This window comes from Mus caroli, unplaced genomic scaffold (assembly GCF_978045245.1).
Source record: "Mus caroli unplaced genomic scaffold, Mus_caroli_1 scaffold_5, whole genome shotgun sequence".
Taxonomy (NCBI): domain Eukaryota; kingdom Metazoa; phylum Chordata; class Mammalia; order Rodentia; family Muridae; genus Mus; species Mus caroli.
The window spans coordinates 59,502,426-59,644,213 of record NW_028227260.1 but is presented as its reverse complement, the minus strand read 5'-3'; the positions used below and the strand labels follow the sequence as shown (position 1 = coordinate 59,644,213).

The 141,788-nt window shown below is 38.1% G+C and overlaps 1 protein-coding gene and 1 pseudogene across 1 annotated transcript; one reads left to right on the top strand and one right to left on the bottom strand.

The window, feature by feature from the left end:
- Positions 1–57,214: 57,214 nt before the first annotated feature.
- Sh3bgrl (SH3 domain binding glutamate rich protein like) lies at positions 57,215–126,217 on the top strand. Its single transcript, XM_021153744.3, has 4 exons — positions 57,215–57,487; positions 114,535–114,720; positions 118,793–118,873; positions 124,670–126,217. The coding sequence occupies exons 1-4, from the start codon at positions 57,443–57,445 to the stop codon at positions 124,700–124,702; spliced, it is 345 nt and encodes a 114-aa protein (XP_021009403.1). The 5' UTR covers positions 57,215–57,442; the 3' UTR covers positions 124,703–126,217.
- Positions 85,494–86,244, bottom strand: LOC110287064 (upstream stimulatory factor 1 pseudogene; annotated as a pseudogene).
- Positions 126,218–141,788: the final 15,571 nt, after the last annotated feature.

Genomic DNA, 141,788 nt, shown 5'->3' with positions numbered 1-141,788 from the left:
CTAATCCAAGTACTCTTAATGACTGAGCCATCTCTCCATTCCTGGCACAACATTTAACATAGGATTTTAAAAACGATTCTTCCATTCATCCAAAACTAATTTATAAATAAACTTCATTTCCATGTTTCAAAATACATGTTTAATTTATTATTATTTATGGGTATACCTAAATGGTTTGGTTTGTCATTAAATTATGCAAACTAAACCTTAAGGGGATGTATTTTAATATCTATTGCTGCAAGTATAAGGGAATTATGTAAACTATGCCTCTGTTTTGGAGAAACAGTGCAGAAAGTTTGTTGAAAAAAATTTTATCAAGGTGATATTAGTTCTCAAGTCTACATTAACATTGGTAAAGACATATCAACAATTTGCTGGATAGTCATTAATTCAGGAACTTTTATGATTTTTAAATCCCATACTTCCAGATATAAGATCAACAGAAACCTCAGAAATAATTCTATCATTTTCTTCAAAGGCCATATACTAATTAATGTTTAGAGGCAAATGATGGTGTACATATTTTCTAAGTAGATACTGTCAACTAATTGTCTATAGAGTAATCTGCCAATTCATTTGATAATTTGGGTTTCATTCACAGAGTATCTCACACAAGATTATTTGTACCTATCTGCTAGCAATTCTCATCTGAAGAACTGTCTCCAACCACTGGTGTATGATTATAACTTTTCAAGACACAGGTTTCCTTGAGTTTAAATGGCATCTGCTACCCTCTCTCACCTGGAACTTGTATAACAGTGTGTCTATTTGGAAGTGCTAAATTTCTTGTATATGCATATTGTAAAGTTCAGTTTTCCCCTAAATTATGCCTATTGCACCAGAAGTTTTCAAGTAGGAATGAAACAGAGACACATCACAAAATGGGTTTGTACTCTGAGACTATTCCATGAAGAAACCTGAGAAAACCATTTAATTGAGTTAGCTGCAAATATGAGGATATTATTGTTTTGAGACAGGCTTTCATGTATCCCAGGCTGCCTTGGAAATTTCTATGTAGCTGAGAATAGCTGTGAACTTCTGATCTCCTGTCACTACCTTCTGATTGCCAGCATTACCTATGTGTACATCTGTGCCTAGTTTATGTAGTAATGGGGATTTAAGCCAAAGGCTTCACATGTGTTAGCCTACCACTCTACCAACTCTATCCACTCCTGGGTTTGGTTTTGCTCCTGTTTCCTCCTAGCCCTGCCCCACTCACCCACCCAAACAAACAAGACCAAAGTGTCCCAGACTTTGAGAACAGAAGACTAGAGGCTTACTTAGTAAGGAGTACTAGACAGTAATTCTCAACTTGTAGGGTAGAACAGTTACAACATGTGGCCAGCTAAATTGCACGGAACAATTATGTTTGGCTTTATGTCTTCATGTTAGGAAGGGCTCAAAGAAATAAACTCAAAGAATCAGAACTGAGGATCTTCATCTCACCTGGACTCGATTTAGATAAAAAGACCTGGGAGTTGGACTGCTGCTAAAATGTCAATGGACTTTGGAGTCTTGGAGGAGGGGATTAGTGTATTTTGCATGGGGGAAGGGTGGTGGTTACTGTAGACAGAGAGGAGATTGTAGACAATTGTATTTTCTAGTGTGCTAATATCCTGTCCTCTATGCTCTTTTGAAAATGTCACACTTAGTACCTACCTCCTTCTTTCTCCTGAAGACCAACCCTTTTTCCCATTTACCAGATGAACTTGCTTGTCCCCTGCTGTTTCACTCTGTATTTCACTCCAACCCCCCATCCTCAAAATGATCCTCTTACCTTCCTGGTTTCTGTAGTTACTACAGCATAGGTACTCATATCCAAAGATTTAGAGCTGGGAGCTTCCAACAGAAAGGAACATTCGACTTTTGTCTTTCAGGGTCAGGGTTGCCTCACTCAATTTGATGTTTTTAGTTCCAGTTACTTCAAAGTTCATCATTTCATTTTTCTGTCCAAATGAATACTATTCCATAGTGTATATGTACTACATTTCAACTCTTAGGACCATCAGAAATTCCATCTATAAAGTCTCAGCAACATGACTGCCCAACACGAGCTGAACAAGGATGACACCAGTGGACATGCCAAAGTGGGCAGGGGAAAGGCTCATGAGGTCTCAACCCCACACAAAGAATTATAGGCAACTGAGGAAAGCTGGGAACAAGAGGTGGTCCTTCAATTTATCTCTCCAATGTCCTTTCCAGATTCCACACATGAATTCATACTTTGTAAACATAATGAGTGAGTTGAAAATTTGAGTGATTATATAGAATAGTAACCAAAATAGCATCTTATAACCCAGTTAAAAATTTTCAATTCTTCCTTTTTCTGTGTATTGAACCTAGAGCTGTATACATGGTAAACAAAGAGTCTACCATTGAGCTATGTATCCAAACTTTCTTTTACTTTTTTGGTTGTTAACTTGTAGCTAATTCTCACTAAATCGCCTAGGTTGGCATTAAACTCATTCTATCTGAGGCACTTCTTGAGGTTTTTTTTTTTTTTTTTTTTTTCCTTGCCTTAGTCTCTCAAGTAGCTGAAATTAGAGGCTTGTTCCACTAGGTAGGCCTTCCTAGTACTCCTCATTTATAAAGCAAGTTGTAAACAAGTATAACAGCTTTGCTTGAGGATTCTAATTCAAGTTTGTTTAGATTTAAATATATATATATATATATATATATATATATATGTATTATGTATGTATGTATTTAAAGTCCATGTGTATGTGTGTGCACCACATGTGTGCAGGAGACAGTGAAGGTTAGAAAGGGTTTTGAAACCCAGAAACTGGAGTTACAGGCTGTTGAGATACAATGTTGCCACGTGGATACCATGTGGGTGTGTGAGCCATACTCAGGTCCTCTTGAAGTGCAGCAAGTATGCTTAACAGCTAAACAGTTAAGCCATCTCTCCAACCTGAGTTTTGTTTTGTTTTGTTTTATTTCTGGAAGTAATACTGTTATGAAAAGCTCACTATTGCTTTTACTGGTAGTTTGTTAGATGTATATGTGACACAAAGTAAACTTGTCAATCATGTCTATTGTTTTCAAAATCTCCAACACATTTAACTATTGAAACTCTAATGCATATTTGTGTTTTATTACTAGACATAAAGGCAGAAAGTATTATTATAATCATTATTATAACCTAAAGGGATAGGAAAGAAATATGTGCTTGAAAAACCCAAATTCTAGATAATCTTATGTGACATTTATTTGAGATTCACTGTTTGATACATTAATATTCATCTGATACCTAAGATAATATATTGTGCAGGCTTCTAATTTTCAATACCAAAGAATATAATCAACAACTAAAAAAAAATCAATCCTCAGAAACTGAAATTATTTTATAAGTGCCATCAGTTGCCACATAAATCTCTTTAAATTTAAATCAAGCTTCCATATTTGTTTAAATTACTTCTTTGTGTTGGTCTAAAACATTACCTTTCAGGATAGCATTTGAAATGTAAATAAAGAAAATATCTAATAAAGTTAAAAAATTAAAAAGAATGTACAACAGCAATGGATGCCACACATAATTAAAGCTATATTAAGCAATACCAGAAAGGTTGTCTTTAAGGGTTACTGAGCCCTTTCCATTAGTGATCCGCTTTCTCTCAAATAACACTGCTATTTCAAAACTGCTGACTGAGTAAGTCTAAAGTTTTATCACCAAATTTTAGTTGAATGCATTTATAGTGTAGTCTGACTCACATCAATTTATTACCTGATGGAAGGAAAACTCAGTCCAAAATCACAAGATAAAAAGATGGAGATTCTGAAAGAGTACTGTGCAACATTGCCATCCTTCTCTGTTATTTTCCCTTTCAAGGCACATGCTGGCATTATCAAATCAAGGCCACCCCTTTGCTGACTCCCTCCCAACTGTGTAGCTATGTTTGCCCATTTCTGTTTTAGACTGTTAATCTAAGAACTGAGAATTCTTTGTTCAGTGATCACAATTTGGGTCTATAGCGTTATGTATTTCATTATGAATGCTTCCCATTTTGTTTCCTGTGACATCTTTGTACTCTACTCTACTTTGTCCCAAGGATAATGCCTCCCTAATTTCTGGATTGGTGTATTACTTACTTCAAGGTGACTACAAAATGTGTAGAAAAGCCAAATCACACGCAACACTAAACAAGTACGCTAGAATATGGAAAAGACAAGGATTAGATATCATCTAGGAGTCCTTTATACTAGTAAATCAGGGTGAATGAAGTCCAGAGGCCTTATATCGTAAGCATCTGGAGCCCTTGTTTCATAATAGGCCACTATAACCCTTCTTTTTCTACCAGCCAAACTGTTAAACATGCCCCCTGTTTCATTAGAAAGAAATCTATGAGACTATAAGCTTTCCTATGGTCTGCAGTTTTGTCAGTTTTGTTTACTGATTGTCTCACAATATTATCTGACAAACAACAGGTGGTTCATTTAAAATTTTATTGAAATATTAAAATCAGGACAGTTTCGGTCTGGGAGACAGCCTGATATAGCAGAAAGAACATTGTTTTTTGACTCATCCTTTATCTGACATTGAACATTGGAGTGATTTCAGTGTGGACTGTATTATCTTTTAAATTCTGCCCCCGCCCAGCCCTTAGGCTGATTCCATTTACTCCTATACTTCAATTACCATATATACGCTGATGAATCCGATTCCCTATTCTCTCCATTTCTGTCTCCAATTCCACATATTCACAATTACCTACTTGACATCTCTACTTGAATGAGTCACAGGTATCTCAAACTCATCATATTCAAAATTGAACTCATTATGTTTCCCCCATATAAGTCATTGAGATGAGCCGAATCAATCCTGCTGTGGTATGTATAGCATTGATTATGGATAATTTTTGCCTTTTAAAGTACTAGAGTATTATTTCCAGCTGCAGACTGATAATAGCCCCTTAACAAAATTCTTATTGTTTGTCTTATATACACCAGCTCACCAGAAGTTATGAAGAGATATAAACAATTCTCAATCTCTATATTTTCCTCTCCAGCACCACATAATAAAATTCAAAAATTAAGATCTGTCAACTTTATTTACTTTGAATTTGAGGTCTGTTTGCTTTCTATTGTTGTAATAAACAATATGACCAAAAGCAGCTTGGGGAGAAATTGGTACCAGAGAGTAGATGTTGGTGTGATGGACCTGACCATGTTGCTTTTATACCTTGGGATGTTTTGTGGGGAGAAGGCAGAGGATTTTGGAGCTTTATCCTTGAAGTACCATTGAGTGGTCAGAGCTCAACATGCTGTCGTTGGAACTTGAAAAACAATACTAGGCAAGCTAGGGAGAATAAGTCAGTATGAAGCATTCCTCTTGCTGCCAGGTTCCTGACTTGAGCTCCTTCCTTGGCTTCTTTTTCAGTGATGGAATAGAATTGAATACCCCTTCCTCGCTAAGATTTTTGGTCATTATTTTATCACAGCAACAGAGAACTAAACTAAAACAAGGTCTTTCTAAACTCTATGAGATGAGACTGAGAAGGATGCTCAGAATTAAGGTTATGGTAAGTCTTTATTTATAACTAGATAGGTATTAAAAGATTAACTCATTATACATTTGGATGACTTGATGAAAAATATAAAAATCAAATTATACCATTACTAAAAATTTTCAATATCAGCACCACACACATTTTGGGCTACATAATGAGATAGGGGCTGCCCAAATTTAGTATAATATTTAGCAGCAGCACCCTCAGCCTCTAGTCAGTCAATGTTAATAGCATCAGCATCTCAGTTGTGACAAACAACAGTGTCTACAATACTGTTAGAAGCTCCTTGTCAAAATTCCCATCAGCCTACAACAACTAGTTTGGGAGGATTGATTATTATTAGAGATTGATGACTTGAGAAATAGTTCTAAATAATAAATGGACAATAAGATTATTACCTATTCTTTGTTCATTTGTCTCATCTACTATGAGGATAAGAAAAAAGCATCAAGAAATTATGAATGAGTACACAATTTACTATCAACAGATGAGCTATGAATGGGATGCCTTACTAAATAATCATTATATTTATTAGTTATGGGTCTCCAAATTGCATTAACTAAAGAAGATAATGAATTACTTTTATTAGTTTAAATGGATAATTTATAGAAAAAAGTATTTTTGCTCGTTCAAAATATCTAATAAAAAGGTGATGGGTTATATAACTGCATTAAATCAGTAGTGCTAAGTTTAAAATAAAAGGCATTACCTTTGTGAAAAATAAGGACACTGGCTAAACTTACCAGTCATCACTTGTAGCCAATTTAAAAGAGCTATAGACAAGTACTAGTTCTGGTGCTAAGATGTGTGTGTGTGTGTGTGTGTGTGTGTGTGTGTGTGTGTGTAGCTCAGTCAACAGAGTGGTTGCCAACATGAAAGAGACCCTGGTTCAATATCCAGTACTGCATAAAACAAGTCCCTATAGTAGCACATGCCTGTAATCCCAGAACTTGGGAGATAAAGGCAAGAAGATCAAATGCTCAACGCCAATACCAACAACATAACCAAATTTGAGGCCAGCTTGGGATATATAAGACCTTTTGTAAAATAAAAATACAAACACACTGACAAAAGAAACACAGTAGTTTCATGGTATGCTCTTTGAGAAGGACTCATGGAAAAGGCCTCAGAGGAGTCCAGGTAAATCTCACATGTTTTTGGCCCCAGCCAGCCTGACTATATGACCATCAAGATGCCAAATAGCTATGTCAGTCATCATTGGTGGCACAACTCTTTTGCCACCATATCCTGACTTGGTCTTCACTTTCTCTTACTTTTTGCTTGGTGTAGGAACTGTATACTTCGTTTACAATTAGGTGCTGCTGTGCCTAAGTAGATGGAAATGATCCTGATTATATTTAATCATCTTAAATCTATGCTACAGTGCAAAAATTCATAATGAAGATTTATATATGCATATCTGTCATCTCAGGTCCTCAACAAACAGGAAAAAGAAACTATCCCCATAGTGAATACTATCTTATTTTAATTCATTTTATGAAAATTCCTTTTGTGACCCTCTGAGATATCTTCATAATATACTTGCTTATGATATATAGTTTAAAATAATGGGGAGCAGAGTGGGGGAAGTGTATAGGGGACTTTCAGAATATCATTTGAAATGTAAATGAAGAAAATATCCAATAAAATAAGGGGAAAATAATGTCTTTCCAGTGTGATTAAGATTTTAGTTAAGGTGGGTAGCATCTGGGAGGAACTGGAGGAGGGGAAACAGTAATCATAATATATTGTATGAAAATTTTTAATAAAAAGAGAAGATTTAAAATGATTTTAGTTAAAGAATAATATAATTTAGAAATATTGTTATTGAAAGTCCTGTTTTGTGTCAACATTTTCATTGGTCTATGCAAAGAAACTAAAAACATCTGATAGTTTTACGCCTTTGATTTTTCAGAGAATTCCAGTATGTATTTATTTACAGATTTATTTACAGAGAGGTGGTTATGTTTGAAAAGAGAAAAGACCTAGAACTAATTTGGCTTGGATTTTCTTTTGTTTTGTTTGCCAAGTGTGATTGAAGTCATTGAATCCACTGTAAAACTTCTGCATGCTACAAAAGACGTCCAAATTTAGCAGCCTATCTAGAAACAATCTGTAATACCAAGCACATAGAGTTAATGAACAAAGACTTCCTGTTTCAAGAACCAGATAACAGATTTGTGGGAAGAAACTACAAGTAACTGATTATTTCATCTATCATGCTCAAAATTCAAGGCCAATCTTCATTGCTGCTTAGATATTTTAGGATGAAGTCTATTTTCTTTTTTTTTTAGTTGTATATTTTATTTATTTGCATTTCAAGTGTTATTCCCTTTCTTGGTTTCTCTTCTGCAACCCCCCTATTCCAACCCCCTTACCCTATTTCTATGAGGGTGCTCTCCCACCCACCCACTCCTGCCTCACTGTCCTAGCATTCCTCTACACTGGGGCATCAAGCCTACACAGGGCCAAGGGTCTCCCCTCCCACTGATGCCAGATAAGGCCCCTTCAGCTCCTTCACTCCTTCCCCTAACTCCTCCATTGGTTCCCTGTGCTCAGTCTGATGTTTGGTTGCTAGCATTACATCTGCATCTGTATTGATCAGGATCTGACAGAGTCTCTCAGGAGACAGCTATAGCAGGTTCCTATCAGCAACTACTTCTTGGCATTAGCAATAGTGTCTGGGTTTGGTGACTGTATATGGGATGGATCCCCAGGTGGGGCAGTTTCTGGATGGCCTTTCCTTCAGTCTCTGCTCCACAGAAACATCCACTCTTTGGTCTTCCTTCCTCTTGAGCTTCTTGTGGTCTATGAATTGTATCTTGGGTATTCTGAAGTTTTTCCCCTAATATCCACTTATCAGTGAGTACATACCATGTGTGTTCTTTTGTGACTGAGTTACCTCACTCAGGATGATATTTTCCAGATCCATCCATTTGCCTGCAAGTTTCATGAAGTCACTGTTTTTAATAGCTGAGTAGTATTCCATTGTGTAAATGTACCACAATTTCCTTATCCATTCCTCTGTTGAGGGGCATCTGGCTTGTTTCCAGCTTCTGGAAGTCTATTTTCTATACCCAGGTAAATGTTTAAGGAAAGTTTTCCTAGGTAACTTCTAGGTTATATAAACACACAAATTCAAAACTAGACCACCATGATTCTGAGCAATTACAAATCACAAACGATTTTATTACACTTTGCTGAACAAGTAGGATACAGGTAGCAGGGTATTGAGCAAAGAAGTTGAGGGAGACAAGATATAACTAGCACTTTTTAATCCTTCATTCTCTAATATGTAGTTGGAGTATTTGATATTTATACATCTCAAATCTGGGGTGTGTAAAAAATACACATGCAATAAGCTTGATGATGTATGCTTTTTTTATGAAATGAGAAACTATAGGAAACTCCTAGGTAGAATACCATTGCAGAACACAAGTACAATTCCAGAAACTTCAAGATGGTTGATGAACACTCTTCCAGAATTTTGGGCCTCCTGGTCCCATAGAAAAGGAATGACAGGTACATTTTTATACTCAATTTAATGGGGCAATAATTTAAAGTTCTTTTCTACAGAGTTTACTTTTAAGCATTTATAAACAACTGTGGCCTATAAATGAATGAGCAAAAATAATTTTATTATTTTAGGAAGACCAGTTCTTTGGAAATAAAGCTTTCTCATCCTTATTAAAAGCCTTGTACTGTCTGCATGTTCATTTTGAATGCATCCTTGGAAGAATGGAGAAATGAGCAATTCTTTATCTGGTCACTATAAAACTAATTTACTAGTGAGCCAATAATGTTTTTAAACATGTGACTCCTTTAAAGGCATTGGGAAGTAATAGACAAGTCAAAGGACTAAGAGCTTCTGTTTCCCTCTAGAATGGAGTAGGAATTGAAAAAATAATTCTTGCTTTGTAAAAGAATGCTAATTTCTAACAGAGGTAATTCAGCCTGGACACTGTGCAGGATGTCACAAACTCTATGACTATTTAGTATGTGTAAATGTGTGTCTTTGAACCACAGGGTTTTTTTTTGGAAAAAAAAATAATTGCCTAGCAAAGATATGGATATACTGAATCTTCCATGTACGTATTGACAGGAAGAGGGTCTCCATATGCTCCCTAATTCTACTCCCTTTGAGATGTCAACATTTGTGAACACACTGGAAGGATTTTTGCATAAGTAATACCAGGAGTTCAACTACCCAAGGAGCCAAATAACCTCCTGGAAATGAAATCTTAGGGAAGCAAATAATGCAGAATTCAGGGTGTGTTCAACGATAAATAGGTCAGTTCCATTAAAAAAGATGACCCGAATTATAGCATAGTTGTACGACGTTATGAGTCAGCTTATTCATAGGTACTTGTACTTTAGTACTAAGGAGATACCAGGAAAAAATTTAAAAGATGTTAAAAAGAAGCAAATGTGATGAGCTGTCCCATATACATTTTCATGACACAGTAAGTGTTTAAGCCTGAAACTGATATGTCAGGAACATTAGTATCAGTAATCTCCGATGTGAAATGTCATCTTCAATCCATATAACCCTCTCAGATAAGGACACCAGCAATTGCATCTAAAAATGTCCAAGAGTAGTGATAACAGGAAGAACCATCAATAGTCATTAGTACCAAGTGGTGCCTTAAGAGGTGGTAGATTCCATAGCTTTGAAAGAGAAGGCAATATTACAGCAAGAAGAGGAAGAAAATTGGAGGCATTATGTGGAATCCAAGAGAACTGGTTCCTGTTTTATCTGAGAAATGTCCTATCCATACTCTTAAGATTATTTTTGATGCATTGGGTTCATACATGGTATGGAACAGAATAGGCACTCATTTTTTAGAGTAAATATGTCCAGAATAATGCAAATAAACAATTGTTAGCAAACTCGAGTTTGTATTCAAGATTATGTAGCCTGGAATAGGAAAATCACCTAAGGTTATCTTTCTTCTTTAGTGAAAATTCAGTATGTAAATATATGACTCTATTAACAAGTAAAATTAGACACACTATTTAATAATGTCAAGTACCTGATTTTATATATATTAATCTATTAAAAGTATAAAGAATAAAACCAATGATATTTCAAATACTGTCAATTAGAGACATCATTGTGATATATGATTAATAAAGTTATCAATTATCAGTAAGAATCATCAGCTAATACTAAACTGAAAATTGCAAATATATCTCAAATTGTTCAAATTTACCTTTGTGTTAAGCAGTACATTCTGTGGGTGGAAAATACTGAGGCCAGAATGGCCGTGGCACTGAAGTACACTAAAAAGCTGTAATAAAATTGAGTTTGTAATCTTATTCTGACTGGTTTCACTCCTGCTGTTACAATGCTCTTCTTTCCAAGGACATTAAAAAAAAAAAAAGCAATGTCTTGTGTGTGTGTGTGCGTGTGTGTGTGTGTGTGTAGGTAGGTAGGTAGGTAGGTAAAAATTATGACACATGTGTAGAGGACAAATGACAACTACAAAGAGTCAGTATTTTTACAATATGGATTCCAGGAATTGAACTCAGCAATCTTCAGGCTTGATGACAAGCACTTTTGCCCACTGGGCCAGCCTTCCCCTCAAAAGACAATTTTAAGAGAGAGAGCTGCATAAGGAAAATGGATACAGTATTTATTCATAATCACAACACTTTATAAATATTAGAACTCACTGATGGACTTTTATTTTATTATATAATTCATTTGTGGTTTATATCTTAATTCTCATTTGGTGGATATTGAGTTAATGAGAAAAATGCATTTTGGAGATTTGCATGAGTGGAATCTGATGATGCTAGTTTTCATTTTACCACAGAAAATATGTCTTAGGTAATCACGAAGGAAAATGAATGGCACTGATTAACATCTAAAAATATAATGGATGAATAGTTTTCTTTTATTTCTTTTTTCCTTTCAAATAGAAAATGTTACGTCCTTGAAAGTGATGAGATTAAATATTAATTCATCTAATTTTTTCTCACATAGTCATGGATAAAAGCCAAACATCTTACATTCTCTTATATGTTTTTATGTTGGCCTGCTAATCACACATACAATATTCAGAAGTGTCCTGAGTTGAAGAAATCCAAGTATAAATTAAAATTTCCAATGATGTCCATGTCCTGAGTAGAAAGCCCTCCAGCCTGGATGGACTAGAAAGCGCTGCTTGCTTAGCAATGTGCCTTTTCTTTTGCACTACATCTCAAACCACTCCAACCCTTGACCATCACACGCCAAGCACATCATTCCAAGGCCATTGTTCCTTATCATGGTACATTCCCCCGCAAATGATTCTGTCCTCCTGCTAGAAAACATTTCAAATGTAACAGTGTGTATAAACTGAGAACTGATAAGTACTTTTACAAAGAACTGTTTGAAGAATTCCAGATTAGTGCCATAAAGATCGGTTTTAATAAAAACAAAGTACTGCTAAGAAACACATGTTTATCTCTTGTCTTTCCCTCCAGTTTGAGGGTGCTCTAAATTCAGTATTTCTGTTTGCAAAGTGTATAAATGTAACAGGGAGAAAGATGACAGATTTAAAAATAAATAATAAAACAGGCCTAACAAACATACCGAATATGATAGGAGGACAGTAAGTTTGTTTTTAAAAAGCTATTTTTAGATAACGGGGAACATTTTCAACAGTATCACCATTAGGAAGTATTGTGGAATTGTTCATTTTTGTTAGTGTGACAATTATGTGGTGGTTATGTTGACAAATAAATTCTTTTGGTTAGACAGATGTGCTAAGTACTGAAATGATATCTGTAATTTTATTTGAAATGTTATACCAAAAAGCAAAGGATGGAAACAATGTAAAGAGATTGTCATAAGGTACATAGACCATCCAGAATAAAAAACTGAATTTTAAAAAATATATAAATCTATAAAAGGATGAAGAGAAAATGCCAGTAAATGTCTTTATAATAGAAGATGAGGAAAGGCTTTTGAAGCACAGTTTAAAATTCATATCAAAGAGAAACAAAATCATAATTTTTAATGGCAACTGAAAAAAACTATAGAAAGCATTTGCAACTGATAGTAAAGTGAACTAACATTCATATTTTGTAAAGAAATATCAATCATACTCCAGGGCAAGACCTCATGCTCAGACGTGGCTGGACAACACAGAATGGACTCCACTTTTTGTGTGTGTTTTTGTTATTTGTTTTGTTTGGGTAATTCTTGTCTTTTTGGTTGTTGTTTGTTTGCTTGCTCATATATTTCAGGATTTTTCTGGGGTGGGGTGGGGTTGAAAACATAAAGTTGGATGGATTGGGAGTAAAAGAGACTCAGGAGAAGTTGGCTTAGGGGAAACAGATAGCATCAAAGTGCATTATATGAAAAAAGCCAATAAAAATAAATTGTGCAAATTGACTATCAAAGGACAAGCATTTTAACAGAAATAGGAATAAGATGTGAATTCATAGTTCACAGGGAAAAAAGTATATATTACTCATACATATAAAAATGTTCAATTTCAGTTGTAATGAAATACATACTAGACCACAATAAGGGAACTTTCCGCACTTACCTTCAGAACACGTGTACCCATGTAATTTGGCAGTATTTTAAAAAATACTGATTTTTTTCTTTGATTAAACAATTACACTGAAAATTTACATCTATAGAGATACCTTATATATGAATACAAAACTATTTGTGGCTGTATTGAAGCAGTAAAACATTGGAAATATAACTTGCTTCTTGGCTTATTTTTCAAAGAATGAATGTATTTAATAAAGAGTGAGAACTTTCTATGTCTCTATATGAAATGGCAAAAAAAGGGCTCACATTATAAAGCTGAATGGGCAAAAAAAAGTAAGGAAAGAATATGTATAGCATACCTCTTTGTAGGAGGGATGTAAATAATAATGACATTTGGGTTTTTTTGTATATATGTAAAGAAATAGTATTCACTAATTCAGAGCAGTCAATGTAGGCAATAAGGACACAATTTCTCTCTTTTCTTTGGTTAACATGATGATTTTGCTTAGTTTACCCTTAAAAAACAATATAAAGAACATTTTAAATTGATAAAGTACCCCATTTTCCCCAACATGTAAACTCTACCTTTATTGTACGTTCATACTATTTAAGGTCGTCTGTTTTATATACATTGTTTTCCAATACTCTTCAATTCTACTATAAGTTTGAGTTTCTCTTTTACTCATTTCCACAAAGCTATGGATCATCTTGCTTGTGGAAATCCTGTGTTAATACATGTGTGGTGGTCTCATGAACAGCACAGTGGCTGGCATGTGGCTGTGCCACAGCAATTTATGTTTTGAATAAATGTAGTTTCTTCAGATCCTTTCTGTCTGAATGAGGTTCCACCCACAGAATTTTGCTTGTTTCTATTTTGTTGGGTTTTCTTTCTCATGAACTACAATTAACTTTACTTAGCATGTTTTATTTTATTATATTATATTATATTATATTATATTATATTATATTATATTATATTTTTTTGTCTTAGAGATTGTAAATCCAGGAGATATAGTAGGTGTTCAATTAAGCTGATGAATTGAGAGACCTTGAAAAGCAAGAAATCATTTTTCTACAGTTATTACTAAGTTAGGAAATGGTGCCATTACTGTAATATCCAAGATAACTTTCTAATAAAGTGAGAGCCTCTCATTGGAGGAAAAGAATTTCATTGTTCATTACATTTCCTTCAGCCTTTTATTCAAGGACATGTAGATTTTTGTTTGGCTATTTTTTAAAAAGCTCCCTTTATTTACTTTCCAGAGTTTCAAGGATTAATTTTGAAAGATATTAGCAGCAAGTATACAGACTTCCATAAATCATCAAGAGTAGAATGGCATTAATTAATACAAATCAAGTTACAAGACTGATAATGGTACAGCACATAAATGTTAGCAAGGTATGTAAGTTGTTTAATGCAGCTGAAATGCACTTACTTATACAGTTACATATGAAGTAAAAAAGTGAGCGTATTAATTTATTGTGTGGAGGTATATAGATGTGCACGCACATAGTGAGAGTGTGAAAGTTGGAGGACAACTTTCTGAAGTTGTTTCTTCTTCTACGATATAGATTCTGGGAACTGAACTCAGGTCTTCCATCTTCAAAAGCAAGGACATGTAGAAAATATTTTTTGAGCAACTATTATTCTGGGTATTTTTGAGGTACTAAGAAATAAAGTAAGGGGGCTATAGTGTTGGTTTAGTGGTTAAGAGCACTGAATGCTCTTCCAGAGGACCAGGGTTCCATCGTCAGCACCCACATGGCAGCCCAACCAGTCTCTAACTCCAGTCCCAGAAAATCCAATTTCTGGCTTCAAGGAAAGTGCACACATGTGGTGTGTGTGCATGCTTGTGTGTGTGTATGTGTGTGTGTGTGTGTGCATGCACACACACACAATACAGTCAAAACACCCAAACATTAATCAAAAATAAAGGAAAAAGATAGGAAACAAAAGAAATAAAACAAGGGGCAAGAGAGAGAGAGAGAGAGACCGAGAGAGAGAGCGCTGTTACTGTAGTTAAGAGCACTCGCTGCTTTGATTGAGCACCTGGATTTCATTGTGACCTCACGGAAGCTCAGAACTTTCTGTAACTCTAGTTTCAGGGGATTTCATATGCTCTGCTGGCATCCATAGGCCTTAAGAACACATGTGCTGCACAGACATAAATTCAGGGACACACACACATAAAATAAAAATAAATCTAAACAAAAATTATGATCTTTATCTTTAGTGAAGCAGTATGCTATCATTGTTAAAATATAATATTAAATGAATATTTTTTAAACAGTGCTTCTCTCCTTACTAACTACATGATCTCAAGAAAGTTATTTCAAAAGTATGCTTCAGTTTTAGCCTTTGTCAACTGTGGGCAGTTATAACGGCTTCAAAGGTTATTATAAAAAGTTAAATAGTGAATATACATACCAAGTGCTATATATTGCTTGGAAAATCACAAAGATTGTGAAAATGTCCATATTTAGTTGTATTAGAACGTTACAACTTTAAAATAAACTTTAGGAGTTTATTTTCTATAAAGAACTTTTTCATATCTTTCATATTTATAGGATATGTTCCACATGATCCAACTGCACATTCATGTAGATAGAATAAAGTATAAAGTTAACATCAACCATTTTCCATTATGAAATGTTTTTTAGCATGACATGGTAGTCTATACATGTCCATCATCCTAGAAGTTGGGAAGTGAAAGCAAGAGGATCAGCATCCTGAACGGCATGACATGCTGTCACAGGAAGGCATCTTTCTGATGATTTCATCTCTCTCTCTCTCTCTCTCTCTCTCTCTCTCTCTCTCTCTCTCTCTCTCTCTCTAACTCTCTGTATTTTGACTCAATGAGCTTAAATCTAGTTGGATTACTGTTTGATTTTATTTTTATTTTTTTACAAAACTGGCCTCACAACTGCATAGATATATTATTTGATGTTTGTTATTGTGTTGTTTACCTTAACACAGCATGATAAAATATCAGTGACAACCAATTTATAAAGAACAATTTACAATACATCACAGTTTGGCAGTCCATCATCATGTACTTCATTGCCTTTAGTACTGTGGTGAGGTGGTACAATATGGCGTGAGTGTGGGACAGAGAAAGTTGTTCATCTCCTGCCAGCCAGCAAACAAAGAGCATGAGAAAGAAGGGCTAGGGCCCCAATGGCTGTTTCATATGTAGTCCTCTAATATCCTACCTTCATTCTGCTTGGCCTCGATTAGACTCAGTCCCTAACATTAAGACCTTTGGGTTCAAGACCCAAACTCTTTTTGAGACTAGATTCTTCCATGCAATGGGATATATATATAAATTTCTCCCATGTACTTTTATAGCCTGTTAGCTTATTTACTTTTGGTGTTCCATTTCAGATGAACCATAATTTACCCATTAACATACTGAAGGGCATCTTGGATTTTTTTTTCTAGTGCTAGAAATGATGGACAAAACTTCTATAAACATTCATGTGTGGGGTTTATAGACATAAATCAATAAATAGCAAGGAATACAGTGGCTGGGTCATAGGATATCCATTTTCCTAGTTTTCTATCAGTGGGAGGAGAGGCCTTTGGTCTTGTGAAGATCATATGCCCTAGTACAGGGGAATGCCAGGGCCAGGAAGTGGGAGTGGGTGGGTTGGGGAGCAGGGCTGGGGGAGGGTACAGGAGGCTTTGGGGATAGCATTTGAAATGTAAATGAAGAAAATATCTAATAAAAAAGAAAGAAAGCATATTCTGAAAGTACTGGGATTACAGATGTGAGCTGCTATGCCTTGCTTTACTTTTGTGTTTCCATTTAGGCTTCTAGGGTATTGCGAGGTGCCTTTTTAAAGTGTATGTACTCTGTGTGTAGAGCCATTGTTTGCACAGCGATGTGCAGGCACTCGGGCTCTTGTTGAAAGACTCTCTTTTCTTCATTGTGTTGTTTTCACTTACGTTGTGTTGCTCATCTGACAATATTTATTTTCTAAACTCTATATTTTGGTCCACTGACTTATTTGCTTTTTTTCCCCAATTGTCTCCAATATTGTAGGGTTTTTTTTTTCTTCTAGTAAGTCTTGGGATAGGATAGTGTCTGACCTCCAACTTAGCTTTTCTCCAACAGCAGTTTTTATATAATTTTAAATGGAATTCATGTCTTCAATTTTGTGAATCGGTTGTCCAATTTTTATGTTCACTTTGTAATCAGCTGTCTTGCTAACATCATTTAGAAACAGGTTAGAGACTGTGAATGTAACTCGGATCTTAGAATGCTTGTCTATTGGAACAAAGTCTTTCTTGTGCTTATCTGCAATAATAATGCTTAGGACGCAGAGGAAAGAAGATAATAACTTCATGGTCATTTTTAGCTACATAGAGAGATTGAGGCTGACCTAAAAAAAAAAAAGAGACCCTGTCCTAAATAAACAAATTAATTAATTAAAAAAATAAAATAAAACTGGCCAGTCTGATGGCCCAATTGTAAAAGCGCTACATAAATATAAACAAACTGAATTTCACTCCCAGAGGGAACCAACTCCTGAAAATTGTCTTCAGCCTACCACAGTCATGCCATGGCATACATACACACACACACACACACACACACACACACACACACACACACACTCACACAAATACTAATGATACTAATGATAATAATAGCAATTTTCTGGATTTTTAGTAGATAGGGTTACTCTATGTAGCCCTGGCAATCCTGGAACTTGCTCTGTAGATCAGGATGACCTCGAACTCATAGAGATCTGCCTGGCTGGTATTAAAGGCATGTGCCACCACCACCTGGCATAACAATACATTTTAAAGGATAGTTTGAATAATTTTATTCTGTGTACATGAATATTATTTACAATTAATGAAGTTATATTTGCTTCCTTTGATTCATAAAACCTCCTCTTATTTCTTCTCTTAATCTTGTCTAAAATATCTAGCACAATGTTGGTTAGAAAGGTAATGGTAAGTATTCTAGTTCTTTTAGGTTACTGTTAGGGGAAAAAACATTAGTATGGTATTTGAAGAAACTCTCATTTTCAAATATTATTACTTTTTTTTTTTTTTACAATCCAGTCTTTGCCTTACACCCACTCCACCATCCCACAATTTCTCATCCCATTCCTCTTCCCCCTTGCCTCTGAGAGGGTACTCACCTGTACCAGGCCTCCACCTTCCCTGAGGTCTCAAGTCTCTCTAGGATTCGACCTCTCTTCTCCCACTGAGGCCAGACCAGGCAGTCGCTGGTATATATGTGTACAGGACCTGTATGCTGCCTGGTTGGTTGCTCAGTGTCTGAGAGATCTCAGGGATCCAGGTTAGTTGAGACTGTTGGTCTTCCCATGGGGTTGCCCTCCTCCTCAGCTTCTTTCATCAATTCAGCTACAGGGATCCTTGACTTCAGTCCAGTGGTTGGGTGTAAATATCTGTGTCTGTTTCAGCTTGTTGGGCCTCTCAGAGGACTACCATGCTAGGCTCCTATCTGTAAGTACACCATAGCATCAGTAATAGTGTCAGGCCTTGGTGTCCTGCCATGAGATGGATCCCAAGTTGGGCCTGTCACTAGACTTCCTTTCCCTCAGTATCTTCTCCATTTTTGTCCCTGCAGTTCTTTTAGAGAGGAACAATTCTGGGTCAGAGTTTTGACTGTGGGATGTCCCTCCACTTGATTTTTCTACTGGAAATGGACTCTATAAGTCCGCTCTCCCCACTGAAGGGCATTTCATCTAAGTCCCTCCCTTTGAGCCCTGAGGGTCTCTCACCTCCAAGGTCTCTGGTGCTTTCTAGAGGGTACCCCTACCTCCAACCCCCAAGGCTGCATATTCAATTCAATCTGTTGGCCCTCAGGGCTCCTCTCCTGTATCACCCCCCCATACCTGATCATGTTCTCCTTGCCCCCCTCCCCTCTCCCACCCAGGTCCCTCCCTCCTTCTGCCTCCTATAATTATTTTTTTCAATTTCCCAAGTGGAATTGCAAGTATCCTCACTTGGGCCCTTCTGCTTGTTAACCTTCTTGGGTTCTATGGATTGTATTCTAGGTATTCTGTACTTTTTTAGCAAATATCTGTTTATTAGTGAGTACATACCATGCTTATCCTTTTGGCTCTGAATTACCTCACTCTGTATGATATTTTCTAGTTCCATCCATTTGCTTGCAAAACTCAGGATGTCCTCATTATTGATAGCTGAGTAGTATTCTACTGTGTAAATGCTAACCTCCAAAATACCAAATAACCCAATCAAAAAATGAGGTATCAAGCTAAACAGAGATTTCACAACAAAGGAATCTCAAATGCCTGAGAAGCACTTAAAGAAATGTGCAAAGTCCCTAGTCATCAGGGAAATATAAATCAAAATGACCCTGAGATTCCCTTACTCCAATCAGAATAGCTGATCAGAATTAATATCTATTATTTAATTTCAAAATCCAGGGCAAGAGTGATCACGGTCCTCTCTTGAGATTAGTCATATAAGTTTAGTTCAAAAACTCAGGTGACAGCACATGTTGGCAAGGATGTGGAGCAAGAGGGACACTCTTCCATTGCGGGTAGATTGCAAACTGTTACTACCACTCTGGAAATCAATCTGTAGGTTCCTCAGAAAATTGCAAATAGATCTACCTGAAGACCCAGCTATTCTACTCTTAGGCATATTCCCAAAAGGTGCCCCAAAATACCATAGGGGCACATGCTCCACTATATCCATAGAGGCCTTATCTGTGATAGCCAGAAGCTGGAAACAACCCAGATGTCCCACAACTGAAGAATGGATATAGAAGCTCTCTTTTATTCATACTTTGCAATTTGTTTCTAATCATGAAGGATTGTTGAATTTATTCAATTACTTACCATAAAGCAAAATGTTCATTCAGACAGTGTTGGGTTTATTACCTTGTATGGGAATGTATTTCCCTTTTCAATCAGCAATGAGTGTTCTTTTGTTCTGATAAGTTCATGTATCAATGGCCCTTGGGCATGCCCTCAGCTTTCAGCCTGGGATTTCAAATGGGGGTGAGAGGCAGAGCCATGCACTGCAGTACAAGAGGGATATACTTAGTCAGTTGCCTGGCTTGTCTGGAGAACATGTAGTAGCTGCAAGTGTGTGTGTGTGTGTGTGTGTGTGTGTGTGTGTGTGTGTACATAGCATTGAAGCAGATTGTTCTCTTTTGCGTTGTTCTATCCATTAATTAATTTCAAAATCCAGATGCAGTGGCCAAGAATGATGATAGTCCTCTCTTGACATTAGTCATACATGTGCATTTTCCTGTTCATGAGTTAGAATAACACTACTCGCTCATAAAGAATTGCTATTTTCGTGCTAGGGATGTCATTCAATTGATAGAGTGCTTGCTGAATATACTTGAAGCCCTGGGTCAAACTTCTAGCACCTCTTAAACCTGGCCTGGTAACACTTGCCTATACTCCTAACAGTCAGTGTAGGAGGCAAGACAATAGGGAAGTTCAAGGCCTCCCTGAGCTGCATAGTTAGAGGCCAGCCTGACCCATATTCCATATTCCATATTCTGTTGCTCTCACTACAAAAGCCCTAGGAAACAAAACCTATACTACTTTGTGTAGTAACTCTGCTTCTGCTTTTAAAGAGTGTTACTGCTTTCTGTAACATACTCATTAAAGTTTGGGATGAGTATACAACTGTCTTGAAATGACTGAAAATATATTTTTTATTATCTAAAAGAATATGGGTATATTGTTATTATTTCTTATTTTTTAAATGAAATTTTCAATGAAAGAATCTGAGTTTGTAGTTTATGTAAAGACTTTTTGAAAATTGCATATATAATTTTAGATTAATTAATTGATTTATTTGTTTTATGTTCATGGGTGTTTTCTGGTGTATATGTCTGTGTACCACATATACCTGGTTCTAGTAGAGACAAAAAGAAGAAACCAATCCCATCTATGTTGGTTTGTATATGCTTGGCCCAGGAAGTAGCACTATTAGAAGGTGTGGCCCTGTTGGATTATGTGTGTCATTGTGGGTGTGGGCTATAAAACTCTCCTCCTAGCTGCCTGGAAGTCAGTCTTCCACCAGCAGCCTTCAGATGAAGATGTTGAACTCTCAGCTCTGCCTGTACCATACCAGCCTGGATGCTACCATGTTCTTGCCTTGATGATAATGGACTGAACCTCTGAACTTGTAAGCCAACCCCATTGAAATGTTGTCTTTATAAGAGTTGCCTTTGTCACGGTGTCTCTTCACAGTAAAACCCATCTAATTGGAGTTAAGAATGCTTTGAGCCAACATGTGCCTGATGGAACCAAACCCATGTCCACTTGAACAACAACAAATGCTCATAACCAGTGTGCCATCTTAATTTTTCTGACATTTTGTTTTAGTTTTATACATGTTTGAATCCAAAGGACATTATTATAATGGCTTGAGAGTCACTGGGTCCTTTAGGATTTTCTCAGCTAGTCACTATTTGTACAGCTCTTCCCTCCCTACTCAGTCTATCAGCTGACATAATGACATAATTTGTGACTTGTTTACAGTACTGTGAATTGAAGTATAAGAAGTTCAACGCTCTGAAGCTTCCATGTCATTAGAAAGCTGAAGTCCTATAGTGAAACCACATGTGCGCAAAACATTTACAACCAAACTTACAGTTTGAAATACTGCGAGATAAAGATCAGGAACATGAATGAAGGAGCCATCCGGAGGTTTCAACTTCCAACTACTAAGTGACTCCCAGTTTCAAGACTTTCTACAGGGGCCTCAGATACAATGGCACTAATGTTCCCTGGCTGAATTCCTGACTCATGAAGGATGAAAGTAAAATTATTGTTTCATGTTCCTAACTTTTAGAGTTGCTAGATACACACTTACAAAAAGAAAAATAAATATTTTAGAGGAAAAACCTAAACAAATGGTAGAGAAATTAAAACAAATGGAAGGAGTAATATTAGAAATGTCAGTTTTCAGGAAAAAATGAATATAAGTAAAAGTACAGAATATATGTAATAAATGATTAATATGCATTTAGAAAAGTGTTAATTAAAGGTCAGCATTCAAAAGTCAATTGTATTTTTATACTGAAGTTTTACATTCTAATTTTGTAAAATAACAAAGATATTAGCCATTTGAAGAAGATTAAAGTATGAGAACTTGCTGTATCAGATGTCAAAATATGTAAATTTATTGTATTTAAGATAGCATGGTAATGGCACAAGAGTAGGCAGGCAAACAGAGCAGAATACAGAGACCTGAAACAGAGCTAAACATGTATAATCATTTGCTTTTTGACATAAAGCTATTACAAATGCAGTGGGGGGAAGGGGATTTTTAAAAAATGTATAAGTTCCAGATTAATTATATTTCTATTTGAAAAAAGGCTTGAAAACTTATACCCCAAAATATTCAAGTTATATTTTAGACATAAATGTAAGGAGATTTTCTAGATGAATATAAAAATATCTCAAGTCCTTGGGATCTAAACAGTCATCTTTTACAATTTACAAAAAGTACAAACTCTTGTCTGTGTGTGTGTGTGTAATATAATGAATTTAAAATTAAGGACAATAGTTCACAAAAATTACACCATTTTAAAGGGGTCTTTTGAGGGTAGCATGAAACCTAATATAACACAAAACTGTGATGGTTTGTATATGCTTAGGCCAGGGATTGGCACTATTGAAGGTGTGGCCTTGGAGTAGGTGTGTCACTGTGGGTGTGGGCTTTAAGACTCTAGCTACTATCTGGTTGGAAGTCAGTAGTGTGCTAACAGCCTTCAGATGAAGATGTAGAACTCTCAACTCCTCCTGTACCAAGTCTGCCTGGATGCTGCCATGTTCCCACCTTGATAATAGACCAAACATCTGAATCTGTAAGCCAGCCCCAATTAAATGTTGTCCTTATAAGATTTGCCTTGGTCATGGTGTCTGTTCACAGTAGTAAAACCCTAACTACGACAGTAACTGTCTTAGTCAGGGTTTCTTTTCCTGCACAAACATCACGACCAAGAAGCAAGTTGGGGAGGAAAGGGTTTATTCAGCTTACATTTCCATGTTGCTGTTCATCACCAAAGGAAGTTAGAACTGGAACTAAGCAGGCCAGGAAGCAGGAGCTAACAAAGAGGCCATGGAGGAATGTTCCTTACTGGCTTGCTTCCCCTGGCTTGCTCAGCTTGTTCTCTTATAGAACCCAAGACCACCAGTCTAGGGATGGCACCACCCACAATGGGCCCTCCACCCTTGATATCTAGTTGAGAAAAAGCCTTACAGCTGGATCTCATGGAGTTATTGCCTCAACTGAAGCTCCTTTCTCTGTGATAACTCCAGCCTGTGTCAAGTTGACACACAAAACCAGCCAGTACACACCCCTCAGAGTATACACCTCAAAGTGCACACACCCCACAGTGGACACATCCCACTCCTGGTACCAACTACTGGTACCTGTATTAGTCAGAGTTCTCTAGAGTCACAGAACTTATGGGTAGTCTCTATATAGTAAGGGAATTTGTTGATGACTTTCACTCTGTAGTCCAACTCCCCAACAATAATCAACAGCAGCTGTGAATGGAAGTCCAAGGATCTAGCAGTTGCTTAGTCCTACATGGCAAACAGGAGAAGAGAGAATAAATCTTCCCTCTTCTAATGTCCTTATGTAGGTATCAAGCAGAAGGTGTGGCCCAGATTAAAGGTGTGTGCCACCAAGCCTGGATCTGGGGTTTACTTTGTCCCAGATGAGCTTGAACTCAGAGATCTCCTTGTCTTAATCTTCTGGGATTCATAACCACTATGCCTCAAGTTCTCCTTACCAATATCCAGGTCAGAAACTTGTATCTCCCAGCCTCCAGATTAGGATCACAGACGAGCCTTCCAATTCTGGATTGTAGTTCATTTCAGATATATTCAAGTTGACAACAAGGAATAGCCACTACAGTAACATATATTATATATAATTTAATGTCATATAGTATATATTGTATATATGGAATTTATAATATATAATGAAGGTGTGTTAAATGAAATTGCCAAAACATAGGGGAGTCAGAGCCCTACCTGGCTATCTTTTGTCATCAAATGACGCTTCAATTCCTCTTACTGGATTACATCTAATGTAGTTGGTCAAAGATTAAGGGGGGCTAAAGGGGGCCCATGGAAAGTGCCAAACCACCCAGGCTGTTGCCAAGATTATAGGTTGTTCTGTACAAACTGACAGTAAGACCTCATTGCTGAAGATACTACCTCCACAACTAATTGAACATGGAAAAGATGAGCTGGTGCCTATACAGAGCCTCACCTTACATTCTAGCATTTTTGGTGCTCTACACATTGCCAAAAGAGAAACAAACACCAACCCAGCCACAAAAGCTTTGACAATAGTGTCCTGACTGCAAGATAGGCTAGTGGCACAAAGCTTTTGAGAAAGGCTAAACATGCTTTATGATTTCTATCCCCTATACTTCGTGGGAATGGGACCAAACACTAGAGATTAGATAACCCAGGAATCAAGTGTAAAGTCAAAACTAAATACTACTGCTCTTTTTAAAAAATTATTTATTTTATTTATATGAGTACACTGTAGCTGTGTTCAGACACACCAGAAGAGGGCATCAGAACCCATTACAGAAGGTTCTGAAGCCACCACATGGTTTCTGAGAATTGAACTCAAGACCTCTGGAAAAGTAGTCAGTGCTCTTAAGCACTGAGCCATATCTCCAGTCCAATACTACTGCTCTTAAAAAACGCAATAAAACGATTCCTAATGACATTAAGTTATACCCATAGATGAGTGCTTTTTTTCAGAGAAACTTCCTCATACAGCAGATGGGAACTAGTACGAAGACCTATAGCCAGACTTTGTGCAGAGTGAGACACCTTGGAACAATCAGCAGTAAACAGGATGTCTTCAAATTCTTCCCTCAGGCCTCTGGGAACCCTATCGAAGAGGAAGTAGAAAGTAAGAGCCAGAGGGGATGGAGGACACCTGGAGAAAGAGGCCCTCTAAATCAGCATGATGGAAGCTCATAGGAATGCAGAAATGAAGCAGCAAATAGTCTACAGCAGGCCTTTTGCATATATATGTCATGGTTCACAGTTTAGTGTTCTGTTTCCTGAGTGTGAGAACAAGTAGGTCTGTTTCTTGTGCCTCTTTTTCTTCTGATTGTCTGGGTCTTTTTGGATTAGTTTTTGTATATTATATTGTATTTATTATTATTTATTAGAAGCTTGTTTGTTTTCTAATGAGAGACAGAAAGGGGGACAGGAGGTGGGGATAAACAGGGAGAGGAAACTGTAAGTAAGATATATTAGGTGATAAAAAATCATTTTTTTCTTTTTTATTAGATATTTTCTTTATTTACATTTCAAATGCTATCCCAAAAGTCCCCCCTACCCTCCCCCCCCCAACTCTCCTACTCACTCACTCCCGCTTCTTGGCCCTGGCGTTTCTCTGTACTGGGGCATATAAAGTTTGCAAGACTAAGGGGCCTCTCTTCCCAATGATGGCCAACTAGGCCATCTTCTGTTACATATGCAGCTAGAGACATGAGCTCTGAGGGTACTGGTTAAGCAGTACTCCCAGAACAACAATATGAAAAATCAATCTTTAATAAAAGGAAAAAAGGAGATTGGTTTTTAAAACCCAAGATAAACATGCTACTGTACATTATCTAAAAGTTCTTGGGAAAGTACCTTAACATTGAAAGTTTGCTTTTGGAACCCAGATGATATGGGTATTAATAGTGTATACTTCATTTAACTGTGGCAATTATGTAAGTAAATGCATACAAAAGATTTGCTATTATGAAAATAATTATCATGTCTACTCAGTTCTAAAATATATAATGAGTGCTGTATATTAGAAATACATTCAAATGATTGTACAAATTGGTTTATGTGGTTTTTTCTTAGTAAATTTTATTATATCTTGTATTTTGGCCAGAGTTTATTGCTGAACAGATGATGGAAAATCACATTCAACACTATAAACAGCTTTTACTTAATGAGATCATATCAATACATAAGTGTGTTACTTACAGAATCATTAAAAAGAAGTTATGTGTTGACTGTACACTACATTACTGCCTTGCTAAAAGTAATAACATGCATGATCTAATAGCTTTATCATTTTAGGAGTTGGGTAATATTATTATGACCATTCGGCACAAAAAGTAGAAGCTGAATTTTATAATAATTAAATCTAGTCCAAAGTCATAAGACAATTACAACATCTAGGATTTAGAACCTAATCTCTAGATCCATAAACTTGATCATTACACTGACAATCTGTAAAATGTGTTTGGGAGAGTCTTGGGAAAGACTAAATATGAATTATGCTATTTAGAAAATAGAATTTTTCTCAAGGTACCAAGACTCTTAATTAGTACTATTGGGAGGAGAAATCAGGAAAATATGAAAATAATTATAACTGAAAATTTATCAACTTCCTTTACCATAAATCAAAATTTTTTGTTTTGTCTTGTTTTTGAAAAATCACAAAATTCTGTAGTAGTAACTTGTGCTGGCTAGCCTTATATTAACTTGACACAAGCTAGAGTTATCTGAAAGGAGGGAAACTCAATTGAGAAAAATGTCTTTGTGATTGAGGTGGGAGGGCCGAGCCCATTTTGGGTGGTGCCTCATCTGGACTGGTGGTCCTGTGTTCTATGAGAATGCAGGCTGAGCAAGCCTTGGGAAGCAAGCCAACAATCAGCACCACTCTAGGGCCTGTGAGTCAGCCCTTGCCTCCAGGTCCCTGCTCTGTTTGAGTTCCTGTCTTGACTTCCTTTGATGATGAACAGAAGTATGGAGTATAAGCCAAATCAACCCTTTCCTTCCCAGCTTGCTCTTCCTTCATAGTGTTTCACCACAGCAATAGAAACGCAAAGACATAACAAAATAAAATATAAAATAAAACCTCAAAAAAAATCTATAAAGTGTGTAGGAGGATAGGGGAGGGGAGTCAAACCAGACTCTTTGGAAGAAATAAAACCTAAAATATCATTCTCCAGCATAGTGTTATTTAATCTGTTCTTATGGTAACTGAATTAACCTTTTCCTCTTTGTGGAATCAATGGCACTGATGAAAGAGGATTGCACCAATAGCTTTTTTATCTAAGTATCAGATTTTTTTCCTCTCCAAGTATCAGAATGTTTTGAAAACGGTTGTTGATTTTGCCAGTAATACTATTATTTGATGAAACCCTCAATTATAAGTGCTCTGGTACAATGGATGACAGAACATTCTATCCTGTTGAAATTCTGTGGAGAGCTGGTTAAAAAAAAAAAATTCTCGAAAAGTCTCTGCTTTCCTAGGTGCCAGACGTTTTTCTTCTATGAGCCAGTGGTGCCCTCTAGTGATTGTACCAACAAACCACAATTTGTATGTGGACAGAACCCTGAACCCAATACTTATCTGGAAGTGTCCTAAGGTTGCTTTCTTCTCTTGCACATCACTTCATCCCAGGTGAGGAATAAAAGCGAAGAATTACTCAGCAAAGCATTGTATGTTAATTCATCTGAGCTCTACTGATGATATTCTCATTTTCTTTACATTTGGCAAGAAGGAAAGGAAGTCCACCAAAATGTAGTGTGTGTGTGTGTGTGTGTGTGTGTGCGTGCACACGCACGTGTTGTGACTGTATGCGGTTTAAATATTTACATGTTGATGTCTGTGTGTCATATGCCTTGTCCTCCATATTTTAGAGAAGCCAGGAAGGAGGGCTTCAGGTGTTCTGAATGACATTGCTCAACTCATGATACATGCAATAATCAAGGCTTTTGAAGACCAACAAGATTATTTTTGTTTTGAAACAACCAACGTACTGTGTATTGAACACATAAAATTGTAACTGTACACACAATTCTAGTTAAATATACAGCTGAAATATGTGTATTATTTCTAGTTGGTTATCATCTGATGAATAAGTAATACACTGGAATTTTATTCAGCTCTAAAGAAAATAAAGGAAAAGGTAAGTCCATGGATTTAGACATAATAATTTTGAGTGAGATAACAGCCCCTAAAAGACAAACTTCCCATGTTTTTTAGCATATGTGGATGTGAACGCCTAATATTTAAATTTATGTTTAATTTGGCATAAAGGTAGAACCTATGAAAGCAGAATGAAACCATGGGTGGGGAACAAGCAGAAAGGTCTTGGGGGAAGGTTGAAAATCTTAAGTGGTATAAAGAGGAAAGGGTTGGAATGACAGAGGACTGGTTAATACTGTTTTTTGTTTTTGTTTTTGTTTTGTTTTGTGTTTTGACAAACTTGTCATGAACCAAGGTCATCTGGGAAGAAAAAACCTCACTGAAATCGCTTCTATCAGACAGGACTATAGGCAAATTTGTGGGAATTTCTTAATTAATGATTGATGCAGGAGGGTGAGTAATGCCACCCCTTGGCCAGTGGTCCTGAACTGTATAAGAAAGCAAACTGAGAACGACCTAGGAAGCAGGCCAGCAAGCAGCCTCTCGTGGTCACTGCTAGGATTCCAGCTTTGACTTTTCTCAATGATAGGCTGTAACTTGTGAGCTGAAATTAAACTCTTTCCTCTCTGTGCTGCTTTTAGCCATGGTGGTTTCTTTTCTCTCTCTCACTCACTCTCTCTCTCTCTCTCTCTCTCTCTCTCTCTCTCTCTCTCTCTCTCTCTCTCTCTCTTTCTAAATGGGGAAGGAGATTTAATTGGGAAAAGGAATGTAAGATTCTGGCTCATCAAAGTTCGTAGCGGTGATGAAAGGATGGACCATTTAGAGACTGCCGTATCCAGGGATCCATCCCATAATCAACTTCTAAACGCTGACACCATTGCATACACTAGCAAGATTTTGCTGAAAGGACCCAAATATAGCTGTCTCTTGTGAGACAATGCTGGGGCCTAGCAAACACAGGAGTGGATGTTCACAGTCAGCTATTGGATGTATCACAGGGCTCCCAATGGAGAAGCTAGAGTAAGTACCCAAGGAGCTAAAGGGATCTGCAACCCTATTGTTGGAACAACATGATGTACTAACTAGAACCCCGGAGCTCTTGTCTCTAGCTGCATATGTATCGAAAGATGGCCTAGTCAGCCATCAATGGAAAGAGAGGCCCATTGGACTTGCAAACTTTATATGCCCCAATATAGGGGAATGCCAGGGCCAAAAGAATGGGAATGGGTGGATAGGGAAGTGGGGGGGCGCTATGGGGGACTTTTGGGATAGCATTGGAAACGTAATTGAGGAAAATATGTAATAAAAATATTAAAAAAAAAAAAAAAGAAATGGACCAAGACAGAAAAAAAAAAAAAAAAGATTCTGGCTCATGTCATGTTTGTCAAAAAAAAATAGTACTATTCAGAGCATTCTGGAAGAAGGGGAGGAAAGATTATGAGACCAGAGATCATAGGACTGTAGTGAATGGATGTCTTGTGTATGTAACAGGTTCACCGCACTCATGAACTCACAAAAATTATACTTACCTTCATAAGAACTGCAAAAATTTCAAGATAGCCAACATTTCAGCATGGAGGCGGTATGGCTCGTCAGTGGTAATGCTTAGTTAAGAAGCTATCACTAATAGGTCAACCATGCTCCAATAGATCTGATAATACATATGCAACACAAATTGACCTCAGTAAATTATTAATAAAAAAAGAGTACAGAATGTTGAAAAGTGGGAGAGAGGTGAGGAGGGAGAGGATATGGGAGGAATTAGGGGAGGAGTACACATTGAATATGAACAAAGTATGTTGTATGCATTTATGAAATTATCAAATAATTAATAAAATTATTATTGAAAAGGTTGGTCCAGGTGAACTAGTACACTACTTCTAGATACAGAAGTTTTTCTGTTTAAACTTTTAAGAAAATAGAAATATTTAAGGAGACAAAAGACATTACAATATTACAATAATGATATGCTTAATTTTTAAAAATTTTCACCAATACTACAAAGTTATCCTTGTTAGATAACAAAATTTATATTCACAAAATTCATCCAAAACAAATCAACAAAACATAGTTTAACAAATCCTTTTTGGATAAATATTTTAATGCATATTTGTGTGATTGTGTGTGTGTGTGTGTGTGTGTGTGTGTGAGAGAGAGAGAGAGAGAGAGAGAGAGAGAGAGAGAGAGAGAGAGAGAGAGAGAGAATATATGTGTGTGGATGTGGTACATGTGTGTATGGTGTATGTGCATGGTGGAGTTGCCAGGGGAATGTGCTGACTGTCCTAGCCCATTGTTCTCTGCCATATTCCTCTGAGGCACAGTTCCTTGTAAAACCTGAATCTAGACTTGCACGCAGCAAGCTGTTGAAATCCTCCTGTTTCCATCTCCCACAACAGGAGGCACAGAGAAATGTGGCCTCTCCAGGCTTTTTTTTTTTTTCCTCGAAAGTCACAGGTATAGGATCCATCCCCATGTTTGCATAGCAAGTACTCTTACTCACTAAGTAATCTTTCCAGTCCCCCAAATTTTCAATTTAAAAATAGTGTTATGTTACAGGATACCTTCAGGGAAAAATTCCTAAGATACCTGAATATGTGATATGGAGTCTTTAATTACCACAGGCCAAGCTGTTCCAGAAAATACAATGGGAGCAGCCTTGACCTCCAACTTGTTTGAGTTTTTAAAGACAAAAACTATAATTGTGACATATAAAGAAAGGCAGCTCTGGACATCTGCTACAAGCAAGTGTTGTTTACAGAAGCAAAGAGTCAGGCAGTTCTCACAACCTTTAGGCCAGGAACACATGGTATAGGAATTTATAGCCGGTCCAAAGACCAGATTACTTTAGGAGTTTATGGCTGGCCCAGAAATCAGATTACTCTAGGGGTTTATGGCTGGTCTGGAGACCAGTTTACTCTAGGAGTTTATGGCTCATCTAAGTGACCAGAGACCAGTTTATGCAAGATAGTTTTAGCACTTAAAAGTATTCTTAAGTATGCTTTCATGAGTTGGCATAAATTTTCAGTAGCCCACTACAGTTACACAGAACTCTTAAGAATAGACATGTTTTTCTTCATTAAATATGTTTTATTGCTTATTAAGAATTTGATACAATGTAGTTGATCATATTCACCTCCTCTCCATTTCTCCCTCTCACTTCATGACCTCCTCCTTAAAAAAACATCCTACTGAGTATAATTTGTGCTAAGCATATATACTACGAAGCATAAGAATATGCACTGCAATGTGATGAGCAGGAATCACATCCCTAAAAGCTATCTGTCCTGTGGAAGCCATCAGCTTGCTAAGAGCTCCTCAGAAGTGAAGCTTCATGGGCTCTTCTCCCATCCATGTTAGAATGGTGACTAGCTTGATTCCGTGCAGGTTGTGTGCAGCCAAACACAGATGTTGTAGGTTGGCATGCTGTTGTATAGCATGTTCTCCCAATTGTGACATTTTTGTCTAAATTGAGACATTTGTCCTAGGAAGAAATGGGCAGCTCAGTCGTCTCAGGTGGTAAACAGGAGGTGAATAAAGGGTCTTGTATCCTGTGGGGGGATGGGAAACAAGTACTAAGAGTATTCTTGGGGGTCTTCTAACAAGCAGGAAATCCCAAGAAAAACAGTTGCTTGGCGGTAGTGGAAAGAGTCAGGAGACTCACTCCAGAAAGGAAGAAAGATGTTGGACTGTGGAGCTGCCTGCAAACTGTGGAGAGAGATCCAGGGTTGCAGTTTGGGGAATTGTCACCTTGTTTGGTGAATTTCTAGTAATGTAGCTGCTTCTGCATTATTCCTGCTCTTTGTTCATAATCCTTCACCCATACTCTTGTTAGTAACCCGTTCCCCCCCCCAAAAAAACTTCTTTGGTTCAACAAATTGAACAGTGGTGCAGCCAATGCAATTTTGGTCAATTGAAGGCTTCCTTTCTTGGGTGAGTAGACATGTGTGTGATGCCTCTCCCCCAAGAAATGCCTGTTACATAATGCTTGACACTCAAACAGGGACAGACAAAAGACAATTTTCAGAGGAGTTTGAGCTATGGCTAGCAAGGCATGCAATTGAGGCATAGAAGCCTGATGTACCCTCTGAGGAAATTCCAATACAGATATAGTATGTATTAATGTACCTTTGTGCTATAACAGTGATTATCCCCCCCCCCATGGATAGTGAAATGAGCAACTAAGACTGAACCATCAGGATTAGGAGTATCTGTGGTAAAGATCTCTGGATCTCAGGATGGCAGTCTTCACATAGGTGATATGGGGTGGCATGCTTACAAGATGAATGGTATCTATCACAGGAGTACAGAGACAGATGTTCTGAAAACAGTTAAAGATTTGGAAATAACTTTGCAGTCAGTCACACCCATGGATTGGAATTACTGGCAGGTCACATCAGAGACTGCCTGGCCACTGTTGTGTATAGTAAGAGATGCATCAGAAGCCAAGATGGTAAGCTAAGCTAAGGAACTTAATTGTTTAAAGGAGAAATGATAACAAGAAAAGGGAATTGAGGCTAGCATATTTTGAGTTACCCTCTGTTTTAGTAAACAAATTGGATAAATGAAAGAATAAGATAGAGGTGTTGTGCTGGCTAGTTTTATGTCAACTTGTCACAAGATATAGTCATCTGAGAGGAAGGGGCCTCAACTGAGAAAATCATTCATAAGGTCCGAAGTATTTTCTTAATTTAGTGATTGATGGGGAGGCCCCAGCTCAATGCAGGTGGTGCCATCCCTGGGCTGGTGGTCCTGATTTCTATAAGAAAATAGGCTAAGCAAGCTAGGGGGAACAAACCAATTAGCAGTATCCCTCCATCGTCTCTGTGTCAGACCTGCCTCCAGGTTCCCACTTGCCTTGGCTTTTCTCAATGGATTATGTTCTAGGATATGTAAGCCAGTTAAACCCTTTCCTCCACAAATTGCTGTTGGTCATGGTATTTTATTACAGTAATGGTAACATTAAAACTAAGACAGGTGTTATTTTTTTTCCCATTTCTTAAGACTTAGAGGAAGAAGAGAGAAAAGAGTACAAGTTAAATACGTGCTCAAAAACCCTTCCTGGGATCCAAGAACTATGAAAGTATCAGAGTGGACAGGAAGAGAACAAGGTAGAAGTGATAGAAGATATCCCTCAGGTCTGACCTTTATTAGAAAGGAAGGGGAGAAGGAGAAATAGGGGGAAAGGAGGAATAAGAGAAGAGAGGAGAGGAGAGGAGAGGAGAGGAGAGGAGAGGAGAGGAGAGGAGAGGAGAGGGGAGGGGAGGGGAGGGGAGGGGAGGAGAGGGGAGGGGAGGGGAGAGGAGAGGAGAGAAGATCTGTGATCCAACAATCATATGGGAGCTTTATCCATGGTCTAGTACAAGAAACTGGTAACCATAGAATTGAAAGAAGGAAAGCTGAACTCTCCATGAACTCTTCAAGTACAGGGTCCTCTTACCCCTCCCATCCGGAGACTGTTCCCGGAGCACTCCTGAACTTTTTACCCCAAGGTACCCCCTCCCAATTGGAAACTGCTCCAGGAACATTTTTTAGATAAGGGGTCTCCTGGAAAAAACCTAGTCCTACCCCTCCTAACTGAAGACTATGCCAAGAACATTTTTGAGATAGGGGCCTCCTGGTACTATCCCAGAATGTTCCAATAGATCGAGTACATTGCCAAAATATAGGACACGACCCCTTGGTTATGTAAAGCCCCTTGGCAGAACACCTTAGTGACGCAAATTTGTACTTTCACTGCCCTGCTCCCCCCTTGCCCTTTTCTTATAAAAGCCTGTGAAAATTTGGGCTAGGGGCCGAATCTCCTCTGCACCTTGCTGGCTGCATGAGTTTCGACCCCAGATATCTGGTATATGTGCTTTTTGTATGCTTTCTTGTCATTGCTGTATTAAATCTTACTCTCTATACATCTTAAGTTCGGTCTCAGTGTCTTCTTGGGTGCGCGGCTGTCCCGAGGCTTGAGTAAGTGCCTCCCTTTGGGAGTTTTGGAGTCTTTCAGAATGAATACTCAGCTCTTCAATTGATGGAATCAGAGAAGAGGTTTTTTATTTTTATGTGTATGGGTGTTTTGTTTACATGCATCTCTGTGTACCACATGTGTGCTGTGCACGCAGTGGCCAGAGGAAGGTGTTGGATTACCCAGATTGAAAGTTATAGATGGTTGTGATCTTCCATGTGGGTGCTGGGAATACAGCCTGGGTCCTGTGGAAGAACAGCTAGTTCTCTTAACCTTGGAGCTATGTTCCCCTCGGAAAACTTTTAAGCACCGAAAGAGCTGATCACAGCCTGCCTAGTGAGGCTGTGGAACAAGGAAGCAGATAGGATTCGTCTAACTGCTGCTAACCGAGGGGGGGGATTACAGAGGGAACTAAGTAAAAAGAATGCCATATATGAGGCCCAGTTCAAAGAGTCAGGATACTATTCACCATAGCTTTAGGGGATAACTGGATTGACCACTGATCTGGAGACTGATATGGAGCTCTAATGACTTTGCAGAGACCTTTGGTAGGGGGAGCTCTTTATAAAGTAGGAAAAGTTTTAGTGGCTCTAAAAAGAAGCATGTAAAGAATATTAGAACGTGAGAGAGAATCCTAGGAAGGGATAGGAAAAAGGTAAAGCCAAGGAAGAAATTTGTCTGGGTTACTCAAAGACAAATGTAGTAAGATCTGCATCAGGCTAGAGTTCCTAAGGAACAAATATTGGCAGAAATTCTGTGTGCTAAGGAGCTTTTGGAAGGGTTTCAAACCCAAGGAGCAGTTTATGTAAGACATCCATGATAAAACAATGCAGGTAAAGGCAAGCTGTCCTAGGGGTGGGTAATTATCTGTCCCCACCCTTGACTAAGAGGGTATATTTTCCTCCTGCAGAAGCTTATGCTGGAAGTGGAGGTGATTTGCTCAACAAGGGCCTCCCCCATCAGCCAAATGTGGTGAATGGAGTTGTGACAGCTATGGCTACAACCATAGTGCTAAACCAAAGCCTCTTGTACCTGGGGAGCTTAGCATATACAACAAGGAAGGTGGGGCCACATTTCCCCTTAGTCCTGGGGAGGGCATAGCAGCTTGAGTCAGGCCCACAAAGTTTATCATAGATGGAAAAATGGAGGGGGATTCTGTGGAAGAGCTCCAGAATAAGGACGTGTGGGATTGCTCAGAAAGACTAAGAACCAGGGAGAGCTAATTAAGTTAGTACTAGCAGTGCTATTGTACTCAAAATTCATTGGTTGAGAGAACAATAACTACAATGAATGGGACCTTTCTATTCTGTTTAGACCTTGCTTATGGTTGTGTTTAGTATCTCCTTAGCTGCCATGGACCAGCCTCAGTCCGGGGGTGGTGGTGGGGGGGCCCTCAATCCGTGGGAGAACTTGGGGTTTCCGGACAGGTGGGCAAAGAGTTGGTGAGAAATGACAAACAAATAAGGGACACAAGGGAGTGTGCTGTATCTGAATTTAATTTGTCAAATCAAGCATCAAACTTTTTATACAGAAGAAAATAGGGATGTTAGGTGACACATAGGCAAGGTACAATGAGGTTACTTGATGCTTAATGACTCTTACACAAAACAGAGGAATGCAAACACAAAGACTGGCAGGAACTGGGTAATAAAACAACTGACACAAAATCAGCTCTATCTAAGGTCAGCTATATTCTTAGAAGCCAGGTGTGAGGTCTTTACATTCCTAGGGCAAGGGCTTTCACACCCAAGTCATGGTTCTCATTAGGGAGTTCCACTCTAGCTAACCTTCTCATGAATAATGCAATACTCTAAGACCACAGTCCGATCTACTTCCTAAACCATTGTAAATTCCTATATATGGAAGCAACTTAGCTTTTATACTAAGTGATAGTGTGGGGTGACTTTCTACTAATAAGTAATGTAGTCTGCCATACATAACTATAAGAATTCTAAACTTACTTTGCTAAGCTTGCCCTGAGATTTCTAACTCTATGTAGTAGATAGTAATGTCTGATTTCTTTCACTATCTCTCTTACAATACTAGAGGCAATTCTGAATGCCACTGAATAGGCAACATTCTTACTGAATTCCAAGCCCAGGGTTGGCTTAAGGACTACCTAGGGCATTGGTGAAGGCCAGGAAGCAAAGTTCAATTTTGCTTAGGTATTTGGCAAGTCATTGCTTGGAGGCACCTATAATAAAACAATACTGAAAGAAAGCACACAGATCCATTAGCATGGACAAGATTGGAGCATTTGTTATATGGGATGCCACGGTTCTAGGAGACTAAGTTTCCATGGAATTTTCGCCTAGGGACTGCTTCCAGGTTTCTAAACCTGTCAAGCAAGTCACTACTGGAGTGGATATAGCACTTAGCTATGAAATTCTGGGATCACCTGACAATCAGAACAGATGACCATTCACTTTTAGAATGTTTCACCAGTTATTTTGTAACTCTCTACTTGTTGTGGGATGGTGGTTCAGGATGTTGCCTTGTTCTGCTCATCTTCTGAAAAAAGTTTGTTATATAGATGACATAATGCTGACCTCTGAGTGTTTTACAGATTTAGAGCACTATTATAAAAGGATGCAAGCCAGACTGAACAAGTAAGCACAAAAAGATCTGCTCCCAGACAGTAAACAGGGTATCTTGTAAGTCTTATAAAGTAAGAGGAGAAACACATGCTCCCTAAAGCCATGTTAACTTAAACTCCCAGTACCAGGAGTCAGTTACCTCCATAGTAGTTTTTAGCCAAGGAGGACTTAGAAGCCCACAAAAGGTAAAAAGTATTTCCATCATTGTTGGTTGCATTATAGAATAAAATGGTAGGGCCATCTTGCTGAAGATGTTGCACGGTTTGGTTGCTGGACATGGAGAAACAAAGCAAGGACTGAATGGCTTGATCCTCTTCCTGAGAGTTACCTGCTGTGGTGCCAGAAGTAGCTATTAGGGATACTGGGCAAGATTAAAGTCAAAAGTCCCACTCAGCTGTGATCCTGCATGTTTCATGATGGAAATGAAAAGTGAGATGTACCAGCAAGTTTGTAATAGTGGCACCAGTGATTAGAGATGCAACCAACTTTCTAATTGGGTATAAGGTACATGTGACAGAGAGAAATTCACACCTAGTATTGGAACTTCAACAAAAGCATGTGGCTGAGAAGATCATAGGCCTCAATGGAGAAGCCACTGCTGTTGTTTATTAAATGGATGTGATATGCCTGTCGAACTGCGTTCTAAACATTTGCTCCCATGATCACTGTTGTAATGAGCCTCAACTCATCATATAAGGAGACTTTTTCCTTTTCAGTGGATGGTATTTAATAAGACTCATAACCCAAATTAAGCTACTGAGAACAAGTGACTGGTTCTGTGCTACAGTGCCTAATTCTTAGCATCAGATGAACATCTGTATCACCCAATGCATGACTCAGGAACTTTTGTGGAAGAAGGTGTCAGAAAGATTGTTACGAGCCAGAGGAGGAGATGGACTACTACATGGCATGTTCAACTACAGAGCAACCTGCAAGATGTGTAGATATGGCTAAGGTCGCAGACTTTCCAGAGTCATTACTTTTGCTGGAGTAGACTTTCTGATGATGCAGCTGCTTTAGAGTTATCCCTGCTCTTCTTAAGTAATCCCTTGTCATACTCTCGTTAGTGACTCCAACAAAAAACTTACTGATTCACAAAATTGGACATTGGTGCAATCATCACTTTGGTCTGTCATGAGCTCCCTTTCAGAGGTTAGTAGATGTGTGTGTGTGTGTGTGTGTGTGTGTGTGTGTGTGTGTGTGTGTGCGCGTTGAGTCTCCCCTGGAAAAGTCTATTACCTAACATGTTCAGAAGACACCTTCTAGCCAGTTCTCCCTTAACAGAGGCTCTTATAATCTTTCCATCGTCCTGAGAGGGTTCCTGAGCATTTTGATGGTTTATTAGTTACTTTTCTATTGCTGTGATAAAATACCATTACTGAGGCAAGTTATAGAAGGAAGAATTTATGTGGCTTACAGTTCCAGAGGGATGAGAGTCCATAGTGTCAGGCATTGGTGAGAGCTCACACCATGAGCCACAAGCACAAGTAAGGCAGGGCCAACTGGAAGTAACAGAGGCTTTTCTATCTTAAAGTCCAGCCTCAAGTGCCATATTTCCTCCAGTATAGCCACACACTCCTAAACCTTTCCAAACAGCACCAACAACTATAGACCAAATATTCAAAGGACTGAGATGATGGAGGAAATACTTCATTTAAACATTCTCAGTCCAATTAAAAAATGGGGCTCAGAACTGAACAAAGAATTCTCACCTGAGGAATACCGAATGGCTGAAAAGCACCTGAAAAAATGTTCAACATCCTTAATCATTAGGGAAATGCAAATCAAAACAACCCTGAGATTCCACCTCACACCAGTCAGAATGGCTAAGATCAAAAATTCAGGTGACAGCAGATGCTGGCGAGGATGTGGAGAAAGAGGAACACTCCTCCATTGTTGGTTGGATTGCAAGCTTGTACAACCACTCTGGAAATCAGTCTGGCGGTTCCTTAGAAAAATGGACATAGAACTACCGGAGGATCCAGCAATACCTCTCCTGGGCATATATCCAGAAGATGTTCCAACCGGTAAGTAGGACACATGCTCCACTATGTTCATAGCAGCCTTATTTATAATAGCCAGAAGCTGGAAAGAACCCAGATGCCCCTCAACAGAGGAATGGATACAGAAAATGTGGTACATTTACACAATGGAGTACTACTCAGCTATTAAAAAGAATGAATTTATGAAATTCCTAGCCAAATGGATGGACCTGGAGGGCATAATCCTGAGTGAGGTAACCCAATCACAAAGGAACTCGCACAATATGTACTCACTGATAAGTGGATATTAGCCCAAAACTTAGAATACCCAAGATATATAATACAATATGCTAAACACATGAAACTAAGAAGAATGAAGACCAAAGTGGGGTCACTGTACCCCTTCTTAGAATTGGGAACAAAACATCCATGGAAGGAGTTACAGAAACAAAGCTTGGAGCTGTGACAAAAGGATGGACCATCTAGATACTGCCATACCCAGGGATCCATCCCATAATCGGCTTCCAAACGCTGACACCATTGCATACACTAGCAAGATTTTGCTGAAAGGACCCTGATATAGCTGTCTCTTGTGAGACTATGCCATGGCCTAGCAAACACAGAAGTGGATGCTCACAGTCAGCTATTGGATGGATCACAGGGCCCCAAATGGAGGAGCTAGAGAAAGTATCCAAGGAGCTAAAGAGATCTGCAACCCTGTAGGTGCAACAATATTATGAACTAACCAGTACCCCGAAGCTCTTGACTCTAGCTGCATATGTATCAAAAGATTGGCCTAGTCGGCCATCACTAGAAAGAGAGGCCCATTGGACATGCAAACTTTATATGCCCCAGTACAGGGGAACGCCAGGGCCAAAAAGTGGGAATGGGTGGGAAGGGGAGTTGGGGGGAGGGTATGGGGGACTTTTGGGATAGCATTGGAAATGTAATTGAGGAAAATACGTAATAAAAATATTAAAAAAAAAACTAAAATAAATAGTCTCAGAAAGGGAGGGTATAATATAGATGTCTCGTTCGGGATTAAACATTCTGCAGATACTTATTCTTTGCACGTTGACCATTTTAGAGCTTGCATTAACTACCAACCTGTGCACAAAGAAACTTCTTTGATGAAAACTGAGGGATGCACTGGTCTATAGGGATAGAGACATGTATTTTGAAAGTTTTATATTATTTTCATTTAGCAAAATAATAGTAGTTTGTTTATCCCCTGAGCCTATGGGATATTTGTTCATATTTACAGTCCCAGACACAAATTTCCTCTTGTCAAGATGTACTCAAATGCAATCAGAAAATAGTTCATTACCATCATAACATTTATGCCATTTCTGTATACATGGACATACCATGTCAGTCTGGTAATTACTCTAGTGCAGCAGGGTTCACAGCTCGAAAAAACTGCATGACATCTTCTACCCAGTAGCCTACACAGCATATTCTGGTACCATAGATGCTATCCATCAAAGAGGAATCTTCCAGGTCAGTGCCAGATTGAATGGTGCAGGTTCTATGACGAAAGATCTTCAGCAAAAGAAACTTACCATCAAGTTCTGGTCAGTAACCAGGAGCAATGGCAATAGGCTGTGTTATTTGGGAGGCTTCTGGCACACCCATCATCTAACAGTTATAGTTCTAGGAGAGTTATATCAAACATGGGACTATGATTTTTATTTAGCAACATATAGCTTCTGGGAGGAATAAATTCCTTGTATAGAGTAACTTCAACCACACAAACACAACACACATACACACACACACACACACACACAATATCCATGTGTGCGTGTGTACAAGTTTCCATATAGACATTTCAAATGCCCTCAGTGTTAGTTATTTTCCCCTTTCCATCCACTTCCACACTTTATTAGCTCTCCTTCCTCGATATTTCCCTTTCTCCTTCATACCCCCTGTATTTTCCATTACCCATGTGTTAAGAGACCCCTGCCCCAGTGACTTCTTTCTGATTTCCTGGCTTCCCTATGTTAGAACAACACTTGCTAACGGCAATTTAAAATATTACAGAATTTTAAAAATCCTCTTGAAAATATCAAAGATGAGGCGGGTATGGTGGTGCACACCTCCAGTTTCAGCACCTTGGAATCAGAAATAATCAAATTTCTGTGAGTTTAATGATAACTAACAACCTGGTCTCCACAGTGAACTCCAGGTCATCCAGGACTACATACTGGGACCCATTATCAAAATAAAGAAACAAAAATATCTAAAAGTGATAGCTAGTGAAATGGCTCAGTAGGGAGAAGCACAGATGTCACTAAGCCTTTTGACCTGAGTTTGATCCCTAGAGCCCACAAAGTGAAAGAAGAAAACTGACTTCCACAAGTTGTTCTCTGTACTCCGCATACATGCCATGGCATGTGCATACCCAGTTATGTATACACAATGCACACACAAAATAAATAAAAATGTAATAAAACATTAAAAATACTGAACAGCTAAACTAGAAAGAAGTAGATTACCTGGATTGAAAAACAAAACAAGACAACACAAACAAAGCAAGCAAAAAACAAGCAGAAGACAACCGAGTAAATTATTTTCAGGACTATGGCCCCTAATAGGATTCCTCTGCTCCAGTGGGCAGTTCTACCCCGTCCACATATTGGCAGGAGATCTAGGTTCAATTTCCACATCCATTTGGTGGTGCACAAAATCTGTAAATCTGTGACTCTAGCTCCAGCTATCAGGTGCTCGCTTCTGGACTATGAAGACATCTGGTATGCAGGTGGTGCACATACCAACAGCAGTCAGGCAGACAGGAAAAAAAAATCTCATATACATAAAATGTAAAACCATCTAAGCAAACTCCACCCCCCATGTAGTTCAGTTTGCCCTCAAAATATTTTTGAGGTTTTTTTTTTCTATTATTATTATATATGGGTATTTTCCATGTATCTCTTGGCACCATGGGCATGCAGTGCTTGTGGAGACCTGAAGAGGGCATCAGATCCCCTGTAATTGGAATTACAGAGTGTTATGAGCTGGGAATTGAACCTAGGTCCTCTGGAAGACCAGCCAGTGCTTTTAAAGCACTGAACCATCTTTTCAGCTCCATCAAGGCAATTTTCAAAAAGAAGTAAAAGGAAAGAAGGAAGAAAGGAGGAAGGGAGAGTAGTTGCAGTGAAAAGGAGATCAGAGGTTATTTAAAGCTTCTTCTGCCAAGATAGTCAAATGTTTGGACTGAGTAAGAAAATAACATTTTTTAGGCCTAGCAAGATGATTTAGTGGGTAAAGAGGTTTGTCACTGAGACTGGTGATCTGATTTTGATCTCTAGGATTCACATGGTAGAAGGATAGAACAGACTCGTACCCTCCAATTTCATGGCATGTCATGAGTGTGTGCATATATGTACACACACACACACACACCACAAAGCAGGGGGAACTCTATAAACAAAGAAATGAATATAAAAAAAGGATAAAAGAAAAAGTTTTATTTTTTTCCAGGGTATGTGCATATAAAGATGAATTTTCCTGGAATTTTAGATTCTAAATAGGATATGAATGTATAGATATGGTCTTTTCTTGAAAAGGGGAGACATGCTATCCTGAAGAGGCAATCAGTTCAGACAATGAAGTGGGAGGAACATTCAGGGAAAAGGATAAAATGAGGATGCGAGGTGTCACATTATGAAGTGAACTCTCAAGTGGGTACAGATAATACTTTACTAGGAATGCTAAAATGAAATTCAAAACACAAGGTAGAGTCTCTGGGTGGGAGGTTTCTTCTACTTCTTTTAAAAAATAATTTATTTATTTATTTTTATTAGATATTTTATGTATTTACATTTTAAATGTTATCTCCTTTCCCAGTCCACCCCCCAAAACTCCCTATCCCATCCTGCTCCCCATGCTTCTATGAGGGTGCTCCACTACCCAGTCACCCACTCCCAACTCACTACCCAGGCATTCCGGTACACTGAGGCATCAAGCCTTCATAGGACCAGGGGCCTCTCCTCCTATGGATGTCAGATAAGGCCATTCTCTGTTACATATATAGCTGGAGTCATGGTTCCCTCCATGTGTACTCTTTGGTTGGTGGTTTAGTACCAAGGAGTTCTGGGGTGCCTGGTTGCTAGATATTGTTGGTCTTCCTATGGGGTTGCAAACCCCTTCAGCTCCTTCAGTCCTTTCTCTAACTCCTCCATTGGGGTTCCTGTGCTCAGTCCAATGATTGGCTGTGGGCACCTGCCTCTGTATTTGTCAGGCTCTGAAAGAGCCTCTCAGGAGACAGCTATATCAGGCTCTTGTTAGCAAGCATCCACAATAGTATCTGCGTTTGGTGTCTGTATAAGGGATGGATCTCCAGGTGGGGCAGTCTCTGGATGGTCATTCCTTCAGTCTCCGCTCCACACACTTTGTCCCCACATTTCCTTTAGACAGGAGCCATTCTGGGTTAAAAATTTGGAGATTAGTGGGTGGCCCCTTCCCACAAACAGGGGCCTTGCCTAACCTCTGGATATGGTCTCTACAGGTTCTCCCTCCCCTTTTTTGGGCCCTTCAGCTAATCTCATCCCTGTTGAGTTCTGAGAGCCTTTTGATTTCCTTGCATCTCGGACTTGCTGGTCACTACCCTGAGTTCCCCATCCCCCACTGCTAAACACGTCTGTTCAGTTTCCTGACCCTCTTTATATCATCCCCGTCTCCTCCCATATCTGATCCTGCTCCCTTTCCCCCCTCCCCTCCACACTTTCACCCAAGTCCCTCTAACCCTCTACTTGCTGTGAGTGTGAATATTTTGTTCCCCCTTCTAAGAAGGTCTGAAGCAGCCACATTTTGGTCTTCCTTCTTCTTGAGCTTCATATGGTCTGTGAATTTTATCATGGGTATTCCAAGCACTTGGGCTAATATCCACTTATCAGTGAGTGCATACTATATGTGTTCTTTTGTGATTGGGTTACCTCACTCAGCATGAGAATTTCATGAAGTCATTGCTTTCAATAGCATTGTTTTTCATACTCCATTGTATACCACATTTTCTGTATCCTTTTCTCTGTTGAAGGACATCTAAGTACCAATTTCTGGCTCTTATAAGTAAGACTACTATGAACATAGTGGAGCATGTGCCTTTGTTATATGTTGGAGCATCTTTGTCCAGTAGTGGTATAGCTGGGTCTTCAGGTAGTACTATGTCCAATTTTCTGAGGACACCAGATTGATTTCCAGAGTGGTTGTACCAGCTTGCAATCCCATCAACAATGGAGGAGTGTTCCTCTTTCTCCACATCCTCTCCAACATGTGTTGTCCCCTGCATTTTTGATCTTAGCCATTCAGATTGGTATAAGGTGGAATCTCAGGGCTGTTTTGATTTGCATTTCTTGATGACTAAGGATGCTGAGCATTTCTTTAGGTTCTTCTCGGCCATTTGGTATTCCTCAGTTGAGAATTCTTTGTTTCGCTCTGTACCCCACTTTTAAATAGGTTTATTTGTTTCTCTGGAGTCTAATTTCTTGAGTTCTTTGTATATATTGGATATTAGCCCTCTATCAGATGTAGGGTTGGTAAAGATCTTTTCCCAATCTGTTGGTTGCCATTTTGTCCTATTGACAGTGTCCTTTGCCTTACAGAAGCTTCGCAATTTTATGAGGTACCATTTGTGAATTCTTGATCTTAGAGATTAGTGGGTGTTCGTTTCAGGAAATTTCCCCCCATGCCCATGTGTTTGAGGCTCTTCCCCACTTTCTCTTCTATTAGTGTCAGTGTATCTGGTTTTATGTGAAGGCCCTTGATACATTTGACCTTGAGATTTGTACAAAAAGATAAGAACGGATGGATTTGTATTCTCATACATGATAACTGCCGGTTGAGCCAGCACCTTGTTGAAAATGCTGTGTTTTTTCCACTGGATGGTTTTAGCTCCTTTGTCAAAGATCAAGTGACCATAGGTGTGTAGGTTCATTTCTGGATCTTCAATTCTATTCCATTGATCTACCTACCTGTCTGTGTACCAATATGGTACAGTTTTTATCACTATTGCTCTATAATACAGCTTGAGATAAGGGATGTTGATGCTCCCAGCAGTTCTTTTATTGTGGAGTATAGTTTTTGCTATCCTGATTTTAGTTATTCCAAATGAATTTACAAATTACTCTTTCTAACTCTATGAAGAATTGAGTTTGAATTTTGATGGGGATTGCATTGAATCTGTAGATTGCTTCCAGCAAGATGGCCATTTTTACTATATTAATCCTGCATTGGCATCCTATATTAATCATGAGCATGGGAGATTTTTCCATCTTCTGAGATCTTCTTCAATTTCTTTCTTCAGTGACTTGATATTCTTGCCATAGAGATCTTTCACTTGTTTGGTTAAAGTCACACCAAGGTATTTTATATTATTTGCAACTATTGTGAAGGGTGTCATTGCCTGCATCCCTGGCATGAAGCCTACTTGATCATGGTGAATGATTCATTTGATGCATTCTTGGAATTGGTTCTCGAGAATTTTATATAGTATTTTGTATCAGTATTCATAAGGTGCTGCAGACTAGACTCAGTCTCTCAACCCGCAGAGTTCTGTAATCAAGTGGACAAGGAGTCAGTGAAAAATGACAAACAGACACTGACACAGAGAGAATGCTGTATCTGAATGTAATTTCTCAAAGCGAGCATCAGACTTATATTACAGAAGAAAAGAAAGAAGTTAGGTGATGTATCAGTCAAGGTACATTGAAGTTATCTGACACAAAACAGAGAAATGCATACATAAAGACTAGCAGGAACCAGGCAGTCTTTACAACTGAGATAAAAGGCAGCCCTTTCTAAATCAGCCATTAGGGATCCAGGTGAGGATTTCACACCCTAGATATAATTTATGCTATTCCTCTGAGCCTTGTGAAAGCTTGCACCAGGGAGTTCTGCTCTTGCTCATGAATAATATAATACTGTAGTTCCTCCTTAAACCACAACCGGATCTTCTTTCTAAACCATTGTAAATTCCTGGATATGGGAGTGACACAGCTGTTATTCTAAGTGATTTTGTGGGGAACTTTCTTCTATTAAGTAATGTAGTCTGCCATACATAACTATAATAAGAATTCTAAACTTAGTTCGCTAAGCTTGCTCTGAAATTTCTAGCTCTATGTAGAAGATAATAATGCCTAATTTCTTTCACTATCTCTCTTTCAATACTGGAGGCAATTTGTCTGAATAGGTTACATTCTTACTAAATTCCAAGCCCAGGATCAGCTCTAGGACTGCCTAGGACATTGGTGAAGGCCAGGAAACAAAGTTCAACCTAATTTAGGTATTTGATAAATCATTCCTTGGAGGCCCCTATAATGAAACAATTCTGAAAGAAAGCACACAGATCCATCCACCTACTAACTAAAATGACAAATTTGGAGCATTCGTGCTACCAGATGCCAAGGCTCCAGGAGACTAAGTTTCCATGAAACTTTTTGCCTCAGGACTGTGTCCAAGCTTTTGGGCCTACCACCCAGTTTTCACTGGAGTGGGTGTGGCAATAAGGAAAACTGGTCTGAAGTATACTGATGTGTTTGAGTTAATTTTATATCCAGCTACTTTGCTGAAGTTGTTTATCAGTTTAGGAGTTCTCTGGTAGAATTTTGGGGTCACTTATGTATACTATCTTATCATCAGCACATAGTGATATTTTGACTTCTTTTCCAATTTGTATCACTTTGACCTTGTCTTGTTGTCTAATCGCTCTGGCTAGGACTTCAAGTATTATATTGTGTAGGTAGGGAGAGAGTGAGCAGCCTTGTCTAGTCCCTGATTTTAGTGGGATTGCTTCAAGTTTATCTCCATTTAGTTTGATGTTGGCTACTGGTATGTTCTATATTGCTTTGACTATGTTTATGTATGGGCCTTGAATTCCTGATCTTTCCAAGACTTTTCCCAAGAAGGGGTTTTGAATTTGTCAAATGCTTTCTCAGCATCTAATGAGATGTTCACGTGGTTTTTTCCTTTGAATATGTTTATGTGGATTACATTGACAGATTTTCGTATATTGAACCATCCCTGCATCCCTGGGATGAAGCCTACTTGATCATGGTGAATGATTGATTTGATGTGTTCTTGGATTTGGTTTGCAAGAATTTAATTGAGAATTTTTGCATCAATATTCATAAGGGAAATTGGTCTGAAGTTCTTTCTCTCTCTCTCTCTCTCTCTCTCTCTCTCTCACACACACACACACACACACACACACACACACATTGGGTGTGCATGAGGTTTACTTACAAGCATAATTGTGGCTTCATAGAATAAATTGGGTAGTGTTCCTTCTGTTTCTATTTTGTGGAATAATTCGAAGAGTATTGGAATTAGGTCTTCTTTGAAGGTCTGATAGAATTCTGCACTAAACCCATCTGATCCTGGGGATTTTTTGGGTTGGTAGACTTTTAATGACTGCTTCTATTTCTTCAGGGGCTATGGGACTGTTTAGATCATTAAGCTGATCCAGATTTAACTTCAGTACCTGGTATCTGTCTAGAAAATTGTCCATTTCATCCAAGTTTTCCAGTTTTGTCGAGTATAGACTTTTGTAGTAGGAGCTGATGAATTTTTGGATTTCCTCAGATTCTGTTGTTATGTCTCCATTTTCATTTTTTATTTTTTTAATTAGGATACTGTCCCTGTGCCCTCTAATTAGTCTGATAAGGGTTTATCTATCTTGTTGATTTTCTCAAAAAAAAAAAAAAAAAAGAAAGAAAAAAAAAAAAAAACAGCTCCTGGTTTGGTTGATTCTTTGTATAGTTCTTTTTGTTTCCACTTGGTTGATTTCAGCCCTGAGTTTGATTATTTCCTGCTATCTAGTCTACTCCTCTTGGGTGAATTTTCTTTCTTTTGTTCTAGAGGTTGTTGTAGGTGTGCTGTCAAGCTGCTAGTGTATACTTTCTCCAGTTTCTTTTTGGAGGTGCTCAGAGCTATGAGTTTTCCTCTTAGGACTGCTTTCATTGTATCCCATAAGTTTGGGTATGTTGTGGCTTCATTTTTATTAAACTCTAAAAAGTCTTTAATTTCTTTATTTCATCCTTGACTAAGTTATCATTGAGTAGAGCATTGTTCAACTTACATGGTTATGTGGGCTTTCTGTCATTTTGTTGTTGTTGCTGTTTGTTTGTTTGTTTGTTTGTTTGTTATGGAAGACCAGCCTTAATCTGTGGTGATCTGATAGGATGCATGGGATTATTTCAATCTTCTTGTATCTGTTGAGACTTGTTTTGTGACTAATAATATGGTCAGTTTTGGAGAAGGTATCATGAGGTGCTGAGAAGAAGGTATATTCTTTTGTTTTAGGATAAAATGTTCTATAGATATCTGTTATCCATGTGGTTCATAACTTCTATTAGTTTCACTGTGTCTCTGTTTAGTTTCTTTTTCCATGATCTATCCATTGGTGAGATTGGGGTGTTGAAGTCTCCCACTATTATTGTGTGAGGTACAATGTGTGATTTGAGCTTTACTATCATTTCTTCTATTAATGTGGGTTCCCTTGCATTTGGATCATTTGGGTTTGCAACCCCATAGGAAGAACAACAATATCAACCAACCAGACCTCCCCAGAGTTCCCAGTGACTAAACCACCAACCAAGGAGTACACATGGAGGAACCCATGGCTCCAGCCACATATGTAGCAGAGGATGGCCTCAATGGGAATAGAGGCCTTTGATCCCCAGTGTAGGGGAATGTCAGTGTGGGGAGGTGGGAGTAGGTGGGTGGGTGGGAAAACACCCTCATAGAAGCAGTGGGAGGGGTGATGGGATGGGATTTTCAGGGGGATAACATTTGAAATGTAAATAAAGCAAATATCCAGAAGAAAAAAAAAGAAAATATCTAACAAAAATAAAATAAAATTTAACTGTAATCTCTTGGGTCTATTCAGTTTATCAGCATTTCTACATGAAATATTAAAAATTTAAAATTGCATTTATTATTATTATTATGTGTGAACAGTACACATGGGCAGTATGTGTGCATGTGTATGTGTTTGTGTATGTGTGTCTGTGTATGTTTGCTTGTGTGGTGTTCATGTGTGCCTGGTCACAAATGTGCTCATGGTGTATGTATAGAGATCAAAGGACAGTTCTTAGGAGTCAGTTTTCTTTTCTTTTTCTTTTTAAAGATTTATTTATTTTTATTTATATGAGTACGCTGTAGATCTCTTCAGACACACACCAGAAGAGTGCATTGGACCCCATTATAGAAGGTTGTGAGCCACCATGTGGTTGCTGTTTATTGAACTCAGGACCTTTTGGAAGTCAATGCTCTTAACTGCTGAGCCATCTGTCCAGCCTAGGAGTCAGTTTTCTTTTCCAGCCACCTCAGTTGTTAAGCAAGAAAGTGCCCCACAGACTTTCCTACAGGCATTTTCTGACTTGATGTATCTCATTCCAGATAAATCTAGCTTGGGTCAAGCTGTCAAAAAACTAGCTAAGAGAATTGTTTATATAACTTTTGTTATGCCTATAAATTTGAAACACATAAAACCATTCAAGATTATATTTTTTTAACATAGGAGAATACATAAGTATATTTTTTGTACGTAGCAATTTATAATAAATAACAATTCAAAATACCCTCTCCCACCTGGGTAGCTAGGGCGCAGGGTCGGCTGACACTCGCCAGCTACCCACAACACCCGCCACAGGATCTTAAGACTTCTGGTGAGTGGAACACAGCTTCTGCTCCAATCCAATTGCGCGCGGGACCTGAGACTGCATTAGTTAGGGAAGCAGAAACCGGCCTGAGTAGGGCCACAGGCCTCATCCGGCCGGATCAGCACCGGGGTAGCTAGAGCGCAGGGTCGGCTGACACCTGCCAGCTACCCACGACCCCCGCCACAGGATTTTGAGACTTCTGGTGAGTGGAACACAGCTTCTGCTCCAGTCCAATCACGCTGGACCTGAGACTGCTTTGGTTGGGGAGGCAGAAATCCGGCCTGAGTAGGGCCACAGGCCTCATCCGGCAGGATCAGCACCGGGGTAGCTAGGGCGCAGGGTCGGCTGACACTTGCCAGCTACCCACAACGCCCGCCACAGGATCTTAAGACTTCTGGAGAGTGGAACACAGCTTCTGCTCCAATCCAATTGCGCGCGGGACCAGAGACTGCATTAGTTAGGGAAGCAGAAAACCGGCCTGAGTAGGACCACAGGCCTCTTCTGGCTGGACCAGCACCGGGGTACCGCCAGCTACCCACGACCCCCGCCACAGGATTTTGAGACTGCTGGTGAGTGGAACACAGCTTCTGCTCCAATCTTTAAACAGTGACAACGACAACAACTAACCCCAGAGATTACCAGATGGTGAATGGTAAATGTAATAATCTTACTAACAGAAACCAAGACCACTCACCATCATCAGAACCCAGCACTCCCACTTCGCCCAGTCCAGGGCACCCCAACACACCGGAAAAGCTAGACACGGATCTAAAAGCATATCTTCTGATGATGGTAGAGGACTTCAAGAAGGACTTTAATAACACACTTAAAGAAATACAAAGGAACACTGGTAAACAGGTAGAAGACAGTAAAGAGGAGGCACAAAAATCCCTTAAAGAATTGCAGGAGAACACTGCTAAAGAGTTACAAATCCTTAAAGAAAAACAGGATAACATAATCAAACAGGTAGAAGTCCTTAATGAAAAACAGGAAAACACATCCAAACAGATGATGGAAATGAACAAAACCATACTAGACCTAAAAAGGGAAGTAGACACAATAAAGAAAACCCAAAATGAGGCAACACTGGAGATAGAAACCCTAGGAAAGAAATCTGGAACCATAGATACAAGCATCAGCAACAGAATACAAGAGATGGAAGAGAGAATCTCAGGTGCAGAAGATTCCATAGAGAACATCGGCACAACAATCAAGGAAAATGTAAAATGCAAAAAGATCCAGATGCCCATGAACATACAAGAAGCCTACAGAACTCCAAATAGACTGGACCAGAAAAGAAATACCTCCCGACACATAATAATCAGAACAACAAATGCTCTAAATAAAGATAGAATACTAAAAGCAGTAAGAGAAAAAGGCCAAGTAACATATAAAAGCAAGCCTATCAGAATTACACCAGATTTTTCACCAGAGACTATGAAAGCCAGAAGACCCTGGACGGATGTTATACAGACACTAAAAGAACACAAATTCCAGCCCAGGCTACTATACCCAGCCAAACTCTCAATTAACATAGATGGAGAAACCAAAGTATTCCACGACAAAACCAAATTCACACATTATCTTTCCACGAATCCAGCCCTTCAAAGGATAATAACAGAAAAAAACCAATACAAGGACAGGAACCACGCCCTAGAAACAACAAGAAGGTAATCCCTCAACAAACCTAAAAGAAGACAGCCACAAGAACAGAATGCCAACTTTAACAACAAAAATAACAGGAAACAACAATTACTTTTCCTTAATATCTCTTAATATCAATGGACTCAACTTCCCGATAAAAAGACATAGACTAACAAACTGGCTACACAAACAAGACCCAACATTTTGCTGCTTACAGAAAACTCATCTCAGAGAAAAAGATAGATACTACCTCAGAATGAAAGGCTGGAAAACAATTTTCCAAGCAAATGGTATGAAGAAACAAGCTGGAGTAGCCATTCTAATATCTGATAAGATTGACTTCCAACCCAAAGTCATTAAAAAAGACAGGGAGGGACACTTCATACTCATCAAAGGTAAAATCCTCCAAGAGGAACTATCAATCCTGAATATCTATGCTCCAAATACAAAGGCAGCCACATTCATTAAAGAAACTTTAGTAAATCACAAAGCACACATTGCACCTCATACAATAATAGGGGGAGACTTCAACACACCATTTTCACCAATGGACAGATCATGGAAACAGAAACTAAACAGGGACACAGAGAAACTAAGAGAAATTATGAATCAAATGGATCTGGCAGATATCTACAGAACATTCTATCCTAAAACAAAAGGATATACCTTCTTCTCAGCACCTCATGGTACCTTCTCCAAAATTGACCACATAATTGGTCACAAAGCAGGCCTCAACAGATACAAAAATATTGAAATTGTCCCATGCATCCTATCAGATCACCATGGACTAAGGCTGATCTTCAATAACAAAATAAATAATAGAAAGCCCACCTTCACGTGGAAACTGAACAACACTCTTCTCAATGATACCTTGGTCAAGGAAGGAATAAAGAAAGAAATTAAGGACTTTTTAGAGTTCAATGAAATTGAAGCCACAACATACCCAAACTTATGGGACGCAATGAAAGCATTTCTAAGAGGAAAACTCATAGCTCTGAGTGCCTCCAAAAGGAAACTAGAGAGAGCACACATTAGCAGCTTGACAACATACCTAAAAGCACTAGAACAAAAGGAAGCAAATTCACCCAAGAGGAGTAGACGACAGGAAATAATCAAACTCAGGGGCGAAATCAACCAAGTGGAAACAAGAAAAACTATTAAAGAATCAACCAATCAAGGAGCTGGTTCTTTGAGAAAATCAACAAGATAGATAAACACTTAGCCAGACTCACTAGAGGGCACAGGGAAAGCATCCTAATTAACAAAATCAGAAATGAAAAAGGAGACATAACAACAGATCCTGAAGACATCCAAAACACCATCAGATCCTTCTACCAAAGGCTATACTCAACAAAACTGGAGAACCTGGATGAAATGGAGAAGTTCCAAGACAGATACCAGGTACCAAAGTTGAATCAAGATCAGGTTAATGATCTAAACAGCCCTATATCCCCCAAAGAAATAGAAGCAGTCATTAATAGTCTCCCAACTAAAAAAAGCCCAGGACCAGATGGGTTTAGTGCAGAGTTCTATCAGACCTTCAAAGAAGATCTAATCCCAGTTCTTCACAAACTATTCCACAAAATAGAAACAGAAGGTACTCTACCCAGCTCATTCTATGAAGCCACAATTACTCTGATACCTAAACCACAAAAAGACCCAACAAAGATAGAAAACTTCAGACCAATATCCCTTATGAATATTGATGCAAAAATCCTCAATAAAGTTCTTGCTAACCGAATCCAAGAACACATCAAAACAATCATCCACCCTGACCAAGTAAGTTTCATCCCAGGGATGCAGGGATGGTTCAATATACGGAAATCCATCAATGTAATCCAGTATATAAACAAACTCAAAGACAAAAACCACATGGTCATCTCGTTAGATGCGGAAAAAGCATTTGACAAGATCCAACACCCATTCATGATAAAAGTCTTGGAAAGATCAGGAATTCAAGGCCCATACCTAAACATGATAAAAGCAATCTACAGCAAACCAGTAGCCAACATCAAAGTAAATGGTGAGAAGCTTGAAGCAATCCCTCTAAAATTAGGGACTAGACAAGGCTGTCCACTTTCTCCATACCTATTCAACATTGTACTTGAAGTCCTAGCCAGAGCAATTCGACAATAAAAGGAGATCAAAGGGATACAAATTGGAAAAGATGAAGTCAAAATATCACTCTTTGCAGATGATATGATAGTATATATAAGTGACCCTAAAAATTCCACCAGAGAACTCCTAAGCCTGATAAACAGCTTCGGTGAAGTAGCTGGATATAAAATTAACTCAAACAAATCAATGGCCTTTCTCTACACAAAGAATAAACAGGCTGAGAAAGAAATTAGGGAAACAACACCCTTCTCAATAGTCACAAATAATATAAAATATCTTGGCGTGACTCTAACTAAGGAAGTGAAAGATCTGTATAATAAAAACTTCAAGTCTCTGAAGAAAAAAAATTATAGAAGATCTCAGAAGATGTAAAGATCTCCCATGCTCATGGATTGGCAGGATCAACATTGTAAAAATGGCTATCTTGCCAAAAGCAATCTACAGATTCAATGCAATCCCCATCAAAATTCCAAATCAATTCTTCAACGAATTAGAAAGTGCAATCTGCAAATTCATCTGGAATAACAAAAAACCTAGGATAGCAAAAACTCTTCTCAAGGATAAAAGAACCTCTGGTGGAATCACCATGCCGGACCTAAAGCTCTACTACAGAGCAATTGTGATAAAAACTGCATGGTACTGGTATAGTGACAGACAAATAGACCAATGGAATAGAATTGAAGACCCAGAAATGAACCCACACACCTATGGTCACTTGATCTTCGACAAGGGAGCTAAAAACATCCAGTGGAAGAAAGACAGCATTTTCAACAAATGGTGCTGGCACAACTGGTTGTTAACATGTAGAAGAATGCGGATTGATCCATTCCTAACTCCTTGTACTAAGGTCAAGTCTAAGTGGATCAAGGAACTTCACATAAAACCAGAGACACTGAAACTTATAGAGGAGAAAGTGGGGAAAAGCCTTGAAGATATGGGCACAGGGGAAAAATTCCTGAATAGAACAGTAATGGCTTGTGCTGTAAGATCGAGAATTGACAAGTGGGACCTCATGAAACTACAAAGCTTGTGCAAGGCTAAAGACACCATCAATAAGACAAAAAAACCACCAACAGATTGGGAAAGGATCTTCACCTATCCTAAATCAGATAAGGGACTAATATCCAATATATATAAAGAACTCAAGAAGGTGGACTCCAGAAAGTCAAATAACCCCATTAAAAAATGGGGCTCAGAACTGAACAAAGAATTCTCACCCGAGGAATACCGAATGGCAGAGAAGCACCTGAAAAAATGTTCAACATCCTTAATCATCAGGGAAATGCAAATCAAAACAACCCTGAGATTCCACCTCACACCAGTCAGAATGGCTAAGATCAAAAATTCAGGTGACAGCAGATGCTGGCGAGGATGTGGAGAAAGAGGAACACTCCTCCATTGTTGGTGGGATTGCAAGCTTGTACAACCACTCTGGAACTCAGTCTGGCGGTTCCTCAGAAAATTGGACATAGTACTACTGGAGGATCCAGCAATATCTCTCCTGGGCATATATCCAGAAGATGTCCCAACCGGTAAAATGGACACATGCTCCACTATGTTCATAGCAGCCCTATTTATAATAGCCAGAAGCTGGAAAGAACCCAGATGTCCCTCAACAGAGGAATGGATACAAAAATCATGGTACATTTACACAATGGAGTACTACTCAGCTATTAAAAAGAATGAATTTATGAAATTCCTAGCCAAACGGATGGACCTGGAGGGCATCATCTTGAGTGAAGTAACACAATCACAAAAGAACTCACACAATATGTATTCACTGATAAGTGGATATTAGCCCAAAACTTAGGATACCCAAGATATAAGATACAATTTGCTAAACGCATGAAACTCAAGAAGAATGAAGACCAAAGTGTGGACACTGTGCACCTTCTTAGAATTGGGAACAAAACACCCAGGGAAGGAGTTACAGAGACAAAGTTCGTAGCTGTGATGAAAGGATGGACCATTTAGAGACTGCCATATCCAGGGATCCATCCCATAAGCAGCTTCTAAACGCTGACACCATTGCATACACTAGCAAGATTTTGCTGAAAGGACCCAAATATAGCTGTCTCTTGTGAGACGATGCCGGGGCCTAGCAAACACAGGAGTGGATGTTCACAGTCAGCTATTGGATGTATCACAGGGCTCCCAATGGAGAAGCTAGAGAAAGTACCCAAGGAGCTAAAGGGATCTGCAACCCTATTGTTGGAACAACATGATGTACTAACCAGAACCCCGGAGCTCTTGTCTCTAGCTGCATATGTATCGAAAGATGGCCTAGTCAGCCATCAATGGAAAGAGAGGCCCATTGGACTTGCAAACTTTATATGCCCCAATATAGGGGAATGCCAGGGCCAAAAGAATGGGAATGGGTGGGTAGGGAAGTGGGGGGCGCTATGGGGGACTTTTGGGATAGCATTGGAAATGTAATTGAGGAAAATATGTAATAAAAATATTAAAAATTAAAAAAAATACCCTCTCCTTCCATACCATTACTATTAACTTCTTGTCGCCTGCTCTATCTCTACCTGGAAAAGCTGATCTGTAACACAGGAAATTATCTTTAGGTCCTGGGGCTGTGTTCAATTAAGAGACTCAATCTCATTAAGTTGACTGTGCTGGCTTGGAATTCCTGAACCCAAGTAATCTTAATTGTGTAGTAGGGACTATGGCATTCATTGGTGTTCAATGTTTTTCTAAGTTTTCTGCACACAATCTGGATTTATTTTTAATTTTTGAGAGACATTGGCATTTGGTTGTCATGATTTCCTAAGCTAATAGATTATACTGTTTGATCCAACCCAGTTTATTCAAATTGACTGTAACCTTTCCAGGCAAGTGATCTAGGACAATTTCTCTATAGAAAATTTAAGCAGTAATGACCATTCTATGATACCCATCTTAAGGATAGCTCAAAGTAGGGAAGAACGGCATAAGGATATCCATTACCTTTATGTTAGAAATATTGGTAATAGTCTCTCCTTAAAAATGTATCAGAAGCCTTATCATTAAGAATCGTCAGTTTTTGTGTATAAAACAAGTTATTGACTTATATTCACTAAGACAAGTATATCTATTACAGAACTGTACATGTGTGTGTGTGTGTGTGTGTGCATGTGTGTATGTACTAGAAATTCAACTTTGGGTCTTAGTGTGATCTATAAGAGAACTACACATTTAGCCTCATTTCTCTAATAAAGCCCACCAGATTCTTTGCTAATGTTACCATTCAGTTTTCTGGGAATAATTGATTGCATTCAATAGTTTATAGACTAATTAGAAATATTTTGTTATTCTTGTTTTTTTTTTTCATTTTAAGAGTCTCTAAGTCTAAACAGTTAATGTAGAACTCCAAACAAGTTGTACAGTGATAACATAAAAGAAACAATATAGATTTTTTTCAAAATCATGATTATTATTTATGATTATAAAGATTTTTCTTATCGAGTGAATTGGCAAGTAAAATTAACAGTAGCCATGATGTTGGTAATGAAGATGGTGGCTAGATTTCTCTCATTTACTGTACTTGATAATTTGTAGAAAGTCATTTTGTTTGGTTGATTTTTGGTTTTTAAGAGTCTTACCCTGTAGCATAGTCTAGTTTCTAATTCCTGGCAATCATGTCTTACTATTTCAAGGGCAGAGATTACAGGTATGAGACAGCAAGGGCAAAAGAGTACTTCCAAAGTATTTTCAGATGATTTTTTTTTCTCTCTGCAATTCCCCTCCTCATTTTGGAGTTGTTGATTTTTTTTTCTCTGCAATTTCCTCTCATTCTAGGGTTGTAGACTAGTTTTTTTTTTTCTTTGCAATTTCCTCCTTCATTCTAGAGTTGTCGCTTAGATCTCCTGCAAATTCTCACTAAAGGATTGTTCCATATTTTAGCAAAACTCTGAACAAAAAGACAACCTATTCTGTGCTTTCCGGTTTGGGGAAACTTGAAACTTCTCTCCAGCCCTCCTCCTCTCCTCGAGCAGCTTTTCAGCATTCAACTCCTGCTGCCAACTAAGGTTAAAAAAAATCACTTACTTCATTATTGGCATCTTAAAATATACAAGGCTTTGATAACGTGGGTTTGAAGACATTTAAAGTAGTGTCTGGATTCAATATAAAGCTAGCTTTAGGCTATCTTATTTGCATACATTTCTGAGCAGGAAGTAACAAGCAAAACTTCTGGTGTTCATGGGAACGGGTCCTTTATTCTAATCGAATATTTTTTTTCCTTACCCCTTCTTTTATTTCTCCCTCGCCCCCTTCCCGGAGAGGGAATAGTCAAAAAGAATTGTTTCAACAGATCTCGCGGTGCTGTTCGAGATCCTGTGTTTTAAAAAAAACAATTTAGAAATGATGCAAATGAGCCTGAGCCTTCCGGGGTTTGGGGCTGGGATTGCAGAGCTGGAAGCTCATTGAAAGCAGCCGCTGGTGGAGGCGGGGCTCTGGGCAGTTATCCTTCCACCTTCCCCCACCCTCCTCATCCAACCTCTGTTTGGCCCTTAGCTCGGTTCCAGCCGTTGCTGCAGCTGTTTCCCAGCCCTTTTCAAGACTCCAGCGACCGACCAGAAGCCCTTGTTTCCAGGATGGTGATCCGTGTATATATTGCATCTTCTTCTGGCTCTACGGCGGTAAGGAGAGTGGGAGCCCACCTTTGTTTTCCAACACACTAGTCCTCTTCTGCCCCAGAACCGTTAAATTGAAGAAGTTACACTGGAAGCTTCTCCTTAGAAGACGCAAGCATCGCGCAGAGTACCCCCCCTTCTTTCCTTTCTTCCTTTGTTGCGTCGATTTATTTATTTTTTTCTCCCGTGGAGTTAGCTTTGTGTGCCTTGAGACGTTAGTGTTCGTTTCTAAAGGAAAAAGAAAACTACCAAGTTTAGGAGTTACCTGGTAAAGGGACTTCACGGTTAGGTGAAGTCAAGTAAAATAAAAAACAAGTGGCTTTCAGGCTTTTTAGAGTGAGACATTTAACAAATATGCTCTAAGTACCGAGTTCAGGGGAAGTAGTGCATTTCTGTAAAGGATTAGGGTACTGATGGGAAGGGAAGGGAAGATTTCTGAGGTACTGGAATTATTGTGAAACCACTGGAATGGAATTATTTAGAGGGCGTGCAGGTGGGGTATATAATTTTAAAAATAGGCGAAAGTCAGGGGCAAATGATACAAATGATTTTTTTTTAAAGTTCTCCTCCTCCTCTTCCACCTCCTTCCCCTCCTCCTCCCCTCTTCTCTTTCTTCCTGGAATATGAAGCCATTTAAAGAAAATAATGTTGTATGAGACCTCCCCCATTGGATCTTATTTTGAGTTTTTCGTTTCCTTCGAAAGATTTTCTTTCTAAAACCCACTCCTTCAAGACTGGTGAAAATGGAGGAAAGAACATGTGGCAACTGAGTTGCTGGCTCTTCATAGGATTTGGTTTTCTTCTTTGATTCATTTGCCAATTGTTAACTTAGAATAACAATTTTTTACCATATCTGAGGAACATTGGGTAAACTGAGGTGAAAGCTGGAATGCATACTCCTGTCAGATGAAAGAGCCTCTGTTCCAGCAACCCCAGGAGGAAAAATAAAGGCCCTCTGTGGCAGAAGCAGATGTGTGGGCTCAGGAATTTGAATGTAGAAAACTCCTCCAGCTTTAGAGTGGCAGAGGTCCCAGGTTGTTGGGTTGTTGTCATTTACATTTAGTAGGATTTGTAATAGAGCTGAAGGCTATATGAAATCACCAGAACCATGAACCTTGAACTTTGTCTTTGCCAACATGTGTGGGTGTGTTTAGACTGTGTTTCAAAATATAAGGAAACCTACTCTTAAAGTTATGGAGCAAACGTTTTGTTTGAAAAAATAGAAATGTTTATTATAATTTCCTTTGGACCCTACTTTAGAAGCATCTTTTCTTCCATACCTAACATTCTGATACCTCTAAGTAAAACATGGGTTACCGAATATCAATCTACTACATTAACTGCATTTTCAAAAACCAGCTAATGCCTTTGGTTAATCCTTATTAGATCGAACCTCTCAAGCACTTAGGTTTTGTTGTTGTTGTTTTGTGAGGGTATGCAGTTTCAATACTGATATTTGTTCTTTGCTTTCTTTATCTTCTATTTCTCTTCCAGAAGTAAACTCAAGGAGAAACTGCTTTAAGAATTTCATCAAGTAATAGAGTCACACCCCCCTCTTTGTTCAGACACAAAATTTCTAAGTGCCCAAGAAAGGATTAAGAGTTTATTAGATGATTCAAATGACAGATACTTATGTTGTTTTGTCTTTTGTTTCTATTGTTTCTTCATGGATAATTAAGAATTTGTCCCTGTTGCACTAATTACATTTTTATGAAAAGGCCAAAATGAATGATTTCTTACTATACTCTGGCAATTTTTAAAGAATAATCCTAAAATAGTACAAAGAATATCTTAAAGGAGAACTACTTAATATGAATGGGGCGGTGGCTGTTTACTTGAGGAAGGAAATTTCAGTTTGCAGTACCAAAATTTTCCCTAAGATAGCAAAAAAGCATTGTCCTTTTAACAAATGATTTAGAAATTTGGGGGCAAGTGTTTTCATGGAATCTAAAAAAAAAAAAAAAAAAAAAAAAAAAACCTGAAAAGATACATACTTGTAAGTTATTATGTGTCTAATGAGTGCTTTAAGTGTTTGGCTTTGGCTTGATAATATGTATGTATTGAATGATTTGCCTTCATATGTGTACTGTGTGAATACAATGCCCATGGAGACCAGAAGAAGGTGTTGGGTCGGTTCCTGGAGCTAGAGTTCCAGATGGTTATGAGCCACCACGCGGATGCTGGGAACTGAATCCAGGTCCTTTGCAAGAGGAATGAGTGCTCTTGACTATTTGAGCCATCTCTGCAGCTCTGAATTGATTTTCCTGACTATTACAAAAATCAGCAATATTAGGTGGTCAGTTGTTCTGTGAATGATCTAGAGCAGCAATAATAAGCAATATTATTTTTACAGCCAAGACTTCTCATATTTCTCAGCCTGATTTAAAAAAAAAACTTTTAAAATGTGCTCTCTTCTCTGCCCTAATACACAGGAGTCATGCTTGTTCATCAAGGTTAGAAATATAATCAAATAGATTAGACTTTGCAGTGGATTCTATTGTTTGTTTGATTTTCAAGACAGGGTTTCTCTGTGTATCCATGGTTGTTCTAGAACTTACTGTAGACCTTGCTGGCCTTGAACTCAGAGATCCACCTGCCTCTGCCTCCCAAGTGATGGGATTAAAGGTGTGCACTACTACCACCCAGCTGCAGTGGATTCTCCATAGTAACTCTAGTAAGAATAGCAGATGGGAATGATTAAGTTGTCTCAGGCACAGTCTCACATATTCTTGACAATAATGCCATGATTATGTTTCTTTCAGAAAAGGAGATGCATATAGAGAGAGGTTAAGTAACTTCCCCAGTGCCGTACTGCTTCGACGCCAGTTTTAATGTAGGGAAACTTGCTTAAGTTTAAACGTGTGTAGCCATAAAAAATATATTATATGCTGACAGTGATGCAGAGCAGCTAGTAGGCATGAAGATGTAAATGTGAACATGACCTTAGATGTTTAGAGAATGAGAAAGTCCTGCAGGTTGAAAAGAATTGCCTGGGCATTTCCATAAGTGGGGATCATGTAGTAAGGATTGGGTTTCCAATTGTTCACAGAAAGTGAATTCTGTGTGTTCATATTTTATTTCTTATCACTTCTTAGTCCAACTTAACATCTGTTCTCAATTTTTTGAGATAAGAATTCATTGCCCAACTTAGACTCAAACTTAGTGATCCTCTTGGTGCCCTCCAAATGTCGGGACTATACATTTGTGTTACCACATCAGGCTTTCTATTCCCTGTCTGTTTAGAATTGTTTGTGTTCACTATTGATGTGATGCCATGTAGTAGCATATGTTTGAGTTTAGATAGCAATGCCTTGTAAATTTATATTTAGAAGAAAAGGTATATTAAACTCAATGTCTACATAACCCAACAAGTTGCAGTAACTTTTAACAACAAACAAACAAACAAAACAACATTGACCTTTTGTTGAAATTATCAGACTGATGAGAGATTGGGAAAGTTTTAGTTGGCTTAGGAGAATTTTACCCTTCTTTCTTCCAGATATATATTGATCCATTTGATGTCCTCTATGCATTCTGTGGGCAATGGTGCAGAAACTTGAAGGGTATAGTATATAGGAGGTTTCTCAGGATTTCATTTAGGGAATAGCATATGCAATGATTTTTCTCTTTTTTGTTTCTCTTATAATTACTAAAAACAAAGCTAGTTTTAGGGTGGATTCTATGAAGGTACTCACAAATAATAAAAAAACAAGGGAATGAACTGAATACTCTTGATCAAGTCACAACTCCTGAGTCACACTATTTATGTAGAGCAGGAAGGCACAGTTTTTTTTGTCATGTGGTCCATTAGTAATTATGTTAGGTGACAGAGTTCCTTGTTGTTCTGTCTTTGCATATATAAATTGAACCCTGGTTTAAAACATGCTTTTGAGCATGCCATAACTGCCAAGCTTTGTTGGAATGGTATTATTTAAAGTTATTCATAAACTAGTTAGAAGATCAAACTCAGAAACTACCAAATGAGTAGGCATACTTTTAGGAAATTCCAAGCTGTAGAGAATGTTGACTTTCCAGTGCCAAGTGCAAAGTCTGAATGAAGAATCAGTACCTTCAGTTTGGTAAGCAGTACTTGAAAGCTGATTTCCCTGTAACAGTAGTAAAGCTATTGGAATAATTTATCCTATCTTAAAAAGGCTTAGGAAACATGTTTCCCATCCAAGTACTAATCAGGCCCCATCCTGCTTAGCTTCCGAGATCAGATGAGATAGGATGTGTTCAAAGTTGTATGGCCCTAAACAGGAACCGTCTCAATGGTAGTGGCTCCTATGACTTGGAAATGTTTAAAAGTCTCACAGCTATTCTACCTGGCAGAATGTAATATGAAAGGTAAGCGTCGTAACCTCATAGAAGAAAAGGGTAATGTGAATTTATTTTTAGCATAAAGACTCATTATTCTGTTGAAGAAAAATAATATCCATAACAACCTTTCTCCCAGAATGCTCTGTGTTGAAGTCTAAACACTGTCAGGCTAAATGCTCTAATTCTTTGTGTGTACTCTTAGGTGTGTTTGTTTGTTTGTTTGTTTTGTTTTGTTTTGTTGTTGTTTGGTTTTTTGAGACAGGGTTTCTCTGTATAGCCCTGGCTGTCCTGGAACTCACTTTGTAGACCAGGCTGGCCTCGAACTCAGAAATCCACCTGTCTCTGCCTCCCAAGTGCTGGGATTAAAGGCATGCACCACCATGCCCGGCTTAGGTGTGTGTGTGTGTGTGTGTTTTTTTTTTTTAACATGCATTGCACAATCAACTACGTATCTTTGAATATATATGTGTATTCTTTCAGAAGTTTTTATATGCATGTGATGTATTTTGTTCATATTCATTCCCTTCCACTAGTCTCCTTAACTCCTCCTGGATCTTATCCCCATCACTCCAAACTTCTTGTCTTTTTTTTTTTTTTTTAGTAAAATAACCTATCAAGTCAAATTTGTTTTGCTCTTATACAAATTGAATGTGGGCCTTCCCCTGGAGCTTGCATAGTAAACCTATTGGGGAAAACACCTTTAAAGGAAATTGACTCTCCCTCTGCTAGCACATCATCAACTGTCAATAGCCCCTCAGCTAAAGGTAGGGACAGATGAGCTGAGCTCCCATCCATGCTACACTATTGATTGGCTTGATGTTGAGCTGACAACTATGAGTCTTTATCGAATATGTTTTGCTTTAGCTGGATTATCAAGGGTTAACTTTATATTGTGTTTTATTGGTAAAATTAAGTAGGTTACTAGGGATCTGTTTGCCTTCAATTCTGCCTTGCTACCTAAGTAGAGCCCTTTTAAAATTACAATTTAATTAATTCTTCCTATCTAGACCAAGAAGAGACAAACATACTTGTAGACAAAAAGGGCAGATCTTTTATGACAACCGCTTTTGTTAGCATGAGAGACAAAGGTGACATTTAACACTTGGCCAGCCCAGCAGAGTTTTAAACAGAGGAATTGTTTTCTAGCCCGCTGCTTTACATTTTGCATATATGGCTGTGGAAAGGGCTGTAGACTTGCAGAACCTATTAAAAATTCAAATAAAAGTTTAAAAATACCATTGCAAATAACTCACACTCTGCATTTAAAGTGTTCAGGACTGTTGGGCTTTTGTTGTCCTTGTTCTACCTTCTCCTTAGCATGGCAGTAATAGTAAGACGGCATTGTGAGCTCCAGGCCCCGTGCCTAGTTTTTTTTTTTTTTTCATATATTATCCCATTTAACTCTTAAAGAACCATGAAGGGCTGTTAGTAGATCCCTTTCTGTGTTTGAAGAGAGTCTACCTGAGATTCACAAGAGATATTAGGTGTGTATTGATCAGGACCAAAGAGCTAGAAATGGCAGAGCTGGGATTATAAAGACTACAGGGTGTTGTCTTCAGAACCATCAGCATTGTTATTTGTTTGCCCTACACATATAGATATTGCATAGAAATTACATCTCTAGCACCTTAAGATGCTGATTTTATAATTACCTTCGGGGTCAGGCTGGTCTACAGAGTGAGTTCCACGACTAAGGGCTACATAGAGAAATCCTGTCTCAAAATAAATAAATAAATAAATAAATAAATAATAAATAAATAAAATAACATAACCATCTCAGTAGGGGGTGTGGAACAGTTCAGTGAATAAAAATGACAATGTTATCTATGCTAATGGCCTGAGTTTGAGTTGGAGAAGGAGAAAACCAACTTCTGAAAGTTGTCCTCCAAACCCTCCCCTTGAGGTACCCACATTCATACATGCACATCACATAAATGCACATGTGCACATCCAATGAGGGGGAAAAGAAACTACTTGGGCGATCCTCTTATTCAGTAAGTGTGTTCTCATCTACAACCTGGACTTGAGAATAAGGTGGGAGGGAGACTAGGGCAAAAGAGGGAGACTAGGTGAAGAGTGAGGCCAGAAGTAGCATTTCCTTTTACAACTTAAGATGCATGCATACATGGACACATAGGCTTTATCGGAATCATATTTTAAGTTGTCTTTACTACTTTTTATAGTGGCTTGTGCAGCATATTGAACTTCCATGATTTTGATTCTCTGTTTTAGAAAACTATCTTTTTTTTTTCTTTTTCTCAGCATGGCTGTGTAAACTGATAATCATATCACTCTGGAATTTGAGGTACAAATATATTAAGTTTGAGGCCAGACTAGGCTCCATGGTCAGACTGTATGACAAAAAAAGAAAAAATAAAAGGAAAAAAAAACTTAAAAAAAAAAGAAACAAAACATACCATCCAACCCCTAATTACAGGAACAACACAACCCTGTATTTTGTGGCTATACACCAGCATGGTAAAAAAAGAAAGGTAGATTTTTATGAGTCTATGATTAAATTGGAAAGCACTATATTTATAATTTATAAAGTCTGGCTTTGGATTCTCGTCTTTAAATTATATTCTTTGGTTTTGCTCTTTTGGGAATAACAGCCTATGACAGAGTTGGGTTAGAGCCAAACATTCCTGCTTGGGAGATTTCCAACAATGAATCAAGACTAATTAAACTTCAGTTTTAAGCAGCAGAGAATATCCATCTCAGGTAACAACTACTGTGAGACAATTTGTTCTGTTTATGTCGCCGTCACCTCCCATACAGTTGTTTCATCGTAAGTGTGGCCCATTCCTCAGTGTTATAATTGTAACAGTATGTATTTAATCAAAGTTGTATGGCTTAGGAAACCATCATCTCCAGTATAACATATGAAAGTTGATTTAGAAGGAAGACATGAGTGGATAATTACTTATTGTTTAAAAAATGATAGAGTAACTTGCTTTAATTTCTAGCACAAATAATTAGTCAACTTTAGCTGACAGCACTATGAAAAAGGCTGGTGGGACATCTAAGTGGTGAGGTGCTTGTCCAGTATGGCTGAAGCATTGGGTATGAAGCACTGGAAAAAAAAAGTCTATAAAGTAATTTTAAGAGCTGCCTTGCGGTCTTTCATGGAGTACGTAAAATATACCTGGCACAGCAGTCACAACTTGATATGTAATTTGTCACTTAGCAAACTTAGTTCAGAGATGACAATTCTGTCCCATCACACCAGAGCCCACCATCCACATTTTTATTTGAGGTCACTGTGTAGCACTAGCTGTCCTGGAACTCACACTATATAGACCAGGCTGGTATTGAACTCCTAGAGAGTCATCTGCCTCTGCCTTTCACAGGCACCATGATGTCTGGATCCTATTATTTATTTTATTTATATCAGTGCTCTATCTGCATGTACACCTGTGTGCCAGAAGAGGGCATCAGATTTAATTTGGAAGTTGAAATTGAACAATGGATTTTATCTAGTACATTTTTGTAAATACCATTTGTATTCATAGTTTATATTATATTATATTATTATATGCTTATATGGGGAGTTTATATTTACTGTTATATATTATTTTGTACTGTTATATGTTTATATTGTATGGTGAATTTCAGAGAAAAATGTGTATCACATTGGGATTTAATCTTACTTTACCAAAAAAAGAAAAAAAAAAACATGTACGTGAGCACCAAACTTCATACCCCAAGAGATTGTAACGTTACTCAAATGTCAGAGACTCAAGTGAGAAGCTTACCCTGCCAGCAATATAGCATATGTCTACTTCAAAGCCAGTGTTTCTACATTTTGTGAAAACTCAAAGAAATATGGGCTTGGCTATGATTTATACCTAGATGTTCAAGTAGGTTTAGTATAAATCAATATCTAATACATTTTGAAAATCATTCATTTTTAGAGATAGATTTTTCTCTCTACTATTGGGCAGGGAGTTGTTGAGTTTTGCTTTAAGATTAATTTAAGCAAAAATAATTCATAAGCATACTACTTATAGTACAGAGAACACATCTGAAGAGCAACTATTGGAAAAAATCAATACTATTGCATGTAAAAGCAAAACCTAAGAGATTCATGCGAAGTAAGCTAATTGGCCTCCTTAGATTATTCAAACAGGGATTGTTGTGAAAACAGAAGTAAACACTCTTAGAAGATCTCTTACTACATGAAATAACTGGGACTACCCCGCATTTCAGAAAAGGATCATCATTTTCTTCATTTCCTTTTATTTTATGGGTGTGGGTGTTCTGCCTGCATGCATGCCTGTGTAGCACATGCACACAATGCCCACAGAGACTAGAAGAGGACATGGGATTCTCTGGGACCAGGGTTAGAGATGGTTGTTAGTTGTTGGGTGCTGGAAACCAAAATTGTTCCTTTGTAAGAGCAAAAAGCATTATATATATAGCTCAGGTAGCTCAGGTAGAGTCCAAGAAAGTACATTTCTTTTTTAAAAATTATTTTATTAGATATTTTCTTCATTTACATTTCAAATGATATCCCCCCAAATCCTCTATACCCTCCATCCACCCTGCTCCCCTACCCACTCACTCCTACTTATTGGCCCTGGTGTTCCCCTGTACTGGGGCATATAAACTTTGCAAGACCATTCTTAACCACTGAGCCCATCCACGACCATTGGACGTCATAAGATTTCTTAGAAATATTTGAAATTGGAATGCTAGGCTTTCTTGTTTGTTTTTGTTTTTGTTTTATGGCACAGTCTCCTTAAGTCCCCAGGCTGGCCTTTCTATGTAACTGAGACTGAGGGTGACCTTGCACTAATGGTCATTGAAAGTGCTCTCTCTGATTATGACATATGTGTCACCATGAATGGCTTGTATGTGTGATTCATCTTATGTGAAAACATATGATAAAAGACAGGTGGCATATTATATATGATAATATTAAATGTATTTTTCTAAACAGTCTTCTCAAGTTGTAGAAATTCCCTATGTTGTAGTCATGGCTTCAAACCATAGAAGGAAGGTCTGTCCCTGTATCTAACAGCAGATTTTGAGGCTAGGTGAGTGTTTTTATATTTTAGATGGATTCTATTGATCACCTGCTGAGTATTAGAACTAGATTGGAGGGCCCGATTTTAGAACTATTTTAGAATGAAACAAAGAGCCATGAATAATAATTCATTTACTTTCTCTACTTCTTATTATCCAGAGTATAATTAGAATGGAGTAGGATTCTAAACATTAGCAGATGCTTCAATAGATGGCATGGTGCAATTCAAATGCAAATAGGCTACCAATTGGAAATTTGTGGTTGGTATTCAGAAATGTATGATTAGAGTTGAGAAGAGATGATGGCTAGAAAGTTAAAAAGTGTAGGAGCCATTTACATGGTTTTATTTGAAACTGTAGAAAAGAAGGAATTAAAGAGGAAGGAATTACAAAATGAGATGAGGACTGAGGATAAGGGTACAACCTTGGTGAAAGAGGTTGTCAAAGGAACAGACAAAGGAGGACGATTCATTAAGGAAGAAGAGAGGTCTAGAAGCTAGGATAGAGGCGAGTGATGAGGGAGCATGGTTTGGCAGTGCCATACAAGCCTTGTGAAAATTGCTAAAATGCCATTGCATTTAAAAGGAGGAAATTATTTGCGATCTTGGACATAGCAATTTCAGTGACATGCTGAAAGCAATAATCCTGATTGAAAGCCAGGGCTATACAGAGAAACCCTGTCTCGAAAAACCAAAAAAAAAAAAAAAAAAAAAAAAAAAGAAAGGCATAAGGAATAGAATACACATAGAAGAGGTGATACGCATTGTCTAGTTTTGTACTAGTGTGTTGAAAGAAAAGGCTATTGAAGGTACATGGTGGGTAAACAGGTCAGCTACGAATATACAGTGAGACCCCTTTTCAAGTAACAACAGGAACAATAATAAATAAATATCCTTACTAAGTTTCATATATATATTGACTATGCAGAGAGTTCTTTTATTTTAACTCACCAGATGTGCATTGTTTTTGTAAGGGAAGAAACAGGAAAGTCACAGTTCTTACATAAAGTATTGAATGGCTGGACAATTTCCACTACGCTTACTTGCCAAACCAATTAAAAACATGGCTCTTTAGAATATACTAGTTTGCTGGCAGGGTTTACCTAGTGTAAGCAAAGGCCTGGATTTGATCCCAAGCACTGAAAAAAAAAATCTTGTGTCTGTATGAGTTGTACACTTTAAATTTTTTCTAAGAGATGGGTTATTTTATTCATAAGAAAATACAACCAATTTAATGTTCTTTTCAGTTGAATCATTTAAACTTAGTTTCATGCCTAGTACTAATGGAGCTTTTTGAAGGTTGCCTAGTATAGTGTTGTGAGATCAGTAAACTGATGCTTCTGGGCTGACTTGGAATCTTATAAATGAAATTTGAAGAGGATAAAGAGATAAAAGCAATCATTTAGGATTCCATATTAACAAAAGGGTTATTCTCTAGATTTGAGAGGTTATAGAGCTTTGGCTCTAAACTTCCACAGGGAACTAACTTGATAGCATGGATATATGGAAAACTATATAGACAACTCAAAGGCATGGATGAAGGACCTTGCAAAGTGAGGACATTTTGAATAGATTTAGCTACATCATGTTCTGCCAGTTCTCTGTTCATGATTTATTTTTGCTGTGGATTTTTTTCCTTTCATGCTCTAATTCACACATTCATTCAGAAAATGTTTATGCCAATCACTGGACTAGATTACAGACCTTAGTTCTCAAGGCTAGGAAAGGACCTGGAATAAGTGAAATGCCTCTCAGATTCTTGTGTGAGTCAGACTGAGAAAGGATGTGGATGTCATTTTGGCGGGGGGTGGGGGGGTAAGTTACATGGTCTGCAAATATATAAGGAGAATATATGAGGTGTTCATAGGCCGAGGTACTTTTGGGACATCTCTGCTGGTATATTGATAAAATCTCACTTGAACAGTTTTTCTAAAAACAGTGATAATTTATTATTTCAGCTGAATTTTTCTCCAGGTTTTTTTTTTTTTCTATTTCCCTGGAAGGGTGTGGGAATTAGACTCTAAGTAAAATGAAATATTTCAGTTTTTTTTTCTGTAATTGAGCATGCACCAGAAAATATTTTAGGTTTTTTTTTTTTCCTGTACTTGAACATGCACCAGAGGCATGATTGAGGTCAGTTCTCAATCAAAATGTCAAATGTAGTGACAAGCTGAAAGATTTGTATTTTTTTCTGCTGAATTGTGTCTATCAGTTATTTTGGAATTCCAGAGGAAAATACTAAAGTATTCTATTATTATCTGACCACTCCTACCCAGTCTTATCTAGATTCCCTTCACCTTGGGATCAGCCTGGCTGGGACAGTCTGTATAAATAATTCTGCTTGATAAAAACTTGAGGCACATTCGTTAAGTACTTAGAAAAGCCTAACTTCCCTAAGAAAGTCTCATGTTTCCCCCTCTCTCTGGCTTTTCCCTTGCTTTTTAAAAGCTTCTAGGCTTCCCAAGTTTTTGGTTGGACATTTAGTTCAAGTTTTGTACATCAGTTTGCTTTACTATTTATACCACTGCTAAAGTGGATAAGGGTTATATCCTGTGCTAGATTTTACAACATGGGGCTATTATTCAGTATGCTGGCCTTTGGCCAGCCAACCATATGACAGAGAAAAAGCTAAATCCTGAAATAATTAGTATTTTAAGTTTCCACCAGATAATAAGACAAATACATAGTTTTAATTCTTTCCCTTCTCAACATATTTCTAGCTCAGCTTAATGTACTGATTCAACTCTGAGAAAAAAAAAAAAAAGTTGCATTATCCCAGGGAGTTGGTAAGTCTCTGAAACCAGGCGTTCTGGTAGATGGGTTTTCTATTGCAACCATAGATGCTCCTTTTAACACAGCAGTTCAAATGTCAATTTCTTTTTGTAATAGTATTGCTCTTCTTAGACTAAAGCAACATTATGTAGGTAGAAGCATCATAGATTGAAAGCAATTTCTTTTTTTGTTATAAAGACTCCATGACCATATCATAGAATGTTTGTTGTCTACTGGATAAAAATCAGCTCATATTCTCTTCTATTTTTATAACCATAAAATTGAAAGCAGAATTTTAGAAGCATCTATCTAGGCGAGGTCATAGAAGGTCATCCAACCCATCCATGTAAGGACTGCTTAGGAGGGGGCCCAGAAAGAGTTTGATCGGTTCTCTCTTAGTAAACTCTCCAGAGGAGGAAACATACACTCTCCCATGGCAATACACTTTAGTACTACTCTATCTTTCTCCTTTCCCTAGACTACAGGAGTATGATGTGGAAATCTGGGTGACAAGTGAAATTCAGCATACTCATTCTTTTGTGGGGGAGAGATCAGATTTTTGAAATCAGAATCATAGGAAGTAAAGGACTGTGAACTATATATTAATTGAACATTTTTTCCTCAGTATCCACTAAACTAATATGCAAAGCCTTTTAAAAATTATTTTTACAAAGAGCCTGTACGTTTTATTTTGAGAATGTTAAAAATAAATCCCATGATTTTTATTTATTTCCTTCTGCTTTTCTTTTTCCAGGAAGTTCTCTGGGTATTGCCAATGCCTGTCAGTGAGTGCATTATGGGGTGATAAGAGGACATTACCACTACCACGTGGTGCTTATTTCATGAGGCTTTTGCAACCTGCTGGATTTACATACATTTCAAGATAGAAATTTAAACCTTTTAAGTGTGAAGGAGGCCTTTAAATCTCAAGCACTGGGCATAGTTGAATGGCATTACTAATGAAGAAAATTATAGGACAAGACTGCTTTTAAAACCCAATGCAATGCCTTTAAAAGGTTCAATTGCTAGGAAAAGAACCCTTGTAAAATTTTGAACTAAACTGTTTCAGTTGTAGAGAAAAATACCTGCTGTAGGACTCTGAACTCCAGGCGGTGACTTTTTAAGGTAGTTAAATGATACTTTGCTAGCAATCTTTTCTATCACCAGTGCCCTACTCAACCAGGAACCCCCAGTTGAGATTGAGAAAGGAAGGGGCTTAGAGAGTGCTTTAGACCCTGTAACGACCATTCCTTGTGGAAATAAAAGACCTTAAACTTGCATCCTGGGGAACGCCTAGACTTTTTTTTTTAATGAGTAATAATAACTACTGTGAATTTTATTGCAAGAAGGAAACTTTTCACCAGCACCACAATAATTGGTTAAAATTGTTAGCTGAAGAAAATTTCTTTCCTCTTTTATATAAATGAAAATTTTGCCTGTGTTCTTAGTTATTATAGATGTGGTTTCACAAGATCTTCAAGTTACTTGTTTTGTTTGTAAATACTAATATTAGCACAGAAGAGAGGCCTGTTATTTGTTTCCATTGTAAGCGAATTTTTCTCTTGAGGGAAGATTCCCAATCTCCCTCCATCCTTCTCTCCTTCCTTCCCTTGCTCCCTCTCCTTCTATCCTCCCTTCTTCAGTTTTCCTTCCTTTTCTGCCCTCTTCACTCTTCTGACTCTTGGCTCTGTTTTGTTTTGTGTTGTTTTGTTTTTATTTTTTGTGTGAATTCACAGTGTGAGTGGTTCCAGTGGCAATCCTAGAGACAGAGGCAGATGGAAGGGAATGAAAGGAAGTTTGAAGCCAGCCCAGTTTGTATAGCTGAATTCCAGTGCATACAGGGCTACCTTGCAAGTTTGTCTAAAAACCAAACAAATAATTTTTAAGATGTCAAAAGAGTACTGGTTGTGTTCCAGAGTACTCTTTTGGGAAGCTCCAAATTCAGTACCCCCTCCCCACCCCCAATGCTTGAATGAAGGAAAAATAAGAATGCACATTGACTTGTGTTTAGTTGAATGTGTTTGATTCAAAGTTTTCGTCCTAAGGGAATTATACTTTAGGAAAGGAAAATGGCACTAAAGTAATTATATAGAATCATAAAAGTGAAAAAGGCAGAAGAAGAAGGGGGGATAGAAGGAGAGAGAGTGAGGGAAGGAAGGGAAGAAGGAAGGAGGGAGGGAGGGAGGGAGGAAAGGAGGAGGAGAAGGAAGGAGGGAGAGAGGGAGATTGGAAATCCAGAAATCAAGCTACTATGCTGCCAGTGACAGTGACATTTCTAAATCTTTGTGTTCAGTAAGGGATACTATGCTTTTGAAAACTTGCTACACGTTTTTCATTGTTAGTCTAATTTCTACGTGTTTTCTTTCACATCTTCTATTTCTCCTGCATATGTTAGCTAATATTTCATCTCCCCGGTATTAAACATCTTCTCTTGATGAATATTTTTTTCATCTACTTCAGGCACATCTGCGATAGGTCTTACTGTAGACTGTCTTTAAATTATTTTTTTAAAATTTGACTTTCTACTGTACATGTCCCAAATATGGCAACATTTCCCCCTAAGCTATGGATGGATATGTGTGCATATGCTCACACAGAAATAAGGTATCTTGAGTTGGGGGAGCACATACTGGACCAAAGCTTCTTTTTACAATATGGAATTTATTGAGTAACAAATATGAGGTTCAGCAATTTAAGTTTGTCAGCTAATCTGCTTACCTTGGCAATCTGTCTAAGGTAAGCACAGACTATTTTATTAGAAACGTAACTTCTAATGTTAACTGCCATATCTCACAGCACACAGTACATCAGTATATCCATTGGTTGGTCTATCTGTCTGTCTGTCTGTCTGTATTTGTCTATCTCTCCACATATATGTGTTTTACAGAGTGAAATGTAAGTTAAGCCATCTTCAAAAAGTTTCTGAAGTAGTCTGATGGAGATGCAAGGCAAATCTTTGTTGATAAGGAGGTGCTCTCATGAAGGTTGGGCTTATAAACTTTTGGAGTAGGTAAAGTGAGTGCTTTGTTCCACTAAGATTATTTCAGTGCCCACTCTTTTCTTTCCATTTCTTCCTCTCACTACCATTACCACTTTCCCCTCCTAACTTCATAGTTCACCCACTGAATCCACATAGAGCTGCCTGTGCAAGTCTGTGTTCAGAATCAAGGCTGCAGCTAAGTTGTACATTGAGTCATAGACACGAGCTGACTGAAATGCCTTGGATTTACTAATCACTGGACACTTGCATGTTCAGAAGCCATAATTGTTCCTAAATGTTTCATATCTAGTGCATTCAGTTAAGTTTGTTCAATTGCTCACAGTTTAACAAGCAGGGTGCTAGAGAAATGCTCCATCACTGAACTATGTTCCCAAGCTATGGCTTTTTTAACAGTTAGGCAAGAAGACAAGCTGAGGTATAGAGTGTATACTTAACCCAAAACCACATTTGGGGACAAGGCTGAGGATGCATCATGAATAGATATTAAGTGGCATTGTTTTTTACTCATAATTGAACTGAATTAAGATAATTGGTTTTTACTTATTTTATTTTTTACAAAAAGTTTACTTTGAACCTCATTTATAATTCCATTATATTTACCATGAACTCCAATTTTTGCTATAATATAATAAACGAACCATGAATCATTCTTTGTTCGGATGTTTTAGTCAACACTCTCTATTTTCTACCTTGTCTTCAACTCTGGAATTGGGAACACTTAATAGGTGTGCATGGAGAAACCAGGCAGGGGTGTTACAGCTTCTTCTATGATATTCCTGATTTCAAGCTGACTCTAGAGCCTGGCATGATAGTCCATGACTGTAATCCCAAAGCATGGGATGTTGAGGCAGGAAGATGGCTTCCAAGTTCGAGGCCTGTTCGGGGTACAAATTGAAACTCTTTTATCTAAAGGAGGGAAAAAAAAGAATCAACTTCAGTCTTCTCTAAAAGAAATGGTTCAAATGATGGCCAGATGGATTATATAGAAAATTTAGAAAATCTAGCTCCCTTCTCAACCATATTTTTATATATACATATACATGTACATACACACACACACACACACACACACCTATATATATGAATGAAAATGTATTTCACTCAGTATCCTGCCAGTCAGATCATCTCCAGTACCAATTCTAGTAATATATAATCAAAACTAAGGTGATCACAGTAATTATAGTTAATGTTTTAACCAAAACTATATGCTATTTTATTTTATATTATTGACTTGGTTTTGACTCAGGTGAAGGCCTCAAAAAAAAAAAAAAAAAAAAAAAGGATGCTAGACTTTGACCTCAGTGTGAGAAGTAAATTTGTTTTCATCTGTAAAGTTTCTTTGCACACTGAACCATTTCCCTGTCCTGGACTTTTGTTTAACAATTAAATCTTTATCCAACTTTTAGAGATCTATATTCACCTCAGGTTTCTTTTGTATGTTTTTTTAGGGAAAGAAGTAGATTTGTAAAAGCCAGGATGATTTTTGCTGCTCTAATAGTTTCCTTTTAAAGTGAGGTGTGGATTTATATTGATAATGCTAACTGTGAGAAAAAGGCCACAGCTCATGAATGTTAGCCACCACTTCATAACACTTCTGATTGCTGAGAACTATGGACTGAGTCACAGCTGAGTTGATACTTGAGTGAAGCATTTTCTGGGTTGTTTCTCTCTGCCATCCATTCTATCCAGAATTCACTTATTAGCAAAAAATACTTTAACCATCTCCAGAGAACTCCATGGATTACATATATTTTACACTCTAGTTCTGTTCTGTCTAAGGTGTTTTATGTTATTCATTTTTTTCTGTTATAGTTCTTCCTTATAGACTTGTAAAGTTGTTGATGTTAATCTTAATCTCTGTTGTGTTTTCAGACTACCACACTGTGCTCAGTCATTGGCAAGTATATAATGAATATACGTTTATGGAATTTGAATGCATGAATGAATGCATGCATGAGCAAAGTATTTTATTTTAAACAGTAATGTAGGTGAAATCATGGATTTGATATGGTAATTGCTCAGTTTTCTTTTACCTATTAACATAAATATATTCAACTGAATAAACATGCTCATTCACATACTAAAATCCCCTTAGGTGCTGTCATGGAAACACTGCACTAAAGGCACTGTTTAATCCAGACATCTGGGCATATTACCTTTGCTTTTTACCTCGAGCTTTTTTTCTCACCTCTGTTTTTGCAAGTGGATTTTTGTCCCCTTATTCCACAGTCCTTGGTCTTATCCATTGTTAACCTGTCTTCTCTAATAAACTCTTTCTCAATGCAATAATTATCTTTACTTCCAAACTCCTTTACCATTTTTTGTCAGTTTCCTTTTCCCTTTATTAGTTATTTTTGTTTTTCTATCACACACACACACACACACACACACACACACACACACTCATGTATCAGCTACTAAATCAGTATTTATGCGCTGTACTTATCAGTAGAGCACTAGTCTAATTGTTCAACAGATCAATGTCAGGTAACCTTCAGGAGGAAGTTTCGTCGCTAAGAGGTACTAATACTAATCAGGAGATGAATTTTGAGTTTGTTCTTGTCTCCACCCACCACCCATCTTCTTTATGGCTTGAGGACAGCACAAGGACAGAGAACTGTTTCTCTAGGGTTTTGGTCTGTACTCATTTTTTGTTCCTACTTGTTACACAGGCTGGTGCTGGCTTCACCTCCCGCCTCAGCCTGCCTGGTGGTGAGGTGGTGTCCTCATTACTTTCCCAGGGCAAGGGCTATGCTTAAGGTGATCATGGATGAATGATGACATGGGGGCTGACAAAGAGGTTAGGTTCTCCTCCTTGGTGTCCTGGAGGATCATCTATCTGGCTGTGGATCTCATTGTTGTTTGAATCCCAGGAGCCTATCCGCGACCTTATTTCCTGGCTGTGATTTCCATGGCTTAGGCTGCTGGTGGTGATTTGAGTGGCTTTTTAATAATGTGAGCCAGGTGGTGGTGGCCGTCTTGCTCCTAATTGCTGCCATTACCCACAAATACCACCATCTGTTTGCTTTGCCATGGTTTCCATAGAAACTGCCCCCCCCCCATGTTATCATGGTGGACCTCCATAGTGTCTGAATGGATCTTTTAGTTGATGATGATAAACTCTTCTGAGGCCCCGGCTGAGACCTTTGATCTTGGCTACTAAGCATAACAGAAGGATTTGGGAGAAGAGAAGCTGAGCCCAGAAAGGTGAGAGCTCGAGTCTCCTTCAGAAAGGTAAGGAAGTACAACCCTCCTAGTAAACAGGCCTCCAGGGGAGGATAGAGCAGACCTTTGAAAGAGAAACTAATCCTATTGTCAGTTAATCTTCTTGTGCTAATCAGTAAAACTGTAAAAGTGAAACTGTAAACACGAGATAAGTAGTTAAACTGTTAAACAGACTGTGTCAGGTGTCATCCATTGCTAGCTTGGAAAAGATGTTCTTTGGTATTTGTTGATGAATTATTTAACTTTTATGATGATGTTGCTGCCTTAATAGTTTGAGCAATGTTTGTGTAAACTTGTGTGGAAATATTGTATTTGTTAAGTCCGATTCTAAATGGAAAGAATCTTACAGGTAAAATGGACCTATAGTGCACTCCATTAAACATCTTATTTTAAAGTATACAAGTTTAGAGCTGTAAATTGTTTTGTTTTTTGAGACAGGGTTTTATTTTGTAGTTTAGGCTGGCCTGGAACTTACTGTGGACCCGAGGATGGCCTCAAACAGACAAGAAGCCTGTGTTAATCTCCCAAATGCTGTAATTACAAGGCACAAGTATCACTTCATCTGGCAATTTGTAGCACTTTAAACATTTATTTTCTGTATTCATATTCATAATAATTATTGAGAAAGGAAAGTTTCCCCACTGTTAGATAACCCAGTTATTAAAAAGATTTAAAATTATGCCAAATGTCTTTCGAATCCTTACCCAGTGCTCTGGAATTTTACATTCTGATGTCTGAATCGTGACATTACAACCCTTCAACCTAACATATCACCGTTCATATCATCCTGAAGTTTTGTTTGTATGTGCATGTGTGTGTCTGCTTGTGTGTGTGTGTGCGCACACGCATGCACATGCATGCTCACACATGAGTGTGTGTGCACAAACACATGCATGCATGTTTGCATGCTAAGTGTGGCGTGAGCATGTATAAGGGCATGCATGTAAAGGCTTGAGTCAGCCTCAGCTTTCTACTATTATTTATTTTTTGAGACAGGGTCTCTCATTGGGATCTGGGGCTTTCTCTGTAAGTTTCCCTATCTCCTCAGTTTTAGTTACTATCCTTTCCTTAGTTTTCCACACCTATTTTCCTATCATATATGTTTTACAGTCCTCTACCCTTTCATGCACCCTTTCTAGCCTCCTGACCTCTGTGTATACATACTCTGTATTAAAAACATAAATCTAAATCTAGATCTAAAAAATTAAAAATTAAGATGCACATATGAGAGAAAATATGGTATTTTTCTTTCTAGACTAGGTTATCTTACTTAGTAATTTTCCAGTCCTATACATTTTCCCTCAACTTTCCTAATGCCATTTTTCTTTGCAGCTGAATAAAATTCGTTGTGTGTACTGTATTTTCACCTTCTATTTACCAGTTGATAGATATATAGACCGATCCCATTTCTAGTTATTGTGAATGGAGCAGGAATAAACACAGATGTGCAAGTATCTTTGCTATGATACAGACACCTTGTATATGCATAGGACCAGTATTGCTGGTTTTAGATTTTTGAGAATCTCTACACTAGTTCGCATAGTGGCTGTACCCATTTATATTCCCACCAACAGTGAATAAGTATTCCCCCTTCCCCACAACCTCGCCAGTGTGTGTGTTCATTTGTTTTTGGTTTGTGTATATTTTCAAGTAAAAATTTAGAAATATTATTTTACTTTATGTGTGTGGGTATTTAACCTGAATGCCTGTCCATGCATCCCATGTGTACCTGGTTCCCACGCAGACCTGAAAAAAGGTATCAGATTTCCTGGAACTGGACAGTTGTGAGCTGCCATGTGGTTGCTGGGAATCAAACCCAGGTCCTCTGGTAGAGCAGCCAGTGCTCCTTACTTCTAAGCCATCTCCCTAGTCTACTTGTTTTCTTGATGATAATCATTCTTGTTTGAGTGAGAAGAAGTCTGGAAAAACTTTTAGTTTCTGTTTTCCTGACTGCTGATGATATTGAATACTTTAAAAAACTATTTATTTGCCATTTGTATTTCTTCTTTTGGGGATTCCTTTCAGTTCTATGGCTCATTTACCTATTTATGTAATTTTTCTTGAAGTGCTTCTTTTTTGATACTTAGGTTTTTTTTTGAGTTCTTTGCACATACTAGTCACTAATCCTCCGTCAACTGGGTAGCTGGTATAGGAATTCTCCATTCTATAGGTTTCTTCTCCAATCAATTGATAGCTCTTTTTTTTTTTACTGTACAGAAACTTTTTATTTTCATGAAATCCCATTTATTGAGTGCAGTTTTTATTTCCTGAGCAATCAGGGTCTTACTCAGTATGTCCTTACCTGTGCCTGGGCATTGGCATGTACTCAGTTTTCCTCTAGTAGTTTTACATCTTGATCAATACCATTTTCTCCATTGTGTCTTCAAGGCTACCTTCTCTGTCCTCTCCTTGACCCATTTTGTTGGTGAGAGTTTCCAAGGAGTTCTTTATTTAACAATTACAGCATTTCACATTGTTTTTCTCTTCAGTATTTCTATCTCTTTCTTTAGCCCATCATTTTATTTTGTTTTGTTGTCTGTGTCCTTGAACATAATTTCTAATCCCTGCTTTGAGTTTTCTGAAATTTCTTCTAATTCACTGTCACTAGATGCCATTGTAGTAGGATTAGTAATTTTTGGAGATGGTGTGTGTGTGTGTATGTGTAAGTGTGTGTGTTTCATTTTACTGCACTGGGATTTATGTATCTGACCTTATATCATTTGTTGTGTGTGGATTGGTTATATATATTTTTTAGTTGAAGCATTCACAGTGTTCAAGTGGCACTTGAATGTTGGAGCGTTCAGGTGCAGAGTTCAGAAAACAGTTGATGTAGGAACTCAAGGTGTCGTCAGCTCTACATTATTCCAAGTAGACTACAGACTAAAAAAAACCTACAACTGCTTGATTTTTAACACTGTACCAATGCTGTACTAGCCTATTGACTACAGTGCCCCCTTGCTTCCAATATCTGAGAATAAACCAAGGATAGTGTGAAGTACAGTGGAGTTTTAATTAGTAAGTCCAGGATTGGGAGATGAGTAAGCTGATGGAGATAAGAATAAGTAGTGTATTGACTCTGAAAAGAACAGAAAAGAAATCAGGGCCAGTAAAGTGCCCGGAGCAAGAAAGGTTGTTAAAAAATAGCAAAAGAATGTCTTGTTTGAGACTAGGTAAAGAAATGTACACAGCAATCCTAAAACTTCACAATATGCGCACCAAGGCAAAACGAACATGATCGCCATGAGACAAGTCTTCAAGACTGGAGACTAAACAATAGAAACTAAGAAATAGAGAGACTATTTCTGGCAGGAATTGCTGGCATGGATGTGGTGAGTTGAAAGTTGAAGTTCCCCAGTCCTTCTGCTCTTATAGACACTATTTTGTATTGGGTAGGGAAAGGCAAATGGGAACTGTTCACCTTTGCAGCCTATGGTTTATGTGCTATCTTGTGAAGAATTGAAGCATTAAGTCTTTTCTGGTAGTTCCTTTGCATCTCTGCACCACACTGTTGTAGCTCTTGGTCCTTCATGCACTATGTATATGGTGAGCAGTGTGCCCCCTTTGTAGTTTCTGCTGTTTCTTGGGTGCACTTTTTTTAATTAAATATTTTCTTTATTTACATTTCAAACTTGTCTTAGTCAGGGTTTCTATTCCTACACAAACATCATGACCAAGAAGCAAGTTGGGGAGGAAAGGGTTTATTCGGCTTACACTTCCATGCTGCTGTTCATCACCAAAGGAAGTCAGGACTGGAACTCAGACAGGTCAGGGAGCAGGAGCTGATACAGAGGCCATGGAGGGATATTCTTTACTGGCTTGCCTCCCCTGGCTTGCTCAGCCTACTCTCTTATAGAACCCAAGACTACCAGCCCAGGGATGGTCCCACCCACAAGGGGCCTTTCCCCCTTGATCACTAATTGAGAAAATGCCTTACAGTTGGATCTCATGGAGGCATTTCCTCAACTGAAGCTCCTTTCTCTGTGATAACTCCAGCTGTGTCAAGTTGACACAAAAGTAGCCAGTACAATTGACCCCTTGTCAACTTGACACACAAACACATCACTAGTAAGCCTCAACCCTTACATTCTTATTAATCCCCAAGATCTAAATAACTTTAAAAGTCCCACAGTCTTTACATTTTCTTAAAATTTCAATCTCTTTAAAATATCCATCTCTTTTAAAATCCAAAGTCTTTTTACAATTAAAAGTCTCTTAACTGTGGGCCCCACTAAAACAGTTTCTTCCTTCAAGAGGGAAAATATCAGGGCACAGTCACAATCAAAGCAAAAATCAATCTCCAACCGTCCAACGTCTGGGATCCAACTCACGATCTTCTGGGCTCCTCCAAGGGCTTGGGTCACTTCTCCAGCCATGCCCTTTGTAGCACACACGTCGTCCTCTGGGCTCCAGATGCCTGTACTCCACTGCTGCTGCTGCTCTTGGTGGTCATCTCGTGGTACTGGCATCTCCAAAACACTGCGTGACCCCTTCAGTCCTGGGCCTTCAATTACAACTGGGGCTGCACCTTCACCAATGGCCTTCCATGGCCTCTCACAGTGCGGAGCCTGAGCTGCTGTGTGACCCCTTCATGCCTTCAAAACCAGTACCACCTGGGTGACGCTTACACATTACCAAGTCCCACTGCAGAAGGAGTACAACCTTGCCTATCTCTGGAACACAGCCTCTTTGTGCTTTCAGAAAACACTTCCCAGAAGATGTCACCTCAAAGATGCTGGTCTCTTCTTAATCACCGCTAATTTCTTAGCTCCAGCTAACCAGCATCAATAGTCCCAGTAATGCAAAGTTTTTGCTTTAGTAGTTCTGGTATCTTGTTAATCACAGCTGATTCTTCAGCCCCAGCTAACCAGAACTACAAAATCTTCACAATAAAAACAGCAATGCCCCTGAAGAGAGTCTTTAATTTTCCCTCTGAAATTTCACAAACCAGGCCTCCATCTTCTGCACTGTTCTCAGCATTATCTTCCAAGCTCCTACACATCTGACAGAGCTCTTAACAACGAATGGATCTTCAAGCCCAAAGTTCCAAAGTCCTTCCACAGTCCTCCCCAAAACATGGTCAGGTTGTCACAGGAATACCCCACTTCTGGTACCAATTTGTCTTAGTCAGGGTTTCTATTCCTGCACAAACATCATGACCAAGAAGCAAGTTGGGGAGGAAAGGGTTTATTCGGCTTACACTTCCATGCTGCTGTTCATCACCAAAGGAAGTCAGGACTGGAACTCAGACAGGTCAGGGAGCAGGAGCTGATACAGAGGCCATGGAGGGATATTCTTTACTGGCTTGCCTCCCCTGGCTTGCTCAGCCTACTCTCTTATAGAACCCAAGACTACCAGCCCAGGGATGGTCCCACCCACAAGGGGCCTTTCCCCCTTGATCACTAATTGAGAAAATGCCTTACAGTTGGATCTCATGGAGGCATTTCCTCAACTGAAGCTCCTTTCTCTGTGATAACTCCAGCTGTGTCAAGTTGACACAAAAGTAGCCAGTACAAACTTTATCTCCTTTCCTGGTTTCCCCCCCAAAGCCCCCCTATCCCCTTCTTCCTCCCCATGCTTACCAACCCACCCACTCCTGCTTCCTGACCCTGGCATTCCCCTATACTGGGGCACAGAACCTTCACAAGACCAAGGGCCTCTCCTCTCATGATCAACTAGGCCATGCCCAGCTATATATGCAGCTAGAGCTATGAGTCCCTCCGTGTGTTTTCTTTGATTGGTGGTTTAGTCCTTGGGAGCTCTAGGGGTACTGGTTAGTTCATATTGTTGTTCCTCCTATGGGGCTGCAAACCCCTTCAGCTCCTTGGGTCCTTTCTCTAGCTCCTTCATTGGGAACTCTGCTCTATCCAATGGATGGCTGTGAGCATCCACTTCTGTATTTGTCAGGCACTGGCAGAGCCTCTCAGGAGACAGCTATATCAGGCTCCTGTCAGCAAGCTCTTGTTGGCACCCACAATAGTGTCTGGGTTTGGTGGTTGTTTATGGGATGGATCCCCAGGTGGGACAGTCTCTGGATGGTCATCCCTTCAGTCTCTGCTCCACACTTTGTCCCTGTAACTCCCTCCATGGGTATTTTGATTCCCCTTCTAAGAAGGATCGAAGTATCCACACTTTGGTCTTCCTTCTTCTTGAGTTTCATGTGTTTTGCAAATTGTATCTTGGGTATTCTGAGCTTCTGGGCTAATATCCACTTATCAGTGAGTACATATCATGTGTGTTCTTTTGTGATTTGGTTACCTCACTTAGGACGACATCCTTCAGATCCATCCATTTGCCTAAGAATTTCATATGCTGGCGAGGATGTAGAGAAAGAGGAACACTCCTCCATTGCTGGTGGGATTGCAAGCTGGTACAATGACTCTAGAAATCATTTTGGCGGTTCCTCAGAAAATTGGACATAGTATTACCTGAGGATCCAGCAATACCTCTCCTGGGCATATACCCAGAAAATGCTCCAACATGTTTTAAGGACACATGCTCTACTATGTTCATAACAGCCTTATTTATGATAGCCAGAAGCTGGAAAGAACCCAGATGTCCCTCAACAGAGGAATGGATGCAGAAAATGTGGTACATTTATACAATGGATTACTACAGCAGCTATTAAAAAGAATGAATTTATGAAATTCTTGAGGGCATCTTAATTTTGGCTGTGTTATGCCCATAGAAGAGGGCCTGCAGTTGATTTCTAATTTGGCTCTCCTACCTATGTTCCTACAGGGAGCTCCCTTGCTTCATCTCATTTAGACACTCTATCTTACAGTTTAAGGACTTTTTCTTATACCAAGTTTCGGTGGTGAGTATCATAATCTACCATCTTACTCCTAAGTACTTCTATTCCACTTTCTATTACAACAATTTGGGAAATATGATTTGTGTGCATGCGAATGCTCACATGTAAATAAACATGTATTTTACACACAGTTTTTTTGTGTGTAAATGTTTGGGGAAGCCAGGAATTCTTCACTGTTCACCTTTTTTTTTTTTTTTTTTTAAAGATAGCAATGTGACTGAATTGACTGGCCAGCAAACCTTTGAGGCCCCACTTGTCTCTGTTTCCCTAGCAATGTTATTATAGGTGCATGCTTAAGGACTTAGATCATTCACAGTAATAATTTTTGATTGAAGATAAAATTTTATTGCCATCAGGTGGAGAGTCATCTCATTGTACCTGAAATTGAATCATGGCCCCCCTCCTCCCCGCAACTCCTCTTTGAGATACTATTTTTCTTTGTAGCCCTGACTGTCTTGGAATTCACTTTGTATATTAGGCTGGTCTCAAACTCACAGAGACCTGCCTCTGCCTGCTGAGTGCTGAGGTTAAAGGCATTTGCCACCGCCACTGCTGCCTAGCATGAAATTGAGTTTTATAGAGAAGGAAGTTAGGCAAAGTCACATAGTTCATTGGTAATATCAGCTAGAGAACATATACAAACTTACATATGTCGCTGTTGTTAAAACTTTATTCCATCTTTATGATTCAGATGGAATGTCTGCAATTTTTTTATTTATATAGAAAGATAAAGATATTTGGGGAGTGGAGTAGGGTAGAGATAAGGAATTTTCAAGTTCATCTAGGTATTTTTAAGTTGTAAAATCTGAATTCATTAAATAATTACTGTCTATCCACCTTACTTTTTGGTATATGGCCAGATTTTTGCTTATATAATATAACCTGGACTATTGGCAGCCACCTTGAAACTATAATTTAAAAGAATTTTTTGTCTACCATGAAAATATTTTTCTTAGTTCCATGTCTTTCCATATTTTCATTATTATGTTTAAAATAATATTTTAATATTTTTATCAATAATGTGCCTTCAAATAGTGTGTGTGTGAGAGTTGAGGGATGAAAATGTTCTTTTGTGAGAATGCCAGTCACATAGGAAACCAGTAACAACCTACAACAGCTGTATGGCTGTGGGCAAGACACTCATGGCTTAGTAGATGCATCCTGGGAGTATACATCGATTCAGTCTTATTCTGTAGCTTGCTTTAATAATGCCTACCAGAGATAGCCAGGTCCTAATATATGGAACCTGTTTGTGTATCTTATATGGAAAAGGAAATATTGAAGGTTTTATTGAAGATTTTAAAATAGGATATATTTCCTGGGTTGTCTATGTGAGCCATAAATGTAATCAGAAGTATTCTTATAAGAGGGCATAGAGAAATTTATTGACAGAGGGGAAGTAGATAATATTCCTCTGGAAGTTCAAGGATAGAGGGATGTGATGATGGGGTCCCAAGGTAAGGAGTGTAGCTCGTCCCTAGAGATTAGTGAAGATAAAGAAATTGTAATTTCCACCAGGGCTGTTAGAAGTACACAGCTGTGTCACCATCTTGAGTTCATCATTGTCAGTCAAATGCCAAACTGCACTGAGAGCTGTAAGGGGATAAAATTTGCATTGGTTTAAGTCACAGGGCTAGTTTGCTAGATAGACCAGAGCTGACTAGTTTAGGCATCTTAAGTGGTCTGGATGTAACTGGAGCCCTCTTTTGACAATAATGTAATAACCAATACTATTTTTTTAAAAAAAGAATTCTGGGACTGGAAAGGCAGCTCAGCAGTTAAGAGTGCCTGCTGCTTTTGTAGAGGACCTGAGTTTGGTTCCCAGCACCTTGTAACTCCAGCTTGTTACTTCAGGGCCAGGGGTCTGATGTCTGCTTCTGGATTCCACAGTTATCTGCACACACACACACACACACACACGAATAGTAAAACATTTTAAAAATAAACATGTGATTTGATTTCATATCTACTACCTAGAACTAATTTCCAGAGAGTAGAAAAGTCATCAGATTTTACGATGTGAGGTTGCTAGTCACTAGGGAAATTTTAGTTATACCATGGTAGGAAGGAGTATGGACAGGGAGGGGAAGTTTAGTGGTTGAGTTTCAGTTCCATGATTCATATTTTCCTTAGTTTCTACTAACCCCCATGACTTTAACTTGAAAAGGAGAATGCTAGCACTTCCACGCCTATTCCACGAAAAGGTTGTCATAAGCAAGTGTGATTTTAAGTATTTTCATTCTTTCTTTTTTCTTTTTTTTGTGGCTTTAAACAATTTTATCTTTAAAAAGAAGTAAAGAAATAAAAAGAACCATCTCCAGAACAGGGAAGGCTCTCAGTGAATCCGCCCCACCTATAATTCTCCCTGGCTCCAGAGCCTTCTGTGGAGGCCTCAGCTGCTCACTGGCCCCTCTCCTATTCCTGGGATAGCAGCCAGCTAGCATCCTTTCCAACCTCTTGAGGAAGCCTGCTCCCCAGAGTACTCAGGTGTTTATCTTAACTTCTGCTCCAGAAAAAGGAACCAGTGGAAGTACTAGGCCCGCAGACCCTCTTCCAGGCACTTTAAGCAAGCCCAGGTTAATGTGTCCAGTGTCCACCAAGGAGACAGGACATGCCATGTGCCAAAGGAGCACCAGGGAGGGGACTGTGCAGCGGGAGCAGGCAAGGCTGTTGATGCACGTCCACACTGTGTTTCACACCACTCACTGCAGACTGCCACACCACAGGGAAAACACACTTGCCAAACTCCCCTGAGTCCCATGCCAGAAGTAGGCAGTGAAGGAGAGGGCCATGGATTTAGCCTGTTGCTCCTATCCTATCTGCAGTTCTTGGCCCAAAGCTGCTGAGTCCCCAGAGTTAGTTGCTGTCTTTCTTGATGACAATCTCTAGTCCATGGTGCCATAACAGAGGCCATAGTAGCAGGTTCTTGTTTTTAAGGTCTTCCACCTGTTGCCGAAGCACATCATTGTCCAGGTGCAATTGATCTAACCCCTGCAGCTCTTCAGACAACCAGTGATTGCTCTGCTGCAGCTCCTGGATATAATCACAGGCTTTGGACAGCATTGCACCTTTACTCTGGCCAGACTTGATGCTCTCCAGAGAAGCAGTCTGGGGCGATTTGGACAGCTGTATAATTCAGTTGTTGATCTTGTCCCAGCGGCTGTGCCCCACTTCGTTATGTTGAGCCCTCAGTTTCTCATCTCAGTTGTCCTGGGAGCCTCTGACTTCGGGGAATAAGGGTGGGTCCTGGGGGCAATTGATCGCTGGCTCCCTCCCTGCAATACTTCGTGTGGTGACATCATCACAAAGAATTGACCCCGTGGTGGGCGGGGTTGCCTGCCTCAGTAATGCCTTTGAGCCCTGGATGGTAATAACAGCTGTTTTACTCCCAGATGTGGTACCCCCTGACCCATCTCCTACTGTGGTGCTGGGGAAATAAGTACAATGTGACTCAGCAGCTGCTCCCTCCATGTCAAAGCAATCATCACTGGTGATAGCTCCCTGGATCACTGCCTGGGTGACTGAGTGGCAGGGTAACGAATGATGGTGCTGAGTCCTCTGTCTGGCCATCCAGCTGCCCTTCAGACACCTGGATCACCCTGAACATCACTTGACATTGGGGTCGGAGAAAGTGGCAGCCGATTGGATGCTGGCGATAGCTACACTAGTTGGGTCCTCTCCAGTAGCCACCACACCGTTCTGAATCTGCACTGTCCCCTCTTGGGTTTCAGCTGTTTTCTGCTGCCCCATCAAATCTCTGTGAGGGGGCTCATAGGAGGCACTGGGTTTTTTTGTTTTTGGTTTTGGTTTTTTTGTTTGTTTGTTTTTGGAGGACTTCCTATCTCCTGATTCAAAGGTCTGAGTGCTAAATCTCAAATCTTGGCTGTACATCTGGAAGCATCCTGAGCATTAATAATATGTGACATGAAAATCAGCATAGGATGTTGTGGTTTGTATGCTCAAAAGGAGAGCCCAGCAAACGCCCTCACCAAGCACAGATGCAAAGACAGAAATTAAAATAAAAATAAAAAACAAAAACAAAGCAACCCCCCCCCCCCAACACACACACCAGATAAAGTTTCCAAAGAATTCAGGCACCAGGTCCTTGCTATGAGGCTTGTCCCTGCAGACCCACGAACTAGTAGTAGGCACTTGGGGACCTGAGCACCCACCAGGCACTAGTACTGCTGTCCGCACAGTGACCCTGCTGGCTTAGCTCCGCTTGCTGGTGCCCCAGATGCTCCTCAGAGGAGAGAGGGGAAAAGAAGCCAGGGATCATCCCAGGCCTGCAGCTCTCAGTTGGACACCGCAAGGGGTGGGACATGTGGACTCCAGGGCGGGGAAAGAGCTCCATTTTAAGTATTTTCAACATGCTTGCTTTTGTGTTAGGCCCTTGGGATTATCAGCAAGATCTATATAGTCCTTAAACTGACTCTACATTCCAAAGGATATCATAGATGTTAAACAAGAAAACACAGAATGAAAGGATGTGGTTTCAACTTTATAGTTTCAACTTGTAATAAGTGCCACAAAGAACTAGGGCACTGCTTAGCTGGGGATCCTAACAAGAGGCGTGCTTTAAATAGTGTGGTCTGGGAAAGTCATGCTGCAAAGGTGATATTTAAGCCTAGTAGGGAAGAAGGATGAAATAGCTGAACAGTGTGCAGTAAAGTTAATATTTTGGGTAAAGGAACCACAACTGACAGCTCTAGGAAAGTAAATGAGTTTGGCATATTTGAGAAATATGAGCACTATCTTTTATGGCTGGAACAGCTTGAAGTAATGGAATAAAACTGATGTGGAAGTCAGAGGAGAGCTCTGTAGAGCCTTGAAGACATAGTGGCAGATGTTAGAAGCTCTAAAACTTTCCATACATTTAAAGCATTGTTAGTACTCCTGGCCTTTCTGCTGTTTATATAAAGCTGTGTTCTTTCCTATCTGTAATGTTTGACTCCTACTGACTCTTGACACATAAGGTAAACCAGTGGATTCCTGTGTTTGTACTTTGACTCGGAGCCAAGCTAGGGGACAGCTGAGTACCCTGTAATTAGTCTGTCCTGTTCCTCCATATGAATTTTGACACTGGAGAATTTCAAATTAGTTTGCTGACGGACTTCTGCTTAAAATAATATGTTAATATGATGAAATAAGTCACTCACTAGTTAGTGTTCTGTGTTTCTTCAGGGAGAAGTTATGAAAGTCATGTTGGATTGTCTTGGAAATTTCTCATGTGTAAATACATTCAAACTTTTAGTGGAAGCCTATCAACAGAATCTTTAGTAGCTCTTACTCTTTCAGGAAAATTGTTTTCTGGTGAAGTGAATGGAATTTAACTAGACTCATATGTGAAAGATGGACTTGAAATTGAAGATCTGTTTGTAAATTTGGAGTCAACAAATTCTCATAACTCCTAATTTAGTTTATCATTTAAAGTAACTAGACAACACTGTTATTGACCAGTATACTTTTAAAGGAGGCGATGTATATTTTCTTTTAATATACTAATATATTTTAAAATGTTAGTTGCTGTAGTTTGTAGAATGGAGGAACTAAAGTATCGTTTTGGCAAATTCTTTTCATATGTGTGATCAGTTACATTTGGACCTGGTGATCTAAGCAAACTAGCAATATATTATGGGATTTTTGTTCTGTGCTAAGAAGCAGTTATATTGCTTTAACAAGTTAATCCTATGCCTAGCAGTTGTTCTTTTTACCAAATTACTGTTAGATGATGATACTCAAGTTCTTGATGAACTAGTCAAAATTTTTCTCAAAATGTTCAATTGTATTGAAAAAGTGTAATCTGATTATTGGACACCCAATTGGTGGTAGAGAAAGGAAATTTGGCTTGGTAGTATAACAAAATAACACATCTTTAGAGGTAAGGAAAAACCAGACAGTATATATGGTCCTTTAATTTGGGGTTAAAGAGGTTGGGTTTTCCTTCCAGTACTAGTGAATCCCTCTTGGCCATCACACCTTATATAAGGTGTGATGCTGCAATGCTGAGCTACACCTGCCTCTCTCTTGCCTGCCTGTCTGCCTGCCTGCCTCTCTCCTTCCCTGCCTCATTCCCTCCTTCCCTCTGTCCTTCCATCTGTCTGTCATCCCTCCGTTTCATTTTGCTAAATTGTTCCTGGATCCTTGTTCTCTCTTGGAAGCTTAAGCATCCTTTGATTTTGGATCCTTCTGCTTTAGCTTCAGGCATGAGCTGCCAAGGACCACCAAAACATATTTTGCATAAATTCCAAATGTCTGGTTGTGTTCAGTTCTGTTTGTGTTGGCTTTATTGCTTTCATAGGTTATACTAAACTCTTTAAAGTTAAATGAAGGCACAAAATGGTTAATAAAGGTCTTCTAGAAGGTTCTAGTTATAAAAGTAGTAACTTTGAGTAAAAGATATCAACTATTGAGCTTCATCTGCGAACTAGACTTAACTGACCGAGTCTCAATTGAAGAAATTGCTTTTATTAGATTCGCTCATAAGTGTGTCTGTGTGGCATATTACAGATTGCTAATTGATATAGGTGGCCCAGCCTATTGCTAGTAGTACCACCACTAGGCAGGTGGACCTGGGATGTATAAGCAAGTGCCTTAGTTTAGTTTGTGTTTCTCTAGCAGAATATCACAGAACAGACAGTATATGAAAAACAAATTTATTTCCCTATATTAAGGAGACTGGTAAAGGTTTTTTGTTGCTTCTTCAAAAAGAATCATAAGGAAGAGAAGAGAGAGGGAGGAGGGGATTAGAGACTGGAAGAGGAGAAAGAAGAAGACACCCCCCAAAAAGGGCTGAACACACCCTTTTATGCATCACTCACTCTTCTTATAGCCACTTCTGATGCACAGAAGCAGGGAGCTCGTGAGCTCCTGAAAGTCTCCTCCTTAGTACAATCACAATGACAAATTTCAACACGAATTTGGAAAATAATCCAATGCTGAAATCATTGTAGAGATAGCATAAGGGAGGTAAACATTAAACATATCTATCACTGTATGTTTTCTGCTTCAGTTCCGGCCCTTGCTTCCCTGCATGATGATGTACTGTAAGCTGTAAACAGAAATAGATCTTTTTCTTCCCAAGTTGTTTTTGATCATAATGTTTATAACAGCAACAGAAGACAAACTAGAAGAGATATGGCAGCAATCTTCTGCAGGTACTGTCAAGTAAAATTAAACATGATTATGCATACAATATTAAGCTTGATCTTTGTTATACAGGAAATGCTAAATATTTGCATTCATCCTCATATGTGTATATTACTGTCTATATGTATGTGTTACTCTCCCCTGTAAACCTCAGTAAAATCAGGATATAATCCTTTACTGTTAATGTAAAATCAGATAACATACCTAGCATATTGCTTAAAATAGTAATTGTTCAATGGTGTTACTTGATTTATTATTATTTATTATTATGTCTATCTGAAAATTTTGTACTGTTTCTACAATCTTTGTCCAGATATGTCATAATATACTTACATACATACATGTGTGTGTGTGTATATATATATATATATATATATATATATACACACATATATATATATATACATATATATATGATTCCCTCTAGAACTCAGTAAAGAAAATATAGGTAATATACATACTTATCACAGAATTGGAGCAATTAAACAAGGTTAAGCTTGCTGTGTAGTTTGTTGCCCATAGTAAGCACTAAATAGTCTTAGTGGTGGGTGGTGGTGATGATGATGGAGCAAATGTGTTGCTGTTTGCCTTCTGAGAAAGAATGTGGGCCACCTGGCAGGCTTTCAGAATAACAAAGAGTTTACTACTTAATTGGCACTCTCCCTGAGCTGTTGCTCTTAGGAACTTCGTCTTTCTACCTAGCCAGCCCTCACTCCTTGGGCTGCCTCTTGTCTCTTATTTTTACTTTCTTGCCAAAGGAAGCCTTTTCTCCCTGAAAGCACCTGTGCCATGGATCAGCTTACATTTTGGAGGTCCAGCTGGACATCCTACTTAACACTTTTTGTATTGTGAAATGGGACCCGGTCTTTCATTCTGTTTTAGGCATTTGAGGTCAAATCCTCAATAGATTTATGAGCCAGGATAGAATCCTTCTCTTGTCTGACTCACCTCTCTCACCTCATCCTTATGGTGGTTCTGCTACAGCAGGGCTTTAAGATTTTGTAACTTTGTTCTGTATTTATTTGTACTTTAAAATTTTAATTCTACTATCTCTACTATGTTTTCAGTATTGGATTATTTTCCAAATTTGTGTTGAAATTTGTCATTGTGATAGTACTAAGGAGACTTTTAGGAGCTCATGAGCTCCCTGCTTCTGTGCATTGGATAGATGCTATGAGAAGAGTGAATGATGCATAAAAGGATGTGTTCAGCCATTTTTGGGTGTTTTCTTCCTTCTCCTCTTCCAGTCTCTAATCCCCTCCTCCCTCTCTCTTCTCTTCCTTATGATTCTTTTTGCAGAATCAACAAACAGCCTTTACCAGCCTCTATAATTTAGGGAAACAAATTTGTTTTTCATATACTGTCTGTTCGGTGTTATTCTTTTATAGCAACACAAACTAAAACAAGGCACTTGCTTTAAGACATTTTCATCTGATTATTGAATTTGATGCCCTCTTAAATGTTGTATTCAAGATGACTGTCTCAGGACTCTCACTAGAGAGCATTGTATAACCCTACAGTTGTATACTGGGATCTGGTTTTTCTGAATTTAGAAAGTCTCTTGTAGTTATTGAATTTTTATGACTCATTAATTGAAAGAATAAATATTAACATAAAGTTGCCATCAACTTTGTAAATACTTCTAAGTAAATTTGGAGTTTATCACACAAATTTGAAGTAATATGCTTTGTGTGTATACAGTTTCACAGTTTCCTTATAATAACTCATTCCTATATCCCCACTGTCTCCCCGACCCCTGTCCCTCACCATTATCTATAAGTCAATTCTCATGGCATAGCCTCCAGAGTTGCTGGCATTATAGATTAGAAACCACTGCTACAATAACCACAAGGTTCACTTTGTTTGAAATGTCATAATGATATCTAATGTATTATTTGCTTAATTAAAATGAAAACAAAAATAATAAAGGGACAAGGTAAAAATAATTTGTACAAGTAACATCCAGACAGAACAGGTTGCATTTATGTATTTAGGAACACACACACACACACACACACACACATACACACACAGAGTAACAAAAAAGTAACAAAATGATAAAAAGAAAGAGGCCATGAATTTGAAAGGGAACAATTAGTGGAGCACATGGGAGGGTTTGGAGGGAGGGAGGGGAAGGGGAGAATGGTGTAATTATAGTATTAGAAAACCCATTTTTAAAAATAATCGAGAGAAGGAAAATAAGTATATCTAAATATGGTCTAAGGATGATGGGACTTTGGCAAAAGACTGAAGCACAGGTAGGAAAAAGGAGTACTGAGTGTAGAAAGACTTCCACTTACTGAGTTCCTTTCAAGTTCTAGGCATGAAGCCAGACACTTTCCAATTTCTCCCTCATTTATTCCTTGCATCTGTATGGATTTTATACAAAAGAGAACCAACTCTCAAGAGCATTTAGGTTGCCCCAGGTCTTATAGACAGTAATAGCAAAGCCAGGCTCCATAGCTATGAATTGGCATTGTTGAAGTTAGCACTTGACTGGAGTTAGCTACAGTTAGTGCTGGTAAATAAAGTCTTACTTTGAACTGATAAGCCTGGAATGTGCAGAAATGAGAAGTTGTTTGCTTTTGTATTTCCCCACTTGGCAGGCACATTTTCTTGCCTCAATGTTTTTGAATATCCTGTCGAGACATCTGTTTTTCTTCTTCTATCACTTGATGAATTGTTTCATCTTCCATCCACTTGACTGTTAATGTTTAACTGCTCCTTGGGCTCCTTTTGAAAGCAGTCCTGAGAGTTGAATACAAGCCTTCAGGCTTGCTGGACAAGTAAGTGATCTTCTGCTGAGCGCCAGCCACCTCCCCCATTTGAGACAAAATCTCACTATGTGGTCCGACCAGTTTTATTAAACTCCCAATTCTTCTACCTTGGCTTTCTAAGTGCGGCTGGTATTACAGGCACATGCTACCACCCTCAGCAACAGTTTTCCTTTTCTTTTTTATTTTCTTTTGGCGTTTTAAGTCTAATAGACTTAAACATATGTCTCCAACTGGAGTTGTGCACCATCATATCTGTCTCTTCTTTAGTATTTTGCATGGTTCTAAATGATCTATTCAATTGGGTCATAAAAATGTATATGGTTCCTTGATTAGCTTTTCTGTATTCAAATTACAGTTAGAGAAGCAGGTTCCCATTACAAATAGTTGAGCAATTCAGAAACAATTTACTATTCTCACGTAAGCACACTGATAAACAACGTACAATCAATGTGGTATTATGTACAAATATTTCTTCAAGATAAGGCTTGACAATTTAGCTCTCTGTCTATCTGGCCTAGACCTCACTAAGTAGACCAAGCTGGCCTAGAACTCAAAGAGATCTGTCTGCCTCTACTTCCAAATTCTGGGATTAAGAACATGCACTACTAGGCCAAGCTTCCTTTTTAAGTCCTTTAGAAATAGTTTGTATATTTGGTGTATAACTGTGCATCATAGCATGTGGAGAGAGAGAGAGAGAGAGAGAGAGAGAGAGAGAGAGAGAGAGAGAAGAGAGAAGAGAGAAGAGAGAAGAGAGAAGAGAGAAGAGAGAAGAGAGAAGAGAGAAGAGGGAAGATATATCACAGTACATGTGTGAAAGTCAAAGGACAACTTGCAGGAGCCAGTCCCCTCTCTTTCTACTGTATGGGTTTGAGAATGAGCTCAGTTATTTATGTCTTGTGGCAATTGCCTTTATTTTGCCATCTCACTGGTTCATCTTTTCCTTTCATGACTTTACAAAACATTTATGAACAGTTCAGTGTAGGGGTTATTTTTAAGATTTTTTTTGCGGGGGGCGGGGGTTGAGACATTCTCTTATTGTATTCCTGGTTATTTGAGAACTCACTATATAGACCTTGCTGCCTTTAAACTTAAAGATCTGCCTGCCTCTGTCTGATGGGATTAAAGGTGGACACCACCACACCTGGCTAATTTTAAGATTTTAATAATTCTTTTCTTCTGGTGTAATTTTGACATTTCTGTAGTAAATATGGCTAGCAGACATAATTGTTAATACTGCAGAGGTAATTGTTAATACTGCTTTACCACTTATGTTAACAGCAAAATGGTCTTTATGGATGTTTTAATCCTATAACATGGATAACTTTCTTGCTGTAAGGGGAAGTGTGATATTGAATAAGACCTGACTACAGGCATTTCAAAATCCTCAGGTGAGCCTCTGCTTCCACTTAGTGTCTTTTGTTGTTGTTTTGAAAAATCTATCTCCCTTTGAAATAATTAAGGGTCTTTTGGATTTAAGGCGCATAGTAATATGACAAGGATTGTGTGTATCTAGTTATACTTATTTCCTCAGTATGTTTAAATATCATGAAGGATTATAAGTTGGGACTTTGGGCTGGGTCCCTTTTTGTTACCCTTCAGAATATTCTTGAGTTATTTTTAACTTAATCTTTTAAGTTAGAACACAGCATAATTGGGTCTATGTTGTCTTCCTGCATAATATGTGAATATGTTTATTCATCCCTCCTACTCATTGCCTTGCCCCAACCTACCTGGAGTCTTCTTGCCACGCTCCTTACTGTGCCTCAAATAGTCATGTTTTAGCTCTTGTGTCACCTGTGCTCTCCTCCCTCCTCAGCCTGTGTCCCTCCTTTAAGATCTCTTCCTCCCTTCTCATGGTCTCCATTCTAGTTGCCTGAGCTAGACATGTGAATACACACAGATTTAAATTTACACCCCCCACATGAGAGAAAACATGAAGCTTTTGCTTTTCTGCTGTTCTTATTTCATTTAACATAATGGTTTCTTGGTCTATCCATTTTGCTGAAAATGTTATTGTTTTTCCTCAATGCATGAATAGTTCCATTGTGTATATGTAACTTTTTTGCCTGATAATCTATTGATGAAGCTCTAGATTGGGTCAGTTTCCTACTTATTATGAAGAGTGCAAAAATAAGTATGGATGTGACACAGTTGGATTGTAGTGCCTTAAATTCATTCCAGTAATTATTGCTGATATTTATTAGCTGCCAAATAGTCATGAGGAATTTAGATTTCCACACATCATAGAATTGAGCAATTCAGAGCACAGTCTTTGACTACATGGACTCAAGTCTTATTTGATAGTTCCAACTAATCTTGCCTGGTAGTTAATTTTTTTTTTTTTATCCTAGAGACTGTCTTTTTATACAGGATCTTATAGAGTCCTCACAAGCCTCAAACTCATAGTTCCAGCTGGCCTTGAACTACTGATTCAAAAGCTTCTTCTTACTGAGTGTTGGAACTATAGTCATATACCACCATGCCTGGCTTAGATACTATTTCTTTATCAAATGAAGATGCTAATACCAAACTTACAGAGCTCTTTTGAAGACTAAATGGTAATGCGATACATTTACCACTGTGCATTGTATATAGTAGCCACTCAATAAATGCAAGACTGCTATCATTATGGTGCTGATAATGTTTAACTTCAGCACAGAAAATGAATGTATAAGCTTGTAATTTGTGGGGCATAGGCTGCTAGTTCCTAGCCTGACTCAGAATGCAAGTGCACACGGACAAAGTTTTGAGAGTGTTTCTAGTCATTAGAACTCAGAGCTTAGGTGGCACAAGAATGTGTGTGCTTTGACGGTAGCTGAGTATGTCTGAAAAGTTGTCTTTGAAAATTGCCTCAGTTGAAAAACGTTAGTAAGGTTAATAAGAAATGGGCAAAAAACTAATGTTGTAAGTTAGCCTCAAGATACAATAGTCACTGTTTTCTACATGTGACTGTCCACTGCCACCTAGATGACTTCTTTAAAAATGAAGATTCTGAATGCTAGTTTGACACCTCCTGGTCACATTAAGGCATGGGAATATGTTGATATGGTGAAAACAGGTTGATCTGGGCTCAAAATCTTCATTTGGCCCCTTGGTATCTGACCGGTGGCATTTGTCTTTCTCATATGCCACAACCTCCTTTGCTCCTGCCCACCTGTCCTCACATTTCCAGTGTTGTCATATAACTCATATTAATTGTATATATGTAGTTAAGTAGTTTCACAGTCTGCTGCCACTTGTTTTTAGCCCATTGAAGAATTGTCACCAACTCTGCCTTACTGAAGTAGTACATACAGTTTTCTGGCTGATAATTCGTTGGTTTTTCTTTTCTTTTTTTTTTTCTCTTTTTTTTGGGGGGGGGGGGTCGAGACAGGGTTTCTCTGTATAGCTCTGGCTGTCCTGGAACTCACTTTGTAAACCAGGCTGGCCTCGAACTCAGAAATCCGCCTGCCTCTGCCTCCCGAGTGCTGGGATTAAAGGAGTGTGCCACCATGCTCTGCATTTCTTTGGTTTTTCAATTTACCATCTTCTGTCTTTGGTTTTGACATAGCTTCACACTGTCTCTATTTTGTGTGTGTGTGTGTGTGTGTGTGGGGGGGGTGTCTGAGTTTCTACCCTGACTAGTTAGTTATATGACCAGCATTAATTTCCTTTTATTGGTATATCTAATTTCGAACATTAATAGTCAACTCAGGGGCACAGATTTATTATCGTTCTATATTCACTTCTTTGTACCCCATGTGAACAATGTCCTGTATCTTGTTCAGTATGAAAGAGCACATGAAATGGGTGTTTGAGAAATGACCCAGGAGCCTGCACTAGAATTGGAGCTAAGAAGCTGAGCAAGCCTTTTATTATTAAGTGAAGGGAATGGACATTACTGAGAGCAGGAACAAGAAAAGCAATATTGAGTGTTCTATAAACATTCCATTGTCTCTTACTGTGTAATACGAGAACCATCTGTTCTTGGAATCTTGGATGGGTCATATTCAAAATTTTATTCATAAGTGATGTAGAGCTATTAGGTTAGGATCCATGAGAAAGTAACTCACTTTTTTTTTTGCATTTTATACAAGATATACATCATGAAAAAAATCAATTAGTCAAATTAGTCTCTCACACAAGCACACACGTGCACACAGAGAGAGAGGGGAGAGAGAGAGAGAGAGAGAGAGAGAGAGAGAGAGAGAGAGAGAGAGAACTGAGTGAGGACCTGAGAAAACTAGGCCATGTCTCAAAGGGTCGAGAACAGTATCCTTTCCAGGGCCAGTACTTGTACTGGCTTTCTAAAGGAAGGGTTCATGTTTGGAATTGGTATTGGTAGGGGTTCTGTAAGACAAAGGCAAAGACATTGTTCCAAATAAAGTGAAGGAGGATCTGTGGTGGTGGTAGAGGTGGTTGTGTTGGTTCTGGTGCTGGTACTGGCATGTGTAGCCAACATAAATTAAAAGAAAAAAAAAAAGAATAGCAGTACAAAGAAGCCTGCTATGTTTTCCAACACTCAGGGAATGTCTTACAAAAGGCAGAATGTGCAACAAAAGGAAGACATCTGGACAAAACATAGCTGTTGAACTCATGAAGTTATTGTAGCTATAGTTATCTGCACAAGGCTTGCATAATATTGGGTCTACCAACATTTCATCATGGATAGACCAGGGACCTAGTAAACCCTAATCCTCTCTGAGGGAATATTGACAATTAATGTTTCCTGAGGCAAGGCATATGATTTTTTTTTCTGTGACATAAACACTGATAAGTTGCCTAGGGCCCAGCAAATAGCTTCCCACCCATGCTCATATAAGCAATTCTAATTAAACTCAGTGGATTCCCTGCATACACAAATGCCAGGAAAGTAGAAGAGGGACACAGAGAGGCAATATCTTGAGAAGGGTTCCAGCAAGAACAGGAAAGCAGGCAATAGTATAATGGGGACGAAAGTGACGTAAATGCACTTCTCAATCCAGACAAAACAGCTCATTCAGTATTCCATCCTCCCCATTTTTTTCAGTGTTGGGAATTGAATATAGGGCAGCATGTTTGCTAGACTAATGGTTTACCATTAATCCATGTCCCTCGCACATGGACCCCACTTTAGTTTTGAGATAAACTATGTAGACCAATCTGGCCTAGAGCTTATATTGATCCTCCTGCTTTAGCTTCCTGAATGTTAGGATTACTGACATGCACTATGATGCTCAGCTCCTTGTTCTCTTTCAAAATAACTTATTAGTTATAGCATGCATTTATTTATATGCATCAGCCTGATTCACTTATAGGCTACAAAATTTAAAGTCTTTCTTTCTGGAATCAAATTTTCAGGGTGAAATTCTGCTTCTTTATAAGGAGCCATAAATGCATTTTGAAAAAAATAAAAAACAGAATTTACTTTAATTTTCTTTTTTCTCAGTCAGCTGTATTCACAAGCAAGTATGAAGCATGTTTTCCTCAGTGATACTAGATTTCTTGTTATTAGGTATGCAGTGAATATATCCAAAATTGTCCATTCTCTTGGTTGTATGGAAGAGTGTGAGAGCATTTTTTCAGGGACTAGATATACTAATGAATCAGCTGAGAGCAGAGCTCTTTGCTTTCCAGAGTAGAAATGCATTCTCAGTCCTGAGGGAGTGGTGGCTTTCCTCTCTGTGTAAAGTCAAAAGGGGAAAATTACTGCAATGTACAGGCATCTTGCTAGAAAAGGACAAAATGATTGTGACTGTTCTTTGCGTGGACAGATTTATAATATTACCAGTAATTCTCCACACACACGGAGTAGTTACAGCAAATATTTGTGCTTTAGCTTTTGGTAAAATTGGTTGCATAGGGTGCTGTAAGAAAGCAGGATTTCCAGGTCCTCGCAAATCAGGCCTTAATATAAATGAATTTCACAGTGATAGAATATGCTTCTGGACTGTTCATCTTAACTGAGTACTTGTTATAGATGAACTCTGAATATTTATAAAATCAAAACTAATCAAGTACAACCCCCCCAAACCAAACCAAAGCACTCCTTGTATTTTCATACTAACACCAAATATCAGAGTCCCTGTGTCATATGCTTTTACTTTTCATAAGGATTTTGTAGTGAAAATGGTCAGTTGTTTTTCTTGGACTAAAAAATCTTGAATAGAATGTGACTTATTTCAGCAAACCATTTTCTGAATGCGTGGAATGTGTGTCTTTATTTGGGAAATGAATGTATTCAGCGTACCCTCGGGGGAGCGGAGTGCATTTCATAGCATACCACCAGGTAAAGAGTAAAAAAAAAAATATTTGATTATGCTAAGCTCCTAATCTTAAATTTCTCATATAGATCTTACAACCTTACTGGATTTAACAAATACACTCAATTAAAGAACTTTCCTAGGATTTTTTTATGAAGCAAGAACCTAATACTCTACTAGTTATCATAAAATGAGTTTGGTGGATGATTTTATGCAATAGCATCTAAAATTTATTTTTAGTTTCAGATGTGGACTTGAAAATAAATTAATCCCACAGAAATGTATTTGACAGCATGTATATTAAGTGGGTGTAACTATTGAAAGTGTGATTTTTCAAGTCAACATGAGTATTTTTGTTTTAATTGTATGTTTCAGTTTGTTTGGTTTGAATTCTCTTTTCTACCATTTTCTAGCTGTGTTGTTTTTGGCTAGAGAGTTAAGTGCTGTGCAAACTGTTTGCTCATTAACTAACATGAGCTATGCAAAGTGCTTAGTGTAATAGCAGACATGTAAGGATTTAGAAGTATTTTACTGAAGTATGGTAAATTGAAATTTTAAATGTTTATGAAACAGAAATTGCATTTGCATATTTTATTCTCCCTACAGAATATGGGGGTGGTGGTTAGTTTGCTGGATATTATATATAAACATGTTCTGAAGAAAAAATGAAAATTGCTAGTTATATTTGAAGCCCTAATTTAGGTAAGAACAGTAAAGCAGGTAATCTTAAGTTATTATTTTTAATACTTTCTGTGTTTTTATATCAAAATACAAATATTTATAAGGAGTTTCATTCATCCTACAAGGTTGTTGCCTTTTGCTCTACTTTTTACAAAGTCACCAAAGCGTCAGTGTTAAAAGCTTGCCAAATTCTGTAATGAATTTTTTTGTTTTTTTTTAAGCTCCTTTTTAAAAATGTTAATTTATTTTTTATACTTCATATTCCATTCCCCCCCACCCCCCCTAACTTCTCCACATCCCACACTTCCTCCCTACCCCACCCTGTCTCCATGTGGATGTCTCCACTCCCCACCCCACCTGACCTCTAAACTCCCGGGGCCTCCAGTCTCTTGAGGGTTAAGTGCATCATCTCTGAATGAACACAGACCCAGAAGTCCTCTACTGTATGTGTGTTGAGGGTCTCATATCAGCTGGTGTATGCTGTCCGGTTGGTGGTCCAGTGCTTGAGAGATCTCGGGGGTCCAGATTAATTGAGACTGCTGGTCTTCCTATAGGATTGCCCTTTGTCTCAGCTTCGTTTAGCCTTCCCTAATTCAACCATAGGGCCTAGCTGCTTCTGTCCATTGGTTGGGTGCAAATATCTGCACTGACTCTTTCAGCTGCTTGTTGGATCTTTTGGAGGGCAGTCAATTAACAAATGTTTATCATATAGACCTTTTCAAAGACCCATGCATGTTGAAGGAAATTGTATATTTGCCAAGAAACAAAGCAAAATAATTTTTAAGAAACTGATGATTATCAGGGACTCCATATATGTCTATGGTTAATTATACATAGGATACTTTAGATATATTTCAGCATCTTTAGTATCATCAGATCACCAGGTGATGCCTTAGAATGAGTCACTTCCTTAGTATACTTCTTAATGAAATATATTTTACTGTTATTATAAAACAAGCACACATAGACACACAGACACACAGACATGCACACACACAAATGTATATATTCATTCCAACCTCTCTCTTTTGGATATGTGGGTTCTTGTTGGAACATAAACAGATTTGGTGTACACTTGTGGCAATAAGGTGAGCACTTTTAAAAAGCATAATATAAAGTGAATATTTTTAATTCCTGCAATTTTATTTCCTCTAAGGTATTCATGATATTATTACTGATAAAATAAAAATTAAAAGGAAAAGTTTTGTTTACATAACACTTCAGTTTTTATACTAGGCATTAGAGTCTTTCTTTCCTTTTTATGGTGCTGGGATATGAGCCCAGGGTCTAGAGCATGGTAGACAAACTGCTCTACCACTGTGCTATACTGCTAACCCTGTGTACTGTATGTTTAATAAGGTTTCTCTTTGACCATTGCCACTTAAAAAAAAACTTGAATGAGATTAGATTTATTTCAGCAACTCACCACTGAATCAGGATCAACATGCCTAAGGCAGTAGTGTTTATAGAGAGAGTAAATGGTTTTCAGCTTGTCTAGCCTTTCAATGAGGTCATGATTCACTTTTGTCTTTTGGCAGACACAAAGAGATTTGGTTTAGAGAGTAAGAAAAGTTAAAGGTGTAAACGTCATTCACAAGAATTGATTTCACAAATAACCCTCCTCCACCAGGGACTGTTAGGTGAATGCATTGTGTCTAGAGGTATGAAGTTCAGTTGGCTCCATGAATTTTGAAAGTATCCAGGATTTATAGTTTTTAATTGAATTGCTATACAAATTCACTCCCACAGGGTTTTTGCTTAAGCAGGTGGTAGAAATATAGGCTTTCATCACCCAACATAGCATTTGACTCTCAGATGAGCTTCACCTTGGAAAATCTGCAAGACAAGAATGAGGAGCTGTTTTATAGCCAAAGTATATTGTAAGTGGTAGGTGTTGGCAACAGTATCCTTTGTTGATCCCTTGCTTTCACGCACATCTCCTGGATTGAGCTACTGATCTCAGTATGCTCTTATACAGAAAAACAGCATTGAAACATGCTGTTATTATCTCCAGGGCAAAGGGTAAGTTTGCTTACTGCTCATTATAAAAGATAACAAGTCTCTTACTTGGACTGTTTGTCCCCCTGTAGGACTGGAAAGAGGTCCAAGGAGACACTGATGTTCTCAGGAATTCTGTGTTTTCTTGTAGAACCTTAAAAATTATAACAGTCTTACCTGATAGCAAGCAGGATAAAGTTTCAGACCCTTCAGTGGTTTTGCCAGTAGTACCTATTTCTAGATATGCTATTTGTCTTGATAGTTGTTCTTATAACTATGTCAGTAATTACATTGCACAAATTTGCAAGTAAAGAAGTAAAGTGCCCAGACTTCTTTGTCTTTGTGTGTGTGTGTGTGTGTGTGTGTGTGTATAGCAATTCACTAACGTACTAACTTTTTGGACTCTTTGAGTCTGATCTTGTTTAACTAATTAGGCAATATGTGGCAGCTATTTTCAGCTGGACAGTTTGGAACTTGTTTTATTGACCTAAGTGTGGGAGTACACTCATGGTGCTTTCTGGAATGTCATCTGGGGCACTCTGTTCCGCTCAGGCCTCAGACTTGTCCCTTTGCCTATAGCAACTGAATTTGTTATCATAAGAACACAGTTTTCTGGTCTATTGAAATAAAGTCTTTCAATTGTCTTTGTAATGACAGCACCTCACAAATTGTCAATGAGGGATGGTAGAACTATACTGTAGCTAAAGTAGTCAAAAAATAGTATTTGGTATTTTATTTTTGTTTTACAGAAAAGTACTTCCTGCACAAATGAGTAGCTTTTTAAATATGAAGAATATGATAAAAGATTCACAACCAGTTTGTCTGTATTTAGTATTTATTTTCAGAGAAAAGCCTAGGGAGAGGAGAATTACTTTGGACATGCAGAGTATTCTTTTTCCTTCTCTGTGATAGGATCAAACAAATTCCAAGTTGGCTCTTGATTTGCTGTGTGGTTCTGGATGACCTTAAATGCCTGATCCTCTTACCTTTACCTCCAGTGATAGGCAAACCCACTGCCAACTGATGGACATCTTCAATCCATCTTTTTTGTTGTTGTTGTTGTTTGTGCATACCTTGGTGTGTGTGCATGCATGTGATTGTGTGTGTGTGTGTGTGTGTCTGTAACTAGATGAATAATAGATAATAGTTTCCCAACTCAGCCTGTACAGTATTGAAGAAGCACCAGAATAAAAAAATATAGATTGTTAAACATTCATCAATATATATTTTCCTGTGAAGATTTTTGGACAAGTAAAACAAAAAGTAAAAGAAATTGCAATGTCAAATGTTTGCATAAAGTTGCTTGAACTTATTTATCTTAAATAAGCTTTACCAGACAACCATTTCTAGTTGGGCAGCAGCTTCTAAACTATTCCATGTACAAAAAAAAAAAAAATATGTGTGTTAAAAAAGGTCTTTTTTTTTTTTAGACAAGGTTCTGTTATTTGTAATGCTGACCATGTGTCATACAAAGTCTGAAAGAAGTGCTTGCAAGTATTACCCAATTACCAAGTGTAAAAAGAAATTTGAGGTCTCTTGCTATTGGGGCCTTTGAGTGAATAGTAATTATTATTATTACTGGGGGGAGTTGTGGGGGGGTTGAGACAGTGTTTCTCTGTATAGCCCTGGCTGTCCTGGAACTCACTCTGTAGATCAGGCTAGCCTCGAACCCAGAAATCCGCCTGCCTCTGCCTCCCAAGTGCTGTGATTAAAGGCATGCGCCACCACTGCCTGGCGAATAGTAATTATTAAATACAAATATACTGAACTTTCAAAGTTGAACTGACAATCAGACAGGTCTGGGTATGCATGAGTTATCCTAACGTTTCCTCCTGAGGCTACTTTGGGATTACTGGGTGTTTCAGATGACCTGGTTAATTTGCAATTACTAGGCCACCCAGTGAAGGATGGATGGCTAGCAAAACATTGCCTTACAGACAAGCCAAAACCCAAACAATAACAAAATTTGTATTTGGAATTGTTATACATTTCTAAGAATTTGATCATGATGGCCAAAGATTATAATTTGCATTTGATGTTATTTATTTATTTTTAGAGTCAGTTAGCTGAGACACTCTGTCCTGATTTGATTGATGCAATTATCAATTGTTCAAATGTCTTTGAATCTTTTCTCTGTCTTGCCTCCCTTTTTTCTTACTTTCTACCATAATATCACCTTTGAAATGGAATGACTTAAAATACGTTTATTATATCGGGGCAGATTTTGTTCATGGGAAAAGCATTTATAGGGCAGAAAATGCACTGAGACAAATGTAAAACCATTTTTCTTTCCCTTTGGAAAAACAAAGGGCAGTGATGAACATTCTTTCAATGGAAAATAATTAAGAACTGCATTTCTGAGAACTTGCATGTGGCTCTGTATGGGTATTATTTGTATTTATATTATTCACAGAATGGTTTGGGGAACTTTTTGAGGTTAAGACAATGACTTTCTAACTCTTTGTTATTTCACAATATTTTCTGTTACCTCTTCTTCTCACTCATGAACATTGGTGGAATTTTACTGTGAACACAAGTAGCAAATTGCATTGGTAGGTTTTGAGGATTCAAGTTTAGGTTGACTTAGGAATTTGTTCTACTGCTCCTCACTTGTTTATGCAGGGAGTGGCAGTTCTTTTCCTTTGGGAGGAAATTGCCACATAATGTAGCCAATTTAAGAAAATATAGCAATTTTAAAATGTGTCTGGATATTTTTTTTCACCTGGTGATTAACTTTGAGGCTTAAGAATTGTTTTGTTTAACAAAAGTATTGTTTGACAATGTTTAACTTCCGGTCAGCTTTCTCATAGACTTTTATATTCTAACTTCCTTATGGAGAGTTGTTTAAACAATTTAACTTCTGATCTTTATAATTAGGAGTTTTGCTGCAATAGTATAAATACTTTAATCTTTCAACACTTTATAAAGAGAATTTGGTTTCCAAGTGACCCTTTAAACTTTTACTGGGCTTTTATTTCTCAGAGCCCAGTGATATGAGTGAGGAAAGTCACTAGACTTTGTGACTGCTCAGACATTTTCCCAGCATGTCACATATCATTTGCCTTATAGTTGCTTCCTAGCAACTGCATAGATTTCTTTTAATATCTTATATACTCCTGTGTAGTTTTTTGTATTGATACTAATAGCATCTTCTGAAAGGTTTCATTGGGTTGTGCATATAAACCTTACTATATTTGATTCCAAAGCTTGATTCCTTGTCTATACACTTTCATTCTCATAAAACCCCAGAAGGACTTTTTCTGTATTGTGACTTTGTTTCCTTTTTTTTTAAAAATTAGATATTTTCTTCATTTAAATTTCAAATACTATCCTGAAAGTCCCCTATACCCTCCCCAATCCCTGTTGCCCAACCCACCCACTCCTGCTTCCTGGCTCTGGCATTCCCCTGTATTGTGACTTTTAAGCTATGGCATCATTCATTATGTTTAGTACTTTGAGGGCAGAGATTCTCTCTATCTCTTAATATTCTTTATTTTATACACAGACACACACACACACACACACACACACACAATCTTACTTTCATTGGCTTATTAATTCCTTCACCATATATTTATAAAATACCTGCAGTGAGTTGATACTAAGTAACATGATGAGCAAAATAGGCAAGGTTTTAGCCATATGAGAACCTATAATTTATAGTCACGACCGTTTTCTAGCAGGTAATGCAATAGGCTTCTCTTATCTGTGATTTTCTGTGCAAAATTTCTGAGAGGTAGGTATTATTATTATTATTATTATTATTATTATTATTATTATTTTCAACAGATCATGAGTTTGAGACTCACAGGGTTAATCAGCTTGCTCAGCCATACACAATAGGTAGAAGTTCTCTGAGTTTCCAAGCCAAATCTGTTTGGTCCTGTATTGGTTTTCTGTGCTGTAGAGCAGATTATTGTAATTTTATCCATTTAAATCGACATCCATTTATTATAGTACAGTGCCTATGGGACAGAAGTCCTGGCATAGTTCAGCTGTATTCTCGGTAAAACTGCAGTCAAGATGTACTGACTTGTGAGTGGGAGGGTACACTAAGGCAGAATCTACTTTCATGCTATGTGGTGGTTGACAGAAGTCCTTGAGACTACAGGATTTGTTTGCTTCTTTGTAAACAAAGTAGACTCCTGTGTGAGTCTTGTAGAGAGCCTCATCTCTCACAACATAACAATGACATTCTATCAACATTGCCATATTCTCTTGAATATAAACAAGAAGTCCTACCACCCCCTCTGGTAGGGTTTCTGAGGAAGGAACACCTTAGAGTGTTTGTACCAAAGATTCATTGGTGCACAGCCTTACCTTTATAATATGTTACCACTAGAAAGGCCTTAATATATATGATGTATTTTACTTATGAAGCAATCTGTTTAAATTCTTGCTAGTCTTTTAAGAATATACCTTTTTTTTTCTTTTCACAGTTGGAATCACAAAAATATATAATTTCCTTGATTTTCCTCCCCATGTTGTAAATATTTTCCCTTGTTGCTACATAATCATACAGCACGTGCTTGTTTTCACTGTGCATGCAGTAGTCTTTCAAGTAATTACCTCACAAACATTTACGCAAGTCTGAATGGGTAAATATGCAGACAATTTTCAAATCTCCACTGTCAAAAGGAAACAAATAACAAACTCACCAGAATATATCACACACAATTTCTTCAGGCACATCATTTAGTTCTCTTTTGTTTATTTACTTAAAGCATCTGGACCTGAAATTACAAGATTAAAAACTATGAATGTTTCCATGGCTATTACCACACACTGGAAAAAAAGTTTCTGAGTTTACTTGACTTTGTCTGAATTAACAGCCTTCAGCACTAGCAACATACTTGATCATACTAATTAGGAACACTATGCTCACTGAAAATGAAGATGATGTCTCTGTGTGCTCTTTAATTCTCATGTTTGGCAGGGGAGGAGTAAGGGTTATTATGGTCTCTTTATGGCTATGCAACAGCTTTCAGAATCTGGTTCTACCCTGTAATGGAAAGGACCCTCTTAGGACTTAGTCTTATCGAGTTATTCCATATCTGGATTTTTTTTTTCCCTGGCCACAATAAGGTGTTTCTGTAGTGGGACAAAGCTAGTTTCCTGAGTCTCTTGGGAACTCTATTTGCTTCTTTCAGAGGAGGTAGAGTGAATGACTTTACTTATTCATATACATCATTTTGATGTTATATGCATACCCCCTGGCCACACATTTCATAATAGCCTGTCAATAGAAGAAGATGGCCAACTTATGTGACACACTGCAGTGTGGCTAATATTTGTCATTTAGTTAACACTAGCAAGCTTATTGCTTTTCTTATGATTCAGGAACTGATAGAGTTGATGGTTACAGCCTTCTTTTTTAAAAAAGGCATCTTGTGTGCTGCAGATTTTAGCTACCATATTTGGTTCTCGTATGCCTGCCCTGTGACTTCACATCAGCCTGTTTGAGGATTTGTGTTTTTGCTTATCCTTATATGGAAAGGCTGCCTGGTGACTCTGTCTGACCGGAATTAGAAGCCCTGTAGCATTAGCAGGAAGTGGTTTTAGGACACAGTTTCCTTACTGCTGGAATTTGTTATGCAAAGAGAAAGATGCGTTGGGAACATTTTGTTGCTCATAATGTTTCTTCTAAACATCCAAGTTCCTTTTATTCTACTCTAACGCTATTCTCTTAAAGAGGATTCAAATCTATACAGAAAACCATTGTACTGACTTCTTAATGACAGTGATTAAGGCAGGAGTGTGGGGGCTGAGATGAACAGATTTATTTCCAAAAATCTTAGCATGACACCAGTCTGACATTTTTGAATGGAAGATCCATAATGTTAGAATAGCACATGTACCAATTATTGAGCTCTGATAATTGCTGCTAACAGTGTGAAGGGTTTTTCTTTAAGGAGACTCCTAAAGTTTTGAGAGTAGCCTAGGGTGCCTGTTAACCCTATTTTCCTTGAAGAGCCATTTCCTGTAGCCTGGTGTACTGGCACTTTTGTGGAAGCATGTCATAATGCTTTTTGTTTTACACTTGCATTTGTCCGTGTACATGAAATGTACAGGCAGTATAATTCATACAACAGCCATTTCCTGTAATCACAAGCCACTAACACTGTGCTCTAAAATACTTAAGTTGTGGCGTGGTGGTGCATGTCTGTCATGCTAGCACTCAGAATGCTGAAGCAAGAGTTTATAAGTTGGAGGTCATTGTGGACCATGTAGTGAGACCCTAGTTCAAAAAAAAATGTTGTAAGGGATAGGAATGTGATTCAGTGATAGAATACTTGCTTGTGGTATATGAGGCCTTGAGCTTGATTGCAAAACAAGAGCAACAGCAACAAAAAAATCTTAAGGGGATGGGAAAAATGTTGCAATTACATTACATTCTCAAAAATAAACAAAAATGATACTAAAAAAAATAATCTCCAGGTTTTCTTGCTGCTACTTTAGACCAGGCTTTGAAATGGAGACTGATACACAAAATTATTATGAGCCACATCTGCGCTCAAGAGAGCTTCAGTAAGTCAACAGATGATCTAATTAGCAGGAGGCATCAAGCATGGCAGTACCTTATTTGTTATTCTGTATACTTCGTTTTTTAATGGTGATTTTTACTCTGGCAGAGATTGGACAAATAAGTAATTTGGAACAAGTTCCCTAATCCATCTGAGCATTAGTTTCTTTTTCAGAGTGTCTGGAATGAAAATAATAGCAGCTGCTTCAGAAGATTATTGTGAGAATAAAATAAAATAAACATGTAAAGAGCTTATCACAGTGCCTGGTTCATAGGAAATGCTTTATAAATAATAATTATCACATTATATTTTACAACGAGATCACACATGGTGTAATGCAAAAGGGACCTGATGCATATAGCTTATTGCTAACCAATTCAGCATATCTATTCTTTTTCCTTATTATTCTAGCATTAATTCATCTACTTGCCTGCAGCAGAATTATGCCAGACTTTGATTAAGGGCTGCTTAGATGTAATCATTAAAAATCATGGATTAGTTTAGAATTTATATTTTATAATTATAATTTTCAAATTCCTTCAGATCATAATACTGCTATTGTTATTTTTAATGTCTAGAATCATTGAGGCCTAGATTGTATTGAAGAGTTACATTTTCAATGAACTGGTAACCCCATAACATTACCAGGTAGAGTCAAATATTGAACCTTTTTTACTGGGAGAGAATCCTGAGTTGGAAGTGGCTGTTTCAGATGTCTTTGGTTTTTTTTTGTTGTTGTTGTTGTTGTGTTTTTGTTGTTGTTGTTGTTTTTTCTTTGAATGCTGTGGAAATTTGTTCATTTGTGCACATGCTCATTTGGAAAATAAGATGAAACCATACTTTGTTACATAGAATTCACAATTAACAAGAACACATCAAAACATTGCCTTGGAAATAGTGTCTCTCACTATGCTGCCCAGGTCTCAGGTCCTAGGCTCATGTGATTGTCATCCTCTCACAAGGACCTGGAAATAGACGTGTAGCCACTGTGCCAGGGAGTATTACTTCTTAAAAGATTTTGTCAGTGTTATATAGATTGCTTTCTATATCATTTGTTTGATTGTTTAATGTGTGTGTGTGTGTGTGTGTGTGTGTGTGTGTGTGTGAATGCCAGAGGATAAGTTATGAAGGTTGATTTTCTCTCTCTACTGTGTGAAGATAGCCAGCTCAGGTTGTCTGGTTTGGCTGCAGGTGTCTACCCAATGAGCCATATTATTGGACTAAAAATTTCTTAAAGAAAACAAAAATAGAAGGTAAAATGAAAGAAGGCAGGCAAATGTAGTGAAATAATGTAAGATTTGCTATTAAAGGATATCTAAATTTGAATTTTAGTCTCGTCATATATTGGTTTTGTGACTTTGGGTATATTTCATTACTCACTATGAGTCTTGGTAATCTAATCCATAACATGAAAATCAAGCTTCCTACCCTACAGGATATTTTGAATAGGAAGTGGACATGAAGCAATAACTATAATGTTAGTTAACTTTCTCTTCATTGCCATCCATCTACAGGGATAACTAATAGTGGTATAAATAAGAAGCCAAATCTTTTTTCCAGCTGTTTACCTATTTTTTTCCTTATCTATGTGTATGGCTATTTTGACTGCATCTGTATGTGCACAATGTGACTACTTGGTACCTGTGGGATCTAGAAAAAGGTGTTGGATCTCCACATGGAACTGGAGTTACTTGTGACTGAGTCACCATTGTCTGTGTTTGTGTTTGCATGTGTGTGAATGCAGTGCTGGGAAGTAAATTTGGGACCTCTGTAAGAGCAGCAAGTGCTCTTAACTGCTGAGCCAGTTCTCTAACTCCTCCTAGTCCTCTTAAAATAGCTGCAATTAGAAATCTGGTAAATTGGGAAATAATAGCAGTGAACTCTTTCTGATAGCCCAAAGTTTCTCTCTAATTCAGGTAAACTCACAGCTTGCTTGCATTTATTTATTTATTTATTTATTTATTTATTTATTTATTTATTTATTTATTTATTTATTTAATTTATCTATCTATCTATCTATCTATCTATCTATCTATCTATCTATCTATCTATCTATCTATCTCTATTTTTACCTAGACAAGCGGTCTCCCTGTTATTGAATATGTTAACTTTTAGGTACTTTATAGAACTCTGATGATGTATATAAAGGTACAAACTATTCATCAGCTTTGTTCTAGGATTCACAAGTGTTATTTTGGAAATTGTAAGGATGGAGGAAAATCTGTATGCAAACATTGATTATTTCCATTACTTCTGTGTACAAGAAGTTTTGCTAGAAGGATGTTTGTGGGCCTAAATGAAATGTAATTTAAGTACCAATCACTCTAATATGATACTTCACATGTTTAGTCCAAGGATTTTTCAAAAAGATATGTTTTCCAAATAAAATTGAATTATGACTTCTGGCGCTCCGCCTAATGTTTAGCTACGAGACTCTGGTTCTGTTTCCATCAGTTGCTGGATTAAGTTTCTCTGGTCTTTCTGAAGACAGTTATGCTAGGCTCTGGTCCCAGAATACTCTACAGGCAGGACAAACTGTATATAGGTCGAAGGTTCTGTGGCCTCTGCAGGCAGGATGAATTGTAGGTCAAAGGTTGTGTAGTTAGGTTGGTGTCCCAATCCCTCCTCTTGAGGCCTTGCCTGGTTACAGAATATGGCCAGTTCAGGTGCTCCCTATTACTAGGAGAGTTTCCTAGGGTTACTCTCATAGATTCTATAGTTTCTATAGATTCTGTAGAGTTTCTACCTCACCCTGGAATACCCCCCACTTCCAGTCATTTCTCCTGGTGTTTTCTCCCTCTCCCAAACCTGATCATTCCTGTTTCCAACACCACCTGCCCTCAGACCACCCTGAAGAGCTATTCTGTTTCCCCTTCCTAGGGAGATCCTTGTACCCTGTCTTCAGCCCTCCTCATTACTTTGCCTCTTTGGATCTGTGGACAGTAGCATGATTGTCTTTTGCTTTACAACTGATATCCACTTATAAGTGAGTCAGGGACACCATGAGATCATGGGGCACTGAATCAACTGACTAGGATTCAGGGGAACTCTCAGACATCAGGAATCCTGTAGGGATTTGACCCTAGCTTCTCTGCATATATGTTATGGCTGAGTAGCTCAGTGTTCTTGTAGGTAGCTTAACAGTAGGAGCAGGGGCTGTGCCTGACTCTTTGGCCTACTTGTGGGAACCTTTACGTCTTACTGGGTTGCCTTGTCCAGACTTGATGTGATGGTACGTGCCCAGTCTTATTGTGACTTGTAATACTGTGTTTGGTTGATTTCCCTGGAGGGCTTGCTCTTTTCTGAGGGAAGGTAGAGGGCACTAGATCTTGGGGAGAGGCTGGAGGGCAGGGGGAGGAAGGGGAACTGGTGTGGATGTAATATATAAGAATAAAAATATTGTATTATGAGAAAGCCACAGTATTTGTCCCCAAAGATGGATGTATATTACTTTTCAGCAATCTCTCACATATTGCTGTTTCTCAAATTTCCCAGAATCTCTAACTAAGAAGTACTGTCAGATTTTTACTATGAAGTTGGAATTTTACTGACTCCCAAACACACAGTGTAGAAAGGGAAAATGATTTACTTCCAAATACACAGTGTGGAGAAGGAAAATGTAGTGAAGAAACCTCACTCATACTCCATTTACCAAGTAATCCAGGTTAATGTCATCTTAGTGAGTTAGGTCCCTATCAGGTGTTCTCTGGTATGATAGGATGAAAAAGTTATTTATATTTTATACTCTTGTCCCCCAAATTCATAATCCCAGTCTAATCATAAGAGAAAAATTAGATAAGTCTGGCTGAAGAGGCATTACCATATATCTGACCAGTACACTTCAAATTGCCAAAATCACAGAGAAAAAGGATCTGAGTAACTCACACACCAAAAGAAACTAAGGAGACATGATGACTAAATATCTGGAGGGGAACAGAAAATGGCATTAAAGGAAGAAGCGGTGAAATGCTAATAGTCTGGGGTTTAATTGATAGTGTTGCGCTGATGTAGGCTTCTTAATGGCAGGTGTACTTCTTTGAGGTAAGATGTCAATAATAGGTGGACAGGGTAACATATATGGCAACTGTACTTTTATGAATTTAAGATAATTCCATAAGTAACTTTGGTTTAAATTAAAAACCCAAAACAAATAGTTTGATTGTCCCAAACTTAAAGCAAAAATATAGTAGATAATTAAATACTTAATACTAACTTTGTTACGAGACCTATGCACATCTGCTACATATGTGTGTGTGTGTGGGGGCGGGGTAGCTCCAGCACGTGTATGCTCTTTGGTTGGTGGTTCAGTCTCTGAGAGCCCCAAGGATCCATGTTGGTTGACTCTGTTGATCTTCCTGTGGAGTTCCCATCCCCTTTGGGGCTGCAATCCTTCTTCCAACTCTTCCATAAGAGTCCCCAAGCTCCATCCACTATTTGGCTATGGGTCTCTGCATCTGTCTCAGTCAGCTAATAGGAGGAGCCTCTCAGAGGACAGCCTTGATAGGCTTGCTTGCTTCCTGTCTGCAAGCATAAAAGATTATCAATAATAGTTCTAGTGTCGGAATGGTGGTTGCTCATGGGATGGGTCTCTATCCCCTATCCCTACTTTTCTTGTAGACAGAATAAATTTGGGGTGGAAAGTTTTGTGGGTGTGATGAAGCTTTGTTTTTTACATCGGAACCTTCTAAAGAAGAAACTGTGTCAATCTTTTTTAAAAAAGAAACTCAACCCTTGACATACAGATAAAGTTACTAGTAAATATCTCTGATTGTACATACTGATACCAGGCAAGGACACTGTATTGACTCAGCACAGTGTTTTCAACATAAAGAACATCCAATAAGGCAGGAGAGGCCTCAAAGGGCTATTTATTTTAGATGGCCTCTGATCTTTGTCTACACAAACACGATGGTGATAGTCTGCTAAGACTGAATATGATTGTTATTATTGAAATTCTAGGTTCTGGAAAGTACCACATTTATATCTACTCATATCTGGAAATAGTCTAAGCATTTACAAATTACTTGATATATTTCATGTTGACTGAACTCCCCTACTCTGAAATAGGTTGAAAGTCACTGACTTGAGACTTCCCTCATGCATATTAGTATACTAGATGCTTATATGTACTGCCTCAGTGATGTTTTCCAAATTTTCTATTTAGAGAGGAAAGTTTAATTGTGTATACCAATGAAGAAATAGTAATATTAGAAAAATTAATGTTGTGGTACATTTTACTGGATTATAATTGATCTTTTTGAAAGGACTTTTAGTATTGAATCCAAATAGGTACCAGAAATTCCTGTTTTTACTGGAGTTGAGAGTTGTATTATTTAAAGTGAATTATGTAGCCCTAACCAGAAGTAATCTGGATGAAAATAGAACCCCTGTGCCTGCGCACAGTGGTAGAGGAGGGAAGTATGAATTTAAAGTTCCTTTTTCACATTTTTGATTGCCATTGTGTGGACTACGTCTTTATAATATATTTTACTTTGTTTTGTTTTAAATGTTTCTGCCATATGTGTCCTTTGAGTATGACTCCATTTAAAAGGATTTTTTTCTTTCATATTTTCTATATAGTTCAGATATGTTATGAAGAAGCTTTAACCTTAATTATATGAACATAGGTATGTGAAACCAGGTACTCAGATAAATGCATTTCATAGGAAGATCCTAGGAAGTACTAACTTTACTACTACTGAAGCTCTCTGACCTGGATAAGGTCAGAGCTTGATAAGGAGAACAGTATGCAATCTACTAATAATCTAATGAGGTAGCACCGACATGTGAACGGTGTCCTAATTCTGCATATTATGAGCTAATGAGAAATACAGATTATATTACAAACTTAGTATACATACAGGCTTAGCTCTTTTACAGTATAGATTTTGGTCTGAACCATAAAATGGAGACATTGCTACTGATTATGATGCTTGAATTAATCATATTTTGTAGACTTTGTAATATGCATGAGCTAGAATTATATCAGCATCATTAGATATTGAGCCTTTAGTGCAAAAAGGAGAGTTAGATAAAAAGAGCCTTCAGGCTCTTCACTTGTGAGACATCATCAAAACAGTAATAGGGGGAAAATGTATCTTTTGCACTGCAGATTTAATCTGTGTCTAAATTCATGTTTGCTGGTTCTTAAACACTGATTTTGTTAAATTTTAAAAATAAAAACCTTTTGTCTAGGAGCTCTGATTTAAATTTCTATCACTAGAATTGAATGGTAAATTATTTAGACCTCCAGTAAAAAGCTTCTTAGATTAAAGAAAGCTTGGTTATTTTTCTTTATTTTTGAGATTGTAATTGACATCTCTTCCTTCCCTGTTCTCCCTCTAAACACACCCATGCCCAGCCTCCTCTGCTCTCCTTCAAAATCATGGCCTCTTTTTCCATCAGTTGTTATTGCATGCCTGTATGTATTTGAATAAACATATATTCCTTAAAAGAACCTGTTGAGTCCAAACAAAGAAGAAAAAGAAAACCAATAAGTGCTATTTGCTTATCAGTATCATCCCTGCCCCCTTCTCTTGGCTCCTAGATTAAGAAGAAACAGCAAGATGTGCTTTGTTTCTTAGAAGCCAACAAAATAGGATTTGAAGAAAAAGATATTGCAGCTAATGAAGAGAATCGGAAGTGGATGAGAGAAAATGTACCTGAAGACAGTCGACCATCCACAGGGTACCCCTTGCCACCTCAGATTTTCAATGAATGCCAGTACCGTGGGGTAAGGAAGCAATTTCAATTCTTGTGTTTTTTTTTTTTTTTAAATAGATTGTCTCAAAGGAACTTACACCTTTCATCTTCACCTCCAAGCCTAGTCATTTCTTCTGTACAGTTATTTGCCCTCTGCATGCACCATAGGCAGCTACATAGTATTTTGTTCTCTAGGATCAACATTCAAATGAATAAGCAAAACATGCAGATGGCTTTATATATCTTCATTTTGGGTCCAACCACATCAAAACAGGTAACTATGCCTGACTGTTAGCTATCATCTGGACTCTCCCTTTCCTGGCTCCTGGAATGTAGTTTTGCCACTGGGAGTTCCTCTGCTGTGGGGCTTCCTCTTTGATGAGAGCCCTGTTCTCCCCTCTTTCTCAATCTAACCAAGACTGGCCTCAGATTCCGATGTTGCTGAATATTTTGCTTCACATATTCTCTAGGTTCATCCATGTCACAGACAACAGAATTTTATTTTAAAGGCTGAATAGTGTTTTACTATATACACATACAGAATTTTCCTTTTTCCTTCATCCATTGCAGGACACAAGCTGATTTCATATATTGCCTGTTGTGACTAGTGTTGCAGAAATATCTGATTGTAGCAATCTCGGTGACAGACTGATTTCATTCTTTCTTTGCTTTCTTAAAAACCAGGGTTCTCTATAAACAGACTAATTTGGCCTTAAACTCAGGCAATTCTTTTGCCTCCAGTATGAGTGTTAGGACTACCAGTGTAAGAAGACCTATACCCAAAATGACCTCATTTCCTTTGTATATGTGCTACAAAGGGAGATTGCTGGCTCATGGGATATTGCTGCTGCTGTGCTTCCTCTTCTTCCTCCTCTTTTCCTTCTTCTTCTCCTACTCCTCCTTTTCCTTCTCCTCCCCTCCCCCTCCTTCTCCCTCCTCCCTCTTCTCCCTCCTCCTCTTCCTCCTCCTCCTCCTCCTTCTTTCTTTTGGTTTTTCGAGGCAGGTTTTCTCTGTATAGCCCTGGTTGTCCTGGAACTCACTTTGCACACCAGGCTGTCCTTGATCTGCCTGCCTCTGCCTCCCAAGTGCTGGGATTAAAGGCATGTGTCACTACTGCCTGGCCTCCTCCTCCTCCTCCTCCTCCTCCTTTGTCTTTGTCTTCTTCTTCTTCTTTTAAGACAGGGTCTCTGTATTTAGTCCTGACTGTCCCAGAGCTTGCTGTATAGATCAGGCTGGCTTAAGGTAGTTCTTTTTTAATGGTTTGGGGAGCCTCTGTATTTCATTTTCCATGATAGTTGTATTAATTTACATTCATATGCAATAGTGCGGAAGGTTTTACTTCCTCTACATCTTTTTCAATACTCATTCCATTTTTGTCCTTTTGAAAAACCACATTTTTGCATGGTTAAAGGTATCTTCCCGTGGTTTTAATTTATAACTCCTCAATAATTCATTATGATGGATATTTTTCATAAGCCTATTGGCCTTTGTACATATTCATTTGAGGCAGGTCTCATTAGGATATTTCAGTCCATTTTTTAGTTGGGTTAACTTGAATTTGTATATTTTAGTTTTTGTCATTTTTCCTTAAAATGTAATTACATTTTGTAAGTTTAAGGTTTAAAATTTTAGTGTATGGTAGCGACTCTTTCTGGCATGCATTTTTGTCTGAATTTTAACACATGCATTGGTTTGTGAAACTAGTGCTACAATAAAAATTCAGAGTCATCTCTGAAACTTTTATGTGTATGCTATTCCTACTCCTAGTCCGTGGCCAACACTAATCTTATCATCATGAGTATAATTTTGTCCTTTTGGTAAGGTCATATAAATGGATTCATACAGTATGAAATCTTTTGATGCTGTCTTCTTTCGATGAATTGGATGTGTTTGAGGTCTAGTTGTTTTCTGTTTAAATACTTTTTCACCTCATATAGTTGGGTGGCAGTAAATCATTATAAATTGGTAGACATTTTCATTGTTTCTAAATCTGAGCCATTGTAATTATAAGTGCTTTCTGTATTTGTTTCTTGATTTTTGTATAGCAGTAATTCTCATTGCTCAGGCATAAATCCCAGGGATGTGTTTACTGCTTAACACAGTGATTGTATTTTTAATTTGTAAAGAATATGGAATTTTTCTGAATTGACTGTGTCCTTTTGCATAGGTTCCTGGTACTCAATCTTTCCTTTCAGCTCCTGATATTGTCAAAAGTTTTGTGTCTGTTTGCTTTTTCGTATGTTACTGCATATTTCATTCAGTATTGTATATACAATAGACAAGGCTAGAGCCCTGAACTACTTCTCAGACCTATTGTTGGCCTTTTAAACCAATCCTAAATAGCTTGGTATTTTGGTAGCTTCTGGTCATTATAATGTTTTTATGTAATGGTCAAAATTATGATATTAACACATTTATCTCCTTATTTGACATCCTTCTATTCTCTTTAAGTATCTGTTTAGTCAGTATCACTTTTAATTTTGTTTTATTATTATTATCTCATGATTTTTATGCATTTTAGGAATGAATTCTTTGCTACTTACACGTTTTGGAATTCTTTTCTTCCATGCTGCAGGTCATCTTTTGATTCTCTTAACATTGAGTTTCTAAAAGCAAAATGGTTTAAGTTCAGACTATAAGGAATGTGAGGGAAAGACAGTACTATATGTTTTTGTTTATTTTATTTTATTTTATCTTTCTTATTGTTTTATTTACTGCCTCCTTTCCTTATACATATCTAGAAATCACACTGTAATCAAGGCCACATACAGAAAATAGACATTTAACTATGTTTGCTGTTGATTACAAGTTACAATTGTAGACAAGTCCACTTGTAACTTTTGGAGTAGGCTTAGTGGCTTAGGGTGGCAGTAATGTTAAGTTGAACCAAATTCAGACATGTCAGGATTCTCTTGTATACTCAGGGTTAAAGCTTTCTCTGCTCAAATTTCAAGAACACTGTACTCTCTTTGCAAACACAGTATAGCCCCACTGTTCTGGCCTTAAGTAGCTAATATTGGTTTCAGGCTGAGGAAATCACTATTAAATTCAGTAAGGGAGAGAACTATGGCGAATTGGAATGAGCCTCCCACTAAAAAGAAGCAATCTACTGCTGAGAAATGCTTGCTTTGAGTAGTGGAGGAAGATGTAAGCATCTGTAACTCCTTTTGATGTGCAATAAACCATCTGGCATTTTCAACTTATCTTCTAGTACACATTAAATAGTATCCAAATGCCATTTCTCTCTTCCTCCATCCTTTTCTCTTCATATTTATTTTGTTGTTGATTTTTCTCGACAATATAACAGTTTCCCCTCCCCAAACTCCTCCCATAACTTCTCCATTTCCTCACCTACCCAATTCTCTACCTTTTCTTGCTCTCTATTGTTAGAAAACCTTTAAGAAGACAGTCAAGTAAAATGCAATATGATGAAAGCAAACCAACCATCAAAGGAAAAAACAGACAAGGAAAAATACAGTCAAAAAGGAAGCACAAAAACACATATAGCTTCAGAGATACACACACTCACACACATGGAAATCTCATAAAAACACAAAACCAGAAGCAATTACAAAATAAATTTACTGATATTTTTGGAGGTTTAATTAAATTTTTTTATTTATTTGTTTATTTATTGTCCAATAATGCTTTGTCTGGGCTTCTTTTTATTTTCTTTTTTAAATCTCACTCTCTTTATTTTAAATTAAGATGAGTACAAACCAACTGAGATTTTGCAGGCTGGCGATAAAAACATTTTTCAATGGCCCACCAACCATTTCTGCTTGGAGCTGCATAACAGGGTTTTTGTTTTGTTTAGTTGTTTTTTTGTTTTTGTTTTTTGAGATAGTATTTTCCTGTGAAGCATAGTCTGGCATGGAGCTAGTGATCCTTCTGCTTCAGCCTCCAAGGTTGGTGTTATACTTGTGTAGTCTCAGAAGCCCGCCTGTCTGTATGTCTGTTTACTACTCCTTCCAGAATTTCAGCCTTTTGGAGCTAAGGCCCCAAGGAGACATCTGATCCTGTCAGCCAGTCAAGTCATTATGAGCACATCTCTCTCTATTGGGGTGCACACTGCTAATTTTTCTTGTCTTCTTTTCACAAAGGATTATGATGCCTTCTTTGAAGCCCGAGAAAATAATGCAGTTTATGCCTTTTTAGGCTTGACAGCACCACCTGGTTCAAAGGTATGATTCCTCTGTTTCCTTCATTGCTGACCATCTTATTGCTGATGGGTTTTTTTAATCAACAAAATCATGCCTGAGTGGGGCAGTGGTGGCACACGCCTTTAATCCCAGCACTTAGGATGCAGAGGCAGGCGGATTTCTGATTTTGAGGCCAGCCTGATCTACAGAGTGAGTTCTAGGACAGCCACGGCTACACAGAGAAACTCTGTCCCCCAAAAAGTCATATCTGTTAATATTCAGAGTAAGTCTAGAGCAGTGTTTGTGGTAATATACTTAACCCCTAATGGGGTAGACAACTGTGCATAGTATACTTAGTGAAGTACACTTAGAGAAGTGAACTGCTCTATCAAGTTTCCTGAGCCAGGAGATATATCGGTATTCAATCTCAAAGGTATGATTGCCAGCTTTAAACCTCCAGATGTCATGCTCAATTCTACATGGCCATCAAACATCGTAGTTCATGATCATCTCCTTAGCAGCAGCTATTAGCTTCTGTGAGTGTAAATGATATAGTCAGCTATTCAAGGATAATAAGAACCTTCAAGTTACAAAACTGGTCATTAAATTGCTAGCTAACTTTGGTATTTTATTTCTTGCCAAGACAAATTAATTTTTCAAGTGACAGTATTCCCAAGGGAGCCCAAATAAAGAAGGAAAGTAAAAATGAAATTACTTGTCCAGTGAGATGCCTCAAAGCTAGGGACTTTCACTAGACCTTTGCCTTTTCCATTTGGTCTTTTTTGTATCAGATCATTTAATCAAAATAGGTTTTTCCAGTAGCACTCATCTGTGTTCCAATCTTGAGTAGATTTTATGATCAGCAATTTATTTAAGCTCTAATTCCTTCTTCATTCTTGAGAACCTATAATACCATCTATGTTTTCACCAGACAGGCTTTGTAAATATGTTTGTTTCACTCTCAAGTTTTGCTTCCTTGCCAAACATTCCTTTCCCATGGATAAATGTTATATTTTAGGATTTGTAAAAACTGAATGAAGCCAGAAGAACATTTTTTTTTCTTGTTGTTGTTTAAATAATTTGTAAGGCCCAAGTTAAGCCAGTGAGTTTAATGCAGATCAGAGAGTGCAAAAGAAAGGACAGTCTATTTCTTGTGGCTGATGACTTTGTCCCCTTCAATTAAAATTAAGATTCATTCATTCACCAAATGTCTATCAGTTGCCAAGCACTGAGATCAATGGTGGAGCAAGCATAACATATGATATAATTCTTATATTCTGTTCATAACCTAGTGAGTATATATGTGCAGAAGGTTATATAAGTATGTGTATAGGTAATTATAATTGAAGACATTCTATGGTTAATTTTATAAGACTATCATAAATAAAGGACATAGGGATTGAGGTCAATAATCTTTATTTCTTATTGAGGAGATTGAAGAAGCTTTTATTAGAAGGATATTATTTGATCTGTTCAAAATTTCAAGATATTGAAATGATACTAAGTCATTTTTGACAGGACAGCAAAGAAAAACACTGCATAGGTGCATATAGCTATACATGATGATCTCATATCAAGGGGACCGAATGTAGTGTGACTTTGGAATTGAGGATATTAAACAAAGGGCTGTTAGAAGGTTTAAGATTAGCTAGATACTTTGGGGCCAGGTTATGATTGCGGTATTAGGTACCTTCACCTTTTTTCTGTTAGGTACCCAAAAGTCACCATGGAAAACCTGGGAAAGCAATGGTGTGATTTTTGTTTGTTTGTTTCTTTGTTTGGTCGCTGTTGGACTGTGTAGCTTGAGCTAGTCTGCAACTCACTATGTAGATCAGTCTGGCCTCAAATTCATATTGACCCACCATCCTCTGCAAGGAATTAAAGGTGTGCACCACCATACTCTGCTCATGGGATGATTATTTCAGTAGTTTAAGATAAGGTTTAATTTAATTTCATCTACATATTTTCCATTCCTTCCCTTCTCCTTGCTGGCTTCCTGTGTGTCAGGATCTCATTCTTGTCTGCTCTGAACTGATTAGAGCAGCATGACTTCCCCTGTGATGGGGTCTGTCACCCTGCAAAGAAAATTTGTCTTAAGAAACTAAATTTGGTAGGTGTGTGCAGTGTGGGCATTAGAAGAAGGACGTGGTATAGTAAAACTTCTACTTTAGGATGCTTTTAAGTCCACAAAAACAATCAAGAGGGCCTTAAGTGAAATAGTTTTAAGAAAGTGAATGATGCCGGGCGTGGTGGCGCACGCCTTTAATCCCAGCACTCGGGAGGCAGACGCAGGCGGATTTCTGAGTTCGAGGCCAGCCTGATCTACAGAGTGAGTTCCAGGACAGCCAGGACTATACAGAGAAACCCTGTCTCGAAAAACTTAAAAAAAAAAAAAAAAAAAAAAAAAAAGAAAGTGAATGATGGAGTTAGAAGTCAAATGAGCCAAGTCACATTGTAAGTGTTGACAATTAACAAGGTGCTTGGGTAAAAGCATGGTTAAGATTATAATCCATAATCTCAAACCATTGGGGAAATGGTAAATATTTCAAAAAGAGTGTCAATTAAGTTGATTCATCATTGAACTTCATGGATAAACTATGAGTCATATATAATTTAAATATGTTTTATGTATATGTCTAATGTCTATAATGTTGGAAACAAATATCCAGCAATAAAACTTACCAAAATGTTGTTCCATTCCATAAGCTCATGTTGCCATTTGAAAAATTCCATCAGGGCTTCCTTTTATACAGTCTCACTTCTCATAGTTATGTCAACTGTGGTCTGGAAATATTAATTAAGAATTCTAGAACAACTGATTTATGTGTTTTTGTCACTCTGGTTAGTATGATGAAATTACTCCCCATCTCAGTTCATCCCATGCTGTCTTGCCAAACTTATCCAGTTCGTTTGTACCACCTGCTCAATTGGCAAGAGAGAGGGAGTGGGGACTACATTCACATGAATTTTATTATACTCTATTGTCATAATGCACTGTTATTAGTTATTTTTGTTAGTTACAAACAATCTTATTTTCTGAGTTAAACTGTTTATATAAGAAAAATCTAGTCTAATTAGCATGTTTATGGTTGTTGATAAGAGGGAACTATATAGCTTGTGGAAAAATATTAAAAAAATGAGTTATAGATTTGTATTTACTCGATAATTCTCTAATTATATTTAGAACCTGTGCATGGGGCAAAAAGGAAGCCTGGAAGGAATAGTAGCCAATAGGAATGGCCTTCTCTCATTCCTTAATTTTTCAAACCACTAATAGAGTATACCCTTTAAAATTATTGAAAACTGATGTAGTAGAAAGATTGCTACCTAAAAGAACTGCTCAGCAAATATTTCCATAAAGTACGTTCTTGTAGAGGACGAATCTGCTCTATTATCCCCTTGTGGACCCAGCATACTAAAAAGGGATGGTACTCATTTCTTGCTTCTCTCAATTCAGAAAGTCCTTCTTAGCACTGGCCGTTGTTTGTAGTGAAAGTGATGATTTTAAGATAGTAAACAATACAGTAGTTTATACTTTGATGGAAATATAAATCCAGTGGCATTTGTCTTCAGGGAGAAAATGATTTGGCGAGAAAAACCCCTTGCAGTAAACTTTTAATATGGTAGTTATGTTTTGAAAGATGTTTTCGGTCATCTAGTTTGAATCATTATGTGTGGAAAGTGGCCTTGGAAACTGCTTCAGCTGTGGTATGTGAAACAATCCTATTTAAATTGAAAATAATCTATTCAAGAGATTAATAACGAAGATTAATATTACCCAACTATGAACTTAGTTTCAGTCAAAAACAGGAGAGGAGGAAAATCAGAAAGAGTTCGTGCCTGTAATGGGGTCACTCATATGTGCTCTTTATGAGCTAAATGCCTGGAATGAAATTCTATAGAAAAAGTTAAGACTTAATTTACTTTGTCCAAGAATACATAATTGACTGACACAGCTAAGATCTGAATCCTGAATTAATTAATTCAAAACCTGTGTAGGCACAGGGTGAAGTTCATATGATACCATTTTTAAAAAATTAATTAAATCTCTTCTTGTTGTTATTTTTCTATGTATGTATATATGTATATTTGGGTATAATGTGCATGTACATGGGCATGCATGTGTATATGGAGGCCCAGGAACAACTATTGCTACTTCAATGAATATATTTTATGCATATTGTTATTTTAATATTTTTTGTTGTTCAGTGTATATACAATGTGTGTATGTGTATTGAGAGGGAGCATTAGTGCCACAATGTATGTGTGTAGGTAAAAGTTTCAAGATTTGAACTCAGGTCATCAGGCTAGCATCCTGGACAGCAGGCACCTTTGCCTTTTGAGTCATCTCACTGGTCCTACATTCTATTTTATTTCTAAAATTAAATAAGAACTTGCTCTGTAGATGAGGCTGGCCTTGAATTCAGACATATCCACCTGCCTCTGCCCTTCTCTCTCGGTATTGGGACTGAAGGTGTAGCTTTCCCTTTTGTTTTAGATGCCCCTGTTAGCAGTCTCTTTCATTAGGAAAAATGGAGTGTGACTCTGGGGAGAGTACTGGTCACTGGAAATAGATGTGTATTTATGTGAAGAAACACTTGATACGAGCTTCTGCACATTATTATATACATGCTTCCCCGGCTGCATATGCTAGTCGCTCTTTCATAGGTGTGTTATGGTTTGGTTTTCTGCCAAGTTTTTAAAAGCATTTTGTACTTATTTTGACAATTTATACATGTATGGAGTGGATTCTGATCATATTCACCCCATTACCTTGTCTCCTTCTCCCTGACCACTTCTTTCCATATAGTCCCTCCTTAGTTCCGAACCTTTGTGTATGACCTATTGAATTTTAAAAGGGTTGCTGATATGACAGGGAGCTGTTTATCAGAGCCATATACCACTGACGGAAAATTACTTTCTATCTCCTAGCAACCATTAACTGCAACCATTAACTGTTAACTGCAACCTTTACCTGTTAATTGCCAATAGCTTCTTAAGAATGGCCGGTGTCTCAGAAGCCCTTTCATTATTCTATGAGACTCAGGGCCCCATCTTCTATAGGTAACCTCAATGTGAGTTCATGAAATGAGTGTAAAGGTTATGCTGTGCCCAAAGACAGCATTCTATAACATACCCATCCCCTGGCTCTTTTTTTTTCACTCCCTTTTCCCAAAGTGCTCTTCCAGACTTGGGGAGGGTGGTACAGATGTCCCATTCACGACTGAGCATTCCACAGTTACTTTTCCTAGTACTTTGATTAGTTATCAACTGCTGTTCACAGCGAAAAGAAATGTCTCTGACCAAGTTTTTAAGCAGTACTATATGGTCATATGTTGAATCATTTAGAAGGCAATGTGATGCAACATTATCATTTAGCAAAACAATAGTAGATTCCTCCAAGTACCTGTGACCTCCCTGCACAGGGGCTTTTTACCAGGCTTATAGAACCAGATATGAATTTCCTCTTGTGGAGCAGGCTTCAAGTCCAATCAGAAAATAGTTGCTAACTCCTATAAAAGTCACACAATCACTTTCCCAGGGGCCCATCTTTCCTGAGAGTTGGTTGTGTGGTACACAGGCTCCACGGCTAAGTAAGAATGTGATTCTGATCCTCTCCCAGCAGCCTACATAAAACACTTTCTGGCATGATAAAAGAAAGCTTCTGCTAATTATTTTAAAGCCTTTTTTTTGTTAAATCATGGAAGTAATTGCTATATAATTACTTGTTAAATAATCTTAGTCACTTGAGATAGTTTATTTTAAGCAAAATGCACAAGAGTATCTACCTTATGATATTTAAATGTAAGTTTTGTTTGTTTGTTTGTTTTATTCCAGGAAGCCGAAGCCCAGGCAAATCAGCAAGCATGAATGTTCTGAGTTCTTCCTTCAGCATCTTGAAAAATAATGAAATCTCCATTGCTTTTATAGAAATCCTTGCTTCAAAAGAAATAGGCTTACATGTTGAAATAATAGATTAGAGATTAGTTGATGTTCTCGCATGCAAACAAGCATAATGAAAATGTGAACATGGTGGTAAGAAATGAGAGATGAAGTTAAAACTTTAAGTAGATATCTTAGAGTAGCATTGTTATTTGCCAAGGCATTTCTGTTCTGTAAGGATTTTACAAAAAAACAATATACTCCTTATTTTATATTTCTGTGTAGCTTAAGGTTCTCATCATTTCAACTTTAAGGAACTGAAAGAAGAGAGGAGAGAGGAGAGAGAGAGAGAGAGAGAGAGAGAGAGAGAGAGAGAGAGAGAGAGAGAGAGAGAACAGAAGAGAGACTCTTATTCCAAAAATGCCTCATTATCTTTAGTGAACATGAATATTTTCATGTGATGTTACTGTTGTTGAAATGTATTTACAGGCTATGTTCATGATATGTTAGTCATTGTAATTTCCTATGGTGATTGTGACATTCTCCTTCTTTTATCAAAGAAACATGTATGCCCCGAACCACAAGTTTTCCAGGCTTCTAAATGTAACCTTTCATTGCACAACCAGTGATCAAAATAGTTGGCTTCCCATCAGACAAGCATTGAGTGCATTTAACTGATAAATTCCTTGTTTATACATGCAGTTATAGTCATGTTTCTAAGTTGCTTGCCTCAGTACAATGTGGATATATAAGTCATGGAGAAAAGATTGCAGTTCGATTTAAATTGGCCCTTCCTTGCAAAGAACACAGACTTTTAATTAACTGTTATATAGTATCTTGCCCTTCATTGTTTAAGATATATTTTCTTTTGGTGTTTGCTGAACGAAGTAGGAGTGGCTCTTGTCTCCTGCTTTAACACTGTTGGTGATCATGAATGATACTGTTCTTAATAGGTAAGCTTTTAGTTTCAGTTTAGGTAGACTGTGTCAACACATCCGTCCAAGTAGAAAGAATCACTAAGCACACATTGATTGTTTGAGAAAGTACAAGTATCAAAGGAAAGCAACAACCTTTGAAGTAGTTTGAAGATAAGCATTCAACCAGAAGATGTTGATATTGTACCTTTTCCCCATACTTGATTTTTATAAAGAAACACACATCTTTTACTTCAAATTACTATTATCATCATATCTGCTCTTTCCTAGACTGTACTTGGCAAAAATTCAATATGTAATGGAGCCATAGCTTAGTTTACTGAAACTCCAACATGAATTGATGCTTTAACATAAATGGTTTTAAAATTTGCGCTACTCAACTCTAAATGTTATACAGTAATTTTGATGAGTAATTTTTGTTTATAGGTGTTTAAAAAGGAGAAAAACCAAAATGAACCAAACCAACCCAAACAACAATAAAAAAATGTAAAGGCAACTTTTAGTGACCTCAACTTTGAAGTATGAATTGGAGTCAAAAGTATTCCATTTCTTCTTCTTCTTTTTTTTTTTTAAATAAAAATAGTTTTGGGGATCTCTATGGAAGATAATACTTTAAATTAATTTTGGAGTGCAAAATATGTTTAGCCAATGTTTTCCCTCATCATTGCTAAATGCTACAGGTAATACCTGCAGTATATGTGGACAATTTAACTTTCTATGTTTTGCATTGGAGGATGTTTATGTCTGTGGGATAATACCCTGAAGTCTATAGATTTAAAGTACAAGTTTGAATTGAGTCTTCTCCAATTGAAGCCTGAGAAACATTCCTGATACATGAAAGAAAGGAAATAAAAGTCTAAGAATTAAGATGAGTTTTGAAGAAACCTCCACAGTATATGCTTGGAAGTGAATTTCTTGCTGCTTTGCATAATATGTTTGGCATATTTGTGTTTCTAAATGAGACCTGGTAATTTGTGAATTTCACATTTTAGAGCTGATTTGCCCTTTAGAAATTTTGTTCTTTAGAAAGAGTTCCACTTTCAAAAACACTGTAAATTGTTAATTGTACTGCTAAATGTGGACACTTCATTGGGACCCTAAGTATAAGTGAATAGGGAATTTTGAAACAAAGATTATTTTTATTGGTAAAGACTGAGTACAGGGAGTTTTGGTGAAATCAGACTTCACTCCTTAAGTAAAAACAACAACAAAATGTAAAACTCACATGGACTTTTGTTAAGCAGTTGTTGGTGTTTAAAATTACAAAGTACAACATTAATCCTTTTCTATGGAACACTGATTCTTTTCATCTGATGAATTTCAATAAAACTGATTAAATGATTCATGTTTGATTACTTTTAATTTTCTGGTCTTCTGTCTCCCTTCCTCAATTCTTGTTTCTGAATATTACCAGTCATCCCTTTGTAACTAATTTTAATTTTAAATTAATTGTAATTTTAAAATTTCTTTAGAAAGAGTAACCATTCTTGGGGCTGGGGAGATGACAGTGTTGAAGAGTACTTAAGGCTCTTCCAGAGAAACCAGGTTCTGCTTCCAGCACACACATGGTGGCTCACAACTGTTAATGTAATTATTATTTTACTATGATGTTTTTTAAATATGTTCATTGAGGTATTTTATATACCTTAAAATTTACCTTTTTAAAATGCAAGACCCCATGGATTTTATGCAATCATCAGCACAGTGTGAAACACTTCAGCATGGAGCAAACTTCCTTCCTTGTTAGTTCTTACTCCATCAGCCATATGCAACCAGTAATTTACTTTTAATCTTTATGGAATTAACAGTTCTGTAAGTGTCACATAAATGGAATCATGAAGTATTCGACTTTTGGTTAGAGATTTCTTCAGTTACCATGCTTTTGAATTTCATCTCTGCCACAGCTTGTAAGCCATTGATGAATAGAGCATCTATTCTTTTATATTGTGAAATAATATTTTATTATGTGCGATGAATCACATTTTGCTTTATTCATCATTTGCTATATATTTTATACAAATCTACTTTTGTTTATCATGCATAATGCTACTATGAATGCTGATGTATTTTTTTGTTTGAACACCTGTTTTGAATTATTTTGCATATCTGTAGGTATGGTTCATGTGGCAATTCTGTTTAAAAATTTGAGTAACTACCACATGTTTTCAAATTGGCTTCACTATTTTACACCACCACTTGCAGGGCACTAATGTGATAAATTCTCTACTTCTGGGGAAATGTTTGTTATTCTTATATATTTTATAGCCATTGTAGGAGCTATTTTATGGCATCTCAGTAGAGTTGTAGTCTACATTCCTTTGGTAGAACATTTTCTTATGCAGTTATGGCTGTTTGTGTAGCTTTTTTGGAAAAATATTTTCCAGTTCTCTGTTTAGTATTGATATCTTTATTACTAGATTATTATAATTTCTTCTATAATAGGATTACTTGTCTATTACTGTAGGTATGATTTGAAATGTTATTTTCCATTCCATGGTTTTTATTTTCGAACATAGGTGTCTGATGTTCAAGTTTTTAAGCTTGACAAAGTCAATTTTCATATATTGATCATTTATTTCTTTTTACTTTTGTTATCATAACTAAGAGGGACAATCCAAGGTCATGGTAATATCATTCCTACACTTTCATTGAATATTTTAACAGCCATGCCTTACTTATGATTGTGAACATATTTTGAATTATTTTTGTGAGTGATGGAGAGTAGGGATCTAAGGTCATTTTATTTTGAATGAGGATTTTGTCCAAGAACCATTTGCTAAAAGGATCTTTTTGTCCCTATAAAAATTTCTGTTTATTCCTTCCCACAGTTTTACTTCTACATTTTTACTTTCATGATGCATATCCCCTAAATAATTTATGTCTATGTAAAATCCATCATTTAGAGATGAAAGAAAACAAACATGTGAATATTTGCCTTTCTGAGAATATATATATATATATGCATTCACCCATTGATGGACACATTACTGGTTCAATAACAGCTCTTGTGAGTAGTGCTGCAGTAAACAACAAAAAGCAATATCCCTGTGGTCTGTTAACTCAGGATTCTTCTTTGTATACTAAGGAATGGTATAACTAAGTCATATAGCACTTTTTTTAAGGGTCTTTAAGGTTACTTTTATGTTTTTTATAAAACTAGAAACATTTTTATTAAGGATTTCAGATTACATTTTTCAGACTTCTAGAGTGGAATAGAAGCATTTGGGGACTGACAGATTGTCATAATGACCACTGAACCCCAAAGCTCCACCCAGCACATCCCCATTATACAAAATGAGCCAACCAGCTACCCCTTTGCTTTGGCAGCAGCTACTTCCTATGGAAGGATGGGTGTAAGTTCATCAAAAATGAGATACCATCTTTAGGCTATAACTTTAACATTCAAGAAAATAAGCTGTGTTTAGATGACCTATGATTACAGAAAATAGCATAAACCATCTGAAAAAATGCAACCAAGTCATTTTCAAAATAAAGGAAATAATATATTTTGTTAAGGATTTCCAGTAGTTAAAAATCTCAGGAAGGTCAGCTACAGAATGTGTTCACATTCTCAGAGCTTAATACTAAAATTTCATAATTCACTTCCAAAAAAAAAAATCCTTGACGTAAATTTCATTAACAGCAGAAACTATAATCTTTCTTCCAAGTACAATACAATTAATATACCCTGTCAAAAATGTTCCTTCCCCAAAATGAACAGTAATTAGCCTGAGTTATTTTAAATGTGGCTCTCAGTGATTGAAAACTTAATACCACCCTTCCTGTAATAGCCTCATTACCACTTTTGAGTTCATTACAGTGTGGTCACTTGAAATATCTGAAGCAGGGGGAGCTAACTCAAAAATACCAAAACCCTTTAATCTCTTGAAATTATACATTAATTTCATTCATTCCTACTAGAACAGGAGCTATATGCTCCTGAATATTAGACTCATGGTCTAGAGATCCAGTATTTTTGAGCCATTTTGAAGACTGAGAAACTATGTGAGATTTACCCCAATATGTCTTAACAGAGTTGTGAGGTGGTTGTCTCACCAGTACCACCCAGTCTTAGTTCTATACAGTAAACAGCGTGGCTCATGGCACTCCTCATCCCTTCAGCAAGGAGGACTAGAATAACTCACTGATAAGTGGATATTAGCCCAGAAACTTAGAATACCCGAGATATAAGACACAATTTGCAAAACACATGAAACTGAAGAAGAATGAAGACCAAAGTGTGGACACATTGCCCCTTCTTAGAACTGGGAACAAAACACCCATGGAAGGAGTTACAGAGACAAAGTTTGGAGCTGAGACAAAAGGATGGACCATCTAGAGACTGCCATATCCAGGGATCCATCCCATAATCAGCCTCCAAACGCTGGCACCATTGCATACACTAGCAAGATTTTGCTGAAAGGACCCAGTCTCCTGTGAGACTATGCTGGGGCCTAGCAAACACAGAAGTGGATGCTCACAGTCAGCTATTGGATGGATCACAGGGCCCCCAATGGAGGAGCTAGAGAAAGTACCCAAGGAGCTAAAGGGAACTGCAACCCTATAGGTGGAACAACATTATGAACTAACCAGTACCCCGGTCTTTTGTCTCTAGCTGCATATGTATCAAAAGATGGCCTAATCAGCCATCACTGGAAAGAGAGGCCCATTGGACATGCAAACTTTATATGCCCCAGTACAGGGAAACGCCAGGGCCAAAAAGTGGGAGTGAGTGGGTAGAGGAGTGGGGGGGGAGGGTATGGGGGACTTGTGGGATAGCATTGGAAATGTAATTGAGGAAAATACCTAATAAAAAATATTTAAAAAGTCAAGAAAGCATTCAGTTCTAACAAATGGAATTTAACTTTAATGTTCAAAAGCTATCTATAGCACATCACTTTTATTAAAGCACATTCATATTCTCTCCTCCTAAGTTGTTCAGTATAGAAAACTAGGCATACCTGAATTCAAACTAACCCTCTGCAATAGCCTCAATCAGTACAAACTGAGGCAGCATCTAGGGAGAGCTAAAACTATGTGCCATTTATTTTACTCTCTTAAAAAAAAAAGTTAGCTGAATAACAGAAAAACACCAAATAGGTTTAAATTGTGTATATTCATCTTTTCCAGGAAAGGAAAAAGTAGGCCATATCACAAAGAAAGTAATTAATGGAAGCTAAATTTCAAAGTACATTAAATACTATCAATTAGCTTCCGAAGAGAACCTAGGGCTTGTTCACCTTACTATGATAATAAACTTGAGTTGACTTTTGTTATATCATCTAAAACATTAAAATACCTTAATCATCTCATATATTGTTTGATCTTAATGGAAATTCTTAATCACAGTTTTCCTTCCACAATTGATGACCTGTCTTGATGTTAGTCACCACATCCATCTAACAACATAATGGAAAGCACAACTGATGCAGGCAGACTTCAACCTTTTCTACTTTGGCTCTTTAGGAAAGAAACAACTACTTTTCTTTGTTCAACAATCAAGTATGTTCAACAGTTGATTTTTCATAATTGTATTCCAATAGTTACATGATGAAAATAATCCAGAATAACCAACCTGCAGCAATAAGTGAACATTCATTAAAGAGGATTTATGCATTCAACATATCTAACAGAGCTATACTTGGGATGCTATGTATAACAAATTGGTCTTTGAGTAGAAATATGTAGCAGTGGAGGATAAGAAACTGGGGGTAGCCACCAGAAAGTCCCAGACACCAGGAAAGCAAGAGACTTCCAGGACCCAACAGGGATGACTTTAGCCAAAATATGCAACAAAGGGGAGAGCAATATAGAGACCACCTCCAGAGAGTCACCCGCCCATCTCAAAATGTTTAACCCCAGAAATGTCCAAAGGAAAGACAGGGATAAAAAAATAGGAACAGAGACTGAAGGAAAGGCCATCCATCATTTTTTCTCATATTAAGTCTTCGCCTTTTCTTTCAGCTCCTCTGAAATTTCATCTTCCTCATCTGATTTCCATTCACATTCTTCTCCTGTAGGTTAGAGTTAGGATTAGGGTTAGGGCTAGGGTTAGGGTTATATTTTTGTTATTATTTGCTATTATTTTTTTTTGTGTGAAAGAACATGAAGTCATGCTGCCCTACATGTGTAGAGGTCACAGGACAATCTGAAGGAATTTCCTCTCCCCACCAGGTGGATCCTGGGAATTTGACTTAGGTTATCAGATTTGGCCACATTTGTCTTTCTGTGTCTTACACCTCTTTTGCCCGAGTTAGAGTCTTTCCCAGTTTTGGTTGCTTTCCTTTTGCTATGATAAAGTCATATGACTAAAACAATTTAAATCGTTTATTTGGGCTTACATTTCCAGAGGGCTATAGTTTATATGACGACTACGTCATGGTAGGTAGTAGGTGGGAGTGGAAAACAAAGAGTTCACGTCTTCAATTATAAACAAATCAGAGAGCAACCTGCAATAGAGATAATAATGCTATGAACTCTTTTTTTTATTTTAGATATTTTCTTCATTTACATTTCAAATGCTATCCTGAAAGTCCCCGATACCCTCCCCCCGCCCTGCTCCCCAACCCACCCACTCCCACTTCCTGGTCCTGGCATTCCCCTGTATTGGGGCATATGATCTCCTCAAGAGCAAGGTCCTCTCCTCCCATTGATGGCCGACTAGACCATCTTCTGCTACATATACAACTAGAGACACAGCTCTGGGGTTTACTGGTTATTTCATATTGTTGTTCCTCCTATAGGGTTGCAGACCCCTTTAGCTCCTTGGGTACTTTCTCTAGCTCCTTCATTAGGGGCCCTATGTTCCATCCAATAGATGACTGTGAGCATCCATTTCCTTATTTGCCAGGCACAGGCATAGCCTCACAAGAGATAGAAATATCAGGGTCCTATCAGCAAAGTCTTTCTGGCATATGCAATAGTGTCTGGGTTTGGTGGTTGTATATAGGATGGATCCCCAGGTGGGGCGGTCTCTGGATGGTCATTCCTTCCATCTCAGCTCCTAACTTTGTCTCTGTAACTCCTTCCATGGGTATTTTGTTCCCTATTCTAAGACGGAATGAAGTATCCACACTTTGGTCTTCCTTCTTCTTGAGTTTCATGTGTTTTGCAAATTGTATCTTGGGTATTCTAAGTTCCTGGGTTAATATCTGCTTATCAGTGAGTGCATATGATTAGCTGGCGAGATGGCTCATTGGGTAAGAGCACTGACTGCTCTTCTGAAGGTCCTGAGTTCAATTCCCAGCAAACACATGGTGGCTCACAACCATCTGTAATGAGATTTGAAGCCCTCTTCTGGTGTGTCTGAAGTCAGCTATATCTAATAATAAGGCTATGAACTCTTAAAGCTCACTGCTAGTGATGCACTTCCTCTAAGAAGGAGGCATCACCCCAGCAAGCGGCACCAGCAACTAGGGATAAAGTAATAAAATACTCAAGAACATGGGAAATATTTTTTAACACAAACCTCTACATTCTACTCCCTGGCTCCTATAGGCTCATGGCTGTATCATAATGCAAAATTCATTTAGTCCAACTTCAAATATCGCCATACTCTTTTACAGTCTTAACACTGTTTAAATATTTGATGTCTCTTCTAAGGCTTAAAGCAATCTCTAAACTATAACTTCCTGTAAAATTTAAAGGCAAATGACATAATTCCAATATATTCCTTTGCTCTGTTTAAGATACTTTCATAGGTTTTGCTTGTATAAACTAATTTCTCTATATTGTCTTCAAGTCCTAATATTCTATTCTCTACTTTATCTAGTCTGGTTTTCCTCTAAGTTTTCTTAAGTGGGTTATTGGGTTTTTTAATCCAAAATTTATTTAAACTTCAGAGCTTTTTTTTTCTTTTTTTTCAAGTATTTCTATTTTATTCTTGAATTCAGTCTTTAAATACTGAATTGGATCATTTCATTATCCATGTATTTTCTTGTCTTTAAGTCAGTTGATTCTGATATCCTTAAGTCTATTGAGCTGTTTTTGTCTTCTTTAATTTCTTTGAATTCTTCAATGAAATTTATGATAGTTCTTTTAAATTCGGTGCCCTTAGGATTATCTAGGAAATTTTCATTGTAGAACATTCTTAGGGTCATTTAGGTAATTCTTACTGGAGAATACAGAGCTGGTGGGTTCAGGGAAGGGGGTGTACTATCTTGGACTTTTGTATTTGTGTTTTTATGATGTGACCTGGGTATGTGGACTTGATTCATTAGTTGTTCAGCTATCGTGAGTTTCAGGCCTATATGCAAATTTGGTTTTAATTTTGTAGTTGATCAAACTTTGTTGGTCATATATGAAGAGTTGTTAGGTCCATCCTAACACAGTGTTAATTTTTGATCAGAAGGCTGGCGGTTATTCCACTTCAGTGGTAACTAAGAAAGTATGTGAATGGGACCAGTGACTGGATGTGCTTGAGATGCTACACAAGCTGATCTCTTAGATCTGTGCCTAAGAATGTGAGGATGGCATAGTTGAACTGGGATCTCCAGGACTCACCAGGCTAGGCCAGCACAAAGACAGCAACTGAAACTAAGCCTGGGGATGGAACAGGTGAGTAAGGTTCTGAAAATTCCCATGGCTGGATGGGTGAGTGACTAAGGCTAAATCTTTGGCTTAAGGGAGGCATGGATGGTTGGTTGGGAGTCTGTGAGAATCACCAGCCTCTATTCGAACACTGGCTACACAACTGGGGTTGGGCCTGGAGTTTGAGGATGGTTCGATCAGGTCAATTTTTATGAATACTGCATAGGGGTATGATTATGTTTCTGTACTTGACTCATGTCATAGTTTGCTTCTTTATTTTTGTTGTAAAATACTGAACAAATGAACCTTAGGGAATAAATATTTTATTTTAACTTACACGTATAACAGTGATAAAGGAAAGCACAGGCAGGAATCTGGAGGCAGGAACTTAAACAGTGGCCATAGAGGAGTACTGGTTTTTTTCAGCTACCCTTTATATACAACCAACCACCCACTTCCCCACCCAGGGATGGCAATGCACAGTAATCTGGATCAAGAAAATGACCCACAGACTTGCTACAGGCCAGTCTAATGGAGGCAGTTCCTCACCTGAATATCCCTCTTCTAGATTTCTGTCTTGTTAATAAAAGCTAACCAGCACAATAGTGTCTTTGCTGAAATTTTTGAGATATTTAGTACATACAACAGGATCTATCTGCATGAAAATTGACCTATGTGGGAGGAGAGAGGAAAAGACTATGGTTGGAGTTTGGAATTTCGGAATCAGAGTGCAGAGCTGTTGGGAAGCCAGTCTTTTAGGCTCCAGTATTGGTTTTCCTCCTTGAGTACTTACATCTGCACATCCTACCAATGATGGGGGCAGGGGTTGTGACATCTGCAATGGCCTTAAACTGATGTACCCTCACACCTCACATATGGGGCAGAACACTGCCTGACTGTGTGTACGCCTGAGCACTTGATCAACACTTCTCAGTAGGTCCTCAGTCATCCAAGGACAGAAAAGCTGGCTGCAGAAGTCCATCAACTGGCCACTTGCCAGAGAGGCCAAAGGAGCAGGATGCCCTGTAAGTATGTTTAGGAAGGTGTGGCACAGACTCTAAGAGTTGTCTTGATCAAAGACAATCTATTAGCAAATATAACAGCCCAGAGAAGCCCTGCAATGAGCATGTTTTACACCTCTGGGTAGAAATTGTAACAGGAATAGTAGAAAGAGAAATGTGCTATCTTCAAGTTTAAGTGTGACTTCATCCTGACCAGCAAAAGAGGAGTGGTGATTCATGCACACAACCATGCCTAAATGGTGGTGACTGTAGGCACTGCTCACAGCAGTCAAAAAAAAAAAAAAAAAAAAAAGAAAGAAAGAAAGAAAGAAAAAGAAAAAAAGAAAATTGACCTAGTTTTCAATTTAGATGCCTGTCATTTCTTTCACTAAATAAATTATTCTTGCCAGATATCTAGCTCTATATTAAAAAACAGTGATAAGCCGGGCGTGGTGGAGCACGCCTTTGATCCCAGCACTTGGGAGGCAGAGGCAGGTGGATTTCTGAGTTCGAGGCCAGCCTGGTCTACAAAGTGAGTTCCAGGACAGCCAGGGCTATACAGAGAAACCCTGTCTCGACAAAACAAAACAAAACAAAACAAAACAAAACAAAACAAAACAAAACAAAACAAAACCAAGCAAACAAAAACAGTGATAAGAGCAGGCGTCTATCTTTACCTTGTTCCAGAGGAGATATCACCCTTTCCTATCCAATTGCATGTGGGCTTGTTATAAATTGTCTTCATTATGTTCCTTTTATACTTAATTTTGGAAGTTTTATCTTGGTAGGATACTGATTTTTACAGGCACCTGTTTGTATGTATTGGGATCATTTTAAGATTAAAAATTTATAATGTGTGTGTGAGAGAGAGAGAGAGAGAGAGAGAGAGACAGAGACAGAGACAGAGAGACACAGAGAAAGAAAGGAGAGAATGCACATATGCTGCAGCACATGCTACTGTGGAAAGCAATTCTCCCCACCCTTTTTATTTTCTTTTTTTGACTTGAAGGATCTTTTAATAATAAGCTTCCCTTCACAGTGGATTTTATTTTTATTTTCTTATTTTTATTAGATATATTCTTTGTTTACATATATATTTTAATAGATTTTTCATTTACATTTCAAATGCTATCCCGAAAGTCCCTGATACCCTTCCCCTGCCCTGTTCCCCAATCCACCCACTCCCAGTTCCTGGCACTGGCATTCCCCTGTACTGGGGTATATAAAGTTTGCAAGACCAAGGGGCCTCTCTTCCCAATGATGGCTGACTAGACCATCTTCTGATACATATGCAGCTAGAGACACAAACTCTGGGGGTACTGATTAGTTCATATTGTTGTTCCACCTATAGGTTGGTAGACCCATTAAGCTCCTTGGGTACTTTCTCTAGCTCCTTCATTAAGGGCCATTTGTTCCATCCATTAGATGACTCTGAGCATCCAATTCTGTATTTGCCAGGCACTAGCATAGCCTCACAAGAGACAGCTATATCAGGGTCCTGTCAGCAAAATCCTATTGGCATTCACAATAGTATCTGGGTTTGCTGGTTGTTTATAGGATGGATCCCCCAGTGGGGCAGTCTCTGGATTCTTCTTCTTTCTTTCTCAGCTCTGAACTTTGTCTCTGTAACTCCTTCCATGGGTATTTTGTTCCCCATTCTAAGAAGGAACGAAGTATCCAGACTTTTGTCTTCCTTCTTCTTGAGGTTCATGTGTTTTGCAAATTGTATCTTGGGTACTCTAAGTTTCTGGGTTAATATCCACTTATCAGTGAGTACATATCATGTGTGTTCTTTTGTGATTGGGTTACCTCAGTCAGGATGATATCCTCCATATCCATCCATTTGCCTAAGAATTTCATAAATTCATTGTTTTTAATTGCTGAGTAGTATTCCATTTTGTAAATATACAACATTTTCTGTATCCATTCCTCTGTTGAGGGACATCTGGGTTCTTTCCAGCTTCTGGCTATTATAAATAAGGCTGCTATGAACATAGTGGAGCATGTGTCCTTCTTACCAGTTGGAACATCTTCTGGATATATGCCCAGGAGAGGTACTGCAGGATCCTCTGGTAGTACTATGCCCAATTTTCTGAGGAACTGCCAGATTGATTTCCAGACTGGTTCTACCAGCTTGCAATCCCACCAACAATGGAGGGGTATTCCTCTTTTCCACATCCTCACCAGAATCTGTCACCTGAATTTTTGATCTTAGCCATTCTGAATGGTGTGAGGTAGAATCTCACGGTTGTTTTGATTTGCATTACCCTGATGATTAAGGATGTTGAACATTTTTTTTTTCAGGTGCTTCTCAGCCATTCGGTATTCCTCAGGTGAGAATTCTTTGTTTAGCTATGTCCTCCATTTTTTAATAGGGTCATTTAATTTTCTGGAGTCCATCTTCTTGAGTTCTTTATATATATTGGATATTAGTCCGCTATCTGATTTAGGATTGGTAAAAATCCTTTCCCAATCTGTTGGTGACTTTTCAGTCTTATTGACAGCGTCTTTTGCCTTACAAAAGCTTTGGAATTTTATGAGGTCCCGTTTCTTGATTCTCCATCTTATAGTAAAAACCATTGCTGTTCTGTTCAGGATTTTTTCCTCTGTGTCCATATCTTCGAGGCTTTTCCCCACTTTCTCTTCTAAAAGTTTCAGTGTCTCTGGTTTCATGTGAAGTTCCTTGATCCACTTATACTTGAGCTTAGTACAAGGAGATAAGAATGGATCAATTCGAATTCTTCTACATGATAACTGCCAGTTGTGCCAGAAACACTTGTTGAAAGTGTCTGTTTTTCTTTGGATGGTTTTAGCTCCCTTGTCAAGGTTCAAGTGACCATAGATGTGTGGGTTCATTTCTGGGACTTCAATTCTATTCCATTGGTCTACCTGTTTGTTGCTGTACCAGTACCATGCAGTTTTTATCACAATTGCTCTGTAGTACAGTCAAGCATGGTGATTCCCCCAGAGGTTCTTTTATTGTTGAGAATAGTTTTTGCTATCCTAGGTTTTTTGTTATTCCAGATGAATTTGCAAATTGCCCTTTCTAACTCAGTGAAGGAATGAATTGCAATTTTGATGGGGATTGCATTGAATGTGTAGATTGCTTTCAGCAAGATAGTCATTTTGATTACGTTAATCCTGCCAATCCAGGAGTATGGGAGATCTTTCCATCTTCTGAGGTCTTCTTCGAATTCTTTCTTCAGAGACTTGAAGTTCTTAACATACAGATCTTTCACTTCCATAGTTAGTCATCCCACTTCCATAGTTAGTCATCCCAAGGTTTTTTTTTTTTATTACGTATTTTCCTCAATTACATTTCCAATGCTATCCCAAAAGTCCCCCATACCTCCCACCCACTTCCCTACCCACCCATTCCCATTCTTTTGGCCCTGGCATTCCCCTGTATTGGGGCATATAAAGTTTGCAAGTCCAATGGGCCTCTCTTTCCAGTGATGGCCGACTAGGCCATCTTTCGATACATATGCAGCTAGAGACAAGAGCTCCGGGGTACTGGTTAGTTCATCATGTTGTTCCAACTATAGGGTTGCAGATCCCTTTAGCTCCTTGGGTACTTTCTCTAGCTTCTCCATTGGGAGCCCTGTGATCCATCCAATAGCTGACAGTGAGCATCCACTTCTGTGTTTGTTTGGCCCCGGCATAGTTTCAGAAGAGAGAGCTAGATCTGGGTCCTGTCAGCAAAATCTTGCTAGTGTATGCAATGGTGTCAGCGTTTGGAAGCTGATTATGGGATGGATCCCTGGATATGGCAGTCTCTAGATGGTTCATCCTTTCATCACAGCTCCAAACTTTGTCTCTGTAACTCCTTCCCTGGGTGTTTTGTTCCCACTTGTAAGAAGGGGCACAGTGTCCACACTTTGGTCTTCATTCTTCTTGAGTTTCATGCCTTTAGCAAATTTTATCTTGTATCTTGGGTATCCTAAGTTTTGGGCTAATATCCACTTATCAGTGAATACATATTGTGTGAGTTCCTTTGAGATTGTGTTACCTCACTCAAGATGATGCCCTCCAGGTCCATCCATTTGGCTAGGAATTTCATAAATTCATTCTTTTTAATAGCTGAGTAGTACTCCATTGTGTAAATGTACCATAATTTCTGTATCCATTCCTCTGTTGAGGGGCATCTGGGTTCTTTCCAGCTTCTGGCTGTTATAAATAAGGCTGCTATGAACATAGTGGAGCATGTGTCCTTCTTACCGGTTGGGACATCTTCTGGATATATGCCCAGGAGAGGTATTGCTGGATCCTCCAGTAGTACTATGTCCAATTTTCTGAGGAACCGCCAGACTGACTTCCAGAGTGGTTGTACAAGCTTGCAATCCCACCAACAATGGAGGAGTGTTCCTCTTTCTCCACATCCTCGCCAGCATCTGCTGTCACCTGAATTTTTGATCTTAGCCATTCTGACTGGTGTGAGGTGGAATCTCAGGGTTGTTTTGATTTGCATTTCCCTGATGATTAAGGACGTTGAACATTTTTTCAGGTGCTTCTCTGCCATTCGGTATTCCTCAGGTGAGAATTCTTTGTTCAGTTCTGAGCCTCATTTTTTAATGGGGTTATTTGATTTTCTGGAGTCCACCTTCTTGAGTTCTTTATATATATTGGATATTAGTCCCTTATCTGATTTAGGATAGGTAAAGATCCTTTCCCAATCTGTTGGTGGTCTTTTTGTCTTATTGATGATTTCTTTTGCCTTGCAGAAGCTTTGCAGTTTCATGAGTTCCCACTTGTGAATTCTCAATCTTACAGCACAAGCCATTGCTGTTTATTCAAGAATATTCCCCCTGTGCCCATATCTTCAAGGCTTTTCCCCACTTTCTCCTCTATAAGTTTCAGTGTCTCTGGTTTTATGTGAAGTTCCTTGATCCACTTAGATTTGACCTTAGTACAAGGAGATAGGAATGGATCAATTCGCATTCTTCTACATGATAACAACCAGTTGTGCCAGCATCATTTGTTGAAAATGCTGTCTTTCTTCCACTGGATGGTTTTAGGTCCCTTGTCCAAGATCAAGTGACCATAGGTGTGTGGCTTCATTTCTGGGTCTTCAATTCTATTCCATTGGTCTACTTGTCTGTCACTATACCAGTACCATGCAGTTTTTATCACAATTGCTCTGTAGTGAAGCTTTAGGTCAGGCATGGTGATTCCACCAGAGGTTCTTTTATCCTTGAGAAGAGTTTTTGCTATCCTAGGTTTTTGTTATTCCAGATGAATTTGCAGATTGCACTTTCTAATTTGTTGAAGAATTGAGTTGGAATTTTGATGGGGATTGCATTGAATCTATAGATTGCTTTTGGCAAGATAGCCATTTTTACAATGTTGATCCTGCCAATCCATGAGCATGGGAGATCTTTACATCTTCTGAGATCTTCTATAATATCTTTCTTCAGAGACTTGAAGTTTTTTTTTTATTTTTTTTTGATTTTTAATATTTTTATTACATATTTTCCTCAATTACATTTCCAATGCTATCCCAAAAGTCCCCCATAGCGCCCCCCCACTTCCCTACCCACCCATTCCCATTCTTTTGGCCCTGGCATTCCCCTATATTGGGGCATATAAAGTTTGCAAGTCCAATGGGCCTCTCTTTCCATTGATGGCCGACTAGGCCATCTTTCGATACATATGCAGCTAGAGACAAGAGCTCCGGGGTTCTGGTTAGTACATCATGTTGTTCCAACAATAGGGTTGCAGATCCCTTTAGCTCCTTGGGTACTTTCTCTAGCTTCTCCATTGGGAGCCCTGTGATACATCCAATAGCTGACTGTGAACATCCACTCCTGTGTTTGCTAGGCCCCGGCATCATCTCACAAGAGACAGCTATATTTGGGTCCTTTCAGCAAAATCTTGCTAGTGTATGCAATGGTGTCAGCATTTAGAAGCTGATTATGGGATGGATCCCTGGATACAGCAGTCTCTAAATGGTCCATCCTTTCATCACAGCTACGAACTTTGTCTCTGTAACTCCTTCCCTGGGTGTTTTGTTCCCAATTCTAAGAAGGTGCACAGTGTCCACACTTTGGTCTTCATTCTTCTTGAGTTTCATGCGTTTAGTAAATTGTATCTTATATCTTGGGTATCCTAAGTTTTAGGCTAATATCCACTTATCAGTGAATACATATTGTGTGAGTTCTTTTGTGATTGTGTTACTTCACTCAAGATGATGCCCTCCAGGTCCATCCATTTGGCTAGGAATTTCATAAATTCATTCTTTTTAATAGCTGAGTAGTACTCCATTGTGTAAATGTACCATAATTTCTGTATCCATTCCTCTGTTGAGGGACATCTGGGTTCTTTCCAGCTTCTGGCTATTATAAATAGGGCTGCTATGAACATAGTGGAGCATGTGTCTTTTTACCGGTTGGGACATCTTCTGGATATATGCCCAGGAGAGGTATTGCTGGATCCTCCGGTAGTACTATGTCCAATTTTCTGAGGAACCGCCAGACTGATTTCCAGAGTGGTTGTACAAGCTTGCAATCCCACCAACAATGGAGGAGTGTTCCTCTTTCTCCACATCCTCGCCAGCATCTGCTGTCACCTGAATTTTTGATCTTAGCCATTCTGACTGGTGTGAGGTCGAAT

Bases quoted from the DNA above. Each gene is read 5' to 3' on its own strand.
- Sh3bgrl (XM_021153744.3), top strand. From the start codon at position 57,443: ATGGTGATCCGTGTATATATTGCATCTTCTTCTGGCTCTACGGCG. The intron at 114,721-118,792 runs GTAAGGAAGCAA...CTTTTCACAAAG, and splicing joins ATGAATGCCAGTACCGTGGG to GATTATGATGCCTTCTTTGA. The intron at 118,874-124,669 runs GTATGATTCCTC...GTTTTATTCCAG, and splicing joins CAGCACCACCTGGTTCAAAG to GAAGCCGAAGCCCAGGCAAA.